The sequence below is a fragment of the Dendrobates tinctorius genome, unplaced genomic scaffold, assembly GCF_039654945.1.
Source record: "Dendrobates tinctorius isolate UK_male_01 unplaced genomic scaffold, ASM3965494v1 ptg000158l, whole genome shotgun sequence".
Classification (NCBI taxonomy): domain Eukaryota; kingdom Metazoa; phylum Chordata; class Amphibia; order Anura; family Dendrobatidae; genus Dendrobates; species Dendrobates tinctorius.
The window spans coordinates 2,365,614-2,503,017 of record NW_027361825.1 but is presented as its reverse complement, the minus strand read 5'-3'; the positions used below and the strand labels follow the sequence as shown (position 1 = coordinate 2,503,017).

Below are 137,404 nucleotides of genomic sequence, written 5' to 3'. Positions count from 1 at the left end.
TTTTTTTGCTAAAATAGTACATGTAAATATCCGAAATATTGTTCTGTATCTTAGATGACATCTTCCTCAGTTTCTGTGTAAAAGCTCAGAAACCTCCTCAGTCTCTGATGTGCAGCACAGTAAATAGTAGATGGAGATGGAGAGGAGGGTGATGCAGCTGCAGATTCTCTGTGTCTGTGAGGCTACACGCTGTGAGAGGGGGGAGGGAGCAGAAATGTGGAAACAATTTACTGGGGGGTTTTATATTTTGTTCACCCTGAAGTATCAGAAAATCTGTATCTACATCTCAAGGACTTAAACATTTGAAATCTGTACTTACCCCAACCTCCTGCGACAGCTGGACAGCTTTGCAAATCTGGGAATGTTCCGCTAGATCAAGGACGATTGGGTGGTATGTAGATGCTCTGTAGTGAGGGGGGTCTAGTTCATGATTTGTATCAAGGCCCAGGAGCGGGAATTCATGGCCATTTTAATATTCCCACTACTGCTGGCACTGTATGATTGGCCAGGACTGGACGCCCCCATTTTTCAATTTCGGCACTTTTAACATTTAGCTAGTAGAAGAACACTCCAAGACATCTCTTTGGTGTGATATTTTATAGTCCACGCCCAATCATTTTGACCACACCTACCTTTCTACTCTTAATGTGTCAGGTACCTCTCCCTTTGAGAATACGGCACAGATGCAGCAGCACGTTACGTAATATCACACATCATTGCTCTAGTCATGAGTCTTCGCTCTTTGGCTTCACGGCAGCGGGGAGGCCCCGCGGGTGCACGTGCTGGCGGATCCTCTATCTCAGCTTGCTAAGGATGGCGCCGGTCCATTCCCAGATGCTACAAACACAGGATCGCGTGGAGTGATGGTGGCGCTGTGTGCACAAAATGCGTCAGGCGCTTCTGGATACTCCAGTGAATGTTTTTTATGGCCAAACATCAGAGAATGGAGCAAAGATGTTAACAAAGGACCATAAAACATCAAGTAAAGAGCACATTCACCACGTCCTAAAATTACACTGCCCCATCTGGTGGGGAGGGCAATGACAACAGACTCAAAGGTTACTTTGTGGAAGTAATTGGGAACGCCTTCTCTACTGCCACCCATGGGAAATTCGCCCACATTAGTTTTTACAGTTTGCTTTTTTTTTTGTTAAATTGCGCTATAATAAACACTGGACAGTGGAAAAGTATTTGGTGGTAATTGTAAAAATGACTCCTACCTCCAATATCCATTGTTTATCAACTGAACGGAACCGCAGGACGGAACTCTCTATACCAAAGCCACGTGTAGCGTTCCTTCCAAGGGAAAACATAATGGTAGCATCCACTTAAAGGCGAAGTGATACTCGCCAAAAATATGTAATGTTTCTACCTGGTGTAAATGTCGCTGTTCTCCTGAATCCAGCGATGTTTTTCTTTTGTTCCTGCTCCTCTCCATTCCTGAGATATGGCCTCCTCTTCCCTGTATATAAATCTAGTTTTATTAGTGAAAAGGGCGTGACCCTCAGCTCTTCTCTATGGGCAGGTTCAGGAAGACTACGCCTACTTGTCTAACAAGGAAAGTTTTACATTCAGGGTAGAAGAGGTCATATCTCCGGAACGGAAAGGAGCAGGAACATAAGCAAAACATCGCTGGATTCAGGAGGGCATTATGGCAAGTGACAAGTCCTCTTATAGCGGCAGTGGGGTTTAAAGGGAATCTGTCACCTGACTTTGGCGGGCTATTTAAATGACTTCAGTCCGGTCCGATGGGCGGTGTTTCCTATCCATTCCTCCTCCCCATCCTTGGCCGCCGTCTGCAATATTTTCTGGAATTGGAGCAGGTGTCTGCCATAGTCCGCACGTGTGCAATGCAATCTTGCCTCGCGCACGCACAGTATGCTTTGCCCAACTGCAGGCAAAGCCTAAAAGCATTACTGCGCATGCGTCGGTTAACTATGTCCCAGAACACAGCGAAATACTTCCGGGACATAGTTAACCGGTGCATGCGCAGTAATGCTTTTAGGCTTTGCCTGCAGTTGGGCAAAGCATACTGCGCGTGCGCGAGGCAAGATTGCATTGCGCACACGTGGACTATGGCGGACACTCCAATTCCAGAAAATATTGCGGACGGCGGCCAAGGATGGGGAGGAGGAATGGATAGGAAACACCACCCATCAGACCGGACATTCAGGTGACATATTCCCTTTAATTGCTGGAGATCTTAATCAATTTTTAGTCTTCCATAACGAACCACAAAATGAAATGATCTGGGTGCTCGGACCACCAACCCGGACCTATGAGGGGGTACGACATAGGCTTTAAAGAAATTTGGTATCAAGGTAAAGCATTACATGATATGGAAAACACATAGTGCTGGCGAGAAAATAGTTTGATTTGCGTAATTTTGTAGCTGTTTGCGTACAGTGGGGGTGATGACAATGAGAGGATGGAGGGAGTAATGTGTGCGGATAGTAGGAAGGAATGCAGCGAGGAGGGAGGGGGTTTAGAAAAGAAACCCATCCAATGTCGGAGTGCCCAATCTAGCACCTTGGATGCCAAGAGCTGGGATTGAAATGTGCACCAATATATTCATCTATATGGGAAAGGGCACAGTTGTGTACATAGGAGCAGTCACCTACACCAATCTAATGCCCCCCATATGCCAGCCTCTCCCCTCCGCTCTCATCATCACTGCCCGCTCCTTCACCTCTCCTTTTATTCTCATCAATTCCTCCTGGTGTCTTATTACTTTCCATATTTTCTTTGCTCCTAAAAGTCACTTTTCCTGAGACGCCCCTTCCCTCTGTTCCTTCTGGCTCCATCTTCATGAGTGGGGGAGGCCGCATCCTGTCCCCCCCATCTAATCTCGGACCAGTGATTACGTCGGAAGCGCAGACAATGGGATTATAATCTCAGTCTGGATATTTAGTGACTGATTGATTGCAGAGTCGGGATCTTATTGCAGTGATCGGCTCTGTGCCATCTGTTACTGACAGGTTACGGTGTGACGTCATGGCGGTATTTTTGCCGGGCCTTATCACTCCAGATGTAAAACATTCAGGGAAGGGAAAAAAGGGGCAAATTCTCCTCGGCTTCCACCAGGTGGGTTCCCTTCACCTATCAGGACTATTATTTCATATTGTATGTTGGTATTATCTGGGCCCTTAATTGTTGAATGATTTCAGCCCTGTATGGCGGCACTACCCAGCACTATATGGTGGTAATACTGGATTTCCATATAGTGATGTTATCCAGCGTCGTACGCTAGTAATATATAAGCACTGTATGTTGGTAATATTTAATTAATATTAAGTAGTGTTATTCAGCATTGTATGGTGGTAGTATTTGATGTTTAGATAGCAGTGTTTAGTGGTATTATCTGAACACTGTTCTTGTGTAAGTTCTACATTGGGGAAAATAAGTATTTGATACACTGCCGATTTTGCAAGTTTTCCCACCTATAAAGAACTCTCCATTCTTTATAGGTGGGAAAACTTGTCTGTAATTTTTATCGTAGGTACACTTCACCTGTGAGCGACAGAATCTAAAAAATATCACATTTTAGGATTTTTACATAATTAATTTCCATTTTATTGCATGAAATAAGTATTTGATCACTGACCAACCAGCAAGGATTCTGGCTCTCAAAGACCTGTTAGTTTTTCTTTAAGAAGCCTCCTATTACCTGTATTAATTGCTCCTATGTGAACTCGTTACCTGTAAAAAAGACACCTGTCCACACACTCAATCACACTCCAACCTCTCCAGCATGGCCAAGACCAAAGAGCCATCTAAGGATACCAGGGACAAAATTGTAGACCTGCACGAGGCTGGGATGGGCTACAGGACAATATGCAAGCAGCTTGTTAAGGAGGCAACAACTGTTGGTGCAATTATTAGAAAATGGAAGAAACACAAGATGACTGTCAACCTTCCTCGGTCTGGGGCTCCATGCAAGATCTCGCCTCGTGGGGTAAAGATAATTCAGGAATCAGCCCAGAACTACACAGGAGGACCTGGTTGATGACCTAAAGACAGCTGGGACCACAGTCTCAAACATTACCTTTAGTAACACACTACGCCATCATGGATTAAAATCCTGCAGGGCATGCAAGGCCTCCTGCTCATGCCAGCACATGTCCAGACCCGTTTGAAGTTTCCCAATGACCATCTGGATGATCCAGAGGAGACATGGAAGAAGGTCATGTGGTTTGATGAGACCAAAATAGAACTTGTTATGAACTCCACTTGCCGTGTTTGGAGGAAGAAGGATGAGTACAACCCCAAGAACACCTTCCCAACCGTGAAGCATGGTGGGAGAAGTATCATTCTTTGGGGATGCTTTTCTGCAAAGAGGACAGGACGACTGCACCACATTGAAGGGAGGATGGATGGGGTCATGTATTGTGAGATTTTGGCCAACAACCTCCTTCCCTTAATAAGAGCATTGAAGATGGGTCGGGGCTGGGTCTTCCCCCATGACAATGACCCGAAACACACAGCCAGGACAACTAAGGAGTGGCTCCGTAAGAAGCATTTCAAGGTCCTGGAGTGGCCTAGCCGGACTCCAGACCTGAACCCAACAGAAAATCTTTGGAGGGAGCGGAAACTCAATGTTGCTCAGCGACAGCTCCGAAACCTGAAAGATCTGGAGAAGATCTGTATGGAGGAGTGGGCCAAAATCCCTGCTGCAGGGTGTGCAAACCTGATCAAGAACTACAGGAAATGTCTGATCTCTGTAACTGCAAACAAAGGTTTCTGTACCAAATATTCAGTTCTGTTTTTCTATTGTATCAAATACTTATTTCATGCAATAAAATGCAAATTAATTATATAAAAATCATACAATGTGATTTTCTGTTTTTTATTTTTAGATTCTGTCTCTCACAGGTGAAGTGTATCTATGATAAAAAAATTACAGACCTCTCCATTCTTTGTAGGTGGGAAAACTTGCAAAATCATCAGTGTATCAAATACTTATTTTCCCCACTGTACATGGTACAAGTTAAGGGGAATCTCCTCAGATTCTGAGTTTTCTTCTATGTAATAATTCAGTCACCACTAGAGCTGCATTCACCATTCTGCAGCCACTCGGGTGAATTGGAAATCTGGGATCCCACAAATGGAAGCTTATTTCTGAATTCGTTTTTTTTTGTTGTTCCTAAGGGCAGGGTATTGTGGGATGACACACGTATGCAACTTCAGCTTAAATATTTTTTTTTTTTTTACTGAATTTTGAATTCAGCTCTGAAGGTGAATGGATTAGAATTCTGATTAAGGGACAATTGTGCCTGAAGTGTGTAAGCCATCTTTTCATCTTCTATATCTGACTGGTTATATCATTTTAACTTGAAGAAATATATTCCAAGTGTTAATTAATGTTAGTTTGTTCCGGCAAGCACCTGACAGTCCGCGGATATCAAGGCTTCCTGGAAGTTGTGTCTTTGCAGCATCTGGAGATCCACGGGTCAAGAAGCAATGGTGACCAGAAGGATAGTCTCAGATCAGCACCGGACAGATCGTTAGATTTCCTTTTTTTGGTTCTTTCTCTCGCTCCCTTCTTACGTTCCCTCTGTCCCCCATCCCTCGGGTTGCACCCCTTCTCTCTGTGTCTATGGGATGTTGTAATGTTTCTGCACATCTGTGTGTGACACATCCTCTGTTATGTCCAGGACGTCTTTCTCCTCCCTTGCTCCTTCTTGGCCATTACTTTATTGCTCAGTCATCTCCTCCTCACACCTCTGCTCTTGTTCTACCACATTCACTCCTTCCACGAAATGGAGATGAATGAGCGGAAAATACTGGAAAGGACGAGGGTCGTTTAAAGACGTTGGGGAGCCTGGGAGCATGGGTATGGGAATGTTCGGGAATTATGTAAAGTGGGAGGATGACCCCCCGCTTCCTGCACCGTCCCCTGTGAGTGCACTCATGACTCTACAATATACACAGGTGCACAGCGTCCTACTGCCGCTTCCTCCCTTGAGGACCTCTTTTCCCCCTTCAGCCCCCTTTATGTCAGTGTTAGGATGGGGGAGCGGACTTCTCATATTTTCTGGGGTGATGTCATCTTCTTGCTATGTTAAATGTTTATTTATCTGCTGGCGTCTGGATATAAACAGGGAGAGGCGCCGGACTCCGCTCTGCCACTGGCGTTATGTGTGACCTCTAATATTGTCCACTCCCTAAGCGAGCAATCAGAACTACAAGCCCCATTATTTTATGTCATCCTTGGGTTCATATGATCTAAAGCTGTGGTCTCCAACCTGCTCAATGAAACTACAACTCCCAGCATGCCATAATCCCCATGTTTGCATGCCCCCTTTATAATTGCACTTTTCTAGATTCCACAATGACTTCCTGAAATACCCAGTGGATACAATCACTGGACATTCACATGTCCTTCCTTCAATCCTTATTTCTCCTGAGATGAATGGGCAAGATTTGAAGAAAAATCATAATTTGCTGACACTCTGTCAGGAGACATTTACGCTATATGTGTCTATAGGTTGCCCCCTAGCGGATGTGATGTGAGTTGCAGCCCAATTTCCAAGCTCTCTGTGGTCATATATTAAATATGTATCATCAGAAATTTGGAGACTTTCTCGAAATTTCCAGAAAAGTAAAGCTGGGCATACACATTAGATCGCTGTCAGGGTAAATGATCGTCCAGCCAACAGTTATCTCTATCGAGCATGGCTGGACACAGATGGAAAAGAGTCCCTGTGCAAGAATCATATATGGGCACTTTGCAGTCCAAGATCTCATAAAAATGCACAATTTCACCTAATTGAGAGGTGGAAATGGGCCCCCTTACCTCTTGGGCCCCTGTGCAGCTGCACAGATTGCACTAACGATATGTCCACCCCTGATTTCCAGTACCCGATACACAGGAGGGCTGGACCCGTGGAAGGGTAGCACTGCCAGACACATTTGGTCGGCGCTTATTCCTCCCAGATGAAAGGATGAGCGATTAAAATTCAGTAATCTGGATTTTCATCACCTATTGAGAGAGAGTCAGAAGGCCAGATAGACTCAAAACTGTTGAAATCGGTGGATCCAGTCATCTTGAATCTTATGTGTATGGGTGACTTTAGGTTGGACGACATACTGGACAACCACTTTGGCTTCCACTGTAAAAACTGTCATAGTTCACTTGAAGAATAGTGCAGTCAAAGCAGTGGTCCCTATTATAAGTCAATGGGTCCATCGGGCATTGTTGTGACAGATCCAACACTCTGATATTTTTTTCATCTCCTATGATGAAATCGAGAAACAGTCAGAGGTGTCGTGATTGTGGTTGCAGAGGGAGGAAGGGGGGACCGCTGAAGTCAGCAGATATTTCAACTGGATGTGCATCCAGCGATGCACATTCAGCTGAAATGTATTACGATGCAGAGACCTGCCGGGTCCATGCACTGCAATACACACTGCCGACCAATTAGAGGCCGGGAGCTGACATTGGCATGCAAGTCACTAGCGGAACATGGCAATGACATGCGCTCAAGCGCTGACACGCTGAAGTCATCTGCCGGATCAGGTGAAGGTGAGTAGAATTGGAAGGGGCCCAGGATGGGGGGCATTATACCAGGAAAGGGCCTAGGATAGAGGACTTTATACTAAGAAAGGGAGACATATGAGGAAGCGACCCATGATGGAGGACATTATACTAAGAAACGGAGACATACCAGGAAGGGGCCCAGGATGGATGATATTATAGCAGGAAGGGGTCCAGGTTGGAGGACATTATACCAGGAAAGGGAGACATTATACAAGAAAGGGGCCCAGGATGGAGGACATTATGCTAGGAAAGGAAAACATATTACCAGAAAGGGGCCCAAGTTGGAGACAGTATACCAAGATGGGTGACATTATTACTAGAAAGGCCCAAGATGGAGAACATTATTACAGGAAGGGGTCAGGATGGAGGACATTATTACAGGAGAGGGCCAGGATCAGGACATTATTTCAGGATAAGGGACATTGTTACATGAGAGGTCACACACAGGTTCTGGAATGCTATAAGGGCCCTAAATCTAACGAACATGCTGATGGGGGCCCAGGTCCAAATTCTTCAAATTTTTTTGTACATGCTACATTTGCGCTTCCCTCAGGTTTTCGTGACCCGGCTCTTGCTTGTAAAGTAGTGAAGTTGACGTACTTTTGGTAATTTTTGCCAACTGCGTCTGTAAAATCGCTTTTATTAATGTAAATTCAAGCGAGTCTTCTAATGATTCATGTCCCATTGGGATTGTAGAGAGGCCAATAAACACCCACATTGCACAAACCGCAGAAACAGACCCTACTGAACTGGCTGCAGACTGGCGATGATACGGCCAGTGCCTCACGTTGGTTTCGGATCTTGCCCGCCACCCAGGCTGCTGCTTACCTCTCCCATTGCCTGCCCTTTAGCAATACTATCCCCGACCAGTTGCTCGAGCTCCCACCATCGTCTGCGGTTAGTTTACCTTTCACCGCGGGCTATTAGAGGACATTATGATAATAGATCCTCCCGCAGATCTGCTCTCTCTGACCTCTCTCCTCCCTGTAAAACCACAGACTCCTCACCGCTCCTCTTGTTTTTCGGATTTGGGGAGATTATATCCCAAGTATTTTTTAATTTCCCTGCAGCTTTGGCCCCGGTTGTCGGCACTGGCAGCAAGTAGCATGAATCACTGCACGTGGATCCCCGCCACTGACTTCATGGCATATGCAATGTGCTGCGCTTCTCCAGAAGACACAGGAAGGCTCTGCTGGAAAAGCCTTAAAGAGGTTATCCCATAAACAACACATACAGATGTGTCTCACAAAATTAGAATATCATCAAAAGGTTAATTTCTTTCAGTTTTTCAATACAAAAAGTGAAACTCATATTATATAGTCATTACATACAGAGTGATCTATTTCACGTGTTTATTTCTGTTAATGTTGATGATTATGGCTTACAGCCAATGAAAACCCAAAGTCATTATCTTAGTAAATTAGAATAGTTTATATCACAAGCTTGAAAAATAATTTTAAAATCCGAAATGTTGGCCTACTGAAATGTATATTCAGTAAATGCACTCAATGCTTGGTCGGGGTTCCTTTTGAAACAATTACTGCATCAAGGCTGCTATCAAAGCAACCTGGGCTTCCATAACCCCTCAGCAGTGCCACAGGCTGATCACCTCCATGCCACGCCGCATTGATGCAGTAATTGATACCAAAGGTATCCCCGACCAATTATTGAGCGCATTTACAGAACATACATTTCAGTAGGTTAATATTTCGGATTTTAAAATAATTTTTTCAAGCAGGTGTTATAGAGTATTCTAATTTACTGAGATAATGACTTTAGTGTATTCATTGGCTGTAAGTCATAATCATCAACAGTAACAGAAATAAACATGTGAAATAGATCACTCTGTGTGTAATAACTATATAATATATGAGTTTCACTTTTTTTCTATTGATGAACTGGAATAAATTAACTTTTTGATGATATTCTAATTTTGTGAGATGCATCGGTATATTGTCCTTACACAATATAGGTGATAAATGTATGATTGCCAGGGGTCTGAGTGCTGGGATTTCCGCTGATCATGATAACGAGGGTCTCAAAGCCGCCTGTTTGAATGAAGCAGTAGTGAGCATGTGCGACCCCTGCTCCATCCATAGGACTTACGGTCGCACATGCTCACTACCCTCCATTCAGACTTTGCACTCCCGTTCTCAGGGTGTCAGCAGCCAGACATCATCCGATGGATATACCATGAATGTTATTTATGTGACAACCCATAAACCCCAATTTTCATTTTTGAGGTTTCATTTTCTCCTTCCCTTTTTCCAAGAGTCATCATTTTTTTTCCCTTTGACATGGCTGTTTTGAGGGCATTGTCTTTTTTTTGTAGGATGTGCCGTAGTTTTCATTAGCAAAATCTTAGGGTACATATGACATTTGTTTAATTTTTTTATTGCGGTTTTGAAGGGAAGTGTCGTTAAAAAAAAAAATAGCAATTCTGGTGTTTCCAGCTAGGCCTCATTTTATCAAAGCAGTCCTTGTTACCCATAGCAACCAATCAGAGCGCAGCTTTCGTTTTATAAATGGCTCTTGTAACATGAAAACTGTGCTGTGATTGGTTGCTATGGGCGACAAAGACCATTTCTCTCTTTTAGACAGTTCTGATAAATCTTCCCAGTTGTTTTTGGATTATTCACCTGTTTCAAGATCTCTGCTTGCTGTCAGTGAATATCTGTAAACCTATTTCCCAGTCATATGCTGCTTGCACAGTTGCAGGGTTTGATATAGGAGAGATAATACGCTATGTGACTAGGTGTGCTCCAAATGATCAAAACTTGGTGTAGGTAAGCTGAATGATTGCATGGACTTACACTGTAACAAAGTCTCAGCAGTTGGAAATGAGAACTTTTCACTGACAGCAAGCAGAGATCTTGAAGATGGTGATGAATTGCAATGTAACTTTTCAGTAATGCCTTTCATTGCTATTCATTCTCATTTTTATTCATCCCTGAATCTCCTCACAGTTTCCTCTTCATTATCATTACTTAAATGTCAAACAACAATCAACTCGTCTCATAAACGACGCACATTTTCCGACCCCTCCTGATCTGCTTCCCTCAACCAGCTGACCCCTCCGGGGAAAGGAGGGGTTAATACCGGCAGCACAAGAAAGCGAGCGTGTGCTTCACATGTAATGTGCATGTTCGTGACAGGCCGGCACCTAGGAAACTCTGATGGAGAAAAAACATGGAAAAAGTCACATAATAAGTGGAAGGGGATGAGAGAAAGATGGATAAAATGATGAGGAGTGAGGGAATGAATGATGTAAAGATGAGGGAATGAATGAAGTAAGCGAGGGAAGGATGAATGATATAAAGATGAGTGAAAGATAGATGTATGAATGACAAAAAGATGAGGGAATAAGACTAATGAAAGAAATGACACTGAATGATGGAAATATGAATGATGGAAAGCTGAGGGAATGAATGATAGTAAGATGAGGGAATGAAAGAATGAATGATATAAAGAGGGAATGAGAGGAAGATGAATGATATAAAGATGCGGGAAGAAATGAAATAGAGATGATGGAATAAGGATAGATGAATGAAATGATTAGCAATGAGGGAAAGTTGAATAATATAAAGATGAGGGAATTAATTATTATTAATTATTTATATATAGTAGCACCATTGATTCCATGGTGCTGTACATGAGAAGGGGTTACATACAAATTACAGATATCACTTACAGTAAACAAACTTACAATGACAGACTGATACAGAGGGGGGGGAGAGGACCCTGCCCTTACATGCTACAGGATGGTGGCGAAGAAGACAGTAAGTTGGTGGGTTGCAGCAGTTCCAGTGTTGGTTGAGGTGATAGCTCCGGTAGTGTTGAGGAGGTAGTGGGGTCATTGCAGGCTGTAGGCTTTCTTGAAGAGGTGAGTTTTCAGGTTCTGTCTGAAGGATCTGAATGTGGTTGATAGTCGGACATGTTGGGGCAAAGAATTCCAGAGGATGGGGGCTATTCGGGAGAAGTCTTGGAGGTGGTTGGGTGAAGAGCGAATAAGTGTGGAGGAGAGAAGGAGGTCTTGGGAGGACCGGAGATTACGTGAGGGAAGGTATCGGGAGATTAGTTCAGAGACATATGGAGGAGACAGGTTATAGATGGCCTTGTAGGTCAGTATTAGTAATTTGAACTGGATACGCTGAGGGAATGGAAGCCAGTGAAGAGATTTGCAGAGGGGAGAAGCGGAGGAGTAGCGAGGAGAGAGATGAATTAGTCGGGCAGCAGAGTTAAGGATGGACTGGAGAGGTGCGAGGGTGTTAGCAGGGAGACCACAGAAAAAGATGTTGCAGTAGTCGAGGCGGGAGATGATGAGGGCATGTACAAGCATTTTAGTAGATTGAGGGTTGAGGAAGGGACAGATTCTGGAAATATTTTTGAGCTGGAGGCAACAGGAGGTAGAAAGAGCTTGGATGTGCGGTTTGAAGGACAGGGCAGAGTCAAGGGTTAAGGGGGTTTTACACTAAGCGATATCGCTAGCAATATCGCTAAAACGTCACCGGTTTTGTGACGTTATAGCGATATTGCTAGCGATATCGCTATGTGTGATACTTACCAACGACCGGCTCCCCCGCTGTCCATCGCTGATCGCGCGAGAATGTCCGGCTCCATTTCTCGTCGTCTGCTTCCTGCTGGGCTCCCTGCTGTGTGAGACAAGCGACACGTGGAGGCGGGCGGGAGAACGTCAGGATCGCTGTGTGTGAAAGGTGAGTATCGTGCGCTGCGTCGCTGCTGCATCGCTGTGAGATCTTTCTGTATGAAAGCTCACTAGCGATCATTTAGCGATGCACCAGCGATCCTGACCGGGTCGGATCGCTCGTCGGATCGCTGGTGCATCGCTAAATGTAAAAGGGCCTTTACTCTGAGGCAGCGGACTTCCAGTACTGGGGAAAGCGTGATGTCATTAATTGTGATAGATAGGTCAGGTAAGGAAGATCTGTGAGATGGAGGAAAGATGATGAGTTCGGATTTGTCCACATTGAGCTTGAGGAAGCGAGAGGAGAAGAAGGAGGATATGGCTGATAGACACTCCGGGATTCTGGACAGCAGAGAGGTGATGTCTGGGCCAGAGAGGTAGATCTCAGTGTCGTCAGCATAAAGGTGGTACTGGAATCCATGGAATTGATGATGTAAAGATGATGTAATCAGAGAATGAAAGATAAAAACATGAATGAAAGAGGGATGATGAATGAAATGACAAGGAATAAGTGTGTGAATGATTAAAAGAAGAGGGAATTAATTAATAATGAGTGAAACGACAAGGAATGAGGGAAAGATGAAAGATTAAAGCTGAGGAAAATAAAGAATGAGTTATATAAAGATGATGGAAAGATGAATGAAATAATGAGGAATGATTAATGACACATGATGGAAAGATTAATGACATAAAGATAAGAGAATGATGATTGAAATGGCCAGGAATGAGGGAAAGATGAATGATAAAAAATGAGGGAATGAATTAAGTAAAGATGATGGAAAAAAAATGAATGCAATGGCAAATAGGGAATGAATGCTATAAAGATGACAGAATGAATGAAATGGTGAGGAATGAGGGAATGATTGATATAAGGGTGAGGGAAAAATAAATCTTTCCAAATCAGACAATGTGATTTTCTGGATTTGTTTTCTCATTTTGTCTCTCATAGTTGTGGTCTACCTATGATGTCAATTAAAGGCCTCTCTCATCTTTTTAAGTGGGAGAACTTGCACAATTGGTGGCTGACTAAATATTTTTTTTTGCCACTGTGTAAACATGAGAGAATACATTATAGAAAGATGAGGGAATCAGAGAAAGATGAATGAAATGATGTGGAATTACATAAAACCCAGGGAATGAATGAATGATATAAAGATGAGAGAATACATGATATTAATATGAGGGAATTAATGGTATAAAGATTGATGAGGAAAGATGAATGAAATGACAAGGAAGATGAGAGAATGAATTGTATAAAGATGGGAGAATAATAGAATAATGAATGGAATAAATTATATAAAGCTGATTGAATGAAAGAGGGAATATTATAAAAATGATGACATTAGAAAAATGATTTTTATAAAAATGAAAGAATGAGGGAATAAATCATAAGGATCAGGGAAAAAGAAAATGATAGAAAGATGTGGGAATGAGAGAATGAATGACTATAGATCAAGGAACCTGACAGAATTAGTAAATAAAAATGAAGGAGTGATTTATATAAAGATGAGGGAGATGAATGAAATGATGGAATGCTTAATGGATGCTGTAAAGACGAGGGATGGGAAAATGAATAAATGAATGAATAAAGATGGCAATATGAGAGAGAATGCATAATAGAAAGATGAGAGAAAGGTGAATGAAATAAAGATCATGAGGAACGAGAAAATGAATGATATAAAGATGAATTACATTATGAGGAATGAGGGAATGAATTAAATATGAGAGCGTCAGCGAAGATGAATGAAATGATGAGGATGAATGCTATTAAGAACGAGGCAATGAATAATATAAAAATACAGGCATGAAAGCTTCATTAATGAAATATTGACCATGAGGGATGAATTGTAGACAGATGGAAGAATAAAGGGAATGAGTGATGTAGAAATGATATAAAGATGAGGGAATGAAAGAGTGGAATGAAATTATGATAATAATGGATTAGAGAATGAATCTCGCGATCCCTTCACCTGTCTGTAAGGCCTCTTTCACACTTCAGTTTTTTGCATCAGTTATAATCCGCCAAAAAGGCGGACAAGCGGATCCGTTCGCAACTGATGTGAACGGATGGCACAGGATCCGTTTTCAGACGGATCCTGAAAATGAAGAAATTTAAAGGAATCGCTGGCGAGAGAGAGAGAGAGACTTTTTGTGCCCGGCACCCAGAAAGAATTTCGGGTTAAATGAGTGTCTGGAGGATCCGCCAGAGAAAAAAACGTTACAAGCTCCGTTTTGAAATCTTTGAGGATGGTGACGGACAGCAACTTTTGGCGGATCCTCACAAAAAACGGATGCAACGGACAGCAATCCGCCATTAATGCAAGTCAATGGGGAAAAAAACGGATCCTCAAAAAAAAATTGAGGATCCGTTTTTTTTCAAAACCTGGCGGATTGTGGCGGATTGTGACTGATTGTAAAAAACGGAAGTGTGAAAGAGGCGTAACATGGGAGGTAGACCTCAGCGATCCCTCCAGGGCAGGACCCTGTGTCTCTGGAGGAAGCGCTGAATGTTTAGGTTTTTAGTGGAGTGGAGATTTGAAATCTTAGGAACAGAAGACAAGATCTTTCCTGCTCTTGACATTGAGCAATCATCCTAGGTCACCATGTCCTATGGGACCTCCAGACCCCGGACCTCCCAGAAACAACCTGCAAGTGCCTCATAAAAACATCACTGTCCTAGACCACAAGAGCACATCAACCTCTCTGCTGCTCCAGACCACCAGGGACCACCATTAACCCTTCTACAGCTCTAGACCACTGGGCACCATTAACCCTTCTGCTGCTGTAGATCACCACAGACCATTAACCTTTCTGCTTCTCTAGACTACCAGGGACCCTTAACCCTTCTGCTTCTCTAAACCACTACAGACAATTAACCCCTCTGCTGCTCTAAACCACCAGGGACCACCTTTAACTTCTCTGCTGCTCTAGACACCCCTAGAACCACTATTAAGCCCTCTACAGCTCTAGGCCACCAGGGACTATTAATCCCTCTGCTGTTGTAGACCACTGGGGACCACTAGCCATCTGCTGCTCTAGATTATCTGATACCATTAACCCATCTGCTGCTTTAGACCACCTGGGAACAATTAATCCCTTTGCTACTCTAGACCACCAGGTAGAATTAATCCTTCTGCTGCTCTAGGCCACCAGGGGCCAATAACTCCCCTGCTGCTCTAGACCACCAGGGACCACCTTTAATCCCTTCACTATTTAAGTACTGTATGGCAGTATAAACATCTGTACGTGTATCTTTGTTTTATATAAACTATTTATATGGGTTTTTTAATTAAGATAGCAGCTGTCAAAATGATGAGTGGGGGAGAGATATGGGGCTGCCAGACCCCTGCACTGCTATCTCAAGAGAAGGAACAGGATCAGGCAGGAAGGGTCCACCCTGTCTGACATTAGGCAGTGGATGAGGGTCTGCAGCCCCATAGACAGTCAATATTAGAAAGATCCAGCGCAAGCAGGAGGATGATAATGATGGAGGTAGTAGTGTAAGGGGGAGAGAAGAAGCAGAGGGAAGGAGCAGCAGCCTGGAACAGTCAGTGACATCATCACAGATGTGATCAGGACTCAGCCATGACATCAGGACTTGGACTCCTCTCTCCCTCCCATCCCCAGGACTCCTTTCCATCTGTCAGTCATTGTACGGAGCGCAGAGCAGCCACCACATCCACACTCAGGGCAGGAGACATCACACACTCAGCTGGGAGAGGAGGACTGGCACAGGTAGAGGAAGTGCCCCCCAACACAACTGGATTATATTAATCTCCTGCTAACGAGGTTAGTGACCCCTGCTCCCCCTGTGCCCCAGGACCCTGTGTACTCCATCACATCAGACAGTGCCCCATTGTGTCATATACTATACCATATGTCATTATACCTTTTCATATTATCTTATGCTACATAACATCACAATGACACCATTTCTCCCCATCTGGCGCTCGCTCACACATTATTACACCGTTCAGACCTCCAATTGTTCTCAAGCAAACTTAATAGTCTTTCCCGGACAGCCCTGATACCAGAATAGTGAATGGGGTCATTCACACGTCTGCGGTTTTTCAGGTCTGTGCAAAATCACGGAGACTTGTCTGATATTGATCCAAATGGGCAATGTGGGTGTCCGTGAAAAAATCACACTGCACCCGGATACCACGGACTGATAGGAGAAGGTGCAGGTTTTATTTATCACATTTTTACATACAAGAAAAACTGGTAACACTCGGACCCAACTTTTTATAAAGCTTTGAATGAAATCACTGACGAAACGCGATCAATATTTCTTGTACGTGCAAAAAAAATGACAAGTGAATAAGACTGAATAAAGATCCACTCTGTGACACTTTGTTACAGTCTTTACACCTCATCATATTTTATTTTACCTTTTTACCCTATATTGCATCATATTACATGGCTTCTTACACTATATCAGATGATATAATGTTATTCTATATCACACGGCATCGTAATATATATTATTACACACCTGGTGTTTCCACATCATATATATTGTTACATCTATATATATCACAGTATTTATAACTTATCATACTATAGATATTGCATTTATAATATGTATCTGCAGCTGTGTACTGTCTCATATTAGATCATGTGAATGATACATAAGCTGTTTCTGCCATAAATAGTGCCTGTTCCTTATTTTCCTCACATAGCGCCATTAATTCCGCAGCACTTTACACACATCATCATCGTTGTCCTCATAGATTCCCTATTAGTTTATCTTTGGAGGAAACGCCACAAACACGAGGAGAACATACGGGGACTCCAAGTGCTAACCACTGAGTCACCGGGCTGCTCCCATTCTGTGCCATCCTGACACTAGATTATCGGAGAACATATAATACTCTAACATTATCTCCCTGTAGTATACAATAACGTGGTATGACATGTGTGATATATCAGGTCTATAGTAGGTTGCACCGCGGGCCATCAATCAGGCTGTGCCGATCCCGGGCATCGCTGATTATGGGCAGTAATGGAAAGTGTTTGCAGAATGTGATCTGGAGCCAAGGATCGGACTGGGGTGGGGGATCAGATATTACAGGAGGTAATCATGCAGCCACGTGATTTATAGGAATTTAGAATGTTGATGATTTGGGATAATCAGTGATAATTAGTGTAAAATGTGTCCTGTAATGTGAGGGGTTTCAGCCTGCGTTGATGTCCCCTGAAAATGGGGCAATGCACATAAGTAGCCATGTCCTGCACCCCAAGTGCCTTTATCCTGTACCGCAAGTGTCAGTGTCATTGTTCTGCACCCCAAGTGCCTATATCCTGTACTCCAAGTGTCAGTATCATCCTATACCCAAGTGCAATTATCTTGTACCCCAAGTATCAGTGTAATTATCCTGCACCCAACTGTCAGTGTCATCCTGTACCCAACTATCCTGTACCCCAAGTGTCAGTTTCATTATCCTGTACCCCGAGTGTCAGTGTTATTAACCTGTACCCCTAGTGTGAATGTCATTATCCTGTACCCCGAGTGTCAGCGTCATTATCCTGTACCCCGAGTGTCAGCGTCATTATCCTGTACCCCGAGTGTCAGCGTCATTATCCTGTACCCCGAGTGTCAGCGTCATTATCCTGTACCCCAAGTGTCAGCGCCATTATCCTGCACCCTGAGTGCCAGTGCCATTATCCTGCACCCTGAGTGCCAGTGCCATTATCCTGTACCCTGAGTGCCAGTGCCATTATCCTGTACCCCGAGTGTCAGTGTTATTAACCTGTACCCCTAGTGTGAATGTCATTATCCTGTACCCCGAGTGTCAGCGTCATTATCCTGTACCCCGAGTGTCAGCGTCATTATCCTGTACCCCGAGTGTCAGCGTCATTATCCTGTACCCCAAGTGTCAGCGCCATTATCCTGCACCCTGAGTGCCAGTGCCATTATCCTGTACCCCAAGTGTCAGTGTCATAACCCTGTACCCCTAGTGTCAGTATCATTATCCTGTACACCAAGTGTCAGTGTCATCCTGTACCGCAAGTGTCAGTGTCATAACCCTGTACCCCTAGTGTCAGTATCATTATCCTGTACACCAAGTGTCAGTGTCATTATCCTGTATCGATGTGTAATTATATTGTACCCCAAGTATCAGTGTCATTGTTCGTACGTCCCGAGTGTCAGCGTCATTATCCTGTACCCTGAGTGTCAGCGTCATTATCCAGTACCCCAAGTGTCAGCATCATTATCCTGTACCCCAAGTGTCAGCGTCATTATCCTGTACCCCGAGTGTCAGTGTCATTATCCTGCACCCCGAGTGTCAGTGTCATTACCCTGTACCCCAAGTGTCAGCGTCATTATCCTGTACCCAGAGTGTCAGCGTCATTATCCTGTACCCCGAGTGTCAGCGTCATTATCCTGTACCCAGAGTGTCAGCGTCATTATCCTGTACCCCAAGTGTCAGCGTCATTATCCTGTAGCCCGAGTGTCATTGTCATTATCCTGCAATCCGAGTGTCAGTGTCATTACCCTGTACCCCGAGTGTCAGCGTCATTATCCTGTACCCAGAGTGTCAGTGTCATTATCCTGTACCCCGAGTGTCAGCGTCATTATCCTGTACCCCGAGTGTCAGCGTCATTGTCCTGTACCCCGAGTGTCAGCGTCATTATCCTGTACCCCGAGTGTCAGCGTCATTATCCTGTAGCCCGAGTGTCAGCGTCATTATCCTGTAGCCCGAGTGTCAGTGTCATTATCCTGTACCCTGAGTGTCAGCGTCATTATCCTGCACCCCGAGTGTCAGCGTCATTATCCTGCACCCCGAGTGTCAGCGTCATTATCCTGCACCCCGAGTGTCAGCGTCATTATCCTGTACCCCGAGTGTCAGCGTCATTATCCTGCACCCCGAGTGTCAGCGTCATTATCCTGCACCCCGAGTGTCAGTGTCATTATCCTGCAGCCTGAGTGTCAGCGTTATTATGCACCCCGAGTGTCAGCGTCATTATCCTGTAGCCCGAGTGTCAGCGTCATTATCCTGCCCCCCGAGTGTCAGCGTCATTATCCTGTACCCCGAGTGTCAGCGTCATTATCCTGCACCCCGAGTGTCAGTGTCATTATCCTGCAGCCTGAGTGTCAGCGTTATTATGCACCCCGAGTGTCAGCGTCATTATCCTGTAGCCCGAGTGTCAGCGTCATTATCCTGCCCCCCGAGTGTCAGCGTCATTATCCTGTAGCCCGAGTGTCAGCGTCATTATCCCGTAGCCCGAGTGTCAGTGTCATTATCCTGCACCCCAAGTGGCGGTTTCTAGGACGTCAGAGGGGCATTTCTAGCTTTGGAAACCATTGCTGGTCCGGGATGGATTATCTCTTGCTCGGAGCTGTCAGCTTCGTCTTCTGTGACAGTCGGGAATGAATCAGTTTCCATGCTCCCGGATGTGAAATGCGAGCGCCCTGGTCCTGTCCGCACAAGTCTCACGTCTAGATAATGGAGATGAACTCGCTGCATTACAGACATCCACGAAAATATAGAAAATAATAATATTACTCATGGGAGACAGTAAGTGTCCCCTACAGGGCTATAATCACACCCGGGCCCTGGAGACTAGGGGCCCGAAAGGTCCCTCTGCCCCATATGAGGATTGTTACTATTACCGTCCTGTTAGTTGGGGCCCTGGTGGAGATTTTGCATTGGTGTGTGCTGCTCACTCAGTAAGAAAAATACAAGTAAAGAATCTTAAAAAATGTATAAAATATATAAAAAAGTTATCTAAAGATGATATCACCGCCGTTTCCCAGTTTTAAACTAAAGAAATAAAAGTGATTATAATAAACATTATAATAAAACTGATCAATACTGTATGTCGTCTGCATCTGAAAATAAAATTTATGAAAACGACAGCTCAGCGCACAAAACACGAGCCTCACAGCTCCATCACCGACAAAATAAAACAGTCAGGCTGTGTGCACACGGTGCGGATTCTGCTGCGGATCCACAGCGGATTTGGCCCTGCGGATCCGCAGCAGAACTGCAGGTGATGTACAGTACCATTCTAGCCTATGGAAAAATGAAACCTCTGTGCAGACGGTGCGGATTTTTCCACGCCGTTTTGCCTGCGGTTTCAAATCCGCTGAAAGAATTGACATGTCATTCTTTTCTGCGGATTCCGCTGCGGTTTGCCACCTTCTCCATTGTGGAGGTGATAAGCCGCAGGTAAACTCACATTATTCCTTCCCTACTCTAGATCACCTTAGAAGATAACATTGCCCCTTCCCCACTCTAGACCACCTGAGAAACTCACATTACCCTTCCCTACTCTAGACCACCTGAGAAACTTACATTACCCCTTCTCTACGTTAGACCAAATGAGAAGCCTACATTACAGTTTACCTACTCTACACCACCTGGGAAGCTTACATGATCCAATACCTTAATCTAGGCTACAAGGGAAGCTTATTTATATCCCCTTCCCTGCTCTAGACCGCCAGGGAATCTTACATTTACCCTTTTCCTAATGTAGACCACCTGGTAAAGTTACATTACCCCTTCCATACTTTTGACTACCATGAAAGCCTACCTTATACATGCAATATTTAGCATGGAAACTTCCATTTGGCCGGGGTCACACTAGAGAGGAATATGGACGAGTGAGAGGCGTTAAAAGCACGCATTAGACACGGACAAAGGATTCTCTATGAGTTTGCTCCCAACAGCCGTATATTTCTCATCCGTATTCTACGCTCCGTGCCAATTGCAGCATGCTGCGATTGTCAGCGTACTACGCCCGTAATACGCCAATGCAAGTCTATGGGTGCGCAAAAAATACAGATTACACACGGACCACACATGTGACTTGCGAGAAATACGCACCCGGTGTCTTTTAGAAAAGCCGGCAATTCAGTGCACTATACAGTAAACTCACACTGACAGGTTTAATAAAGAAACGAAAGAATAGATATATACACAAAGAATACACATATATATACATACATGTCATTGTGACAAACATATATATTTATATTTCACAGAGTTCTCCATAGCAGAATAGCCGCTAATTAACTATCAAATAATTCCCCAACCCGACATGAAATGACACATGGTTTACACTCAGTAAAGCATTTCATTTCATGTTTTTTTATATGTCCCTGACTAATAATTAGATGAGGGTTTGTGTGCAAAATTTGGGAGTTGTAGTTGTTATTTTAAGGGGTTAATTCGTTGTTAAAAAATGCGTGGGCTTCCCATTGCCCTATATTGGTGGCGAGTGGGTTAATCTAACAAAGGGTTAATGTCACCATTCGATTGTAAGGTGACATTAACCCTTTGTTAGATTAACCCATTCGCCACCGCTACAGGGCAATGGGAAGGCCAAGCATTTTTAAACAACGAATTAACCCTTAAAATAACAACTACAACTCCCAAATTTTGCACACAAACCCGCATCTAATTATTAGTCAGGAACATATAAAAAAACATGAAATGAAATGCTTTACTGAATGTAAACTATGTGTCATTTCATGTCGGGTTGGGGAAGGATTTGATAGAAGCCGGCAATTTAATTAGCGGCTATTCTGCTATGAAGAACTCTGTGAAATATAAATATATATATATATGCATTCTATGTGTCTATATCTATTCTTTCGTTTGTGTTATAAAACCTGTCATAGGGCTCCATTATATGTCCATTTTGCAAGCCTGCGAGAAAATGTCGCCATACGGATGCCATACGGATTACATATGGATGCTGACATGCGCAAAATACGCAACCACACCTTGATTACGGATGCCATATGGATGCCATACGGATTACATACGGATGCTTACATGCGCAAAATACGCGACCACACCTTGATTACGGATGACATACGGAGCACTGTTTAGGGGCCATTCATCCGTATTACGCATGTAAACTACGGACCGTATTTTGCGCCGGTTAGTGTGACCCCGACCTTTCTCCTTTCCTACTGTGGACCACCAGGGGATCTTACATTATCCATTTTCCTTACACTAGACAACCAGGGAATCTTACATTTCTTTACATTTCTCTCGCAATAAATCACTTAGACTACATGGATATGAGTCTTGTGGTTTTCCTGTCGATTACTGGTGCAGAGGTGTAATTTCATGTGATGATAATTGCCCAGTAATGTGACACCAGTAGACAGAGCCGTTATGCAATCCTACGTCATGTATGGATCTCGCATATGGTGGTCGGTGGGGGGAGAGGGGGCTGCTGCAGATTTGCTGTCTACGCTATGGATTGTGTATAATGGTTGGTATGACAATATCATAACCTTGCAGTGTAATTTCTGGACACTGGGCACAAGTTATATAACCAAGATATTTCCAAGCCAGCCAACAATAGTTAGAAGGTAATGGAATTTTTTAGTTATAGGGAAAGAGTTGCTCATTATTGTTTATCCTGGTTATGATGAATTTTTTATTGTATCATAGCTGAGGGGTGACAGCCGGGCGGTCTGTCTAATCCTACGGGATACCTACTTCTGCTGCTTAGGAAGAATTCTCTACGGTACAAGCAGTAAACAGCTTTTGTTCTCTTGGCAAGTCGTTGTTCGATACTCCTCATAGAGGATAGGGATGGTATCTCTCACTCATTTTTCCTGTGGTAATGCAGTATTTCATGCTGGCTGCGTTCACCACCTCTCGGTTTCATTTTATTTTTTTTACTTTACATGCAAATATTTGGGGCTAAAAACATTTTTTAAATTCAGTTTCATTAAATTGTTCAATTTGGCTTTTACAGGCTCTTTGTTTGTCGGCACATTCAACTTTAAAGTGGCCTATGGTCATAAATCAGCTGAGAGGTGCTAAAAAAAAAGACAGATAAAAGAGGTAGAAAATCATCCATTCATCAGAAGAAGCTCACTGACGGATTCTCAGTTAACCCATTCTGCAGCCATCAATAAGCAGTTCAACACAGAGGATAAAGATGGCAACTGGTGCAAAATTTTTAATGAAAAGTTTTGTTTTTTTTAGCTAAAAATACATGCATTCACTTTATAAAAAAAAATGTCACCCCTTTTATTAGCTGCATATTTTTTTTTGAACAAGGGGAAATAACATCTTTAATGTGAGGGCAGATTTTCTAATATTTAATTTTAATAATAACAGAAATTGAGCAGGAAAAATGAAATATAAAACTTCTAGAAGAAAACAAATAGTTTCTCCATTGAGAGATAAGCAAATGTAGTGCTCTAAAAAAAAATGTCACTTTGTCCCAAAATGTGATTCTTGGGCCCCAAAATATATATTTTCTCATATTGGTGGGATTGCTCCTCAATGGTACTGTCCGTAGTCAGTCACACATTGCTACTTTCTACTAAAAACAGCATTACAGCTATCTACAGGTTATCTTTGGTACCACATCTCCACTTCATAAATTTTAGTAGAGTTGAGCTGCAGTACCAGACACGACCTATGGAGAGGAGTGGCGCTGTTTCTTGAAGAAAGCGGCTAGTCATGTTATCCTAATCCTGTACACTATAACTAACCACAATGCAGGACAAGGAAGGAACCAGATCTGATCCGAAAACTAGAAGACCAGATGTCCTGATAAACCCAACCTTCCTTTTTCTTGGCCATTTAATGGATTCCCTCTGCATTTCCTGTAACAGATAATTTCTGTAGATTTGTGCTGATATAAATGGAATCTGGAAAGAACCCGATGAGAGTTTTAGAGGAAATCTGAGACTCGCACAGCCGAGTAATTACATGAGCCCATGATGAGGTTCCCATCATACTGATCTCATCTAGAGGTTCCAGGCCTCGTCTCGAAGACAACGTCCTGGAGAACCTGAGAGCTTCATGTTTTCGCGTGAAATAAACAATATTCCTATAAAAGCAGCTGATGACTCTTAGACGTGATCCGATGGACGTTCTCTGACGGGGAGCCCGCTCTGCGTTGTCTCCTTGGCCGCCTTGATTGGGAGACCTTGTCGGAGCTTTCCCTGGAGTTCATTTAGATTGTTTGCAGGTTTTGTATTGATATTGTGCAGAGCGTAGGAGACCATATGGGATTCATACAGCACGACAGCTCTGACTTTGTGTAATCAGCTCCTTCTCCTCCTCCATGATCTGCTTCATTCTCACCTGCCTCTGGTTACTATTTGTATGCTTCTCCATCCTCCTGCAGCTAATTCATTCCTTCAACCCTCCTTTTATTCCTCTTGTCAGGGTTTATTCATTGTCAACCCCATTGTTTCTTTTTTATTTCTTGTGATACTTACCAGCTTCTTCTCACTCTTCTCTGCTTCATACATCTCTTTTTATTACCGTACTTTTTGTTGTTCACACCTTTCTTCTCGCTTCATTCCTTCTTTACCGCATACCCTCCCTTAATTCCCTTTACTCCTCCTCTACCTCACGTTATTTTCTTCCTTGCCTCTGAACTTCCCATCTCTCCTTTACTTTTGTTCAACCTCTCACCTTCCTTTTTCCTATCTTGCAGTCTTCCTCTCACCTGACACCTTTTCTTCTTCCTTAAATTCTACTAGACTGTAAACCAGGGGTCCCCAACCTGTAGCTCTGGAGCCCCATGTGGTTCGCGGTCCTATGAATTGTGGCTCGCGGCTGTCTGCCAGCTTGGTGCATAAGCTCCAGGTCTAACAAACAGGTATGAAGAGCAGGCTGGTTTCACATTTGCGTCTGTGTGCGCAGCGTTTGATCCGCATAGATCTGCATGCGTACATATATTTAATATGGTGTATGCGGGGACATGCTTTTGCATGCGTTCGCTTGCGGATGCGGATGCATGCGTCGGTTCACAGTCTGTCTGCAGTGGTGTCCGGCAAATGCAACATGTTGCATTTTTTGAGGCGTCAAAAATCCATCAAATATGCCCAGGCATGCGCATGCGGATACAGTTGTGGTCAAAAGTATTGACACCCCTGCAATTCTGTCAGATAATACTCAGTTTCTTCCTGAAAATGATTGCAAACACAAATTCTTTGGTATTATTATCTTCATTTAATTTGTCTTAAATGAAAAAACACAAAAAGAATTGTCCTAAAGCCAAATTGGATATAATTCCACACCAAACATAACAAAGAGGGTGGACAAAAGTATTGGCACTGTTCGAAAAATCATGTGATGCTTCTCTAATTTGTGTAATTATCAGCACCTGTAACTTACCTGTGGCACCTAACAGGTGTTGGCAATAACTAAATCACACTTGCAGCCAGTTGACATGGATTAAAGTTGACTCAACCTCTGTCCTGTGTCCTTATGTGTACCACATTGAGCATGGAGAAAAGAAAGAAGACAAAAGAACTGTCTGAGGACTTGAGAAACCAAATTGTGAGGAAGCATGAGCAATCTCAAGGCTACAAGTCCATCTCCAAAGACCAGAATGTTCCTGTGTCTACCGTGCGCAGTGTCATCAAGAAGTTTAAAGCCCATGGCACTGTGGCTAACCTCCTTAGATGTGGACGGAAAAGAAAAATTGACAAGAGATTTCAACGCAAGATTGTGCGGATGTTGGATAAAGAACCTCAACTAACATCCAAACAAGTTCAAGCTGCCCTGCAGTTCGAGGGTACAACAGTGTCAACCCGTACTATCCGTCGGCGTCTAAATGAAAAGGGAAAAACGTTTTGGAAGAATGTTTTGGAAGAATGTTCTCTGGTCAGATGAGACAAAAGTAGAGGTTTTTGGGGAAAGGCATCAACATAGAGTTTACAGGAGAAAAAAAGAGGCATTCAAAGAAAAGAACACGGTCCCTACAGTCAAACATGGTGGAGGTTCCCTGATGTTTTGGGGTTGCTTTGCTGCCTCTGGCACTGGACTGCTTGACCGTGTGCATGGCATTATGAAGTCTGAATACTACCAACAAATTTTGCAGCATAATGTAGGGCCCAGTGTGAGAAAGCTGGGTCTCCCTCAGATGTCATGGGTCTTCCAGCAGGAAAATGACCCAAAACACACGTCAAAAAGCACTAGAAAATGGTTTGAGAGAAAGCACTGGAGACTTCTAAGGTGGCCAGCAATGAGTCCAGACCTGAATCCCATAGAACACCTGTGGAGAGATCTAAAAATGGCAGTTTGGAGAAGGCACCCTTCTAATATCAGGGACCTGGAGCAGTTTGCCAAAGAAGAATGGTCTAAAATTCCAGCAGAGCAGTGTAAGAAACTCATTGATGGTTACCGGAAGCGGTTGGTCGCAGTTATTTTGGCTAAAGGTTGTGCAACAAAGTATTAGGCTGAGGGTGCCAATACTTTTGTCTGGCCCATTTTTGGAGTTTTGAGTGCAATGATCAATGTTTAGCTTTTTGCTTCATTCTCTTTTGTGTTTTTTCATTTAAGACAAATTAAATGAAGATAATAATACCAAAGAATTTGTGTTTGCAATCATTTTCAGGAAGAAACTGAGTATTATCTGACAGAATTGCAGGGGTGTCAATACTTTTGGCCACAACTGTAAGTGCGTCAAGAAATGCATTACTGTCTATGGGAATGCATTGTTACGCAAGGACATGCGTAAGCATGCGTTCGATATGCATGCATTATTCAAAATGCATATAGAAATCCCATGAGACACGCCCATTTTTTGTCTGATGTCATATCAAAAGCATGCGCATAAACAAAGCAAACGCATACAAGCGCATGCACACGCAGCATTTATTTTCCGTCATGCGTAAGATGATGCACATAAAAACCGCTGCGTAAACATGCGTTTTGCATGCATTTTTGCATTCATTTGTGGATGCGTATGATACGCTGCGGACTGAAGCACTAATGTGAGCCTAGCCTTACTGGTCTTAGGAGGTTAGAGATAATTTAAGTATGTTATGCTGGAGAGAGGATGATACTACCTGTCATAGGAGGTGCCTGAAGCTGGATGAGACAGTGTGTTGGGAGTGCTGGATGGGAGAATACTGAATGGGGGTATTTTGGGGACCTCTGGATCTTGGTATGCTGCTTCAGGGTGAATTCTGTGGAAAAGCATTGGTTATCATTATACCCGTAATGGGGGCTCTGGTTGCCACTACTGTGAGGGGCGGGAGGGAGGGGGAGCTGGTTATGACTCGCAACCCTCTCTCAGAGTAGAATGTGGATTTCTAGGTCAGAAAGGTTGGGAACCACTACTTTAAACCCTTCTTATTTTCCTTTACTTCTCCTCTAGCTCTGAACTTCCTTCTCTTCTCTACACTCCTCTACCTCACATATTCCGTTCTGCCTTGATCTCTCTAGCTCAGAACTTCCTTCTTTCTCTCTTTACAAGTACCTTACCACATGCCTGCTCTCCTCCTCTACCTCACAACTTCTTTCTTGTCTTACCTTCACTCCTCGTGTACCTAATCCCATCACTCATTTTGTCCTTTACACCTTCTTTATACCACACTCCTCCTCCACCTCTTTCCTTCCTCCCCCTTTAAATTCCCCCTCAACTTTATTCCTCCCTTTATTTTTTTATACAGTGCCTTGTGAAAGTATTCAGCCCCCTGGAACTTTTCAACCTTTTCCCACATATCCTGCTTCAAACATAAAGATACCAAATGTAAATTTTTGGTGAAGAATTAACAATAAGTGGGACACAATTGTGAAGTTGAACGAAATTTATTGGTTATTTTAAATTTTTGTGGAGATTCAAAAACTGAAAAGTGGGGCGTGCAATATTATTCGGCCCCTTTAACTTAATACTTTGTTGCACCACCTTTTGCTGCGATTACAGCTGAAAGTTGCTTGGGGTATGACTCTATCAGTTTTGTTCATCGAGAGAGTGAAATTCTTGCCCATTCTTCCTTGGCAAACAGCTCGAGCTCAGTGAGGTTTGATGGAGATCGTTTGTGAACAGCAGTATTCAGCTCTTTCCACAGATTCTCGATTGGATTCAGGTCTGGACTTTGACTTCGCCATTCTAACACCTGGATACGTTTATTTATGAACCATTCCATTGTAGATTTTGCTTTATGTTTGGGATCATTGTCTTGTTGGAAGACAAATCTCCGTCCCAGTCTCAGGTCTTTTGCAGACTCCAACAGGTTTTCTTCAAGAATGGTCCTGTATTTGGTGCCATCCATCTTCCCATCAATTTTAACCATCTTCCCTGTCCCTGCTGAAGAAAAGCAGGCCCAAACCATGATGCTGCCACCACCGTGTTTGACAGTGGGGATGGTGTGTTCAGGGTGATGAGCTGTGTTGCCTTTACGCCAAACATATCGTTTGGCATTGTTGCCAAAAAGTTCGATTTTGGTTTCATCTGACCAGAGCACGTTCTTCCATGTTTGATGTGTCTCCCAAGTGACTTGTTGCAAACTTTAAACAACACTTTTTATGGATATCTTTGAGAAATAGCTTTCTTCTTGTCACTCTTCCATAAAGGCCAGATTTGTGCAGTGTACGACTGATTGTTGTCCTATGGACAGACTGTCCCACCTCAGCTGTAGATCTCTGCAGTTCATCCAGAGTGATCATGGGCCTCTTGGCTGTATCTCTGATCAGTCTTCTCCTTGTTTGAGATAAAAGTTTAGAGGGACAGCCGGGTCTTGGTAGATTTGCAGTGGTATGATACTCCTTACATTTCAATATGATCGCTTGCACAGTGCTCCTTGGGATGTTTAAATTTTGGAAATCATTTTGTATCCAAATCCGGCTTTAAACTTCTCTACAACAGTATCACGGACCTGCCTGTTGTGTTCCTTGGACTTCATGATGCTCTCTGTGCATCAAACAGAACCCTGAGACTATCACAGAGCAGGTGCATTTATACGGAGACTTGATTACACCCAGGTGGATTATATTTATCATCATTAGTGATTTAGGACAACATTGGATCATTCAGAGATCCACAATGAACTTCTGGAGTGAGTTTGCTGCACTGAAAGTAAAGGGGACAAATAATATTGCACGCCCCACATTTCAGTTTTTTTATTTCCACAAAAATGTAAAATAAACAATAAATTTCATTCAACTACTCAACCCAAGAGTACAGGTACCAACCACGTAGCTCCAAGCTGACGAACTGGCCAATTACTTCCAAGAAAAAATTGACCAGATCCGACAGGAAATTATCTCCTAATCCCCTCATACCATGTACTGTCCTCCCTCCCCCACTGCATCTAGCTCACTCTCTGATTTTGAACCAGTCACAGAAGAAGAAGTAAGCAGGCTCCTTGCATCTTCTCGCCCAACCACTTGCACCAGTGACCCATTTCCATCACATCTCCTCCAGTCCCTTTCCCCTGCTGTCACCCCTCACCTAACTAAAATATTTAACCGCTCTCTCTCTTCTGGCATCTTTCCCTCCTCATTTAAGCATGCCATCATACATCCACTACTTAAAAAACCATCCCTCGACCAAAACTGTGCCGCTAACTATAGACCTGTCTCTAATCTTCCCTTCATCTCTAAACTCCTGGATCACCTGGTCCACTCCCGTCTTATCCGCTATCTCTTTGATAACTCTCTTCTCGACCCTCTCCAATCCGGTTTCCGCTCTTTACACTCTACTGAAATTGCCCTCACTAAAGTCTCTAATGGTCTACTAACAGCTAAATCAAATGGTCATTACTCCATGCTAATTCTCTTGGATCTCTCTGCAGCATTCAACACTGTGTATCATCAGCTCCTCCTAGCTATGCTCCGTTCCATTGGCCTCAAGGACACCGTTCTCTCCTGGTTCTCCTCCTATCTCTCTGACCGCTCCTTTTACTGTATCTTTTGCTGGTTCCTCCTCCTCTCGCCTTCCCCTTACTGTTGGGGTTCCTCAAGGATCGGTTCAAGGCCCCCTCCTCTTCTCCTTGTACACTGCCCCTATTGGTCAAACAATCAGTAGATTTGGTTTCCAGTACCATCTCTATGCTGATGACACCCAATTATACGCTTCTTCTCCTGACATCACGTCTGCCTTTCTAGAAAACACCGGCAATTGTCTAAACGCTGTGTCTAACATCATGTCCTCACTATATCTGAAACTGAACCTGTTAAAGACTGAACTCGTTGTGTTTTCCTCCCTCTACTAATGTACCTATACCCGACATTGCCATTTCCGTGTGTGGTTCCACTATTACTCCCCAGCAACATGCCGCTGTCTTGGGGTCATACTTGACTCCGAGCTTTCCTTTGCCCCCCACATTCGATCATTGGCTCGCTCTTGTCATCTGCACCTCAAAAACATTTCTAGAATTTGACCTTTTCTTACTTTTGACTCCGCAAAAACTCTTACTGTTTCTCTTATTCATTCTCGTCTCGACTATTGTAACTCTCTTCTAATCTGTCTCCCTCTTACCAAACTCTCCCCTCTCCAATCTGTCTTGAATGCTGCAGCCAGGATCATATTCCTCACCAATCGTTACACTGATGCCTCTACCTAGTGCCAGTCATTACACTGGCTACCCATCCACTCCAGAATTCAGTATAAACTTATTACCCTCACCCACAAAGCCCTCCATGGCTCAGCACCACCCTACATCTCCTCCCTTGTTTCAGTATACCACCCTACCCGCGCCCTCCATTCTGCTGATGACCTGAGGTTAGCATCCTCAATAATCAGAACCTCCCTCTCCCGTCTCCAAGACTTTACACGTGCTGCGCCAATTCTTTGGAATGCACTTCCCAGGTCAATACGATTAGTCCCCAATCCCCACAATTTTAAGCGTGCCCTGAAAACGCATTTATTCAGACTGGCCTACCGCCTCAACACATTAACCTAATCTATCCCTGTGTGGCACAGCCAAAAGTTTTACCATAACCAGGTTCCCCGCATCATGTTCCCACATGCTTTATGCATCCATTAGCCCTCTGTGTCTGTACTGTTACACACTTAACATTATGGCTGGTCCATACAATCAGGGCAATTGTTACCACCCACCTCTCGTGTCTCCCTTTTTCCTCATAGACTGTAAGCTTGCGAGCAGGGCCCTCATTCCTCTTGGTATCTGTTATGATTTATGTGATTATTGTTATGCTGTAATGTCTATTGTCTGTACAAGTCCCCTCTGAAATGTAAAGTGCTGTGGAATATGTCGGCGCTATAGAAATAAAATTATTATTATTATTATAACTTCACAATTGTGTCCCACTTGTTGATTCTTCACCAAAAATTTACATTTGGTAACTTTATGTTTGAAGCAGGATATGTGGGAAACTTTTGAAAGTTCAAGGGGGCCGAATACTGTCGCAAGGCACTGTATCTTAGAATTTCATTCTCTTTCTTCACTACCTTCTGTACCTGACATATTCTATTTTCTTCACTCCTCCTCTTCCTCACATATTCTACTCTTCCTTCACTCTTCGTTCACCTCACACCTTCTGCTTTTCCTTCACTTCTGTCTCTCACCTTTTCCTCTTCCTTCAGTCTACCTTACACTTTCTACTCTTTCTTCTCTCCTCATATAACTCAGAACTCCCTTTTCTTCCCTTTACATCTGACTCGCCTAATATCTTTCTTCCCGCTTCATTCCCCCTCAACTTATTCTTCCCTTTATTTCTTTTATGCCTCAGAACTTCATTGTCTTCCCTTATTCCTCCTCTACCTCACACCTTCCTCTCTCTATTCACTCCTGCTTCACTCCACACCTTCTATTGTTCTTTCACTCCTCTTCCACCTCTCACTATCTACTCTTCCTTCACTCCTTCACCACCTAATACCTTTCACTTTTCCCCTCATTCCTCTTCTACTTTACATATTCTATTCGTCCTCCACTCTTTTTTCACCTCACACATTCTGCGTTTTCATCACTCTCATCTACCTCACACCTTCTTTCCCTTCCTTCACTCCTTCACCTCACATGTTCTACGCTTCCTTCACTTCTCCTCCACCTCTCATCTTCTACTCCTCACTCCTCTTCTACCCCACATATTCTACATCTTCTTCACTCTTCCTTTCGCTCAGAACTTCCTTCTCTTCCCTGTACGCCTGATTCACCTCATGCTTTTTTCCCTTCCCTGTATTCCTTCTCAACCTGACTTTCCCTCTTCCCTACATTCTTACCTCATACCTTCTTCTTTTACCTCCTCCTACTCTCCTTCTTAGCTCAGAACATCCCTCTCTTCTTTTTTTTCTCCTCTACTTCATACCCTTTTTTCCGATCATGCTTTATCCACCGCACACCTTTCTTCTTTCCTAATCTTCCTCTTTCAGTTCCCTTAACTTCCATGCCTGATGACTTGTCTTCCTCGTTTCCTTGTCTTCCCTTTACTATAACATTACTATACTTTCCATTCTTCTTTTTCTCCTGAAATTTGAAAGTTCTTTTGTCTCCCTTCACCTTTTCTCCTCCTCCTCCTCCTCACACCTTTCTTTTTATCTACTATCCATTTCTTTTTCACACCTTTTTCTACTCTTCCTCTCTACGTCATATTCCTCCTCCTCCTGTTTTTCTACATGGTGCTCTCCTTCCTTTCCCTCCATCTATACCTCACCCCTTCTTTGTCCTCTTTCACGCTTCCTTGTATTTTACTTATATTTTCTTTACTTCTTTGATTACTTCCCTTCTTCTTACGATTGTCCTTTTCCCTCGTCTTCATACCTTTCCCTCCAGTTCATTTTATTCCTTTCTTTTCTATCTTCCTCCAGTTTTTGTTATTTTTTCCTTCCATCTTTGCTGTATCTTTTCTGTTTCTTCACATTCATCCTTCACGTTCTCTCATCTTTTCATCTGTAATTCTTTCTCTTTCATCCCTGCTTTTCTCCTTGTCTTCACACATCATGGAACACCTTCTTTTACAAATTTTCTAACATCTCCCTTTTTTTCACAGGTGATCCAGGTATCCGTCCCATTATTTTATAATGTACCTCCTTTCATTATTTCTCATTATCATCGTTTTTGGGGGATCCCTGTCCGCGCCTGCCACTGCTCCTCAGCCTCAGTGTCCAGAAGCTGAAGGGGTGAAAGCCCTGCTTAAACGTCTGGCCATTTTGGAGAAGTTGGTCAGGGACATAAAAGGACAGTGCTCGTCCAGCTGCTGTAGTAATGTTCAAAGTGGTGCGGGTAAGTGCGGCCATCATAGCCAGTGACTCCAGGAACGAGTCCGATGTCATGTTAAATTCTGCAATTGTTTTCCCTCCATCCCTGACCACAGTGTCTTGATGATTGGGACAGATGTGATTTCCCTGGATTTGCAGCCATTAAACACTTCTTTGCAAATGTTAATAACTTTTCCGCTTCACCCACTCGTTCATCTTTGTCCTCACGAACTTTCCTAGTCGCGCCCATGCCTTTAGTTATGAACAGTATTTCAAGTTTATGGAAAAAGAAAGACTTACTGAGAAACGCGTGGTGCCACATTGGGGCTAGTGTGCGGGAATGAGCAGAATAAGATGGCATAAAGCTCTCACAGGGGACACGGACAGTGCGCTCCAAGCCGAGTATCAGTTTGGAAACACACAGACCTTTAAAGGGAAATACATGTTTTATATTTTTTTATTATATTTTCCCATATTTCTGTCTGTATTAAAAAAACAGAAATATTGCACTTTTGAAGATGGCCTGACCTAAAATTAGACTGCTATGTCCTGTTTCTGTACAGATGGTTTATTCAGCACTCTCAGTATCATCACAGACAGGATTACAATAATAATAATCTTTATTTTTATATAGCGCTAACATATTCCGCAGCGCTTTACAGTTTCCACACATTATCATCACTGTCCCAGATGGGGCTCACAATCAATTCCCTATCTTTGGAGTGTGGGAGGAAACCGTAGTGCCCTGAGGAAACCCACACAGGTACGGGGAGAACATACAAACTCCTTGCAGATGTTGTCCTTGGTGGGATTCGAACCCAGGACCCCAGCGCTGGAAGGCTGCAGTGCTATCCACTGAGCCACCATGCTGCCCTTACAATGACAGAAAACACCTCTATATACAGTACATAACACAAAATCACAATAGCGGATGTCACAGCTCACCTCCTCCAGTACAATGACTGATAACACTTCTATATAGAGTAGCTAAGACAGGATCCACTATTCACAATAGTTGATATCACAGCTCACCTCCTCCTGTACAATGACTGATAACATCCCTATATACAGTAGATAACACAGGATCCACCATACACAATAGGTGATGTCACAGCTCACCTCCTCCTCCTGTACAATGACTGATAACACCTCTATATACAGTAGATAACACAGGATCCACTATTCACAATAGCTGATGTCACAGCTCACCTCCTCCTGTATAATGACTGATAACATCTCTATATACAGTAGATAACACAGGATCCACCATACACAATAGGTGATGTCACAGCTCACCTCCTCCTCCTGTACAATGACTGATAACACCTCTATATACAGTAGTTAACACAGGGTACACCAGTCACAATAGGTGATGTCACAGCTCACCTCCTCCTCCTCCTGTACAATGACTGATAACACCTCTATATACAGTAGATAACACAGGGTCCACCAATCACAATAGGTGATGTCACAGCTCACCTCCTCCTCCTGTACAATGACTGATAACATCTCTATATAAAGTAGATAACACAGGATCCACCATTCATAATAGGTGATGTCACAGCTCACCTCCTCCTCCTGTACAATGACTGATAACACCTCTATATAGAGTAGCTAAGACAGGATCCACTATTCACAATAGTTGATGTCACAGCTCACCTCCTCCTGTACAATGACTGATAACATCCCTATATACAGTAGATAACACAGGATCCACCATACACAATAGTTGGTGTCACAGCTCACCTCCTCCTCCTATACAATGACTGATAACACCTCTATATACAGTAGATAACACAGGATCCACTATTCACAATAGCTGATGTCACAGCTCACCTCCTCCTGTATAATGACTGATAACATCTCTATATACAGTAGATAACACAGGATCCACCATACACAATAGGTGATGTCACAGCTCACCTCCTCCTCCTGTACAATGACTGATAACACCTCTATATACAGTAGATAACACAGGATCCACTATTCACAATAGCTGATGTCACAGCTCACCTCCTCCTGTATAATGACTGATAACATCTCTATATACAGTAGATAACACAGGATCCACCATACACAATAGGTGATGTCACAGCTCACCTCCTCCTCCTGTACAATGACTGATAACACCTCTATATACAGTAGATAACACAGGGTCCACCAATCACAATAGGTGATGTCACAGCTCACCTCCTCCTCCTGTACAATGACTGATAACATCTCTATATAAAGTAGATAACACAGGATCCACCATTCATAATAGGTGATGTCACAGCTCACCTCCTCCTCCTGTACAATGACTGATAACACCTCTATATAGAGTAGCTAAGACAGGATCCACTATTCACAATAGTTGATGTCACAGCTCACCTCCTCCTGTACAATGACTGATAACATCCCTATAGATAACACAGGATCCACCATACACAATAGTTGGTGTCACAGCTCACCTCCTCCTCCTATACAATGACTGATAACACCTCTATATACAGTAGATAACACAGGATCCACTATTCACAATAGCTGATATCACAGCTCACCTCCTCCTGTATAATGACTGATAACATCTCTATATACAGTAGATAACACAGGATCCACCATACACAATAGGTGATGTCACAGCTCACCTCCTCCTCCTGTACAATGACTGATAACACCTCTATATACAGTAGTTAACACAGGGTACACCAGTCACAATAGGTGATGTCACAGCTCACCTCCTCCTCCTCCTGTACAATGACTGATAACACCTCTATATACAGTAGATAACACAGGGTCCACCAATCACAATAGTTGATGTCACAGCTCACCTCCTCCTCCTGTACAATGACTGATAACACCTCTATATACAGTAGATAATACAGGATCCACCATTCACAATAGGTGGTGTCGCAGCTCACCTCCTCCTCCTGTACAATAACTGATAATACCTCTATGTACAGTAGATAACGCAGGAACCATCATTCACAATAGGTGATGTCACAGCTCACCTCCTCCTGTACAATGACTGATAACACCTCTATATACAGTAGATAATACAGGAACCACCATTCACAATAGATGATGTCACAGCTCACCTCCTCCTCCTGTACAATGACTGATAACACCTCTATATACAGTAGATCACACAGGAACCACCATTCACAATAGGTGGTGTCGCAGCTCACCTCCTCCTCCTCCTGTACAATAACTGATAATACCTCTATGTATAGTAGATAACGCAGGAACCATCATTCACAGTAGGTGATGTCACAGCTCACCTCCTCCTGTACAATAATTGATAACTTTGCTATATACAGCTGATAACACAAGATCCACCATTCACAATAGGTGTCTCTGAGCATGCCCAGATAATGCTTCTTATTCAAACACATAGGGCCTGAGTCAGTCTATTACTGCTAATGTCCGTGTGAAAAATAGGAAGTAGGAGTCTAATATTACGTCTAGTTGCCAGTGAGAAAATGCAAGATTTCAGATTTGTTGGTAATATGCAAAACTGCAAGATATCACTAAATTAATAAACATATGTAAAAACACATTTAACATATAAACCTGATTTAAAGAAGAAGTAATCTTCTGATGATACACTCCCTTTAATAAAGGCTGCGTTGTCATTGTCTGTGGGGGAGAAGAATGATTAGTATTTCTACCATTACACCCAGAGCTGCACTCTCCATGAGGCAAGAGGAGACTTTCGCCTAAGGCACATTGGACAGTGGACCACTTTAGCTGAAAACTATTATGCATGGGCACCTTAACGGACCTGTCACTTGCCAAAAATATATGGTGTTCTGAATCTGGCGATGTTTTTCTTTTTTTCCTGCTCCTCTCCATTCTTGATATATGGCCTCCTCCTCCCTTTAAATAAATCTAATCTTTTTAACCAAGTAGGCGTGGTCTTTCACTCTTCTCTATGGGCCTCTCCCTAAGATCCACACCCTGTTGGATTAAATATATACAAGGTGAAGGGGCCATATCTCAGGAACAGAGAGGAGCAGGAGTAAAAGGAAAACATCGCCGGATTCAGGAGAACAGCGGCATTTAAATTGGGTAATAAAAATTACATATTTATGGTGTAAAGTCTAAAGATGGATGGCGTTCCTAGCGAATTTTCGGAAACCAGGAGCTTTTGTCTTTAGGACTTTTGCCCTTTAAATGTGATTTTCTGTTTTTCTAGGGGGAGGTAGAGAAGCAGGTCTCAAGCCATTTCTGGCACAGTGGCTAAGAATCGCTGCATTCCCACCAGACTCGTAAAACACTGTTTATCCAGATCCACAGACTGCAGAAATGCTCATTGTATCTGGACAGCAGTCAGATATTCTCTGGGAGGAGAAGATCAAAACATATTTTCATGGTGTAGCCAGATTTCAGTAGTGCCGTGCGGATCATGGCCGTTCCCGACGTTCGCCCTTAATCCCACGTCCCCTTCTATTTAATGAGCAGCTTCCCCTTTTACTTACCTGTCGGAGGCCGAGGCCAACACCACAGTCATAAAACCTGGCATCAGGTGTGATCGGCTGGTGGGGTCGCCTGGGACGGCTCATACAATAAGACTTCTTCGCTTCTTGGAAGGGAGTTTTTACAATCCTCTGAGTCAGTGACTAATTTGTTCCTTACGAAGAACCTAAACTTCAATGTAAAAGCAAAATCCATCCATGTTCCCGTCTGCCGTGTCATTCCTATTATACGGTCCACAGCTCCAAACCATATAAAGATTTCGTTTAAAGGGGGTTTCCAACTTTTGTTTTTTTTAAACAGCAAATTTTTAAAAAAGGTGGTCCTTGTTTGCTCCCCCACCACTAGAGGGAGCACAGGAGTCATGGACAGGTTTTGGGATAGAAGTGTGGTTCCAATATGTCTCCATTAGTTTTGATTAGGACTATATTGGAATCTTCACCTTAAAGAAGACCTTTCATTTGCTAAAGATTTAATTTTTTTTTTTACCTAGTGTAAACGCTGTTGGTGTACTGAATCCGGCAGTGTTTTTCTTTTCTTCCTGCACCTGTCCGTTCCTGAGATATGGCCTCCTCTTACTTGTACATAAATATGGTCTTTTTATCCAACTGGGAGTGATGACCACGCCCAATTGGCTTAAAAAGACCAGATTCATGTAAAGGGAAAATAGGCCATATCTCAGGAATGGAGAGGGACAGGAAGAAAAGAAAAACACTGCCGGATTCAGGAGAACAGGGACATTTTCGCAAGGTAATTCTCTTTAACCATTGTTATAGTTTAGTTGAGTGTTTTTTGGGGGGAATATGGCACAGGCAACTAAATGCCATCTCACAAACCCCTGCCCCCTTATTATTGTCTGTCATCAGGGCATTTATATATATATATGTGGCAGACACAATGCAGGCGAGATTATCTGGGCCCAGAGCCCGACTTTAATTCCAGCTGTCATGACGCTTAAACGTTATGTGTGATAAGTCGCTGTTTGCTTTGGATATGGAGCTCATGTTTATTCCTTGTTTAGAAGATAGATAATAGATAGATACATAGATAGTAGATAGATAGGTAGATAATTGATAGATACTATAGCTAGATAGATAGATAATAGATAAATATATAGATAGATAATAGATAGATAGATAGATAATAGATAGATAGGTAGATGATAGATAGATGGATAGATAACAGATAAATATATAGATGATAGATAAATAGATAGATAGATGACAGATAGAGAGATGATAGATAATAGATAGATAGATAGATAGATAGATAGATAATAGATAGATACTATAGCTAGCTAGATAGATAACAGATAGATAATAGATAAATATATAAATAGATAATAGATACATAGATGATAGATAGATAGATAGATAGATAGATAAATAGATCTTTTCTACCTGAGTAGACTTCACACACAGAGGAGGTATGATCACACCAGTCTCAGTATAACCTTCAGACTGATCTCCAGCAGCTTACAGTGCCAAACAGAAGTGTTCAACTACAGGCACAGTTCACACTGAACAGGCTGCAGCTTCCCTAGCTGACCCATGCAATCTCCATTCAGAGAGAGACCTTAGCACGTCTCTCCTCGGCTACAGCTCACATTTTGACTGGTCACTCACCAGCAGCACACTCTGATTCATCATCCAGCAGATTGACACACCTAGTGACCACAGGCCTTGGTTCTTCGTAAAAAGCTAGGCAGGTGCATCTAACCAAACCCTTGAAGAGTTAGTATTTAACCCTGGCCTACCCAACTTTGCTACAATAGATAAATATATACATGGATAATAGATAGAGTGATAGATAGAACATGTAAAAAATTGATAGATATTAGATAAACAGATAGATATGAATTACATAGACAGTTTTCTCCCATGAAGCCATGTAAGGTTTCCTCCCTTGATCTCTTATCTCCCAGTCTTTTCTGCCATTTAGTAATTTGGTTTCTTATTTTCCAGATGACCCCGCCAGCCTGAAGCCTCCTCCCTGTGCCCAGACGGCAGAGGATTGTCCCGGCGGTTGCGGTGGTGACGCTCATGGTACTTGTGTAAATGGAGAATGCCAGTGCAAAGATGGTTATATGGGGGACAAATGCCAACTAAAAACCTGCCCAGAAGACTGCAATGACCAAGGCCAGTGTGTGAAGGGCCGATGTATCTGCTTCAAGGGATTCTCCGGGCTGTCTTGCGGTTTTAAAGCTTGCCCCAACAACTGTAACTATCATGGACGGTGTGAAGATGGAGCTTGTGTGTGTGATTCTGGATACGCTGGAGAAGACTGCAGCTCCAGAACCTGTCCCAAAAATTGCATGAATCACGGAAGGTGTGAAGGAGGAGTGTGCATCTGTCATTCTGGATTTTCTGGCCCAGATTGTGGTACAAGAACCTGTCCCAGGAACTGCCTTAATCGTGGTGTATGTAAAAATGGAGTTTGTGTCTGCAGTGTAGGCTTCTTCGGGGAGGACTGCAGTTCGAGAGGCTGCCCCAATAATTGCCAAGGCCGTGGTGATTGTGAAGATGGAGTTTGTGTTTGCGACACTGGATTTACAGGTCCAGACTGTAGTATTAGAACGTGTCTTAATGATTGTAAAGGCAATGGCAGATGTGAAAATGGAGTTTGCCTTTGTAACAGTGGTTTTTTTGGAGAGGACTGTGCCTACAGAGCATGTCCTGAGGACTGCAATGAGCAAGGCCAATGTATTTCCGGAAAGTGCGTATGTGACCCTGGATTTGTCGGTCCAGATTGTGGGATCAGGATCTGCTCTGAAGAATGTGAAAAACGTGGTCGATGTGAAGATGGAGAATGTATCTGTAATCCAGGGTTCACCGGGACAGATTGTGAGATCAGGACTTGCCCCAATGACTGTAACAACCAGGGCAGGTGTGATGATGGTCAATGCATCTGCTATTCTGGATACTCAGGAATGGACTGCAAATCCAGAACCTGCCCCAACACATGTCACAATCGAGGCCGATGTGAAGATGGAGTATGTATCTGTAACTCTGGATTTTCTGGAGCAGATTGTGGGTCTAAAGCTTGTCCGAAGAACTGTAGTGGAAATGGACAGTGTATCAATGGCAAGTGTATCTGTAATACAGGTTTTGTTGGTCCAGTTTGTGGGACCAGATCATGTCCAGCTGAATGCACTCAGCATGGTCGCTGCATTAGAGGAATGTGTGTATGCTCCCCTGGCTACACAGGAGTGGATTGCAGTGTCAGGACTTGTCCTAAAAACTGTCATGACAGAGGTCGATGTGAAGGTGGGATATGCTTTTGTGAATCTGGATATACTGGTCTAGATTGTGGAACTAAAACTTGTCCCAATAATTGCTATGATCGGGGCCACTGTGAAGATGGAGCATGCATTTGCGATTATGGATTTACTGGTGTAGACTGTGGCACTAGAACATGTCCGAATGACTGCCACAACCGGGGCCAGTGTGATAATGGAGTTTGTATTTGTGAGCATGGATATGCAGGTCAAGATTGTGAGTCTAGAACATGTCTCAATGATTGTCACAATCGGGGCAAATGTGAAGACGGGAAATGTGTCTGTGCCGTTGGATACACTGGTCTAGACTGTGGTTCTAGAACTTGTCCTGAAGATTGTAACAACCAAGGTCGGTGTGAAGATGGCCAGTGTGTTTGTGATTCTGGTTACACCGGCATCGACTGTGGAGCTAGGACATGTCCAGATAACTGCAACGATCGTGGGAGATGTGATGATGGAAAATGTGTCTGTGACTCGGGATATGCTGGAACGTACTGTGAGTCAAGATCGTGTCCCAATGACTGCAGCAATCGGGGATATTGTGATGATGGGATATGCCAGTGTGATCCTGGATACAACGATATAGACTGTGGGCTCAAAACCTGCCTAAACGAATGTTCGAACCAAGGCCAATGTGACGACGGAGTATGTGTCTGTGATTCTGGGTATGCTGGTCCAGATTGCAGCTCCAGAACATGCCCAGAGAACTGTCATAACCAAGGGAGGTGTGATGACGGAAAATGTGTGTGCAATCCTGAATTTTCAGGTTTGGACTGTGGATCTAAAGCTTGTCCAGAAAACTGTCATGCTCATGGACGTTGTGAAGATGGTATCTGCATCTGTCATTCTGGATACACAGGAGCTGATTGTGGCTCTAAAGCTTGCCCCAGAAACTGTAACAATAATGGACAGTGCGTGAACGGGAAATGTGTCTGCAATCCCGGTTACATCGGGCCTGTCTGTGGAACCAGGGGTTGTCCAGGAAATTGTAGTGGACGAGGAAAATGTACCAGTGGTATATGTGTATGTAAGAAGGGCTTCAGTGGTCCTGACTGCTCATTGGGTAAGTTCTTCAGCAATTCTTAATAGACTCAGATTATCCTACCTAGATTTGTGAAACAAGGGTCAATGTTGTACTATATACATGCCCCAAAGGAATAACCAAAATGTGCCCTCATCCTGGTTTGGGTGACTCCTGCTTTTGGTTCACCAATCATTTGTCCACCATCTGCTCTTTCCCTTGTAACAATCTTGTTGGAGAGCATACCTCCCACAACAGTAGTTTCACAATACTCATGGGCAAAGGGATTGGGCTAGCACCAACCTGGCCTGGGCTGTCTTTATATCACACGTTTTGGCCCTTCTGTGCACCATGAAGTTTTTGGTGAACTCATATTTCAAAACCTCTTAATTTTTCTGCCCCATCCTAATTTTAGGTCCCCCACCATTCTATTAAATATATGAAATGTAAAATCTACGTGTCATAAAAAATACAATCAGAAAAAAAACCTAAAAAATAATGACTGTTACTGTTTATAGAAGCTACAGAAGTGTTTGATGTCTCCGGCCTTCATGTGACCTTACAAGAAGAGTCAGCCATTACCTTGGAGTGGGACCATCCTCCTTCTGAACCCGACTCATATGATATCACTTTTAAGACCAAGGTAGGGCAATATGGAATAGACAGCAGAATAATTATCATGTTATTTTCACTTCAAGAGCATGACCATACATGAGTTGCGTCTTTTTTTTTTTTGAACCAAAGATTTTTTATTATATTCAAATGCCGTTTACATTACATGCAGGCAAAAGCCTATGCAAAATCCAGAACATATACAAAAAAAAATATACGACATTCGAGTTACCCCCCTCATAAGAAAGCCCCCCTCCTCCCTCCTCCCTCGCCCCCCCAGCCTAATTGCCATAAGACATTCTCAATAAGGTTGACTCTACTGCAACCACTTAGACCAAAGTTTTTCAAAATGCACCTCTTTGTGTCGTCGTCTATAAACTCTTTCTTCTAACCGAACTACATTGTTCACTCGTACAATAAATTCCCCAACCGTCGGGGGCTCGGCATCGATCCATTTTTGTGCGATCAGTTTACGGGCAACATATAAAAGTTTTGCTATAATTGGCTTATATGCATTTCCCACAGACACTTCCTCCACATACCCCAACACACACGTTATGGGGTCCCTTCCCACTCCACATTGGTATATCTTCTCAATTTGTTCAATAACCTCCCCCCAATATGAAGAGAGTCTTGGGCAGGACCAGAGCATGTGTAACATTCCCGCGGGCTCAACTCTACATCTTGGACATTCCGCATTGTCCCTCAGGCCCATTTTTTCCATAAGTTCCGGGGTTTTATACGTTCTATGTATGATGTACAGCTGCGATATCCTACCCGGTTCACTCAATGAAAGTTTGGGTATATATTCTAATATAGTGTCCCATATTTCATCTTCTATCTGTCCCACTTCCCTCTCCCATTTAGCTTTTGCCTTTAGGGGAAACCTAATCATGTGGGAGTACAATAGGTCCCGGTAAATGGTGGAAATAACTCCCCTCGTACCCCCAGACGCGCGCACATAATCCAACACAACATCTTTTTGTACCGTCATATGTGTCATATGTTTCTGTGCCTGGAATGCATGCCTGAGACCGAGGTATCGAAACTCCCCGCTGCTCGAGAGCCCAAACTCCTCTTTTAATACAGAAAATGGCTTGATTTCCGTCCCCTCCAATAACTGCCACATATATTGCAATCCTTTCCTCTCCCAATCACCAAAATCCTTCAATTTACACAGTTCTGATAGGCTTGCATTATCCCAAATAGGCGTGTATGTCGTCAATTCCCCAATTCCTCTGAGACTCTTAATATTTTGCCATATTTTATGCATTAACCTAAAAGTAGGTAGTCCTTTTCCATGACTCACAAAGCATCCCGCCTCCAGACTCTGTATTAATATTTTTTTATTGGTCAGTTGGGCCAAAATTTTTCCCATAACATTTAAATTTCCCTCCTCTTGCCAACCTCTGAAGTGCTGCCCTTGCGTTGAGTTGCGTCTTTAAAAGGTCATTGGTTACATATTGGTCTAAAAATGAAGGATGAAAGAACAGTAAGGAAGCCTATATTTACAAGTGGTAGCCTTGGGGGAGATGTTATTTCTCTATCAAGCAATGTTTCCGTCAACAATTTAGACCGTTTCTCATTTACCTCACAGAAGGAAAATGGTGTCATAACCAATACTATTGATGGCTCATTGACCACATATCATCAGGTTGGCCTTGCTCCAGCAGAAGAATATATCATAAATATTCAACCTCGTAAAGGCTCGACCCTGGGTCCCGAAACATCCATAACGTCTAAAACAAGTGAGTATAGTATAGACATGAGCCAATGTAAGGCAGAAAGGACAGATAGGTCAATGCAAAGAAGTCAACAGAGGCAAGACATGAGCTTTGCACAATATGCCAACCTGACGTATGCCAGAATCTGTATTTCTCATTGACAGGCTAATTGTTAGAGCGGGATGTGTTCCACAGTTAAATCTTTATTGGTGGAAATATTGGATCCATCCAAAATATCTTGGATCCTTTTCCCAGAATATGTTATTAGAGGAAAAATATGAATTTAGCAAAACAGAAGAAAATAGACTTCTTAAATTATTTAGAAATTGAACAACTCACATTTGCCCTCTCAAGATTTATTTGAAGAAATGCCCATGTGACTTTAATTCCATTTAACAATACTAACATGTGGCTTCTCTTAGGGGCCAAGAACGGTCTATTAAATTTATTTTCTACACAGATATTATTATGATCAGAGGCAGGGTATGAATGGATTTTCTCCTTTGAGAAAAGTCTCCTCAAAGACCTGGGAGTGGTAGAAGATCTGTAGGAGTGTTTATTGTTTTATTATTCTGCAAATCTAGTCCTCCAGCAACAGAGCTGTCATTAACTCACCAAAGCTCTTGAGATGACTCTGATGATGCTGTCCCAGTTTACACTGCAAAGACAAAAAGGAAGCTGCATTGAAAAATAATAAAATTTTCCCTTTTTTGTGTCCCCTAGTGGCTGCTATAAAACTTATGTGGCATGAACATAGTGCAACCACTTGAGTGGTCTTAATCGTGCTTTATTTATAAGTCATTGAGTCTAAGTATTGATATTCTACTAGTGTTGGTTTTGCCAATTTTATAAACAGTCTTTAGTCTCACAAGGGTTGTCAAGTTTTGGTGACTTTTTTTCACTTAAATGCATAGATTTGGGACTAAAAATACCTTTAGGATTGCCTTGTTTTGTGATCTATTTGTCGTCTCCCTTGTTTTAGAGATTGAGACTCCTCGTGGTTTACGGGTCGCCGAGGTCACCTCTTCTACTCTACTCCTACGATGGGAAAGACCTCAGTCTATTCCTGATCGATACAGTGTGACCCTCATTCACCCCAGTGGGAAGGAAAGGAAATTGAGGGTCCCTGGAAAGGCTGATAGGATCAGAGTAACCAGCCTGGATGACAACACCGAATACAGAGTCCTCCTGAGGGCCGAGAAAGGACAGGAGCATAGTCAAGATGCTGAGGCCTCCGGAGCTACAGGTGAAACAAGGGGGCGGGTGAGAGGAAGAATCACAAGAGTGTAATAGGCGTGGAGGTGTGACTGCTGGGTGACAATTAACCACATCATTGTGTCATTGGAGTCACATATTACCTTTTAAACTCCATATAATCAATTTTTCTGATTTCAGTGGCAATTCATCGAGGTTCTTGAATGACAAGATTATTGACTTCTCTTTGCAGGTGTTCATTTACAGGCCCGCCAGCTCTAACCACAATCTATAATACTTAATAATGGTTTCAATATGTATTGAATCATTGAGCTAGATGAAAATGTATGACCCCCATGTACCAAATGTGACCACTACACATAAAGAAGCATGGTGGTTGTGAAGTTTGGAAGTTTCTTGGAATTTGTGATGTTTTTGCACAATTGTTTTTCATGTCAAGGACCAGTCTTGTACTTTTTGTGTAAGTCTCACGGGAAAATATAAAGAAATCTAAAATCTGACATACTGGGGTGGGCCCAAATTGGGCTTGCCACTTCTCCATGCAAAGTCCCTAAAGCAACTAAATGGTCTGCATGTGTTGTATTCATGGCCGGCTCCAGGTTTATCAGGACCCTTGGGCGACAAAGCTCCTCTCAGCTTCTGATTTATCCTCCTTGCTTTCCAAGCGCTATAACATTTTTATTTTTTGATTGACAGAGTTGTATCAGGGCTTTTTGCAGTACAAGTTGCAGAATTTATCTTTTGCATTTTGTGGTCCATACAGGTGTCTGTTCTCTTTTTAATCCATTTTTTTTGGAAAGCAAAGTGAGCATAAAACATTTTTATTTTTCTTATTTGAGTATTCACTGTATGGAAAAATATTATAATATTTTATTAGTTCAGACAGTTAAGCGTTATTTGTATGTGTATATATATATATATATATATATATATATATATATATATATACAGTGGGGCAAAAAAGTATTTAGTCAGTCAGCAATAGTGCAAGTTCCACCACTTAAAAAGATGAGAGGGGTCTGTAATTTACATCATAGGTAGACCTCAACTATGGGAGACAAACTGAGAAAAAAAAATCCAGAAAATCACATTGTCTGTTTTTTTTTCATTTTATTTGCATATTATGGTGGAAAATAAGTATTTGGTCAGAAACAAAATTTCATCTCAATACTTTGTGATATATCCTTTGTTGGCAATGACAGAGGTCAAACGTTTTCTGTAAGTCTTCACAAGGTTGCCACACACTGTTGTTGGTATGTTGGCCCATTCCTCCATGCAGATCTCCTCTAGAGCAGTGATGTTTTTAGCTTTTCGCTTGGCAACACGGACTTTCAACTCCCTCCAAAGGTTTTCTATAGGGTTGAGATCTGGAGACTGGCTAGGCCACTCCAGGACCTTGAAATGCTTCTTACGAAGCCACTCCTTCGTTGCCCTGGCGGTGTGCTTTGGATCATTGTCATGTTGAAAGACCCAGCCACGTTTCATCATCAATGCCCTTGCTGATGGAAGGAGGTTTGCACTCAAAATCTCACGATACATGGCCCCATTCATTCTTTCATGTACCCGGATCAGTCGTCCTGGCCCCTTTGCAGAGAAACAGCCCCAAAGCATGATGTTTCCACCACCATGCTTTACAGTAGGTATGGTGTTTGATGGATGCAACTCAGTATTCTTTTTCCTCCAAACACGACAAGTTGTGTTTCTACCAAACAGTTCCAGTTTGGTTTCATCAGACCATAGGACATTCTCCCAAAACTCCTCTGGATCATCCAAATGCTCTCTAGCAAACTTCAGACGGGCCCGGACATGTACAGGCTTAAGCAGTGGGACACGTCTGGCACTGCAGGATCTGAGTCCATGGTGGCGTAGTGTGTTACTTATGGTAGGCCTTGTTACATTGGTCCCAGCTCTCTGCAGTTCATTCACTAGGTCCCCCCGCGTGGTTCTGGGATTTTTGCTCACCGTTCTTGTGATCATTCTGACCCCACGGGGTGGGATTTTGCGTGGAGCACCAGATCGAGGGAGATTATCAGTGGTCTTGTATGTCTTCCATTTTCTAATTATTGCTCCCACAGTTGATTTCTTCACTCCAAGCTGGTTGGCTATTGCAGATTCAGTCTTCCCAGCCTGGTGCAGGGCTACAATTTTGTTTCTGGTGTCCTTTGACAGCTCTTTGGTCTTCACCATAGTGGAGTTTGGAGTCAGACTGTTTGAGGGTGTGCACAGGTGTCTTTTTATACTGATAACAAGTTTAAACAGGTGCCATTACTACAGGTAATGAGTGGAGGAAAGAGGAGACTCTTAAAGAAGAAGTTACAGGTCTGAGAGAGCCAGAAATCTTGATTGCTTGTTTCTGACCAAATACTTATTTTCCACCATAATATGCAAATAAAATGAAAAAAAAACAGACAATGTGATTTTCTGGATTTTTTTTTCTCAGTTTGTCTTCCATTGTTGAGGTCTACCTATGATGTAAATTACAGACGCCTCTCATCTTTTTAAGTGGTGGAACTTGCACTATTGCTGACTGACTAAATACTTTTTTGCCCCACTGTATATATATATATATATATATATATATATAAAAAAAAAAATTTTTTCCAGGAACATAGGGTGACATGAACTTTTTTCTTTTTTTTTAATATATTAAACATTTTTATATACATATTTATTTAATTAGTCTACTTAGGGGATTTTAGCCTGCAATCACTTGATACTATAATGTTGCAGTATCAGGCTGCCATAACTGTGCCATTGGCACCGTGAAATCATATGCATCAGAATCAGAAAGTATGCCTTCCCCCATTTCTATCTTTTTAAATGTCACAATTGACATCGGTGGTTAGGCTTGGGTGACGGCTGAATAAAACAGCTAGCACCTGTGCTGTTTGGATTGGACTGACTCTTGAGCCTGCTCCATACACCCAGTGTGCATATCCACTGTACATGGTCGGAGAGGGCCCCAAGGTTTGCTCGGTGCAGGCTCTTGCTTTGATGGTATTTACTGTATGCCTTGCATAGATTTTACTAGAAGAAGCTAACTCATTAAAGAACTGTGACACATCCTTTCCTCACATGTGAAGACATTGGTGGAGAGGTGGAAGGTCCAGGAGTATCTCCTGCACTAAAATATGGACATCTACTTCTGACAAATAAGTAGTTAGAGCTATGGTTATTTGATGCTAACAATATGGTGTCAGCAAAAAAAAACAGTAGGATAGAAAGCTAGTTCACAATCATGGGAAATTCTTGTTGAAATTATAGTAAATACAAGAAGTTGATTACAATCAATTGGGTTGCCCAATGGTCTTCCATCAAAGTGGATCCTGGTGGGAATTATAGCCAAGTTGTTGTGTCCCCCCATGTTGGGTTGCTTACTGGTAATGGTATTATTCCATTAGTCAAAACAAATATGCAAAAGCCAACTGCTTGGGTTTGATTCTGATCATAATCCGATCAGATTGAAGGTCAAGGCCACCGAACACCCCAATACGACAGAAGCAACTGCCTGGGTTTGATTCTCACCAGAATCTATTAGAATTGGAGACCATGACCACGAAAGGACCTAATATGTCAGATTCAACAGCTTAGGTTTGATTCCCATCTTGATGCCGTCATTATTTTATGAGGATTTGGTGAGCACAATACTTTCTTTGTAACCAAACTCTATGGCTTGAGTATTAATTTTTTTATGTCTCTGTATAAATTCTTTCACAATGTTTGGGTATTGATGATTAGTCATTTAAACTCATAAAAATGTATTTTACTCCACAAGATTCGTCAGGAATAATACATTTCAGTTTCCTCAAAAATAATAGTGTAATATATGTATATTTTTTTCTAGGAATACGTATCTGTTCCTCTTGACCCGTGTGCTAACATGAGTTTGAATTTGCAGAATTGTCTTATTTTTTTAATTTCACTTATTTATTTTCATCCTTCAGTTTTAACTACAAAAAGGATAACTCTCGTCTTCTTAATTTGGTGCTTTACTAGCTGGAGATGAACGGAAACGTCTGACAGTGGAGGAGAAAAACGTAGTGCACGGACCAGTCAAGATTTCTCACACACTTGATACTTCTGTGAATTTAGTGCCTTCAAAACAGGGAAATCAACATCACCCTAACTTGCCCAAAAAAGAGCATTACAGAGAAGAAGAGGAAAGTAAAGAATTGATTATGGATAACCAAAAAGAAACTAGTGTCCTACACACCCGAAAGAACATCAAAACTATAATCACGACTATACATGAAACACAGCGGAGCAAAGGAAGCCAAGTAGATAACTACCATGAACATGATGATGTAGAGCATCCCTCAAAAATGCCAGTGAATATACAAGATGAAGATGTGGTCACAAAAGAGAGGATAGGTGAAGATTTAAGACATTTACAACCATTGGACAGTAGAGGCAACTTACCAAGTTCCAAAGTTGAGAAGTGGATAATCACAAGAAACATCACAAATTTTGAACCATCTGAGACCAAAATTCCCATTAATGTGCATAAGGGAGAATCAGAAATAGCAGCAGATATACATTCAACAACTGGCATCAATAGTAAATGGCGTATTACAGGCAGTGGACGGTTGTCAGATATGTCAACTGTTGCTAAAAAACTTTTGGAGTTGGAGTCCTTGCAAACCAAATCATTTGAAAAACCAACCACAGATCCTTTAGATTCTCTCAAAAGTGGAGGTGCCCCAGAAATGTCAACGGAGAGTCATTTGGAGTCTCTAGGAATTGGATTTAAAGGAGAAGAAGACATAGATGATCTCACAGACCCAACGAAATCGAAAAAGCATGTCATCACATTAGTTAAGGCAAATAAAATTGTCACAGTTTCCAGAAAAAAAAATGTAGGTAGAGACGAGATTAATGGAATGTATAATGAGACAGTTGAAGTGGACGGACATGGACAACTACCACACTCAACAAAACCTAAGAATCAGACTAAAATGTTTGGCCCACAAATAAAAGCTGTAATTGAGAACCTGCCTGAAAAGTTATCCATCTATAACGGGACATTTATTCAGCGATTAGAAAGTTACCTCCGGGCTACTTCATACCCACTCCGAGGCAGCCAGACAGTTGAATCTGTTGCCAAGGCAATTTTTCTATATTTGGTAAAATGGAAACCTCATAGTTTTACAGATATGGTGTATGATCGTCTTCCTCAAAAGACACCAGGAGCCAATGGAAACTCAGAACCTGAAGGGGCATCTCGATTACGAGGCAATGTTGGGAACACCAGAAGTGATAATAAAATGCAATATGGAGACAAAACAAGAAGTGATTCACGAGAAGAAGATAGTTTGTGGAGAACACCAGATTCCACTCGAACCATGACCATGAGTCCCAATGTAGAGACACTTGGAAGGGTTGAAGCTGTTGGGGACATAAATGTTCCAATAATACTAACAGTGGGTAAATATGGGACTGTCTCAGAGACAGATGAAAATCTAAATAGCATGGGGAGAACCCCCATTTCAAAGGACAACATAAAAGCTGTAGTTGAGGTAGACTCATCAAAAACTTCTAAACCAACAGATAAAATTACCATGCCGAAAAAGAAAGTGATGCCATCAAAAAAGGGCACAATACCAAAGCAGAAAACAGAAGATGGAAAGGAAAAACAAACATTGATAGAAAGTTCACACATTGAAGTAGAAACTGGGAAACTTTCCTCAAATTCAAATGTTCACAAACATGAAATTCAGAGGAAAACTATCTTGGACAGCATCAATAAAGAACCCAAAGAGAAGACAATTTCTGGCTCCAAAATAGGAAATAGTGCAGTAAATGTTGATGATCATCTCATAGTTCATGGAGGTGACGAACAAGCACAAGGAACCAATGAACCTCTGGTTGTCGATCAAATTAATACAGGATTTGTAACGGATCATATTCCAAAGGAACATCCACATTCTCATGACAGACAACTACAAGAAGAAACTGATCATGGCTACAAGGCATCTACCACACATCTAAATAAATCTAGGAAAATATCTGACCATAAACCAACCGAAATATATAGAGTAGAGAAGGAACAAACTGTTCATAAAGTGCTGGTAGATGGGATTATGCCAAATAGTCCGATCCCTACACAAGAAACAACACATGTCACTGGTGAGACCTTTGTGATTAATCAAATTGTAGAGTCTGGAGAAGGCCAAGGTAAAACTGGCCCCATACAAAGTCCAATTGTTCTAAACGTTCCAAGCCATGGGGCTCAAGGAAGACCCAGCATACAACAGAGAAGCCCAACTAGCCTTGTAATATCATTAGAGGGTCTTGGGTTCATATGGGACAAGGCAGTCATCGTTTACATTCCATGGCCACCAGAGTCTGGTGCAACTCCTCATCGAATGGAAGTGGAAAGAGGTGTCAGGCAGGTGGAAATCAAAGATTTAGTCCCAGGAACTAGCTACAGACTTGATCTACATGGGATGCTGAGGGGCGGCTCATCCAAGTCCTATTCACTGGTGGCTGACACAGGTACTGGGCAAGCTAGCTTATAGGAAACACTTGGGTTATGTCGTAGCTCTACTGGCTGCCTTCTGGCTTATCTTTTTACTTGCCCATACCAGCTGTATCTTAACGGGGTAATGCCACATGGTAATGGCATCTTGGTTGTCTTGGGATATTGAATACTATCCTGATTCTCTTGTCCACCTTGCCCCTTACTTCATTGGTCTTCCCATATAACTGGCTTTTTGTGCTTTTTCATATTTCCTGATCCCATCTTTGTTTTGTGTTTGTTGCTATAACTTTTTATAATTTTTTTTTTTTTACAATTTGGATAGTGTGGTGGCTCCTCCTTGGTGTCCACTCAGAAACTGATGAGCCCCATTCTACTTCTATATAGTTTGTAAAATGTATAAATGCATTTTTTAAATTATTTTTTAGATTTGCTTAATCTACTGTATATAAACTTCCAGCTTACATTTGATAACTGGTAATATCACATTAGCTTTTTTACAGCCATATGAAGGATGACTTATAAGCTATTCCATTATTTCTTACACATTTTGGGCAATCAATGGGAACAGTTACTTTTCCATATATGTAGTAGGGGTGCAGGAGGACTGTCCCTTAAGAAGGCTATCAAGTGGAGTGATCTTTTGTGGTAATGGCCCGGATTGGGGGGGGTGGCCCACTACTTACCGCGCACAGCCGACACAGAAGCGAGACGGAGGCAGATTTCAGTTGCAACAGGTCCGGGTTTTATTGGCCGTCCTTCTGATGACCGTAGCCATACACCGCAGTTCCTTTACAGCTCTCCGTACTCAGGCCCAGGTACCTTCACCTTTCCTTCAGTCGTAGTGACGTTCCTCGTGGATCTTTCGCTGGGGCTGTCCTAGACCTATCTACCGCCAGTGCTTCACCTGCCCGTGGTCGTCGTCCAATCGGTACCCCCGGGGCCTCGTCTGTTGTGCGGTTCTTGATGTCATGGCTATCCCCCTGCTGTCTCTCCCTGTCAGTCCCCTGGTCGAACTCTCCACCGTTGTCAGTCTTCTGCTCCAGAGCTCCTCCCGGGACTAGACTCTCCTGGAACCCCGTCCTGTCCTATTTATCCCCTCCCTCGGGAATTTCCCTCCTGGGTTCCTATCTCCCCGCCCCCCATGACTAAGCGGTTTCTATAGCCATAAACTGCTGTCAAGTCCTAAACTACACTCCCCCTGCCATCTTGTGGTCAAATCTAGGTATTGCACTCCCTTTTCTATCTTCCCCAGCTGTTACCCTTCTGTCAATGCCAATATCCATCTATAGTGCACAAACCGTCCCTTCTTCCTCCAGTCAAGTCTGTCCATCAAGTCACCTTCCCCACACTCCCCCTTCCTTTGTCTATTGTCGCCCCCGACAATTGTACTCCCTACCTACGTTGTCCTGAAGCCTGTCCAACGTCTGTTGTCGGACCGGTTGTTGGGCCAAACCCGCCACACGCTGGGGGCCGAACCAAATCGGGAGCACCATGCTCCGAGCAGCCTACTGCTACCCGTCGGCGCGCACGCCACGTGACAGCTTCTTTCAGGTTGGCGAGGTCCACCTGGACTACTCTACGGCGTGTACCTCCCACTACTATCCCCTGCTGTTACCCTCTACTGTCCGGAACGCCATGACCGAGGCCTTTCGCCTACCAGGCCATCGCTAGCACCCGCCTATCCTTTTGGGGTGTCTCTGGTGTCGGGGACCTGACTGATGGACTACTGTCTGGTTCACTCTCTTCCGTCTCATTATTCCTTCAATTTTAAAAGAGTCATGGTCGGCGTCTTTGTCACTTCTACCTCGTACCCGGGACCTGTCACACATTTTTATACATACTACATATTAGTTCAACTTTTGGTCTACCATATATATAGTTACCTCTACTTTAATAACAGTATGAGCTACCCAACAAGGGTAACCCCTTTTTCTTGTCGTTTTTTTTTGTTTTTCTTTTTTTTCCCAACACATTTCAAAACAAAGTGTAAGTACTCCCCCTTCCTTTTACATTAGCAATTTCTCCCCTGCATCCCCACTAGGTCAGGTTAAACAATAAACAACAAAAGCATAAAAACATTTTCCTTCACTGGAACACATAACTGTTCTCTAGGCCTGCACAACGGTGCATCGATATTCCGGTAGTCCGGGCCATCTCCTGATAGGCGGTGTTATGCCGATAGTAGGGGGCTCCACAGCCGTGGAGCTTCCGGGATGCTGGGAGTGTCTTTGGGGGTCCTTTTTACGGGGGCTCGTGGCCTTCGGGTTTGACGATCACGGCTACCGCATAATAGCCGCGGGGACAGTACTCATAATATGATACTAAGTCCCCCTCCCGCAAAGCCTGGCCGTGACGGATGGAAGTCACGTTAAGATATACCTTTTGGCCGGTTGCGAGGTCTCGAATGAACCCGTATCCCTTCTCCAGGTTGGTATACACGAGCCACCCAGTGGATCGAGAAGCCGCCATGCCAGCCTCTCCTTTTTCGTGGAGCAGGCTCCAGACCTCCCGCTCTCTGGCCTTCTTCTTCTGTATGACCTCCGTAACCCAAACGGAGGGTCCGGTGTAGGCTGCGGAGTCCGGTGGGCGGGATGCGGCCAGGGTCGAGAGCGGGGCAGAGGCGGCCACAGATTCCGGTGGCCCAGCAGCCGCTGGGTCGGGCGGTGGGCAGGGGCAGCCGTGGGTCCCGGTGGATAGGCCGCAGAGCCCAATAAGCAGGCCGCAGCAGACTCCGGGAGTGAAGTAGGCGCGGCCGCGGGGCAGGCCGCAACCGGAGTCGCAAACGGGGCCGGAGTAGCGGCAGGCTTCGGTGGATAGGCCGCCGCCTCCAGGTGGAACGTGGCAGGGACGGCCACAGGTGGGTTCCGCACCGGCGACACCGGACGTGGCGCCTTTGTGCGGAGTGGCTCAGGGATGCGGGCAGAGGCGTCGTTCAACCCGGCGGAGGCCGCAAAGCCCTCCGTAGCCGGGCTCACAGGAAAGCAGGAGGCCGCGTGTGAAGGCCGCGCGGCAGTGGCTGGTCGCGGAGCTGCCAGCTGGGCCGGGCGATCTCTCACCTTCCCCGGCGCTGCGGCCTCCGGCAGGCCACCCCACAGCTCCTCCCGCAGCCTCCGATCATCACCCCGCCATCCGGCAGGGCCAGCCTCCTGGCTTGCTGGTCCCGCGGGGAGGCTCCCAGGAGATGTCTTCGGCGGCTGCTCCAGCAGGGCCCGCAGTCATTCCTCTTCTCCGCCCGATGTCTGAAGTGCTGCCAGTGGCTCCCAGGGGCAGGTCTCCCGCCGAGACTCGACCTCTTGTCGCCACCGCCATTCCAAACGTCCGAGACCGCGGCAACTACAGCGTCGCATCCCGTCCGATGTACAGCAGTCGAATGGCGCCAAACAGCCGCAGCCGGTCTTCCCACCGGGGCCACTCCCGCTCTTGGGTGGGGCGGTGGTCGGCTTCTCCACCCATCTTCCAGGGTCCAGCATGAGGGGGCGGCGGTCTCCAGATGTACACCGCTCCCCCGGGGGGCGGATTTGAGACGGCCCCAGAATGTCCAATACAGCTGCAAACGCCTGTGCCTCTTCCTGGTGTTGGAGTACCACAGCCATGTTGTCTGGCTTTTGTACCGCCCTGGATCTTCTGACAACAGCCAATGATCTGGAACAAAGTCTCCAATTTGTAATCCACAGGTGAGCAATTCAAGTCCTTTCAGGTACTTCTGCTGCAGGCCTGCCGCTGAAGGTCGAGTATTGGCGGCAGCAATCCTGCCGACTACGCCAAATGTAGTAATGGCCCGGATTGGGGGGTGGTCCACTGCTTACCGCGCACAGCCGACACAGACAAGACGGAGGCAGATTCCAGTTGCAACAGGTCCGGGTTTTATTGGCCATCCTCCTGACGACCGTAGCCATACACCGCAGTTCCTGTACAGCTCTCCGTACTCAGGCCTGGGTACCTTCACCTTTTCTTCAGTCGTAGTGACGTTCCTCGCGGATCTTTCGGTGGGGCTGTCCTAGACCTATCTACCGCCAGTGCTTCACCTGCCCGAGGTCGTCATCCAATCGGTACCCCCGAGTCCTTGTCTGTCCTGCGGTTCTTGATGTCAGGGCCACCCCCCTGACTGTCTCTCCCTGTCAGTCCCCTGGTCGAACTCTCCACAGTTGTCAGTCTTCTGCTCCAGAGCTCCTCCCGGGACTAGACTCTCCTGGAACCCCGTCCTGTCCTATTTAACCCCTCCCTCGGGAATTTTCCTCCTGGGTTCCTATCTCCCCGCCCCCCATGACTAAGCGGTTTCTATAGCCATAAGCTGCTGTCAAGTCCTAAACTACACTCCCCCCTGCCATCTTGTGGTCAAATCTAGGTATTGCACTCCCTTTTTTATATTCCCCAGCTGTTACCCTTCTGTCAATGCCAATATCCTTCAATAGTGCACAAACCGTCCCTTCTTCCTCCAGTCAAGTCTGTCCGTCAAGTCACCTTCCCCACACTTTGATAAGTAGGACCTTGCTAATTGATCGGGGTCTGACACAGGAACCCCAATCAAGTCTTAGAATTGATGTTTCCATGTCCTCCATAGAGTTCTCACCTAATTTTTCCATTCCTTGAAACATTAGGGTAATTTTTATAGAAAGCCAGCTAAAAAGTGGAGGAACATGTAATCATCTGTTGGCTTAAACCCATTGCTACAAAGACTGATTACTGATCCACAATGCTGATCACAGATCCTCATGTTCCCTACTAAATAAGTAACCTGAATCTCTACTGTATGTATTTGGATCGACCATCCAAACAACTACTTGTATATACAGTGGGGAAAAAAAGTATTTAGTCAGTCAGCAATAGTGCAAGTTCCACCACTTAAAAAGATGAGAGGCGTCTGTAATTTACATCATAGGTAGACCTCAACTATGGGAGACTAACTGAGAAAAAAAAATCCAGAAAATCACATTGTCTGTTTTTTTTTCATTTTATTTGCATATTATGGTGGAAAATAAGTATTTGGTCAGAAACAAGCAATCAAGATTTCTGGCTCTCACAGACCTGTAACTTCTTCTTTAAGAGTCTCCTCTTTCCTCCACTCATTACCTGTAGTAATGGCACCTGTTTAAACTTGTTATCAGTATAAAAAGACACCTGTGCACACCCTCAAACAGTCTGACTCCAAACTCCACTATGGTGAAGACCAAAGCGCTGTCAAAGGACACCAGAAACAAAATTGTAGCCCTGCACCAGGCTGGGAAGACTGAATCTGCAATAGCCAACCAGCTTGGAGTGAAGAAATCAACTGTGGGAGCAATAATTAGAAAATGGAAGACATAGAAGACCACTGATAATCTCCCTCGATCTGGTGCTCCACGCAAAATCCCACCCCGTGGGGTCAGAATGATCACAAGAACGGTGAGCAAAAATCCCAGAACCACGCGGGGAGACCTAGTGAATGAACTGCAGAGAGCTGGGACCAATGTAACAAGGCCTACCATAAGTAACACACTACGCCACCATGGACTCAGATCCTGCAGTGCCAGATGTGTCCCACTGCTTAAGCCTGTACATGTCCGGGCCCGTCTGAAGTTTGCTAGAGAGCATTTGGATGATCCAGAGGAGTTTTGGGAGAATGTCCTATGGTCTGATGAAACCAAACTGGAACTGTTTGGTAGAAACACAACTTGTCGTGTTTGGAGGAAAAAGAATACTGAGTTGCATCCATCAAACACCATACCTACTGTAAAGCATGGTGGTGGAAACATCATGCTTTGGGGCTGTTTCTCTGCAAAGGGGCCAGGACGACTGATCCGGGTACATGAAAGAATGAATGGGGCCATGTATCGTGAGATTTTGAGTGCAAACCTCCTTCCATCAGCAAGGGCATTGAAGATGAAACGTGGCTGGGTCTTTCAACATGACAATGATCCAAAGCACACCGCCAGGGAAACGAAGGAGTGGCTTCGTAAGAAGCATTTCAAGGTCCTGGAGTGGCCTAGCCAGTCTCTAGATCTCAACCCTATAGAAAACCTTTGGAGGGAGTGGAAAGTCCGTGTTGCCAAGCGAAAAGCCAAAAACATCACTGCTCTAGAGGAGATCTGCATGGAGGAATGGGCCAACATACCAACAACAGTGTGTGGCAACCTTGTGAAGACTTACAGAAAACGTTTGACCTCTGTCATTGCCAACAAAGGATATATCACAAAGTATTGAGATGAAATTTTGTTTCTGACCAAATACTTATTTTCCACCATAATATGCAAATAAAATGAAAAAAAAAACAGACAATGTGATTTTCTGGATTTTTTTTTCTCAGTTTGTCTCCCATAGTTGAGGTCTACCTATGATGTAAATTACAGACGCCTCTCATCTTTTTAAGTGGTGGAACTTGCACTATTGCTGACTGACTAAATACTTTTTTTCCCCACTGTATATTCATTCACAAGGGGTGTTTACTTAAGCCGTTGTAATACCAATCAGATTTCTCATGGTACTAAAATGAAAATTAATCAATTAATTATAGTGGGAGCAGTTGCCTAGAAGCCTAAGGATCCATATGTGAAGACCACTAAAGATAAAGAACAGTTATAGTTCTGGGACCTGTTGGAGATTTTGCATAGGGCCCCACAAGCTTCAAGTTATGCGCCTGTATTAATGTCATTTACTAGAAGAAATTAATTGGCCCTTAAAGGGGTTATTCCCAAAAAATCTATTCATAGAATAAGGGATAACTAATTGCCAAGAGTCTAACCGTTGGGACCCACCAGGGATCGACGCTCTGCAAACTCAAGGACGGGGCTCTGTAGCCCAGTCCTGAATGTAGTGGAGGTGTGAATGCTCAGTCTCCACCCCATTGATTGTCTATGGGGCTTCATAGTACTCTTTTCGACTAATTTCGGCAGTCCCCATGGATAGTCAAGAAGTAGAGGCCAAAGTCAGATCTTCAGAGTTCCATTCTTCGGGTTCCAGATACCCAATTCTTAGAATCACTGGGGACCCAGCACTCAGGAAGTCATCCTTTATACTATGCATCGCGCATAATTCAATTTTTTGGAATTACCCTTTTAATTGCATATATATCTACACGGAGCACAGAATTGATATATCCTTTCTCTTGAGAGGAGCTTTCACTCAGTCACTTATGGAGTAACACAAATGGGGGTGTAACAAATGTTTGCAAAAAAAATAAGAATTTGTCACTTTAAGTCCATGCAAATAATCCTAAGCCAGTTTTCTGGTTACAAAATAATATTTGTAAAAATCTTTTTAAGGGTTTATAGAGATCAGCTCCTATGCAGAACCTCCACCAATTAGTCAGTGCAGAGAACAACCATACAGACCAGTTCTCACTCTGGAGGACCCAACATGTCCCTATATTACATGGATAGCCCATTCGTTTTAATGGACACCATGTAATTTCTCATTTCACCTGTAGTGGTGCTGCAGGCAAATTGAAAACTTGGTGCTTCGGCGATCGATCTGTGATCAGCTTATTTTCAGTGTTTCCGCTCTAACTAAAGTGGACAGCCCCTTTAACTGAATACATTAGTATCGTCAGACTGGGACTAGGCAACGTAACGTGTAGGTGAATGTTTTCTCATTTATTGTCCTCATTTCTTTCTCGTTTTCCCTCAGTCTGTTGCCCTGTCAGCCACTCACCGATGAATAACACCACAGTTTTACCTCACAGGCCTCTCTCTCCCTCTGCCGCTCGCTGTGTGCTCACCGTATGGCCAATGACACCGCGTCTGATCTGCTGATAACACCTTTACCCTTCAGGCAATGTGAACGCACAAATGTATATATATATATATCATATAGTTAAAGAGTGACGTATGAGTGTGTATGGGAGCACAGCCGGGCGTATATCTGTATGCTTGGTGATTTCGGCCTACGTCTTATCTCAAGCATACATATATTAGTGCTGGGATCAGAAGAATATTTAGAATTGAGAGTCCTCAATGGTTGATACCTTTTAAGGGCTAACTGAAAAGATGGTAACAAGTTCAAAGCTTTCCAGACTACGCAGCTTGCAAGCTTGTAAGCTTGCAACTTGTTACCATCTGTTCAGTTAGCCATTAAAAGGTATCAACCATTGAGGACTCTCAATTCTAAATATTCTTCTATCTACTGGCTAACACGGTACAAAGATTTATATCTTTCCTGTATCAAAATGCTGGGATCAGAGAATTCATCCAAACGTGCGGTATTTGTGTACGTATGATATATATATTAATGACAGATCCATGTATCTTTGCTTTCCGAGCCCTTCTGTCATTATCTTTGCATATGTATATTCTATAGTATATATGTATATGATGGCAGTATATGTATAATATACATAGACCTGACGCTGGTGTATGTATATATGATATAGAATACTAGTATATATTGTTATGTGTGTACCCTCGGAAATATACGTGTATATACATACATAACAATATATGAGCACTGCTTTACAGCATGTCGTCGTGCACATGTTCTGCATGGAGTATTTCTCGTTACGGCATGAAATTATTGGACGCCATTGTATCTGTACGATGTGGGGTGTGAAGAAGGGATAGCATGCACTGGTCATCGATAGTCATGAGTATAGGACATTTTTCATGTAGAAAAATATGGAGATAACATTGGTTTTGCAATTACTGACAGCTCCATTAACCACGACCGCTCAGCCACATGTTGAAGTGACCACTCGACCTCCATTTACGCCTGAAGTCACCACCACCAAAGGTAATTAGTTTTCTAATTGTGTGATCTAACTCTAACCCATGAGCAATGAAAAATTGATGTAGGGGCAGAGACCCTGAATCCAGGGATGTGTAACTTACTGGGTTACTTAGTGCAGTTTTAATAAAATCACTGTTTTCTCAGTTGCTCAGATCTAACAGTGCTCCAATTGCTCAGCTCTGAATATTCCCACCCTGTTTGGCAGCTTTCTGCCTATGCACAGTGTACACAGAAATCTGCCAATCAGTGGTGGGGGCAGGGTTACACAGAGTAGGAGGACTACATGACACGAGACACCTAGTCTTGTAGTGATAATCTCCTGCTGATAAAACACTGATTTTATTGAAAGTACAACACACAGCCCAGTAAGTGACATTGCTGGAGTCACGGTCTTCATGCTGCAAAATCCTGCTGACAGATTCCCTTTAAGAACCTGAGTCCTCACCTTCTACGTTAGTATGCCATCCTTTCTAATGTCTTCAATGTCTCGGCTTCCATCCTGATCTTACACTTGAGCTACAGCCTACACCAGAGCCTCTCAAGCTTTATCTATCTACTGAAGTTCCACCAGCCAGAATATGGTGACATCTCATGCTTACGAATGGTCAGAGTCCATGCCAAAGTTGTAAAATTATCTTAATATATTAAATATCTCTTTTCTGAGCCAATATACCACTAAGGTAAGCTCAAAATGAGTTCATGATGATGTTAGGCCTTTGCAGGGTTTGATAACTCCTTCCCTAGTTGTCTGTACCTACAACTGGTGGGAATGTTACCATTTTGAACTACCTTTAAGTTTGAGAAATGGTGGCCTATCCTGTGGCATTTATCTTGGTCTCTAGCTGGACATACACACATGCACACTTGCACACACTGTTGACCAAAGGCTCGTAAAGTCAACCATCTAATGTACATGAGACCCTCCTGACTCTTCACTGACAGAAGATATTGGGAAGATAAGATGCAACTACTTGGTTGAGTCAAGTTCAGTGTTCAAGTGTTTGTGGGTTAGTAGTCAGGAGAAATAGATGGCCAACAAGAGTCTAATGTGTTTGGCCAACCTTAGCCTTGCCTTCCACCTTCCAAACTCATGTCCTCAATTTTTCAATAGAAGAGAAGTCAATGATCTGATCTTCCCTAGGTACCTAAAAAATAAAGTCTCAGGTTCACAATCAAGTATGGACTCTCTGTTTCCTGGTCTTTCCTTCTTTCAAATCTGAATCTGTAGTATATAATCACAAGATGGATCTACAGTATTAGTTTTCTAACCATGTCTACTTCACTTCTTCTTGCCCAATTAATACAGTAATTGTTATGCTCAATCTCTACCATGATTTTCTTCTTAAGCTTCAATTTCCACATCGATATTTGTTAACTTGTCCAGATGCCATGTTTTAGGAGTGTTGAGAATACATGATCCAGAATACATTGTAAATCAGTCTTTATGTAGCCATTTCTTCTATTTCTTTAGCTGTGAAAAGACCTCCTGGACCAGTTGCTCCAATGGGTGGCCTGCAAGTTCAAGATGTCACGAGTAACAGTGTCACGTTAATATGGAAAGCCAGGCATGACATCTTTGAGTCCTTCCTAATCCGTTATGAGGATGTAACCGATAGTTTGGGACCAAAAGAAATAAGTGTTCCCGGAGAGCAAAGAGAGGTGACCTTACAGGACCTAAGTCAGAACACTAGATACGCAATATCGCTGCACGGCATGCGGGGTGGGAAGCTATCGCGCCCCTTAAAGGAGGAGGTGACGACAGGTATGAAGGATCCTACAAGATCTACACTCTACATATTTTGACAAGAAGTGGGATGTGCGCCATGGTTGTTACAGGATAAGCTTTACCTCGAGTACAGTGTGTTATCCCATTGTCTAGAGCAGTTGTCCAGATGAATAATTATCAAACGCCCCCAGAGATCGATAGAATATCAACTTATTCCAGCTGACTGATGCACATTCATGTATTTTGCAGCACATTTTATGATAAGAAGCCAAAAACACAATCTATTTTTAAAATCTTGGATCCTGGATCAACATCTGCAGTTCAATTCCAAAAAATATATTCCCATGTAAACTTCTTCCCATCACATCACTGCTTAAAATTGCCATATTTTGCATCTGTAATTATTTCCATAATGTATATCTAACTATGATACACACTGGAGATACTAAAGCCATGAAACCCACAAGGCCAACTACGGTAGGAGTCATAACTGATTCCATTATAAGCCACTGAGTTCTTCATATATTCCCATCTTTTGTATCTCTATTTGGTGAGTACAATGGTGCAAAGATGATGGGAGTATGTTTTGCCAACCATGTCTCACATATGTCCACATGGAGATTGAGCTGCGTTAATGGCGATTCACTGGTTGTAATGTTGATTTGATTTTCTAAAGTGGTCTTAGACATGATATTGGTCCACTTTTCTTCATTTCCTGTTCATAAACTTTCTGTAATCCAGCATTGCTATCATAAAATGATGAGTTAGTTGTGTTTTTGTGGTGTTATATATAGAAATTATCTCATAATAACCCCCGAAGACCCAACAATATACTAATGATGGTTTGCTGCTTGTAGATTTTGGTTTTCCAATAGTTATCTTGCATTTTTCTACTAAATGACATGGATTTTCCAATAACGATCACTGGGTCTGTATGATGATGATGGTGTTTGTTGGCGTAGTAATCAGTCAACAAGATATAGGGATGGTAGAGGTGCCCTAGATGTCATATATTGATATGTGATTAGTAGCTGACTAGAAGGACCAGACTGACCCACCAGAATACCAGAGGATCTGTAATAGGTGCCAACGGTCTATGAGAAAACAACGCCAGGTGGAGAGGACTTTGGAGCTTATTTGCCTATAGGGTTTATATTATATAATAATAACCAAATGGCATTTCGAGGTACCCACGTTCTTTAATAACTGTCGGACGAATACTTGTTTTCCTGACATCTATTCCTTTCAACATCCCGATATACATCTTTGTACAACTAGGCCAAGTGTCCACATATTCTTACTAGGGACAGTTGAGGAAGTCACTTTTTGGAGCTCTTTATCTTCCTTGAGGAAAAAAAGGCATATTGAAATCCGGCACTCCCAACATTTTTTTTCTCCCACATCATCTGTCGATGGAGAGTTGGCCAGTGTCACCAGTATCAACGTCTTCGGCTAATTGCAGTGTAATTACAATAGCACATAGACGTGTTGTGTAAATGGAGGTTGATCATCTGTGTGGTTGCTCAGAAACATTAATTCATCACGGACTCAGAGTCTACTAATGGTAACCAATGTTGTGGTGATGTCCTATTGACCATGTTAATGATCTTCTAGAGTTTTTCTGATTTTGATGGTTGGATAATACAGGTTGTATATTGTTGTATACTTGTTTCTATACCTTTCTATTGTGTAGCAACTCTAAGTGTTATTGCTTCTGGTTGCACATTTACATGACGGAACAATATTCTTCTGGTCTCCATCAATCTTGTCTCTAAGATAGTAGACAGGAGAGTGTTGATTAAAGGCGCTGATAAATAACACATGGGGAATCCCAAACCCACAGCATTGTTGTTGTTGCTCATGTTAGGAGTAAGTACATAGCTTTGCAATGACTAATCTCCTAACTTGCAGCAAACAAATCCAGAGATCCATCCGTCTTCTCCGGAGAAACAAACCCTTACAAAGTTTGACCTTTCCTGAATAGGCAAACACAAAGATTGCACATCTTGTACTTATCTATGTGGCGCCCCTGAGGCTCAGTCGCCACAGAGGTACTGCATCTCCTCCTGAGGTGTGGTACCCCACCATCCCGGTGAGTTGGAGGCTCCTGACCATGCTCCAACACTCGCATCCCACACAACACAGTAGTTCAGCAAAGCCATATTGCGGCTCCCTGCTTGGAATGTAGCAGAGCACCTTTGGTGGCTCCCTGCTTGGAACACGAAACGTGCTGGGAGGCGGGTGGAGTTAGAATACATAAAAGAGCGGGAGGGTTTAGGATTACAGGTCAGTCAGTGAGAGGACGTCACTCAGAGAGGAGTGAGGAAAGATGATCCCTGGGAGAGGGATGGAGGAAGGAGGTGCTGCAGCAGACCTCAGTGACCTGGGTCTGCTGGCACGGGAAAGGAAAGAAGGAGAAAGACATTGAACTGAAACCTGATCTTCCAGGAGAAGGAGAGATTAGTACGGAACGAAGGAGTAGAAGGGAACAGAGGAAGTGGGTTAGGAGAGAACCCTGCCTAGAAGTTCTAAGCGCAAGGCCGGGGCCCGGTCCCCGAGGTTATATGGATGCTAATGGTCCTGCAGCAGACACCGGTGGAGTAGTGGGCTGTAAATGCACTACTCCCATCTAAGACTTGGGGGCACAACAGCAATTTGGATAGTGAGCCGGGACTCAGGAGTAAGAAGTCCCCGAAGCAGGCTACAGCTGTCTGCCGTACAAGTAGAGTTCTTGGGAACATCTGTCAGGAGGCACTCCAGTGTAACTCAGTATTGGGAGTACTTCACACTTAAAGGCGCTATAAGAGGAGACGGTCAGAAAGGTACATGTTGGCGGAGCGTTGGAAGGGAGCATTCCATCTGGCCTGGAGGTTGATTGAGCCTCTGACCCGGAGGACACAGCACGGAGGCAGGCACCAGTGTGTACTACAGACTGTGAGTAAAGCTTTGGAACTACAAGCCCTGGTGTCCTCCATTGATTCTTGCGCCAACGCACCCAGCACTGCTACATCTGGGTGCCAGCCACTACACTGCTTGTGCCTCTCCTCTTCCCCTACATCTACACTGCCTTGGGGCTACAGCTTCACCTGTGGGAAGCTTCACCATCTTAGCTGCAACACACCACCATCCCCAGAGGATCTGCACGCAGCGTCGGCTTAATACCTCACTTGCCGAACATCACAGGTGGCGTCACAAACTATTCATCAATTCTATTTCATTGTTCTTTCACCCCCCTTTTGCCATGGAGCCCCAGGGCCACGGACCGGGTCACAGCTTCTGTGACAACTCCCATTGAGATCAATGGGCCCAGTGCCGAGTACCCCGATAGCCCTGGCCGGGTGCTCCATCTACATCAGATCAATTTAGCTAAAATTGGCCAACACGTGATTCACCTCACCCTGCACCATAATGTCAGCTCTGAAGAGGTGTAAATTTCCATTTATATCTGTACTAGATGTGTGCCCGATGCTATCGCATCGGGAGGGCAGTAACATCACGATGGGGGCAGCTTTGTGGCGCTGGGGTGGCGGCCTACCCACTTCCATGCAGTCACAACCGGCAGGAAAGACGGTGTTTTGCGGCCTGTGCTGGAGATGGTGTGCAGCGCCACCAGAGGGTGGCTGCACCCAATCTCCAGCACAGGCCTCAAGCCGTGGTCTTTCCTGCCGGCTGTGACTGCATGGAGGTGGGTGGGCAGGCAGCGGCGGGATATGGCGTGTGTAGTCAGGCAGTGGGTCCTGGCGGGGGTCCGGCGGCGGCATCCCCCTCATTACTCCCCCCTCATTACACCCTCTCATTACACCCCCTCATTACACCCTCTCATTATACCCCCTTCATTACACCCCTCTCGTTATACCCCCTCGTTACACCCCTTTCACAGCCTTGTGATCGCGAACGGCGGCCTGGATCCAAGCGGCAGCTGGGATCTGAGTGGCAGCTGGGATCCAAGCAGCGGCCGGGATCCCAGCGGCAGCCTGGATCCCAGCGGCGGTTGGGATCGCAGTGGTGGCCTGGGTGGCGGTCGGTATCACAGCGGCGTTCAGGATCACAGCAGCAGCCTGGATCCCAGCGGTAAGTGGGATGCCAGCGGCGCTTGGGATCGCAGCTGCGTCCTGGATCCGAGCGGCATCACTTAGGTGTACCAAAATGGCGGTTGGCATACTTCTGGTGTGGCGCAGTGGATTGTGGGATTCGGGGACATCCAGACGGAAGTGGATGACAGACAATTTAAGGCAATTATATATATATATATATATATATATATATATATAGATGTATGTAATTTAAAACAGTATTTATATTCCTCATATCCCTTATTAAGAAACTTGAATGTCTGTTGATAATTCAATGCCAGGTAGCTGTACCTAATGCCAGCATGAAAATGTTATTACTTTTGTTGGTCTTCTAATTCATCACCATGTTAAAATGTACTTAGTGGAGCTAATGGGGATCTGATCCTGTTAATGCCACAATGTACTCAAAAGTAATATGGACGATTCATTCTGCTGTACAAGTGGTCTTTACTAGGACATGGCAAAGAAGTGGGGTTTCCAGACGCCCTTGCCGACTGTAGTTTTCTCTCTGAACACCAATAAGATAATAATTAATGCTTGCATGTCCTATGACAGCAGACAATGTGCACATAGTGAACAACGGTAGAAAAGCGAGGTAGATCTTTCCTGTAAAACCAACACTCACATCACAGATCTCGATGAATTTTGGTCTATGCTGACTTCTATTCTTCTCTGACACATTGTTTTGCTTTCATTGACTTATTCATATACAGATAAAACTTTTTGGCAGTAACAGACACAGTTATTTTTGCCAAAGCATGCACGAGTGAGTGAGCTCTGGCTGGGAATTAATGATAAATGGATTTACAGGACTATGTCACCAGTGTAACGTATCACCCGTTACTCATGTGTAACATCATTCTGTGCCAACGAGCCTTCCAGTGTCGGGTGGCACAACATTATATGTGTCATCGACCTTCTCTGGGCACAAGCCCAATCCCAAGGATCACAATAAAGCAGAGGGTATTACCATATTAGTTTAGTCATATATGGAATATCGAAAGGACCCACCATAAATGTACAAAAGGTGCCACTTCAACTTCCAGGAATCCATCGATCCCCTTCTTCTTCTTCATTCCCACTCCAATAAAAAAGAAACTGGCTCCACTGGAGTATTTCATTACTTCCAAAAGCACACATTATTCTTTATCAGAGTGCCACACAAGGAATCCGTAGACCCTCATTTCTTCGATATACACACCCATGTATTTACTACATTTTCTTATTTTTTTTCCAATTGGCAATGACAAAAACTTTCCCATGGTTTTTTGTTTACCTTGTTTATTTTTTTTAATTCTTGTCCAGATTCTTCTCCAGATAAAGGAACGCCACCTCGTCTTTCCCCCCTTTCGGTGTCTGAGATTCGGCCAGATTCCTTCCATGTGACGTGGGAACCCTTGGATGGAGATTTTGATGGCTATATGCTCCAGTATGGACCTTCTGGAGGTCCATACCAAGAGGAGACTTTAAGAGGGGACGAGACAACTTTTCACATCACCGGATTAGTTGCTGAAGTCAATTACACAGTGGAACTTCGGGGAATATTGGGGGACACTTACAGCAAACCGGAGACATCGTTTGTCTTCACAGGTACTAGAGATGTGGGGATGGTGGGGTGAGGTTTTACTATCTCAACATTGGGATGGTGACAACTTAGGGGTTGAAATGTCTCTTCATTAGTGCATCAAGAGAAATTCTAGAATACAGATACTGTGGTATTTAAGAATAGGTGTTACTCTCAGCACCACTGACCCTTGTAACCTGCAAACAAGATATCTAGGTTATTGATCAGACAGTGGTATCTGATCAATGTTTTGGTAGAATATTTTACATACAGTGAAGTAGCAGTAGGGGTGTAGAGGTCACCGCAGTATTGTAAATGGCACCTGGCAGGTAAGCACTGCAGGACAGATGTAATTTGCACAGCACGCCTTATGGGTTATTCATAAGGAGGGAGAAGAAAGTTTGTAAGGAAAGAGTAGTGTACACAACCATATCACTAAATCAAAGCAAAAAATTATGACAACACAGACAAGAGACATGCGGATTAAAAACAATTAAAAAACATAGAAGAACTGGAAGGGGTTGGAGCTAATAATCCAATAAGAGTAGCAGCCATGGATCAATAATGAGGAATACTCATGAAGGATACATACCGAGATGATGGTAATGGCCTGAACGAGCGAGACCTAACGTGTGTTACTGCCTGCTCGCGGCTTTGTCAGCGGTACTCTGTCTAATGTAAGCCAGGTTTACATAAAAGCCGTAGGACAAATTAAGGAGGCAGCGGGCAGATGTACCGAGATGTTCAGGCACTTCCGTACCACTCACCGCACATGTGCGATTAATCAAGCATTTTAAGAATACTCCAATGCTTATTAAAGACCCTGCCTGTAAGACTCCATTGGTTATTGTAGGTGTTTATAAACCTAGTTTTATTATCTTGCAATCGAATAAATGATTTGAGTAGAACATCATGTGGTTTGACAGCAACTTTCTGGAAAGCTTGAGATACAACAGTTTTTTTTTTCTTTTTGTATATGGTTTTCATTTTCCGTATTATAGCTAATGTACTGACTTTTGACTTATTTATTATGATGCCATAGTTGTATATATTGACTTGACTCACTTTTAGATTTTACCATTTACTGGTGATCTCCATGAGATGCATCTCCTGCGCCTTATGGAACGCATATTCGACTTCCGGTCCACGGTGTACTGGTGGAACGCTTTGGTGAAACACACATGTCACTTCCTGTTCAATGCATCATGTATGCTCGGTGAGTGGTATGGAAATGCCCGAGCATCTCGGTACACCTGCCCACCGCCTTCTTGATTTGGTATACAGCTTTTATATAAACCTGGCTTACATTAGGCAGAGAACCCCTGACGAAGCTGCCTGCAGGTGGTAACACTCTTTGGCTCTCGCTCGTTCAGGCCATTACCAGCATCCCGGTACATACCCTTCATGAGTGTTCCTCATTATTGCTCCATTGCTGCTACTCTTTACCGTACATCCGCTGGTATCTTGTCACTTTTTACCTTTGCTGTGCCCACTTTCCTTCAATTACTACTGTATGAGTTATTCCACAGATAGGTGGGATAGGTTCCACAAGATAATAACTTTGCTCTACAGTGGGAACTCACCGATCAAAAAACGGGACTCTGAAGTGCGCCTTCAGAATAGAACGTTGGCCACTCCATTCAGAGCAAGGTACATTGTGCAGCTATCTCAAAATGTCCCTTAAAAAATTGGTAGTCTCATTCTTGGCATTGGCAAGAGTGCCGTCGGTTGAAAACCATGAGTCCTGCATTAAATTTTTAGGACTAAGTCTTTAAAGTGCTCACACATATTTGACTAAAGAAGGCCATACAATTAGTCTAACGTGGATTAAAACAGATGATTTCTGCGAAATCAATTACCTTTTGGGTGAACAAATAGTGGCCGGTCATTCCAGAAAATCCCCCAAATGCCCTGATTTCACTAAACATGTATAACCAGTTTGGATGACTGTAAACCCATTGTGGACTCAATTCTGCAATGGCAATAATAATGATAACACCAAGATCATTTGTTCAACGATTGCTCAGCCATCAGCCTACTTCTATCTAGTGTTTGGCCACCTGTAGTCTTGAGTGTTATTTAACATCTGTCCTCTATAATGTGTTATACTAGATGACTCCGTATAGCAATTTTTTATGTAATTTCTTTATTTTCCATAGAAAAAACCAAGCCCCCTCGCCTGGAGTCCCTTTCCCTTTCCAATGTCCTCAGTGACTCGGCCCATCTCACATGGGAAGTTTCTAATGGAGAATTTGACTCTTTTGTTCTGGCCTATCGGGATGGAGAAGGACAACCAAGAGAAATTGATCTGGAAAGTGACTTGAGATCTTTTGATGTGAAGGAGCTAAAGCCTGGAAAAAAATATAAATTTTTCTTATATGGTATAACGGATGGAAAGAAAAGTAAACCAGTGACAGCAGAAACCATCACAGGTAAGACAAGAACTGGTATAATGAGGCTAGCTTAGCTGTGGTATAACAAGGATAGTTTAGCAGTGGTATAACGAGGATAGCCTTGCTGTGGTATAACAAGGATAGCAGTTTAGCAGTGGTATAACGAGGATAGCCTAGCTGTGGTATAACAAGGATAGTTTAGCAGTGGTATAACGAGAATAGCCTTGCTGTGGTATAACAAGGATAGCCCAGCTGTGGTATAATGAGGCTAGCCAGCTGTGGTACAATGAGGCTAGCCCAGCTGTGGTATGAGGATAGCCCACCTGAGGTATAACAAGGATATCTCAGCTGTATGCATAACGAGGATAGCTAAGTTATGGTATAAAGAGGATAGACTAGCAGTGGTATAACGAGAATAGCTTTGCTGTGATATAACAAGGATAGCCCAGCTATGGTATAATGAGGATAACCTAGCTGTGGTATAACGAGGCTAGCCCCGCTATGGTATAACGAGGATAACCCAGCTGTGGTTTAACGAGGATAGCCCAGCTGTGGTATAACAAGGCTAGCCTAGCTGTGGTATAAGAAAACCTTTCACAAAAAAACAAACCTAAAATATAACTTTTGTTAATACTATGATAAAAAGTTATTGAAACATAAACATAAAATGGTGAGTAGGTCAGACACGGGTGCCTGATAGATTCAAAAACCAGGTCATAGTATCACAAATAGAAAATAACGTCGGAGAACAGATCCTCAATACTCTGTCTCCCTACCTGGTAGTGGAGGTTGGCACCCTAGGGGGAAGCGTTGTGATGCCCACGCTCAACATCGGCTGACCCTGCCTGACCCAATTAGGAAGTCCCTCACCAAGCCATCATCGTCACCCATAAAGTGTTTAAGTGCTTTATCCTACTGTAGATGTAGTATATAGATAACAGATGTATCTCTAGTGATTGGGTATAGTATTTTAGTCAAATAACCATGTATTAATATATACCATATCTTCAATACATCCAATCACATCTAGGGGTAACCACAAATACTCCCTGCCTAGACCACCTCCCAAGAAAATACACTCCATATTAAATGTTAGCGCAACCTATGTCTCAATGACACAAGATATTTTTTACATGTATTAAATTGGGAGCATTATAGTCCTTAATAGGTCACCCCAAAAGAGAGTATACCACATCAGATGTTAGAGCAGACCATGTAATAATAATATCATTATATCCTATCCTCTAGTTCAAGCCAAATTGAGCCAAAAGGAACTAGAGTCCATACAAAAATGCAAAACTACACCACCAAGGTTTTGTTTCACTAAATACTGTAAATACATACATATGGTCCCAGTTGAGGAACCACACTTAATATGATATTGCATGATCTCTTAAAGATCAATATGCCAAGGCTAGTCAGGCCAGTCAAGATACAACTATATATAGCAATAGAATAAGGAGAAAAAAAAAGGGTTCCAGTTTAAAAAGAGATATTAATTTTAAATATGAATAATAGAACATAAATACAAAAATATACACAAAGAAAAATAAAGTGCACAAGGAGAATACTATGGGACCACTGGTGCCAGACACCCGCCGAAAATAAGCAGAAAGCGTTTGTTCAATGAGGTAGGTGATAGAGGTAAATATGGCATAATAGTCTCAAGAGATTCTTTTTTCTGTGAATAGCGCTTACCGGTAGATACAGGGGGTAGGTGGCACCGGGCTGGATCCTGAAGAACCCCAACGTATGTTTTGCTTGTTATTTCATTGCTTTATCAAGGGGATAAATTAATGCCTCAAATGTATTTTTGTCACATGACCACAGTATGAGGATGTCATCAATGTACCGCCTCCAGAACTGAATCCAGGGGCACCATGTGACATTCTCGTCCTGGAAAACAAGTGTATCCTCCCACCAGCCCAGGAGCAAACTGTGGTATAACAAGGATAACTCAGCTGTGTTATAAAGAGGATAGCTCAGTTATGGTTATAACGAGGATAGCCCAGTTGTAATCTAACGAGAATAGCTCAGCTGTGGTACAATGAGGATAGCCCAGCAATGGAATAACGAGGATAGCGCAGCTGTGGAATAACGAGGATAGCCCAGCTGTGGTATAACGAGGATAGCCCAGCTGTGGAATAGCGAGGATAGCCCAGCTGTGGTATAACGAGGCTAGCCCAGCTGTGGTATAATGAGGCTAGCCCAGCTGTGGTATAACAAGGCTAGCCCAGCTGTGGTATAACGAGGATAGCTCAGCTGTGGAATAACGAGGATAGACCAGCTGTTGAATAACAAAGATAGCCCAGCTGTGGTATAACAAGGCTAGCCCAGCTATGGTATAACGAGGATAGCTCAGCTGTGGAATAACGAGGATAGACCAGCTGTGGAATAACGAGGATAGCCCAGCTGTGGAATAACAAGGATAGCCCAGCTGTGGTATAACGAGGATAGCCCAGCTGTGGAATAATGATGATAGCCCAGTTGTGAAATAATGAGGATAGCCCAGCTGTGGAATAACGAGGATAGCCCAGCTGTGGAATAATGAGGATAGCCCAGTTGTGGAATAATGAGGCTAGCCCAGCTGTGTTATAGCGAGGATAGCTGAGCTGTGGAATAACGAGGATAGCTCAGCTGTGGAATAACGAGGATAGCCCAGCTGTGGAATAACAAGGATAGCCCAGCTGTGGTATAACGAGGATAGCCCAGCTGTGGAATAATGATGATAGCCCAGTTGTGAAATAATGAGGATAGCCCAGCTGTGGAATAAAGAGGATAGCCCAGCTGTGGAATAATGAGGATAGCCCAGTTGTGGAATAATGAGGATAGCCCAGTTGTGGAATAATGAGGATAGCCCAGCTGTGGAATAACGAGGATAGCCCAGCTGTGGAATAACGAGGAGAGCCCAGCTGTGGAATAATGAGGATATCCCAGCTGTGGTATAACGAGGATAGCCCAGCTGTGGAATAATGAGGATAGCTCAGCTGCACCATCAAACTCCAGAAGATATGCGGTGGGGAAGCTGTACTCAGCCATGCACTTCTCCTACAGTGGCCTCTAAAGGAGAAAAGTAGCATTACATGTCGACCATTAAAATGAATAAAAATCCCCTCTTTGTTTTTTTTCTTTTTAGAGAAGACTACGCTTCCACGTCTGGAGTCCTTCTCTGCATCTGATGTCTACAGTGAAACTGTCCGCCTCTCTTGGGAAGTCACTGGTGGTGAATTTGACACGTTTCTTCTCATGTACCGGGATGCCGAGGGGAAATCCAAGGAGGTTACTTTGGATAAGCACCAACGTTCCATAGAGGTTGAAAATTTAAAGCCTGGGAAGAGATATAAGTTTATCCTTTATGGACTTTCAGGAGGAAAGAGGAGCAAAGCATCCATAGTCGAGACCACCACAGGTGATGCAGCCACCATTTCAGCTCACTGTGACTATTTCATAAATACTGTGTGAGTGAATGACAACAAGAAACAAGGAGGCAGTACTATGTGTGCCTTTAACATGTAAATACATGGAAAGACAGGCAACTAATATCGTCTCTTCCTATACCATGTACATACACTAATTAATCTGGGAGAAAGTACTATCTGTGCTTATAACATGTACATACAGTTAGGTCCATATATATTTGGACAGAGACAACATTTTTCTAATTTTGGTTCTAGACATTACCACAATGAAATTTAAACAAAACAATTCAGATGCAGTTGAAGTTCAGACTTTCAGCTTTCATTTGAGGGTATCCACATTCAAATTGGATGAAGGGTTTAGGAGTTTCAGCTCCTTAACATGTGCTACCCTGTTTTTAAAGGGACCAAAAGTAATTGGACAATTGACTGCAAGGCTATTTCATGGACAGGTGTGGGCAATCCCTTCGTTATGTCATTCTCAATTAAGCAGATAAAAGGCCTGGAGTTGATTTGAGGTGTGGTGCTTGCATTTGGAAGGTTTTGCTGTGAAGGAAACAAAGGAGCTCTCCATGCAGGTGAAACAAGCCATCCTTAAGCTGCAAAAACAGAAAAAACCCATACGAGAAATTGCTACAACATTAGGAGTGGCAAAATCTACAGTTTGGTACATCCTGAGAAAGAAAGAAAGCACTGGTGAACTCATCAATGCAAAAAGACCTGGGCGCCCACGGAAGACAACAGTGGTGGATGATCGCAGAATAGTCTCCATGATGAAGAGAAACCCCTTCACAACAGCAAACCAAGTGAACAACACTCTCCAGGAGGTAGGTGTATCAATATCCAAATCTACCATAAGGCAGAGTTCACACGTCACGGTTTTAAATGCTCGATTTTGCTGCGAAAACGCAAAAAATAAGCATCCCATGCAATCCTATGGGATTCCGCAATGCTGTGCTAATGCTGCGTTTTTTTCCGCGGCGGAATCCGCCCACATAGGAATGCATTGTTCTGCTTACTTTCCGCATGTGGCTGTGCCCACCATGCGAAAAGTAAGCAGAACATTTGCGGATGGTATCCACGGTCTGGAGGAGAGGAGACTGTCCTACGGGCTTTGGGTATCATATCCCTGTAAAAAATAGAATTAAAATAAAAAATATTGTTATTCTCACCTTCCGGCGTCCTGGGTAGCCTTCCCGCCTCTCTCCACGCTCCCGGTCCCAGTAATCCTTTGCGAGAATGACGGCGATGACGTCGCGATCTCGTGGGAGCACAACATCTCGCGGTCATTCGCGATGACGTCGCGGGAGCATGACGTCTCGCGGTCATTCGCGCTAAGGATTACTGAGACCGGGAGCGTGGAGAGAGGCGGGAAGGCTGCGCGGGACGCCAGAAGGTGAGAATAACAATATTTTTTATTTTTTTAATTATTTTTTACATTTTATCTTTTACTACTGATGCTGTATAGGCAGCATCAGTAGTAAAAAGTTGGTCACACTTGTCAAACACTATGTTTGATGAGTGTGACCAACCTGTCAATCAGTTCTCCAAGCGATGCTCCAGATCGCTTGGAAAACGCTAGCATTCTGCAAGCTAATTACGCTTGAAAATTGCTAGTTTTTCCGCGGGAAAATCATGAGAATTTAAAATGCTATTTTCCCGCGGAATGGAATTCCAGAATTCTCGCGGTAACTTCCGCGAGAGTTCCGCTACGTGTGAACGTAGCCTAAAGAGAAGACTGCATGAAAGTAAATACAGAGGGTTCACTGCACGGTGCAAGCCACTCATAAGCATCAAGAATAAAAAGGCTAGACTGGACTTTGCTAAAAAACATCTAAAAAAGCCAGCACACTTCTGGAAGAACATTCTTTGGACAGATGAAACCAAGATCAACCTCTACCAGAATGATGGAAAGACAAAAATATGGCGAAGGCGTGGTACAGCTCATGATCCAAAGCAAACTACATCATGTGTAAAACACAGCGGAGGCAGTGTGATGGCTTGGGCATGCATGGCTGCCAGTGGCACTGGGTCACTAGTGTTTATTGATGATATGACACCGGACAGAAGCAGCCGAATGAATTCTGAGGTATTCAGAGCCATACTGTGTGCTCAGATCCAGTCAAATGCAGCCAAACTGCTGGTTGTCGTTTCATACAACAGATGGACAATGACCCAAAACATAAAGCCAAAACAACCCAGGAGTTTATTAAAGCAAAGAAGTGGAATATTCTTGAATGGCCAAGTAAGTCACCTGATCTCAACCCAATTGAGCATGCATTTCACTTGTTAAAGACTAATCTTCAGACAGAAAGGCCCACAAACAAACAGCAACTGAAAACCACCGCAGTGAAGGCCTGGCAGAGCATCAAAAAGGAGGAAACACAGCGTCTGGTGATGTCCATGAGTTCAAGACTTCAGGCAGTCATTGCCAACAAAGGGTTTTCAACCAAGTACTAGAAATGAACATTTTATTTACAATTATTTAATCTGTCCAATTACTTTTGGTCCCTTAAAAAACAGGGTGGCACATGTTAAGGAGCTGAAATTCCTAAACCCTTCATCCAATTTTAATGTGGATACCCTCTGTCATGCTCCAGGTTGGATGATGACAGTTAAAAACACATAACCTTTTTTGTCTTTAAGCTGCGTGCTTATGTGTGGTTTTTTGCCCCCGGTCGCCATTGGGATTATTGCACTGTGGTGTCCTTTGTGCTAAGTTTGCCCCCGGGGGTGGTGAGGAGGGTCATTGGACTTTGGTTTCTTTAGGTTAGTGCACATGATGATAATGCAGGTGTGATTGCTGGCTCTGCTATAAAAGAGTCACAGGTGTTGCAATCAGTGTTGGTGATAGTATTCATTTCCAACCATCCTTGGTGGAGGAAGGAGCTGGAGAGAGCTCCTTGCAGCACAGTCAGAGCCCTGGTGTGGAAGGAGTCAGAGGGGATTTCCTTGCAGCTCTGACAGAGCTTGGCGGCAGCGTCTCAGGAGGAGAGCTGCATTCTGGTGGAGGACTCTGTTGCCGGTAGCAGGTGCAACAGAGTAAAGCTAAGTGGTGTTTCCCTGTTTGTGCCTTTCCTTTATGTGTGTTTCAGTGCAGTGGTGGGATTAGTCTCTGCACCAGTCATTTCACTAGAAAGGGGTAGGTGCAGGGCGAGCTAGGGTTTAAAGGTATCCTGAGCGGCGCCCGGTGCGGAACTGGCCTAGGGATCAGTAGGAGCGTAGTGAAACTGACTCAGGGGAGTGCAGGAGGTCTCCACGTCCCCATTCCCTATCGCAGGGCCCACCATTGTAATTGTTTCACTGGTGTTTCCCCTTATTATTTAAATTCGTCCTGCTGGAGGCGGTGTGTCCGGTTTTACGTGTATTTCTGAAATTCGCCTGCTGGAGGCGGTGTATCCGGCTGCACTTTATATTATTTAAATTCGCCCTACTGGAGGCGGTGTATCCAGGGTCACGTGTGTCAGAGAAATTCGCCCTGCTGGAGGCGGTGTGTCCAGTCACACGTTGACCATCACACCCTCAAATGAAAGCTGAAAGTCTGAACTTCAACTGCATCTGAATTGTTTTGTTTAAAATTCATTGTGGTAATGTCTAGAACCAAAATTAGAAAAATGTTGTCTCTGTCCAAATATATATGGACCTAACTGTACATGTAGAAATAGGGAGGCAGTACTTTTTGAGCCTATAACATGTACATATATAGAGAGACAGGGAGGCAGTACTGTCTGTGCCTACATCATGTACAAGGAGAGGTACAAAATCAGCACTATATCTTTTTAAATAACTTACAGAATGAAACAGGAAGAAAAAATTTAAGTGCCTAAAGGTGGGATAGCAGTACTATATGTACTGGCAAAATTAACAATGGGTGAGAGGAAGGCAGCACTATCTGTGATTACATCTTTCACCTCTAGAAGTAGAAAGGCAAAACTATCTGTACCCACATCATTAACACGGATAGAAAGAGAGGAATGGCTATCTGTAACTACATAATTTACAAGAAGATTAAGTGATGCAGTAATATCTGTACCCATTAAATGTACAGGGAGAGATATGGGGTTGCACAAACTGTGCTTTCATCATGCACAGGAAATAAGTGGGCAGTATCCTATATGCTCACATAGGTTACAGAAAGAGACAATGCCTACATCATTTACAAGAAGAGACATTGAGGCAGTACAATCTGTGAGAGCATCGTTATTATGGGTGAAGTAGAAAGGCAGTACAGTTTTTGTCTACATCATTTACAGGGAAAGACTATATCTATACACACACGATTTTTATGAAGAAGGGAAACCGTACTCTCTGTGTCTACATTATTTATAAAGAGAAACAGGATAGCAGTACTATCTGTGCCAATAGAGGAAACCATAATTTTGGCCTATTTCATGTTGTGGGCAAAAGCCTGCATTGTTAACTAGGTGACCATTATACTGTATTATTTTAAAATCCAAGAATTGAGTTTGTGACCAAGAATATTTGACCATGTGAACTTTACAGAATAAAAACTTATGTCATAAGTTATATAGTAGACTTGGCTCGATTACATTTGCAGGACCTGATCAGTAATCGGTGGTCACTGAACAGGAGATATAAGAGCAGCCATTTACCTGATGGCATCCACAGCTCTTCTTTTGATCAACTGGCCGAATGCGATGATGATGTCACATCATGTCGGCTAATCAATTGAAGAGCCTGGAGATAGGAGGCTTCTCTTATATCTCCTGTCCAGCGGCCACAAATTACTGACTTGGTCCAATTTGAAACAAGTCTATTACACAGTTATTCATGAAACTAATCGTAAAACTTTTACAGTACCAAAGAAAGTTGCCCCCTCAGCAGCATCTCTCATGGATCCTCGCCTGGTCAAGCTGGTGGCATCTGATGTGACTCAGGAGACCATAACGTTATCATGGATAGTGGAAGGAAATGTTGCCTTTGACTCCATCGTTGTCCAATGTCGTGATCCTGATGGTAGAATTAGGGAAATTGTGATCGCGGGACATGACACCAACACCGTTGTCCAAGGACTCCTCCCAGCCAGCAGATATGAATGTAATGCCTTTGGTCTAAGAGGGGAGAAGAGAAGCATGCCCTTATCCACAGAGGTTACAACAGGTAATACATCAGTCTACAACATCCATTATGACCAATGTTGATCATCGATGGTTGGATGTTTTGCTGGTGGCATTTTCAGGTTCTTCATTTTCATTTTTCCTGAATAATGTTTTTATTTTACTTTTATTGTTTATGTATTTGTCCCCAATTTTCTAGCAAGAATTCTTGAGACACAAGGACCTCCTATCTACAGTGACCTTTACCTCTCTCCACATGGCCCACATGCCATGCAAGTCTCGTGGGAGGCTCCAGAAGGTGCATTTGACTCCTTCAATGTTCAATATGCTGTTCAAGGTCAAGAGTTGTCAAGTTCAGTAACAGTGGAAGGCACAGAACGGACCGTGCTTCTCTCCGGGCTACAACCTGATACGGTCTACACAGTAAAATTACATCGTATATTGAGGGGAGAGGAGACTAGCAGTCTAGAAGCCACTGGAAAAACTGGGCCTCTAGGTAATAAAAAATAATTCACACTTTTAAAGGAGTTGTCTAAAGAAAATGTTGTCATATACCTGACGGAGGAAATCAGGTTTATGAGAGGGAGTTCAGGGAGAGGGTCACTCACTATGGAGGACATGTTGTATTAAACACATAACCCAATGATGTGAATGTGCACAGAGACTTGTCTTCTGTGGTGGCACTGGCAAGTTTCACCACAGATCACAACTGATCCCTGGGGAGCCTAGCAAGAGGGAACTTTATGATCTGCTGATCTTCAAGGAAAACTAAAAAGAAGGTATTGTCCTAAGTGGAAAACATGTTTAATTGGTCTATAATCATGGGGGGTGGCTAAAAAATGGAATCCCCATTGGGTCCTAGGACCACCACATCTGTCTCTAGTGTTAGACAGAAATTTCCTCTTTGTAGGGGTTAAATCTAAGCACTGAGATCTACCCGGATTTGCATATCGTATATTTTTCTCTAGTTTCGGACTGTGTTGACCATTTAATTTGATAGAAGACTTGTTTTTGTGACAAACATGGCTATTTGGTTTCATCAACCTTTTAGCTAGATTTTAAAGAGAGCAAACTTAGAATTACTTCAATTTATTTAGATTGTCATCTACATTTATAAACTTTTGTGTCTTTCGTTCCAGATTTGGAACTCCCAAGGAAACTTAGATTTGCCAATATTTTGGAGACCTCAGTCAATGTTAGTTGGGACCCCCCAAATCCTGAGACAACCACTTTCAAAGTGTCCTATCAACTGGCCGATGGAGGTAATCCTAACTATCATATTACTTGAGTCCTGTCACTTGCCAAATTTTGTTTTATCCTGGTAACTGGTCTCCTGAATCTGGTCCTTTTTTTATTGTTGTTCCGGCTGGTCTCAATCTCTAACATATGGTCCTCTCTTCCCCATAAATAAATCTGGTCCTTTTTTGTCCAAATGGAAGAGATCATTAACTTTTTTTATTGGGGATCACACCCAGATGGATAAAAAGAATAGATTTATATACAGGGAAGAAGGAACAGAGAGGCACAGGAACAAGAGAAAAACATTCAGGAGTGGAGTGGCATTTACACCAAGGGATGTATCTATATATATATATATATATATATATATATATATATGAACAACGACAAAGCAAAGTCCAGCAATAACGTGAGCAATCCAGGATGCTGTTAAAAAATTTTTTCTTTTTATTCATAAATCCATTAAAATGCAATGGTCCCAGCAGTTCAAAACAGCAATAACGCAGGAAAGTAGTGCAGATAGTAGTCCTATCTGCACTACTTTCCTGCGTTATTGCTGTTTTGAACTGCTTGGACCATTGCATTTTAATGGATTTATGAATAAAAAGAAAAAAATTTTTAACAGCATCCTGGATTGCTCACGTTATTGCTGGACTTTGCTTTGTCGTTGTTCACATTTGTATGGATGGACTCCTACATCCAGATCCGGGCACAACGGAGTTAACCAGGTCAGCTGAGGTTCCAGGTGGTTCACAGGAGTGAGCTGGTCTACATTGTTGGATTTATAATATATATATAGTGTATATGTATAGTGTATATATATACAGTATGTAGTATGTGTATATATATATATATATACAGCTCTGGCAAAAATTAAGAGACCACTGCACAGTTTTCTAAAAATCAGCATCTCTACATGTCTGACAGCCATTCCATTCCAGTGTCAGTTGAATTCCAACCAGAGTACACCTCATTCTACTTATTGTGCTTCTGATTAGGTGATCACCTGAACCAAATCTTATTTAACAAAGGAAAGAATAAAAACCCTGCTGTGGTGTTCACAATCATCTTGCAATAAGACAAGCTGGATGGCAAAACAAGTGCTAGTAATATCCCAAAAGTAATAGGAATGAAAAAATAACTTTTAACCATGCCAAAGGCGTTGAAAAGAAAAGTCTTGAATGAGGAACAGAAGGGCTCAATTCTGGCTTTACTAGCAAAAGGGATACAGTGAGTGTTATTTTGCCTCCATCCTTAAAATTTCTAAGATGGCAGTCCATTACAACAAGGTCAAGCAGCAGACATTGGGGACAACAAAGCTACAGACCGGCAGAGGGCAAAAACAACTCTCCACTGACCGGGATGACCGTCATCTTATTCCAATGTCACTCAGCAACTGCAGGATGACATCAAGTAACCTACAAAAGGAAAGGCAAATTGCAGCTGGGGTGAAGTGCACGGCAAGAACAGTTCATAACAGGCTCCTAGAGGCAGGGCTCAAGTCATGAAAAACTAGAAAAAAAATTTCATCAATGAGAAGCAAAGGAGAGCCAGGCTGAAGTTTTCCAAAGACCAGAAGGACTGGACCATAGAGTAAGGTAAGGTAGTAAGGTAATCTCAGATAAGTCTAATTTTCAGCTTTGCCCAACACCTGGTCGTCTAATGGTTACACAGAGACCTGGAGAGGTGTACAAGTCACAGTGTCTTGCACCCACTGTGAAATTTGGTGATGGTCGGTGATAATCTGGGGATGCTTCAGCAAGGCTGGAATTGGGCAGGTTAATCTTTGCAAAGAACGTATGAATCAAGCCGCATACAAGGTTATCCTGGAAAAACAGTTGATTCTTTGTGCTCAGGCAATGTTCCCCAACTCTGAGGACTGGTTTTTCCAGCAGGACAATGCGCCATGCCACACAGCTAGGTCAATCAATGTGTGGATGAAGGACCACCACATCAAATCCCTGTCATGGCCAGCCCAATCTCCAGACCTGAACCCCATTGAAAACCTCTGGAATGTAATCAAGAGGAAGATGGATAGTCGCACGACATCAAACAAAGAAGAACTGCTTAAATTTTTGTACCAGGAGTGGCCTAAGGTCACCCAAAAGCAGTGTGAAAGACTGGTGGAAAGCATGCCAAGACACATGAAATCTGTGATTAACAATCATGGTTATTCCACAAAATATTGATTTCTGAACTCTTCCTGAGTTAAAACATTAGTATTGTTGTTTCTAAATGATTATTAACTTATTTTCTTGCATTATTTGAGGTCTGCAAGCACTGCATTTTTTTGTTATTTTGACCATTTCTCATTTTCAGAAAATAAACACAAAATTTAGTGCTTGGAAATTCGAAGACATGTTGTCAGTAGTTATGTGGAAAACTGTGTTTTCTCCTTTATTAATAACCTTCTTATAATTTAGGAGAACCTGAAAGCACCAGTGTTACTGGAACCAGCACCCAATTGAAAGGCCTTATCCCGGGAACCCACTATGAGGTCACTGTGGTTTCTGTGCGGGGATTTGAGGAAAGCCAACCCCTGACGGACGTTTTCACCACAGGTATTTTTATCGAAGCTGGTGTCTATCAACATTTATCTGTGTTATATAAGCACCATTAAATTCCAAAAATAAATCTCCTTTCTGTAATTCTAAATCTTAGTTTTCTCTTTTTATAACAGCTGGAGGAGGTCCACGCTCTTTGCGTGCCCATGATGTCACGGAAGTGTCAGCTGTTATGCGCTGGGAAGCTCCTACAGGACCAGTGGACAGATATTTGGTCTCTTACAGGGCAGAAAACAGTAAGAGAAACCTTGACTCATTATGAACTTTTAAAAAAAGCCCAACACTTGAGAAGACCACCCCTGATTCAATTCACATTTTCAATTCCCTTCCTATGCATATTGATCTTTTTCTATATAAGGATCACCATTCTTGAAGACCACTATTTTGCTAAAATTGATGTTTTGAGTATTGCCATACTGTACCAAAATTGGTCAAGTTCCATATTTAGGGTTGTGTTCGTCCATCTTGATCAAATATCTACACAGTTTGAATCACAATTCTTAACTTCTTCCTCTCCTTGCAGTCCCATTGGTCACAGTTCCAGTTCCTGGGGACAGGACCGAGCTTCCTCTGACTGGCTTACATCCTCACACTGAATATTTTGTCAGTGTGCAAAGTTCACAAGGGTCCATGACCAGCACACCAACCTCCACATCTTTTATCACCAGTGAGTAGAACTTTTCTTTATAGTTGATTTGTTGGATCAATAGACTCTACGCGCCCTTAATTAGTCCTAAATCATGGAAATCCATAACCTCATTGATGGTGTCTTCATTCACATACAGGTGCAGACACTCCACGAGACCTCACAGCCATTCAAATCACAGCTCGTAGTGCGCTGCTTATGTGGAAAGCCCCAGATGCCATGCCTGATGGGTATCTGTTGACCTATCAAGCACCAGAAGGTGAAGTTAAGGTAGGGTAAACCTGAACTTCCCAAACTAGTAGAAGTACATCCAACCCGTTATTTTCTATGATATAGTAATATTTGTATCTTTGTTTCCAACGGTGTTTGGGATAATTGCATAGACATCTTGATATCTTTCAGGAGATCCATCTGTTGCCTCATCTCTCATCATTCACATTGAGTCAACTCAATCCTTCAACTCAGTATCGAGTCCAGCTGAGAGCTCTGAGAGGTGGAACCAGCTCAGCTCCCATCTCAACCTCTTTTTCAACAGGTAAGTAGAAAATTCAGGATCCTAGATCACCAACGGAGTAAAGAAAAATGATGGTCAGGAATAAAGATGGGAGAATTGATTTGCAGGACTCCGGTCCATCAGCAAAGTCAGAAATCGTTGCCCACTGGATGGTAGGCCTGCGTATCTCCTTATCTCTTGGTATTCCCAGCCCTTTTTTACTTTGCTTAACTGGGCTTTCACGACGTCTTGTGTGTTTCATGAACATGACACTTCTGAGATTTGCTCTAATGTACATCTATTCTGAGGATCCCACCCCACCAAATATCACCCGTGCATTGGAGCAAATCTCCCAAATGTAAAGGAGGCAGCAAAGTGATCTGTGAACTTACCAATTCCAGTCAAAGTCCAAGGGACTAAACAAGTCGCAATCTCTTTTGGAATAATTTTGTAGCCACATGATTGTTGCATTTCATAGATCTTTATCTTTTATGGAACGAGCATTGAAATAGAGCAATATTCCCAGCGAGTCACAACCGGCTGAGCTTAAAATTTTACAAATTCAGTTGTGTCACAATGTCGACACTTGTGCCAGTCCAGATACTCATAATATGCATAGAACAGGGGAGGCCTCGCTAATATTTCCTGTATTTATTGATCCAAGAACTGAATGTTTTTTTGTGTCCGGCCATAGAATCGTCATTACGTAAAAATACATAAATATTTGGGTTAAACGAGAAAGTCCTTCATCAAAATGGATAAATGTAATATTTCAGTGAGAGTAACAACTGGAAAACAACTGCATCCGAGCCAAGGTCACCATATTATGCCACTGGGGTAGTCAGCGTTGTTCATGTTGCATAAATAGGTAATGCTTGTAAATTTATTAGACTTTGTCAGACATATCTTTACTCACCATCAACTTCCAGGTTTCCTTTCTGCAAGAGCTCTGTAAATTGTTTGAAACCACTTCAGTCACCCCAAAAAAGCCTTGTATTGTAAAACAGTACATATAATGGATGGAGGAAGGGAGAGAGAGAGGCAGCTGCAGATTTTTACTTAGTGATTTTGTGAAACACAGTGAGAGACAGAGGGACTGTAGGAGCCAAGTTATAGGAGTGCAAAGGTGGTGACCTCATTGACAGCCCTGATGTTTGAGAGATACCAAATATCCCTCTAGTCCATAAGGAATTATAAATGGCACTTTAGCAGATGGAGAGCCCGTTTACAGATTTTGCACTGTAATACTGCCCACTATGTACAAGAATATAACTACTATAATACTGCCCTCTATGTACAAGAATATAACTACTATAATACTGCCCCTATGTACAGGAATATAACTACTATAATACTGCCCCTATGTACAAGAATATAACTACTATAATATAGCCCCTATGTACAACAATATAACTACTATAATACTGCCCCTATGTACAACAATATAACTACTATAATACTGCCCCTATGTACAAGAATATAACTACTATAATACTGTCCCTATGTACAAGAATATAACTAATACTGCCCTCTATGTACAAGAATATAACTACTATAATACTGTCCCTATGTACAAGAATATAACTACTATAATACTGCTCCTATGTACAAGACTATAACTACTATAATACTGCCCTCTATGTACAAGAATATAACTACTATAACACTGCCCCCTATGTACAAGAATATAACTACTATAATACTGCCCCTATGTACAAGAATATAACTACTATAATACTGCCCCTATGTACAAGAATATAGTTACTATAATACTGGCCCCTATGTAAAAGAATATAACTACTATAATACTGCCCCTATGTACAAGAATATAACTACTATAATACTGCCCCTATGTACAAGAATATAACTATAATACTGCTCTTATGTACAAGAATATAACTACTATAATACTGCCCTCTATGTACAAGAATATAACTACTATAATACTGCCCCCTATGTGCAAGAATATAACCACCATAATCCTGCTCTTATGTACAATAATATAACTACTATAATACTGCCCCCTATGTACAAGAATATAACTACTATAATACTGCCCCTATGTACAAGAATATAACTACTATAATACTGCCCCTATGTACAAGAATATAGTTACTATAATACTGGCCCCTATGTACAAGAATATAACTACTATAATACTGCCCCTATGTACAAGAATATAACTACTATAATACTGCTTCTATGTACAAGAATATAACTACTATAATACTGCCCCCCTATGTACAAGAATATAGCTACTATAATACTGCTCCTATGTACAAGAATACAACTACTATAATACTGCCCTCTATGTACAAGAATATAACTACTATAATACTGCCCCTATGTACAAGAATATAACTATAATACTGCTCCTATGTACAAGAATATAACTACTATAATACTGCTCCTATGTACAAGAATATAATTACAATAATACTGCCCCCTATGTCCATAAATCTAACTACTATAGTGCTGCTCCTATGTACAAGAATATAACTACTATAATACTGCTCCTATGTACAAGAATATAACTACTATAATACTGCTCCTATGTACAAGAATATAACTACTATAATACTGCCCCTATGTACAAGAATATAACTATTATAATACTGCCCCTGTGTACAAGAATATAACTACTATAATACTGCCTCAGATATACAAGAATATAACTACTATAATACTGCTCCTATGTACAAGAATATAACTACTATAATACTGCCCCCTATGTACAAATATATAACTACTATAATACTGCTCCCTATATACAAGAATATAGCTACTATATTACTGACCCTATGTACAAGAATATAACTATTATAATACTGCCACCATAGAGAAGTATAGTATATCACAAAAGTGAGTGCACCCCTCACATTTTTGTAAATATTTTATTATATCTTCTCTTGCAACAACACTGACGATCTGACTCTATGATACAGTGTACAATAGTCAGTGTTGATCTTGCATAAAAGTGTAAATTTGGTGCCCTCTAAGTAACTCAACACACAACCACTAATGTCTAAACTGCTGGCACCAAAAGTGAGTACACCCCTAAGTGAATATGAACAAATTGTGCCCAACTAGGAATTTTCCCTCCCTGGTGTCATGTGACTCATTAGTGTTACAAGGTCACGGGTGTGCATGGGGTGCAGGTGTTTTAAATTTGTTGTCATCGCTCTCACATGCTCTTATTGGAAGTTCAACATGGCTCCTCATGGCAAAGAGTTCTCTGAAGATCTGATATAAAGAATTGTTGCTCTACATGAAGATGGCTGAGGCTATAAGATCACTGGCACCCTGACAATGAGCTGCAGCACAGTGGCCAAGACCATACAGAGTTTTAACAAGACAGGTTCCACTCAGGACTAGTCTTGTCATGGTTGACTAAAGAAGTTGGTGGATGCAAGTGCTCAGCATCATATCCAAAGGGTGTCTAGTCAGAATAGACTTATGATTTCAGTCAGCATTGCTGCAGGGGTTGCAGGGGTGGGTGGTCTTCTTGTCAGTTCTCAGACTATACATATTGCTGCAGAGGTTACAGACCATACGCCGCACAGTGAATCAAATTGTTCTGCATGGCTTTCGTCCCATAAAGAAGCCTCCGCTAAAGGTGATCCACAAGAAACCCGCAAACACTATGCTGAAGGCAGGCAGACTAATGACATGGATTACTGGAACTTGTCCTGTGGTCTCATGAGACCAAGATAAACTTATTTGGTTCAGATGGTGTCAAGTGTGTGTGGAGGCAACCAGGTGAGGATCACAAAGACAAGTGTATCCTGCCTACAGTCAAGCATATTGGGGGGAGGGTCATGGTTTGGGGCTGCATGACTGCTGCCGACTGGGAAACTACAGTTCACAGAAAGAAACATGAAAGCCAACATGTACTGTGACATACTGATGCAGAGCATGATCCCTTCCCTTTGGAAACTGGGCCACAGGGCAGTATTCCAAACACCTCAAAGACCACCACTACTTTGCTAAACAAACTGAGTATAAAGTTGCTAGACTGGCCAAGCACGTCTCTAGACCTAAACCCTATTGAGCATCTGTGGGGCATCCTTAAATGGAAGGTGGAGGAACGCAAGGTCTCCTACATCCACTGGCTCCGTGATTTCGTTATGGAGGAGGGAAGAGCACACTCTAGTGACCTCCATAATAGTGGTGGCCACACCAAATATTTACACTCTGGGCACGATTTGGCCATTTTCACTTATGGGTGTACTCACTTTTGTGTGTTCAGTTATTTAGAGGGCACACCAAATTTACACTGTTATACAAGCTGTACACTGACTACTTTACTTTGTGTCAAAGAGTCAGATCTTATGTTATCCCATGAAAACATATTATAAAATATTTACAAAAATGTGAGGGGTGTACTAATTTTTTGTGATAGACTGTTTTTGGACACGGGGAGACTTATTAGGGCCATCTTCAGCTCCATAATGATGATGTGCTACGTTGTGCAGACGTTACATGGCGTTTGTATTACTGCCTCATCCTCTGCTTGTAAATCTCTTGGTTGCAGCTGGGATTTTTCCGCTATAATTTTGCTTGCATGGTAAGACCGAGTGTCATCTGCTTGTTCAGATAATTAAGTTTTGACAAGCCGGCTGGATTTATTTCACGATATCACATTCTTGGCATCTATCTGGGAAGTTTTACAGGAGTCCGTCCAGCTTTTGTGACATCTGATCCATATCATTTCTGTTACGACAGCAGAACTGCTGCTGACAACGGCAATTTTGTTTCTTCCAAAGGACTTTGAAGATTATTAGAAGTGAAATCACTGATCTTCTACATGAAGAACTAATAACATGACTATCCGCCACTTATTGTTATCTCCAGTTACCACGCTCCCATATAACTACCATCTTTATTCGTTCCGTATGACTTAGGCCGATTTCACACATTCGTGAACCAAGGATCGTGCTCAGATCGGAAGACCATCTCCTTGGTCTCCCAACCTAAAATTACTGCTTTATATATGCCTATGAAGCAGGTCGCTCAGGTCAGGAGACCCAGTGGTCGAGCATGGTCTTCCGATCTGAGCCTGGTCCTTGGTTCACGGATGAGTAAAACTGACCTAATAGTAACTTGCATCGGTGAAGCCGAGGAAGAATTTTTGTTCTCTTGGACAAAAGGAAAAATAAATCAGCGATCGCCTTATTATGATAGAATAGATAGAGTTGTATTTGTGTCAAATTGATGACAATTGAAGGCTCAAGGGTCAGAATTCAATTTTCGTATCCAAAACCTCCGTCACTTTGGATGGCATCCACGCAACTTGGGCTGGAAGCTTTCTAAGTTTTGATCTATTGCAGGCAGATTTCTAAAGTCCGTTCCCAGGGGCTTCTGAATTAATAAAACAAAATCAGCAAATTTTGTCCAAAACAATCCAAAGTTTCAGCTTTTCCTCCTCCCTGGCCAATATCAAATGTGTTAAACTTTATGGACCTTTTTTTGTTATTATGGAAGTTTTTGAACATTTGAGGGTATTCTACTTCTGGAAAGTAAAGTCAATGCAACATTACCCTAAAAACAAATCATAAAGATTCCTTTGATCACGTGAACAACAAAAGAGCAGTATCTCTTAAAAAAAAAACTAATTTTTATTTTTTAGGTCGTTTAAGGTTCCCATATCCTCGGGATTGCTGGGAACAAAGGATGAATGGAGAGGTTCGGAATGGTACTTTTACCATATATCTTGGGGGAGATAAAGAAAGGATGCTGACCGTGTTTTGTGACTTGGAGACCGATGGAGGTGGATGGATTGTAAGTATAGGATGCAATTTTGCTAATTAACATTTATTTTTTAACCAGGTCATAAAGCCACAAGATAAACCCTGGTCTCCTTTCTGTAGGTCTTCCAGAGAAGGATGGATGGGAGCACAAACTTCTATCGAGAGTGGGATGATTATAAGAATGGGTTTGGCAACCTGACCTCTGAATTCTGGCTGGGTAAGGGGTCACAGTTACATGACAAAGAAAACAATCCAACCACTACTTTCCATTGCTGTAAATTCATGGCCTTTCTTTAGGATAAATCATTCATGTAAGATCTGTGGAGGTTTGACCTCTGATCAGCAGAATGAAGCTACTTAACTGCAGCACCAGGCATGGGCTCATGCTGATATGGAGAGTACTGTGCTCCCTAGTGTGCCCTGGCCTCTTCAATATTAACTATTGGGTGCCCTGGATGTCAGATCTTTACAAATTTTCCATTGATGGCCTTTCCTCGGGAAAATTGTTTGAGTTTGGTCTCCGGGACCACCATCGACCATCATATTGACGGAGCTGAGCTGCATTACCAGGCAAGGCACTCATGCTTATATACATAAACAAGTGCTACAATTCCTTTGTTCTGCAGATGAAAGGGTGAGCTAAGTGTTAGACCCCCATAAAAGAAATTATTCCACGCAACTCCTCATGTTTCAGGACATTACAGCTTCATGGGATGAGTAGTAGAAACATTTTGGTCAACAAATTTCATTGTAGGTAAAATCCAATTATCTGTAATGTCAATATGCTTCACCTGTCTTGAATTTCAAGTTCTCAGTTGACTACATAGTTTTGGGCTCCAGTTAGGTTTTGTAGGGTTGGTGTCACTCATAGCACTGGTAATCCAAAACCAAGTCCATTATTTTATGTAAATATGAGTAAATGATCCTTGTCCTCCATGTTGTTCTACTGTTCTTGGCTTCTGTAGGTAACATTGCTCTGCACCAGATCTCCTCTTCAGGCTCCTACGAGCTACGTGTGGATCTCCGAGCTGGAGAAGAGGTTGCGTTTGCTGTGTACGATGATTTTCGTGTTGAGGCTGAAAATGAAAACTTCAGGCTGAGGCTTGGACAATACAGGGGAGATGCAGGTAACAAATCGTTGCCCAGAACCCAGACTAAAATTGTAAAACCCGGTCCAGATACTTACATCTCCGTTTCCTGGTAGCTTAGACTTCATTTCACTCCGTGGTGTTGATATAACACTGATATGTAACATGTTTTTTCAGGGGACTCCATGAGCTACCACAACAACATGATCTTCTCTACGTATGACCGGGACACTCAACGGAGAATCCTTCCATGCGCCATGTCATATAGGGGAGCGTGGTGGTACAGAAACTGCCACTACGCCAATCTCAACGGCTTATACAACAACAACAAAGACCACCAGGTGAGTGACCGAAGTCATGTTCAGCCTCGGGGGATGTTATCAAGAAACCTTACTAGAATATTTTTAGCTTTGTTCCTGTGTTATCAGTTTGGAATCGCGATGTGTTTAGATCTATCCTGTCCCTACCAGAACATTGTGCAACAGTCAGGATCCATGCTCCAGACAGATATTGTAATAATTTACTAAATATAAAGAAACTTTGCAACTAACAACACAGTTAAAGAACAGTCAAGACCATGGGTGATAAGTCATAAGTGGGATTTTGGTATTAGCTAACATGAACGGGCACAGGGTGATGCTCTTTCCTGACATATAATAGTGTCATGTGATATAATATATAACAACACACATTTCATGTTGGTCCCAACTCTGTAGTGTGACATAAAAACTCAACCTTTTATGTAGTTGATGAAGATTTGGTGTCTAATGTCCCAAATCCAATCTTGCATTGATGCTTGAAGTTGGTTTGTAGACCACTTTCTTGATTGATAGTTTTCCTCTCGTGCCTCATTCTTTTTCGTCCCGATTTTATCCACTTGTCTCATTCACTGGATCATATTAAAAAGGTAATATACATTATCTTCCTTCCTTAGGGTATAAATTGGAAAACTTGGAAAGGTTTTGAGTTCTCCATTCCCTTCACCGAGATGAAAATGCGTCCTCGGGCCGCGAGCAACAGACGCCGATTCTAGAGCTAAGAGATTTTTCAGAACCACTAAACTGAAAACTGGAAGAAATGTGACACCTCCTGCAACCTTAACAGTCAGTCCGTCCTTCCAGGATATTTGGCCCCCAAAAAACTTTGGGCCTTTAAACTAGAATGGCTTCATCATAAAACTCTGCATAATATATAATATTGGAATAGAAAGTGGGGAAAATGATGACAAGGAGGAGAAATCTGGGATCCAGGTCAGGAATATAGATACCAATTTAACTATGGGTTAAGGAAATGAAAAACAAAGAGGAACATTGGTGCCAATTATTTGCCACTTACAAAAAAAAGGGGCTAACAATGTAATTCCTCTGGGGAGGGGAGTCCTAAAAGTGCTCTTGTCTATCGAGAAACAAAGAAAATGAGTCCATATAGAATTAGGCTCCTTCTGGGAAGGGCCCCGGAACAATCACTTGGTCTGCCTCACAATGAAGGATGTGTTAGTAAAAGCTCAAAGGCCCAAAAACGTTGGGAGTAGGCTAAAATCCAAAATATTGAAAAAAAGAAAAGTAATCTAAATGGTGAGAAGAAATGTGTCCAGGTATGGTACAGATTTAGCCACTGCCAACATTACGGCTGTGGCGTTATACGTAGATATGAAAATGTCCGTATTAACGTTGCTCAACTGTCATAGGGTTGGCGGCTGCTTTATCTGTAGATGTATATAGATGTAAATGCAATTTTTTTTTCCTATATTAAAAAATGAGAAATTGTCATAAAGAAACAAAATCATAACCAGGAAAGCCACAAACGGGGGTCCACAGCCTCCATGATGAGGTCTAGGGTAAGAGGTGTGTGTCACAGCGTCAATGAGAAGATGGTGGCGGGAGTAGAGCCCTGGTTCTACCCTATTCCAGCCACCGATATATAAATAGATTATATATATATAGCAAAATGGATACACTGTCTATTTTTATAAAAGCACAGCATCGGAGGGACAATATGGCAGGGAAGAGATGGTGAAAGTCTGTTCTGTAAACCGCTTCAAATAAAATCTGATGGGTGATGATGACAATGATGATGTCTCGTGTGTGATGTGAGTAGACGTGTACGGTGACACGATACACAAAGCTACGGTCTGCAGATATATCCAACACCAGCTCCAGTCTAAACCCCAAAAAAGTCAAAAATAAACACTGGGAAATGGAGACACATGAGAAGATGAGGGGCCATAAGGAACATCCAAACAATCTGACAAATGGCAAATTACCCAACTGAACACGGCCGCACTCGTTGGGCTAAAGAAAAGGCCAATCTCAACAATTTTGGCCAGTTTGTTCAATTATCTAGTGGTTATGGAGCCCTCCCGAATCTCCACTGACAGATTTTGTCAGGAGAAATAAGGCACAACTGCTTGATGCTTTGTTCTTACACCAGAGAAGTATGGCAGTGGCTTTCTCCTCTCTCCCTGAAAACACCATTTTGTGTTGATATCAATGTTTTTGGAGGAGTCGGAGATGAGCTAAGGGTCCGGTCAACAGCTGTTGACGGGATGATTGATCTAAGGTGTAGAGGACCATTAAGTCATCTATACAAGACTTATCTTAATTTTTTTTTGAGATAGAGAATGGACAATAGTAAAAACATAAAAATGCCTGAAGGCTACAAACACTGAACACCACATCACCTCCCATGTAGGCATCTTAATCTCTTCCATAGTTTTCCAGAGAACCAATTTTTATAATTATCACTACTTGCATCTCATTTCGTTTGAAGCCCCTGCCCTCGGCTCCACACTGAAAAACAAAGTCATTGATCATTTCATCTTATAACACAGCTGCGGCTAATTATCGAAGAAGCCATAAACAGAGGCTGAGTCATCCATTACCGCAGATGCGGAAAGAGTGAAAGTGTCACTACAGTCCAACAAGGTCCAGAAACCTTCATATCGGAAAGTACACTACGGACCAAAAGTAAGCGCTCCCCCCGCCCACCCTCTCCAACACAATAAACAATAGCAATATAAACTCTAAAAATAAAGACACAACTTCAAACAACCTTAGACAACTTAGGCATAACAACTCCGCGAGGTCCAACATCTCAGATTGATCACCATTTAATCACCATCAGCAAACCAGACAACTATAAAAGAGACGATAGGATCACGTCTTCCAGTTCTCGGGGCAGACAGCTGACTATAGTTATATAATCAGGGTAAAACTTCATATAGGGCTGTAATTTAATCGAGACCATGATCAGAAAGGACGATGGTGCTTTAGGCATTGAGGAGAATGATCTCTCTAAGGTAATGAGCTTGTCAGTATATAGGAGAGGGGCAAACGTGCCTCCAGATGCGGTGTCCACCGGCCATCTCTGATAGATGCCTATAAGCTCTACACAATCTATATACCACACGTAACTGAAGAAGGTCACATTGACCGAAACGTCTTTTTTCGTGTACTACAATAAACCGCCTTACAAATACCTTTAAGTTGAGTGCTAGGTTCATATTTGTTGCTTTAACGGTTTGGGATCCTAACCTTAGCACCATCTTGAGTTGTGCTCACGGTGTTCTTTCTATTTTTGGTTGTAATAGGCCCATCTCATTATACAGCCACATTTCTGCCTCCATTTTAGCATGGTCTAAATAAAATATTTTGGCTGGTAGAGAACATTTGTGGACCACAGATCAAACACATTATAAAGAGGTAGCTCACTTGTCTACAGTGGGAATCCTGGAGAGCTGGGGTCGAACCATGTCCTTCCTTAATGTCAGGTAAGAACTTGCAAAGAGATGCCATCTTGAAACCCAAGGATCTTGGATTGTGGCACTCAAGAACCAATACTTCATGTTTCTGGTGAATGGTGTGGTGGTATGGCACAGCTCCAGAATAGGGCCATGTTTTAATCCTTACTACCTCAATGTACACCCCTGATCCAATCTCGAGTCAGACATTGACAACAATATTTGGTTGTTATGAGGAACCTATCAGTGATATGAGTTCTCCATATGTGACCCACATGTGAGATCTGGGAGGGGGCGTCATGAGTTACTCTACAGCCAAAATTGACTTTGATTTTATGAAATATTACAATAAAGTATTTTGTTTGTTTTGTTGCGTCGCTCAGAAGCTTTCAAGTCACGCAGAATAACAATTACCGAGTTATTAACCGCTGATTTACGATGATTGTTGTGTGGTCATCGTTGGCCAGAAGACGAGGTTTATCCAATTTTATTATCCATGATTTCAATGTTACTAAGACGTGAATCATATAATCATGTGCACATTGTTTCCTAACAGCATACCTTCCAGCTGACATCATACGGCGCCTCCTTAGTATAGATGTGGGACTACACATGTCATCATTCACAGCTACTGCTCAACTCCTGGGAGTACTCTACTAACTGCAGCTCATCCAATATATTACAGCTTTTTCCAGAGCCCAGCAAATGCCTTCATCACAAAACAAGGGAGGGCGGCCATTTTGAATGATGGACTCCTAACCTAACTAACCTAACCTCTAAAATGTCATTGGTTTTCATTATGAAAATTCTCAAAAATATTAGTTTATTCAACTAAATGGCAACCACATGATAAATAAATGATGTTATTCAAAATGGCTGCTTCAGTGACCATTTAGATCAGTTACGCCATTCAGTCCCTTGGTGTAACGTGGATTACCAGTGATCGAGGCACAGCAAGTATTGCCCCCCTCTAACCCAGTATTAATGCCACCTGAATGCACCCTTACAGCAAGTATTGTCAAACATTACTTGAAAAGTATAAATGCCCTTATAGCGCCCCCTCCAAACATAATAATAATGCCACTTTGTGCCACCCCACACAAAAAATACACTTTATACTCATCTAAGCCCGCGAGTCCTGCTCTCCCCTGCACACAAGTGGCTCAATGCAGAGACATCTTTATGGAACAATGTCGTTCTGTAACCATTTAGGCCTGCGGCCTACCATAAGTGTTAGGGCAGGGACCTCAAGGCTATGGCATATAGTTCTCTTCTCTACCACAGGCTACAACTGCATTGTATTGGTGCCATGTGGCACTCCTCTTGATATCGAGGGCGCACTTCCCGAGATCTCCGGCATTAATGGTGCCACTGCCATTTTTTTTCCTTTGGAAATTTTACACCCCTAAGAATTTTGCCCTACAACAATGGCCCCTGTGCCCTTATGTCTAAAGCTATGTCACTGCATTAGCTTCATTATTACTAGCTATTGAACCCGTTCTACGCCTGAGTGATGAGCATTTTTATTGGTATGTTTCCGGCGCAATTTTTTGAAGACACGGTGTTTGCGAATTCGCATATACAGTGTCTTCGCCAGTCTCCATCATCCCTATGGCTGGTGTGTGCGCACTACTATGATGACATTGTAGTACATTACTTGAATAAAATGGCGCCGGCATACCTCAGTCTCCGGTGCCATTTTATTGAAGTATTGTATTATAAAATTAAAGAGAATCTGTCACCAGAAATAACGTCGTTAAGCTGCAAATATGGGATTAATCTGCAGGATAATAACGTTATTATGCTGTCCAGTGCCTGCATGCAGCCGAACGCATCCTGGAACAAATGATCTTTATTTTCCCCTCCAGTAATCAGTTTCAGTTATAGGGGTGGGTGCAGTGCCGGTTCAGTCATGGAGGTGGGGGCGGTGCCGGTTCAGTCATTGAGGCGGGGGGGTGGCGCAGGTTCAGTCTTGGAGGTGGGAGCGATGCCGCTTCAGTCATAGGGGCAGGGAAGGTGCCGGTTCAGTCATAGGGGCAGGGGCGGTGCCGACTCAGTCATAGGAGCAGAGGAGGTGCCGGTTCAAACATGGAGGCGGAAGTGATACCGATTCAGTCATAGGGGTGGGTGCGGTTCTGGTTTAGTCATGGAGGTGGGGGCAGCGCCAGTTCAGTCATTGAGGCGGTGGCATCGCCAGTTCAGTCATAGGGGCAGGGGCGGTGTCGGTTCAGTCATAGGGCAGGGGAGATGCCAGTTCAGTCATATAGGCGTGAGTGATGCCAGTTCAGTCATAGGGGCAGTGCCGTTTCAGTAATGGAGACGGGGGTGGTGCCAGTTCAGTCACCGCTCTCAGTATACAGAGCACCACTGTAACTGCACTCTGACTGACACTGGCTCTATATTGTGGTCGGCTGTCAGTCAGGGCTGGGGGCGTTTACAGCGGCCACTCTGTGTTCTCAGAGTAGTGACTGAACCTGTGCTGCCCCGTGACTAAAACTGAATGCTGGCGAGGAGAATAAAAATTATTTTCTACCCGCTGTGTTTGGCTGCTTTCAGGCAGCAGACAGCACAATAACATTATATCTTGCACTGAAGATTAACCACATATCTGCAGGTTAACAGCATTATTTTTGGTGACAGGTTCCCTTTAATTTTGTAGTACAATACTTCATTGAAATGGCGCCGAAGTCACGGCGTGCGCATATGTAACGGTGGTGGGAGCCCATGGATTGCTCCCAGATTCCCAAAGGGTTAAATGTGTTTTATGTACTTGTATGTGCTACAGGTAGAATACCCCATGGAGCTGCAGTTAGCTGGGACAGTGTTAACTGAAGTGGCCAGCCCAGATGAGACGGGGAATTGAGTGCAAGAGACTTAGGCAGGAAGTGACAGTCAGTGTATGCCAGGGTAGGAATGCATATGCAGTAGGAATAGTGGGCTGCTAGGGACAACATGAGGTCAGTATTTGGGACAGCAGAATACTGTAAATTCCACAAGATGGACGTCGGGGGCCAGGGGCACGATCAGCTTGTTAAGCTAGATTGAAGGATGGACTCAGACTACATAGGTCAGAAGGTATCGCCATCCAGAAATGCTTCTAGAGGTGAGGAAGATCTCCAAAGGCTAGGAAAGCCAGAAAGGGGGATATGCCACCTATCCCAAGAACCATGGCTAAAGTTGTATCTGGTACCTGTGGCAAGGATGTCAACCAGTTGGGCCCTATCCTTTAAGTCTGCTTGTAAATAATGTACAGACTGACATTCTCTAAACAAAAATTTGGTTTTTATTAACCATGTGTCTCCTGGATTGACTGCTGCTGTGGCTCCAGAAGAACGATTCCTGGAGTCAGAAGAGGCCTGCTGGTCAGAAGAGAAAAGCATCACATACAATGCAGCACACCAGGACTGACACACCCATTGTCTGTAGGATGCCAGAGTGAGTGGGGACCAAAGCTCAACCACGATTACCTCACTTGGGCATCTTCCCGGCACCATTTTATTGATGACACTGTATATGTGAATTTGCACACCACACACACACACAGACACTACACACACACACACTCCTTCCTGGTGCTTGTGCTTCTTTTGTGAATGGTGACTGGCTGCTGGGAGATACGGTATCCACATTCCTGGTGTCTCACCGGCAGCGCAGCTCATGCCGGTCTCCTCATCACCGCTGGTGGCGCCCCTGCCACAGAGCCAACATCGTGGAGATGGGCCCCATCACCTCAGACAGCACAGCACTCACCAATAAAATGGTGCCGTAGCGTGTTATGCACATGTGCTGACTCCGCCACCACACTGCAGGCACAGGAGGCTTCGGACAGAAGAACACATCTCTAGCTAAATCATAGATTGGATCATGACACAAAATGGCCACCTGTTACCATGGTAGCTGGACAAATCATAAGAGAACTACAGTAAAGCACACAAATGTTATAATGTAAACATTCCAATTTTACAATTTTAATTCCCGTATGAATATGTAATGCTCATATATATCTTCTGTGAGGACATCGTCAATAAACCGTAATGGCTGCTTTATTAGTGATAGATGATAACATCATTCTCTACATGGTCTTTTAGTCCTCAAAATGGCCATACATCCATACATATATTATTTTGTATATATTTGTAATCTATCTGGTCTCCTGTGAGGACATTATTGATATATACTACTATGGAGTTAATAAAGCTTTTTCTAAATGTAATTCAATTAATGAATGTATATTTACTGCCCTTAGGTCTGGAGGTTTCTGATGGGTTTCTCCCATTGCATTAGGAGGTCTCTGATGGCTACTCTCATTGGGTGAGGAACTCTCTGATGGTTTCTCCTGTTGGATCAGGAAGTCTCTGATGGTTACTCTCATTGGATGAGGAACTCTATGATGGTTTCTCTTGTTGGATCAGGAGGTCTCTGGATGGTTACTCCCATTTGGTTAGGATGTCTCTGATGTTTACTCCTGTTGAATCAGTAGGTTTCTGATAGTTACTCTCATTGGATGAGGACGTCTCTGATAATTTATCCCGTTGGATCAGGAGGTCTATGATGATTCCCCCTGACTGGCTAGGTCATAGTGGTTACACCTGTTGGATTAGTAGGTCTCTGATGGTTACTCTCACTAGATCAGGACGTCTCTGATGGTTAGTCCTGTTAGGTCATTAGGTCAGGAGGGCTTGGATGGCTACTGCCGTTGGGTCAGGTGGTCTCTGATGGTTTCCCTTATTGGGTCAGAAGGTCTTTCATTGTTTCTCCTATTGGACCAGAAGGTCTCTGATGGTTGCTTCTGTTGGATCAGGAGGTCTCTGGTGACATAGTTGGATTTTCTCGAGGAAGGGCACGAATCTTAAAAGGATGGCATTTCAGATTAATGCCAAAGACACCTCTTAGGTCAGGAAGAAGAGTTGGTGAGATAGGAGAGAAGATAAAATCTCTGAGAAGATGAGAAAGGAAGAAGAATATTTCCATGCGGGCCATGGCCTCTCCAACGCAGAGTCTTGCCCCCATACCAAAAGGAAGAAGCGACCGGGAGGAAACGTTACCATCAAGTTTTGTCAGGAATCTTTCTAGAAAAGAGGAGACGAGGATTCTGTTATTCTCATTCCATGTATTACATTGATAATAAAGATGTGCACAGTGTGTTTTCAGAAAGTAGAAAGGGATGCCATTTTGTTGGCTACCAATATCTATGTTCTATAGTCAGTTAATTCACCAGCCACCATTTTGGCCCGTGTCTCCTTGTCATTTCTGCTTCTCTTGTGTATGGGTGTAGTTTATGGCTAAGTCTATGAATTAACATCATGCTCATACCAGGACAGAACTGTTCAGGATTTTCCCAGACTGTTTTTTCATGATGAGCTGCGTATATATTCGGAATCACGGTGGTCCCTTTTGGAATGTAGAAACCTGCAACACTAAGTGATGAAGAGAATTTATATTGGAGGTGAGTAGTATGGGTCGTGTTGCACTGTTCTGGCATTAAGCCCGGTTCTCCCTTGCAGCTGGTCTTTGACATCCTGGGCCCTAACAAGCCCTCATGCAACATCAAGACATGAATCGCACTGCCGTGGACTAGTAAGCGCCAGAGTTGGCCAGGATGTCAGCTGTGTACGTGAAGGACTTTGAATGGATGCCAGGTTTAGCCAGTGCATACCATACTGCTCACCTCTACTGCATATATATAAAACTGAGTGATGTTCTGCAGTTGCATTCCTTCCTCTCTCTCTTCTATTGCAATTTACACTTATTGTGATTGAAGAAGTTTCTGAACATTGACATGCAGACATAAAGGGGATCTACAGTCTGCTGGAAGACGAAGAGATGCTATTTTTCGTAATAAAATATATTATAAAGTTTTGTATATTCACATTATAACAAGACTGGGTGATCTGTTTCCATCAGGTCCTACAGACATGGTACATTATATTCCATTTTACCTGGTGTCTCTAGTGGTAGAATGTGGCACCGCAATGGGCACCACAGGGCACAGTCTCAGGGTCTCTGTGATGGTGGCGTTAAGATATGGCATACTGTTCCGGTCGGCGTACGTAGGATATCGATCGTGCCCTACTGCGCTTATGATCTCCTTGTGAATTTTCTCCTGAGCCTGAAAGAAGTGCAAATGGTGATCACGAGTGATTTCCTCACATCCGTCTTAGTAAAGGAAGCTGTTACGAGTCAACTTGGAATTTGCACTCGTTCATTTGGCATATGACTTTATTTTACCCAAAATTATTGTTCACTAGGTCAACAGTCTGAAAAATCTGAATACTACGCGGATTATTGGTCTTACCACCAATGGAGCAACCATAGTGGGAAGGATGATTGGGTAATGGGACCTGGCACAGATGCCATTCACATTGGCCAGCATTAGTAATGAGAAGGGAGAAGGGAGGTGTAGAGACAGCATTGTATCTTAATTAACCAGACAGCTATTTTTAGCACGCCAGAAAGAATAGACTGTTATCTATATGTTGACTTTTCAATTTATTTGTTTCTTTCTGATTGGTCAAGAAAACAGACTTTTGCTTGTGTAAACCTGGAATATTTACTTATAAGTTGACATTTGAATTTTGATATAACATATTGTGCTCTTATCCTTGATGACTAGTGATGTTTACTGATATGCTAATTATGCATTGTGTGGGCCAGATTGTTTGCTGACTTTGAAAACAGAGGAGGAAAAACTATGCAAATAGATTATATAATCAAGTAATGCTACTTGATCTCCTCTCCATTCTTACCATTTATGTAAATAGTGAATGAAGGACACTTGTTAATTATAAAAAGAGGTTACATGCTGCTATAGAAAGAAACAAAGAGACAGAGAGATTCAGCCTACACATCCAAACTTCCAAACATGCAGGGACTTTACAGGACTGCAGCCAAGACATCATGGCTCCATCACAAGGGACACAGATTTATTTTACTACAGGATGCCAAGCTTTGGGAACTTCGCCCCTGGCTGGAAGAATACAGATCTGCTGCATTGACCATTGCTGAACCATGAATATGTTTCGTTTAGAGAAAGCCAGGAATGAGACCCACTGGTCGCCTGGCTCCATGGAGAAGTTTGGAGAAGCCAGGTTGTGACCCTCTGGTCAACTGGCCTTGTACCTGAATGGACTGTCATCTCCCTTAGCTTGTTGTTACCTCCTCTCTGTGTGCGTGCCACAGGTGGGGTAGTCGACCCTGGAAGCTCTGAAGTAACGGCTGCCATTTTCCTGGCAAGTCAGGGAAAGGTCAGACTCTGTATTGTGTAGCATCTTGGGTATTTTGCTGGAACTATTCTGGAACTATTCTACGTGTTATCTGCCTGTTTTGTGGTTCAATAAAGTATTGCCACACTGTTTTACCCTCACTCTGTGTTGTCTGAATACCATTATGCCACGTTAAAAGGAGAGCGGAAATTTGGCGGGACGATCCCAAGGCCAATGCGGTTTCAGTTAGCAGACCTGGGCACCTGCCGACCCCACGTGTCTCCACACGAGGTGTGAGGAGCCGTCAGTATATCAGAAGGGGTTTCGTCTGGGGTCAGAATGTATTTTTGGGTCAGAGGTCGGGATGACTTTATTGGGTCCTAAGTATCTTAAAGGGGCTGTCCACTACTCTAAAACTTAAACTTACTGTACACACGGGGGTGTAAGTAAAAAAAACCATGTACTAACCACCTGGACCACCGCCGCTCTTCCATACTGCATACTGTTATTTCCGCTGGTTGTCTAACATAAACATCTGGCGGAAGTGTCATGTGACCACTGCAGCCAATCAGCGGCTGATTATCAGCTGCAGACTTCACGACAAGGAAGAAACTGTTTGAATGGAGTGTGAAGGATGAGGCTGATCAGAGGCTGCTAATAGATAGCAGCGGTCATGTGACGCCACCCCAGTGAGCTTCTGATTCCAGGAGACCGGCATCCACATTAACAATAGTCTAGGGTGTGGATAGATCTGAATTTTTCTTGGGGTCTGGTCTCATGACCACATACTGCATTGCTCTGAGGGAGAAATGCAGAATTAGAAAAACATGGCGCCATATCTGTCCACTGGATGTGTCTAGTACTGCGGCATCGGGCTCTTTCATTCCATGGAGCTGAGCTGCAACATTAGATTGAACTGAGATACAATATTAGATGGACCTGAGCTACAATACCACCTACTACAATATCACCCATGGACAGGTGTTCCACTATTTCTGGAAGAAAGCAGCCAGCTTTGGTTGTATCTTGTGTTATACTGCTATGAAGTGACGTGGCCATACCTCGGGGTGGTGGACAAGATACGCCACAGTCCAGGTTAATACTGATGCCGTGGTCTCTGTGCCTCCAACGAACAGGTCGACCACGGCCATGTGAAGATGCTCCTCTGTGAGATCCGACGAGTCGCCGTCTTCAACCGTGGAATTTTCTTTAAGAAAACGGATCATTTCATCCACAATGTCCTCCTGGGACTCTTCTGTGGGGGGATCAACCTGCCACAGACGTCAGAGGTCAGGGTATGACCACGTGAGGAGACGTCGTCCAGGAATGGGCCACGTTCCTCTCTTACCTTGTGTCTCGCCATCTGTCTCCTCACAAACCCATCTCTCTTATCTACGGCCATCAGGAGTTGACATAAGGATTTATTTGGGAACTTCTATACAGAAAGAAGAGTGGAAATTTAGAAATATGGACTTTTATGGATATGACGATACCAAACATGTTTATTGTATTTATTATTAAAGGGTGTGATGGGAGCGATTCCACGTTTTAGAGTTTTTGTATTCTTTTATGTCTTAAAAAACATTTTTACTCTTTTTAGGGGACTTGAACTTGTGATTTTCTGAGCACTTGTTCTACTGCAAAGCAAAAATTACAGTCTCCCATTTGCCTGTAGTTGGGACTCGCAGGAGTACCAACATGGCAGCCAAGGGAGCCTTTTTCAGGTCCCCGATTGCAATTGAAACCCTGTGGTCATTTAAAGGGTTAACAGCAGCGATTGCAGTCGCTGTTGTTAGAGCCAGATGCTGGCTGTATAATACAGCCAACATCCACCAAGTGTGGAGCGGACTCAGTAGCTGAGCCTGCATCTGACATAGGATGTGCCAGTAAGGTGATAAAGGGGTTGTCCAAAAATTATGCTGCTGAGACCTCTACCGATCTTGAGAAAGTTTCCTGTGTGAATGGAGTAGTACTGAGCATGTGTGACCACCACTAATGCATGGAGCAATGGTCGTACATGATAAATCTGCAGTATCAGTTTAGTCACCTGGGGATGTGATTAAAGAGGTTGTCCAGACTTGGTACAAAAGTCTGTAGACCCTCTATGCAACTGCAGAATGGTGGGTGATGTGCACACTTTCATGATTTCCTGGTAATCCCAATATGAGTGGGCGGACACATGATCATGCGTCTGCGATTTGCATACTTGTGATCTCGTGTCACATAGAAGGTCTGCAGACTTTTGTCCTGGACAACCCCTTTAATTGTTTTCTTACCCTCAGGAACGGTATGAAATCCAAAATGTTGACAGCCGGAGCCTCAAAGAGCTTGATCAAATGAACAATGCACCTGTGGATGTCCTGGAACGTGGGGTCCGACAGCGCGTACTGCAGTAAACGATGGGGATGTGAGATTTTAGATGACGCACAAGGAAAAAAAAGACATGAAAGGGGTGATCGTGATCAAAGGATAGAAAAGGGGCCAAAGTCTCCTGTGTGACTGGAGAGGTAATGAGCATGTGTGACCCCTGCTCCATCAATTGTGTATAATAATGGTGGTCGCACATGCTCACTATCACCCCTTTCATATGGGGACATTGGGCTCCCATTAATGCGGCTGCTTAAGGGGTCTCAGGATCCAGACTCCAGCGATTAAACAATTATCACCAATCCTGTTTAGGTTTACGGTCAATGAATACATTGTGTACACAGCATGAATAGAGGGAAAATCACTGGTCTCCGCTAACAGGGGCACCACAGGTTCTGATGGTTTGCGCACCTGGAGCAATTGGCACCCAATCATACAGGGAGCGGTATTCAGTCCTTGTATTAAGTGAAAAAGAGAGAGAAGCCAGGGCAGCCTATGGTCAGAACGCAATACATAAAGTGCATATGCACATATTGATTTCCAACTGTGTTTCAAAATGAGACATTTAGCAAACAATTGATCAATTCTTTGAGCCACCCCGCCACGCCAAGGCATTCCCATATGGGGCCGTCCTACTCTACGTTTTTTATATTCGCTGTGCCATTATGGCCTCCTAAATGTATTAAAAGCAAGACCATATTAAATGTAAACTGTACCTGAAGCGTTTCTGAATCACTCCCATGGTGCCAGAAAAGGCGAGCGCAGATAAAGATTGACCAGGTCTGGACATAGACATTTCAGATCCAATCTCCACACTGCCTAACCAGCACCACAGATGAAGGGTGATACAGGCCCAGACTCAGGTGCACAATCAAACAGCCTGGGGCAGGGCTGCTGTATGTGTGTACAGCAGCCTAGATCAATCACAATGAATACAGAGAGAATGGTGTGCATAACCCAGCGCGCACGGCAACAGTGGTGGTCAGCCACAACCAATATCAAATAAAAAAGAGAGAAGCCTGCGCTGCCTACATAAAGAACGCAATACATAAAGTGCATATGCATATATTGATTTCTAGCTGTATTTCAAAATGAGATATTTAGCAAACAATTGGGCCTGTTTCACCCTGGCATCTGATAAGGCTAGACGGCCCCCCAGGGGGCACCATCCTATCTAAGCACATCCGACCCGCCAGGTCTAAGAGGGATTAAACTGAACGGAAAAGTAGCTACCAAAGTATCAGTGACTATTCCTCTACAGATGCGGCATGGCTCATCCTGTTTCCTTTGGGCAGTGGGATAGATGACGTGAAAACCAGAATTGGAAATTGTGCGTCAGTAGGATCTCACCGATGTGCCAAACGTCAGCTCTGCGATCACCTTACATGTGCGCAGGGAGAAGTCTTCGGCCATGTTGATGGGATCCCCATTTCTGTTCATGAAATCCTGGGGAAAAGAAGGAGTCTCAGCATCCTATAATGACTCTCCATAACCCTCAAAAATATCAAAAACTGTTGCCCCATAGAAATAAACTGGGAGATTTTGAGCAATTAACACAGAAGCGATGTCCGCGGTGATACCCGGCGCTCACCTGACACAGGTCTCTAGCCTCGGCCGCCAGCGTCGTCTCCAGGTCCCTCCTCACCCGCTTCTGTAAGGATGACAGGGTGAGACGTCTCTGCACCTTCCAGACGGGAGTGTAGTCTCCGAGGGACAGATCTTTCCCCCCCATTGAGATCAGGTCACCTGCACATAGATGATAAAAGGCAGCATGTGAGCCAACGACAATGGCCGCCTAATGAGGAGGACGCCCATCACACCATAGACCTACCTACATAACTCTGGGGTCGGCCGGCGAAGTCGGCCCATTTTTTAATCAGAGCTTCACGGATCAAAGCTGCGTTGTTCAATACGACAACATCTGTGTGAGGAGAAGATGGGGGAAGGACCAGGAGAATTAGACCCATGACCACAAGGTTTTTTGACAGATAAACATACGGGGCCTCCCAGATCGCAGTGTCATACCATGCGCACATGCAGTGCCCATATAATACAACCGCCATATAGCACCTGACAATATTGTAATTTGTGAGTCACAATCACTGTACTGTCACTTTAAATTTACTTTTTCTATAGTTTTAAAGTAAAGAAAAGTTTTGGTAAGAAGGTCCCGGACCCGGGTCATACACTTACCGTGACCCCAGAAGCTGAGACGATAGACGGGGCCATATTTCTGTGCCAGACGCATAAAGTGGCAAGGTAGATCACTGTGCCCCAAATCCAGGAGATTACCTAAGAACGGCAGAGGAGTGGGACGCGGGGGGCGCTGGTTCTGGCCCGGTCTGGAGAGCCCACGTTTGGAGTCAGAGCATCTCACATAGATGAAGAGGAGGAGGAGGAGAGAAGGTAGCAGCAGCAATGGCACCATGGTGCAGCCTCACACTGTGCAGATGACGGTGGTATATGTAGTGATGGGCATAACCTTGAGGATGGGAAATACTGGGGGAGGCGCAGGGCAGACAGTTAATAACTGATGGACTCCAGCTGTTGTACAACTATGACTTGCAGCATGCTGGCGCCTGTAGTGTCACAACAGCTGGACGGACACAGGGTGAAGAACATCTCAGGTTCCTAGGGACATCAGCAGTAGATCTAGTCAGCAAGTAAGGCCACTTGACAGCCCATGTCTGTCAGGGAATGCTGGGAGTTGTAGTTTCACAATGGCCCAGGTACCGAAAGTTGTTGGTCTCAGATGGACTACAGGTCCTGTACCCTGCGCTTCAGATAAAATAGGGACTGGATCACATTAACCCCTTAGCATCCACAGTGTGCCCCTTGAAAGGAATATGTTAGCATGGTGGTTTCGCTGGGTAATCGCTCGTCCCCCAATATACAACTTGTACCATTTCTGTAGAGATACGGGAAATCCAGTAAAGAAATAATATGGAAATGATGATGAAAATGCACTGGGGGGGTGTCAATGCGCTTGAAAGAGGCCATCATAATGCAGACACTCCCCCGGGGCACTTACATCCTTATTTGCATATGGGATTCCACCTTAGATAAGATTGACACATCAGATTTATACAAGAAGGAATCATTTTTATTGGGAGACAAGCGTCTACACCGCTACTGCCATATGTACCAACTTGCTGACAGTTTCCCTTTAAAAGACCTTACTGTACAGTAAAGAACAAGAAGCCCTGTGTGTGATTGTGCATCGGGGGCTCAGCTTTAAAGGGTGGGATGGGAGGTATCCATCATCCCAGCCATTAAACCCTTTGGTCACAGTTGGGGGGGGACCTAGATAGGAGCTGTTTGTACAATGAGCATGAAGTCAGGGCTCTAATAGCAGTCTGAGTCCTAGTGATGGAGAAGTCCCTACAATCGTGGCCATAGTGGCATAACGGAGGCCCGATGTCAACAGTCGCTCCTGAATCCTGCTGTCTGGATCACCAGAGCGAATCATTGACTGGTCAATACTCATGACTTTTCATAGAATTGGCTCCGCCCAGATGACTTCTTGGGGATAAATAGCATATGGCTGGTTTTTCACGTTTTTTTTTAACTCGAGTTCGGGACCTTGATACACGGACTGTCTGTGTAAGGCCATGTGCACACATTGAGTATTTGGTGAGTTTTTTACCCCAGTATTTGTAAAACAAAACCAGGAGTGGAATGGTCAGAGGAAAAGTATAATAGAAACATGTCACCACTTCTATATTTATTACCCACTCCTGGTTTTGGCTTACAAACACGGAGGTAAAAATCTCACAAAATACTGGATGTGTGCATGTGTCCTAAGCCGGTGACCATGGAGATTATTTCAAGAGACCCCCGCGGCCGCTCCGGATAAAGAGCATCAGGCGATGAGCAGAAGAAAGTAGTGAGGGCTCAGCGTCACTGACATGTAATATAGTATATAGAGACCAAAAATATTATAAATACGTACATGTGCCCCAAAGAGTGTGCTGAAGAATCCACCTCATGTCTACAGGAAAAATACATTAAAAGCCGAGAAGCCTGCTGCAGGGTGTGTGCACATTCACACTGCGCAGCTTCTCCCGGTGGGGAGGACCCTCTTTATCGCAGATTTGGTTTTCCAGCACCCTGAACCCCCCTATGACCCCGACCTCCTGCTGCTTATCTCCGTATCTGATGAATGAGGGACGTCTGTGCCGACCTTGGATGGAGATGGATCCTGAGCCCAGATTACGTCATGGAGAGATGGATGGATGGATAAGAGGAGGGAGCAGCTCTGCGCAGTATACGGTATATATGCCTGTACAGGCACCGATGTGGCGGGAAGACCCCGAGTACTGCACTGTGACCCCTCTGCTCTGCGGCTCCATGTAGTTGTAATAACGTGCAGGAGAGATATATGTCACCACGGAACAGGCAGACCAACAGTAAAAGGGGAGGTTTATTTACAGGGGAAAATACTGATAAAACATTCAGTATAACAGAGAAAATATTGTGATAAGGTTATATCGACAGCAGGGGAAATATACGGGGTTCAAACAGTAGAAAAACAGTTATTCTCTAGTGAGGCAAACTTATCAGTCCTCAGGGATCTTGATTGGAGGGATCACTTCTGGTCCAACGTTGGCACCGAGGCAACAGCGGTGCTTGATGTCCTCTGTCTCTGGGGTCTTTGAAATAGTCAAGCTGTAGTATGGGGGTTTACGTGGTAGCCCAAGGGGTATGAGGATGGCGCTATCCCCCTGTGCTCAAGGTCCTTGTCTCTGCTATGACAGCGATGTTCTCCCACCAGGGTCAGGGATTCTGCCTCCCACAGTCCCTCCTTGCAGGTCAGCGTCTCGTTACTAAACGCCCCTTGGTCACAGGGAAGCGTTGCAGCATATGTTTCGGTCTCTAAGCTGGGGGGCGTCTTGTCAAGGGACACGGTCTGTCTGTGGGGCAGGGTCTCTTCAAGAAGGGGGGTCAACAGCCTCCCCGGCAGTGCGGTGCCAGGCTTCAAGTACTCACTGCCCTTTGCCGTGTCTGCAGTCTCTCAGTCTCCAGCCACTGCACCCGTCTCCTCTCTGCCCCTGCGCCAGCGTCCTCCTGCTTCTGCTCTCTGTGCTGCTCTGCTGGAAGCGCGTGCAGATCTCCCGCTCCCAGTCCTGACCTCTTCCTGTTCCTGAACACAGAGCAGTCCCCTAAAGCATCCCCCGGGGAGCCTAACGCCCTGCTCGATGGTTCCGGGCACGGAGCCAGGAAGGCAACCTCCCCTCAGCTCTTCGGGGCTTCACCCCTTACATTGTGACACATCTACACCGATCTGGAGACTCTGAGGTTTTAACACAGAATCCACTGCGGAAATACAACCCCCAGCATGCCCTGATGAGGAGCAGTAGTAGCCTCACCGCAGTTTATGGACTTTTTATATCATGTCTGCAGCCAGATTGATGATGTAGAGGGGTCCGGGGAGCGGGTGGTGCGACTATTATATAGCCGATTTTCCCTCCTCACTAGTTTCACTTTCCATAGAACACTGTTCAGCGTGTGTCTGGGGGAGGAGCAGCTGGGTGGTCTGCTCTCTGCAGTGAGGCTGCTAGAGGGGGAGGATTTGTTACTGTGTGATGAGGGCTTCTTCATGTGGACGGGGAGGGCCCGTAGCTATGGAGGCAGGGCCGGCCCGAGAGATTACGGCGCCCCTACTATTCTTGGCAGTAGATGAAAACTTGGGATATAAATTTAGGAGTAAAATAAACCACAGCAACAATGATTAATTAACTCTCTCCTAACTTTTTAATCTTCTGAGAAGTTGTATAGGACAAATATATACAAAGTAATCAATAACACAAAACAAAAACGACCATAGGTAATTAAAATGTTTGTTTCCTTGCCTTTTTTTTGAAAAGGATGACACTAAGTCACCGAGATTAATTTGTTTAGCAACTTCAGATTCTATCGAAATTGTTGCCAACCCAACCAACCTCTCTTGCGTCATATTTGCCCTTAAATATGTACACTTTTCTTTCCATCCCTAAAACTTTTTGCCTTTTGAAAAGATTTTTTATAATTTTTTCTATTTTTTCTCTGGCTCCCCCTTTGGGTCGGCGCCCTAGGCGGCCGCCTTGTTCGCCTATACGTTCGGGCCGGCCCTGTATGGAGGGTGGGGTTGTTACTATAGAGGGCATGTTTGGAGTAGAGTAGGAGGTTACGACTAGTTCTTATTTCAATGCCATAACACCCCCCCCTTGGACGTTCTGTTCAGAATATCTAGAAAAGCGTTCAAACTAGTGACAGAAAGTAAATTACTTATTGTCATAATTCTGCAGCCCAGATATGTACTGAGATTATGTGAAAAACCCGGACAACCCCTTTAAGGCCTTACAATTTCCGTGCAAGGTGTAGGTCCTGTACTTTCACAGTCATCCTCCCGGCATGGACACTGTTGCGGTAGGACTGGAGTCCTGGAAAAATGACATGAGCAACAACTCAGCAGTCTGTGAATAGAGGAAGAGATGTATGGAGCATTACCGAACCTGCCATAGACGTGAGGCTCAATAACACGATTTCTGGCTATTATACAACTTCCTGCATTTTCACCAGTTTTCCCCTCTTTGCAGCCGCGATCTGTAATTTTCCGTTGTCTCTGAGCTCCGAGCTGCAGTGATGTCTCTGTGGCGCCCCTGAGGCTCAGTCGCCACAGAGGTACTGCACCTTCTCCTAAGGTGTGGTGCCCCACCATCCAGGTAAGGTGGGAACTCCTGACCACGCTCCAACACTCGCACCCCACACAACAGGGTAGTTCAGCAAAGCCACATTGCGGCTCCTTGCTTAGAGTGTAGCAGAGCACCTTTGGTGGCTCCCTGCTTGGAACACGAAACATGCTGGGAGGTGGGTGGAGTTGAGAATACATAAAAGAGTGGAAAGGTTTAGGATTTAGGTCAGTCAGTCAGTGAGTCGGTGAGTCGGAGGGAGGAAGTCACTCAGAGAGGAGTGAGGAAAGAAGATCCCTGAGAGAGGGATGGAGGAAGGAGTGCTGCAGCAGACCTGAGTGACCCGGGTCTGCTGGCACAGGAAAGGAAAGAAGGAGAAAAACATTGAACTGAAGCCTGAGCTTCCAAAGGAAAGAAAGACAAGTACGGAACGTAGGAGAATAAGAGAACACAGAGGACGTGGGTTAGAGGAAGAACCCTGCCTAGAAGTTCTAAGCGCAAGGCCGGGGCCCGGTTCCCGAGGTTGTATGGACACTAATGGTTCTGCAGCAGACACCGGTGGAGTAGTGGGCTGTAAATGCACTACTCCCATCTAAGACTTGGGGGCACAACAGCAACACGGATAGAGAGCCGGGACTCAGGAGTGAGGAGTCTCCAAAGCAGGCTACAGCTGTCTGCCGTACAAGTATAGTTCTTGGGAACATCTGTTAGGAGGAACTCCAGTGTAACTCAGTACTAGGAGATGTTCACACTAAAAGGCGCTATAACAGGAGACATTCAGAAAGGTACATGTTGGCGGAGCGTTGGAAGGGAGCATTCCATCTTGCCTGGAGGTTGGCTGAGTCCCTGACCCGGAGGACACAGCACGCAGGCCGGCACCTGTGTGTACTACAGACTGTGAGTAAAGCTTTGGAACTACAAGCCCTGGTGTCCTCCATTGATTCTTGCGCCAATACACCCAGCACTGCTACATCTGGGTACAAGCTTCTTCACCGCCTGCGCCTCTCCTCTTCCCCTACATCTACACTGCCCTGGGGCTACAGCTCCACCTGTGGGGAGCTTCACCATCTTGGCTGCAACCCATCACCAGCCCCAGAGTGTCTGCAAGCAGCGTCGGCCTAACATCTCACTTGCCGAACACCACAGGTGGCGTCACAAACTATTCCATCTAACTACATTCCACCATTCACATTTCCCCATTACTTGGGCACCCAGGGCCACGGTCCGGGTCACTGCTGCTGTGACACATGCCACTAATACCGACCCGGTACCGAGTACCCCACGGCCCTGGGAGGGCGACCCATCTCCCATACACAGCACACTCAGACGTGAGCAGCTCCTGCTCTTCTGTCTGTATGTAGCACATGCCCAGAAGCAACATGGAGGACATTATACAGCAGTACTGAGCAGTGTAGCTGTGAATCCAGCTCTGGGTTGAGATACAACACTTACTAGAAAGCAGGATTGCCTTCAAACCCCCTTCAAGACCAGGCTATTTTCAATATTTCGGGATCTTCAGCAGGCCTCTCACCACCCGGTTACCATGGTAATGATTTGCGCTGTCCGTGTTTGTGCCATATGGGGAGGAGAGAGGAAGGTTAAATGGCTGCGCAGAAGCAGCACTTCATGCCCCCATCCAAGATTACAAGCTGTGGTGTAGTGACCCTTATGTCCGCTAGGGGGCGCTGTGTGGGTGTCCCAGGACGGGCCTACAGGCATATCCATTGTGGTAATGGGTATAGGATGCTGAATGACCGCTATGTATCCCAAGGTAGGTGGCCTTGTGTTGGAATCTTGAATATGAAAAATTGATCAGCAGAGGTACTGCTGATGTTTCCGTTACAATGTGTCTGGGAAGTCTGTGTGTGGTTATGTGTAAAAGGACCTTTAGTGAGGTCATAGCCATGTGATCACCTGTGGGTGTGGTTATAGACCATATAAGGTACCTGAGGTCTGGTCACATGAGAGAGAGCGCATGGATCTGATTGGGCCATGTGGAAGGTCCTGGCAGGCCTATGTGGAGGAAGGTGTGCTACCTTCCTGAAGACCACGTGCTGAGGCTGCTGACCCGGTGAGGCCTGTGTACATTGGCTGTATGCGAGGAGGGATAAGCCTCCTGTGTTTGCTGAGGCTCCAGGACTGAGCCTGAAACAATGGACACTTATACTTGCTTTCGCCTGAGCTAAAGGCTATTCCTTATTTTATGTGCTGGTTTATGGGTTATGGAGCAATAAACCCTATGAACTTTTAAAGGAACGTGCCTCATGATTGACTCCCGTGGCTCCTGAGCGAGTTGAATCCCTACAAAGCCTTAAAGAAAATCTGTCACTTCGCAAAAAAAAATTGAGCTACATATTTTGAAAACATCCCGAGCTCCCCTGATTCAGCTGCTTTTTCCATTTTTTGCTCCATTTGAGAGATATTCATATTTGTGTCTTCTAGAGCACAGCATGTGAAATCTCTGTGTGCCATCTAACTGGACATTTCTCTAGAGTCTCCTCAGGGGCGGCACTGTCACCCCTCCCCCCAGACTCTGTCAATCACAGTCTGACAGTGTGCGATACTGATAGGCTGCTACATCAGCTGCCAGGCTGTGATTGGCGGAGCCTGGGAGGGAGGGGTGCCAGTGCTGCCCAGAGAAAACTCTGGAGAAAAGCCCAGTTGGATGTCAGACAGAAATTTCACATGCTGCGCTCTAGAAGATTACAAATGTGAATATCTCTGAAATGGAGTGACACTGAAAAATGGAAAAGAGCAGCAGAATCAAGGGAGCTCAGGGATGTTTAAAAAGTATTTAACTAACTTGAATATTTTGAGCAAGTGACAGGTCCTCTTTCTATATAACCATCAATCTCTGACATGTGTGGAGCGCGCTCAGCAAACCATCCGGCTCCATACACCGCATTGGACACAGGACGTGCTACAATATCCAATGTCAGGATGGGATTAAACACATCCTGAAGAGACAGCAGCGGATTTTTAGTTCAGAAGTGAAAGGGAGTGTGCAAGTCCCATCCATAGGCATATGAGCAAAATAGAGGTGTCCCCAAGGGTGGGATTCAAATTTTTAACAGGTTCTGGGTTTGTGTGTAGGGAAACCACACCCATTTTAAGCCACACCCATTTACACACACCTTTTCCTCAAACATATACAAGTAGGGGCGCAGTCAAACAGTTGAAAAAAAATAAATTGGAATGAGATCAGAACAGTGCACATTCTGGTCAGCGGCTCTCCTGACCCGAGTGTGACAGCTGCATATATTTCTATGCAGCTGTCTCACTTGACTGCGGCCAGCATGAAAAGAGAGAGTAGTCACTGAACTGGATCGCGGCTCTGGATCTCCCTGGTTCGGGGAACTGGCTGCTCCATCGAACCAGGGAGAACCGGCCGAATCACACCCCTGGAACTATGAGATAAAAGGAGAGATACAGGGCGCATCCACTGTGTGAAATCCGTATAAAACAATTAAAATTGTGGAACAGTAAGGAAGGTGCTCACCTATTGGGGTTGTGAGGAAGTCACAACACCCATGAACGCTTAAGAAGCAGCAGCAAGTCTGCACAGGGTCCTAGGACAGAATTGCAGAAATGACGTGGAAGTGCAATAAGGACTGCACTTGCTTCTGGTAGAGTAAAGGGTTCTTTATTCAGCCAACGCGTTTCCTGAGCCTGATGGCTGGATCTGCCCTGATGAAGTGAGCCAGCAGGCTCAGGAAACGCGTTGGCTGAATAAAGAACCCTTTACTCTACCAGAAGCAAGCGCAGTCCTTATTGCACTTCCACGTCATTTCTGCACCCCTGGAACTATACACGGCTGCCGGACACAGGTGTGGGGGGATTTGAAGACATTTATGGGGAATGATCGGCGTCTAATCAGCAGGTAAATTAAAAATGCGGCTTCATGCGTCACCGATAACGCTCTGATCCGTTCTCGCCATCCGTCACATGACAATGCTGCGCTAATGAGAGTGAGATTGAGAACCAAATAAAATTTTGTTTATCATGATTTGGTATGACGACCTGCTCTGTAAGGAAGGACAGGAGGCCACAAGCATCACTGACCACACAACCAGTCAGAGAGCAGCTCTCATCTCCAAATCCACACTGGGAAAATAAAAGCTGAGCTCTCATTGACTACAGATTGTCACCAGACCAGTATATAAATACACTATATACACAGGAGCCGCATCCGTGACCGCAGTGGCCCCTGTCTACACCGGTAGACACACTGACACATACACTGTGAGTCTGTGACACTGGTGAGGTGACCCGCACTCTGCTCTCCTGATCACTGCGGCCTAGCTATGGCCCAGAAGGCCTATCCTTGCACTGGGAAGAGGACACGCACAATCCAACGGCGCACACTGATGATGTAACCGGTGAGGTCCATAACCATCCAGCTCTGCCAGGCTAGAAGGCGTGGTTATGCTAGTTTAAGGGACGTCACCGTCACATCCAGGCTTGTGTGTAGGCCGTGGGCGGAGTAGTCAGTACTGATGCGGCCAGCATGAGAGGAGACTGAGAGAAGTTAGTGGCAGTACTCAGGGCCGGCTCCAGGTTTTCCTGGGCCCCGGGCGAAAGAGTCTCAGTAGGCCCCTTTAACACATACCACTATTCATGATGCACAGATACAGCAGAGAAATATAGGTATAGTACAATGCCAATGAATTCACTTACTACTTACATTACATGAGTGATAGCTATTGTAAATTCTACAATAAGTCAGAAACCAGCAAATCCTCACAGCACACAGGGACATAGAGTGACTGCAGACTTATCATTTTAGACCGGACAGTATAGTCCTCCATACAGTATTATGGGCACCAAACAGAGCTCTATACAGAATAATGAGCCCTATATATTGCTCCATACAGAATAATGAGCCTCATATATTGCTCCATACAGAATAATGAGCCCCATATATTGCTCCATATAGTATTATGGGCACCACATAGTGCTCCATACAGAATGATGAGCCCTATATATTGCTCCATACAGAATGATGAGCCCCATATATTGCTCCATACAGTATTATGGCCACCACATAGTGCTCCATACAGAATAATGAGCCCCATATATTACTCCATACAGTATAATGAGCCCCATATATTGCTCCATACAGTATAATGGGCCCCATATATTGCTCTATGCAGAATAATGAGCCACATATATTGCTCCATGCAGAATAATGAGCCCCATATATTGCTCCATGCAGAATAATGAGCCCCATATATTGCTCCATACAGTATAATGGGCCCCATATATTGCTCCATGCATAATAATGAGCCCCATCAATTGCGCCAACTGAATAATGGACCCCAGATAATGATCTATACAGTATAATGAGCCCCATGTAATGCTCCTTACAGTATCATGAACCACATACATTGCCCCATACAGAATAATGGGCTTAAAGGGAATCTGTCACCTATTTTTTCGACTATCAGCTGCCGGCACCGCCATCAGGGGCTTATCTACAGCATTTTGTAATGCTGTAGATAAGCCCCCGTTATAAACTGAAAAAGAAGAAAAATGAATCATATTATACTCACTCAGGGGCGGTCCGGGTCCATTCTTGGTCCGACGGGTGTCGCGGTCCGGCGCCTCCCATCTTCTAGCGGTGACGGCCTCGTCTTTGCTTCCTGTTCATGACCTTAACCCCTTTCCTACATTGGACGTAATATTCCGTCCATGTGACCTGGGCCCCAAGTCCCATGGACGGAATATTACGTCATGCCCTTTAATGCGACATCGCGACTTAATCCTATCCTGAGGTAAGATGGCCTCAGCATCCCGGGCAGTCTCCGCCCTGGCCCACCCCTCTGTGAGCTGTGATTGGCTGTTCAATTCAGAACAGCCAATCACAGCGCTTTTCTTTGTTTCAGCCAATCAGATTGGCTGAAACAACAGAAACCTAGGCTAGGATCGAGTACCGATGTACTCGATCTTAGGACCGGTGCCTGACAATGCCAGGCACTGGAGAAAAGCCCCCAGATTGGCGCGATCGCCGATCTAATCGATCGCGGCAATCGCAGTGCACAGCGGCGCAATATCGCCGCTGTGCCCTGCCGGTACCGGCCCGGATCGGTGCTGTAATAGCACCGATCCTAGGCCAGAGCCTAGGACAGGCCCAGCAGGGCCTGCAGGAAGTGGTTGGCGCGATCGATTAGATCGGCGATCACGCCAGCCACAGGGCACAGCTGCGGTCACGCTGTGACCGCTCTGTGCCCTGCTGATGACCTGGCCATGACCTGCCTAGGAATCGGAGCTGTGAGCTCCGATCCTAGGCAGTTACCATGGTCACCAGGCAGAGCAGGGATTGGTGGGATCGATGTAGTCATTCGATCCCACCAATGACAGGTCACAGCAGCGATGTGACCGCTCTGTGACCAGCCCCTGACCTGCCTCTGACCTGTCTGCAGGGGTCCTCACTCTAGCTGAGGATTCCTGCAGAGAGGTCGGACGCAGCAAGAGCTCCTGTGCTGGGTATTGTGCTGCCACAGCTTGTAGCATCACAATCCCTGCAGAAGAAAGAACACTACAACTGTAAGTGATAATTGATCCCTGATCCCCTGCCCAATCTATCTTCACCCCCCAATCTATCTTTATCCCCCCGTCCCCCCTCCAGCCCCCCTTTTGCGCCACCTCCGTGCGCAGCCGCCAAGCATTGATCGGTGACGCAGTTTACCGATCAACATTCGTGCTCGCTTTCTTTTTCCTTAGCCCCCTTTGCGCCACCTCCGTACACACATCCCGCAGCCGCAGCCTGCCGTTTTTCATTTTTTTCACCCCCCTTTGGGCCACTTAACTACAACCCTAACTGTTGATCCCTGCCCAATCTCTCTTCATCCTTCTTCGTGCTGGCTGTTTTCCATTTTTCTTTTTCAACTCCCCCTCCCTCTTTGCGCCACCCCTGTGCACACATCCAGCAGCCACTAAATTTTGATAAGTGACGCCGTTCACTTATCATATCTAGGACCTGCTGTTTTAGACTTTTTTTCACAGGTATTTTGCTCCCCATTTCCTTTTAGCTTTTTCTTACAGGATAGTGTGCACCAATCACTAGCCCCCCCACCACATACACAGTTATAAATAAAGTACACCCAAGCACCATATTTACACAAAAAAATGTCCCGCCCATCACGTTCCTCCCAACAGCGCTATTCAATGGAGGAGGCATATTCTTACCTTGCCTCCGACACTGATAGCGAGGATGACGATCTGACTTTTCTTTATTTTTCGGATTCTTCATCCTCTTCCTCTTCCCCCTCGGGTCCTGCGGAACCGCCACGCAGACGCTCCAGGACAGAAGATGAGGCAGCGCCCACCATGCCCGCAGCTGATTCAGCAGACCCTGTGTGGACCTCGCCCCCCGAAAATTACGAGCCACTGATTCCTGATTTTGTGGCAGAATCAGGAATCAAGTTTGACACCAGAGGCCTCACAGAAATTGACTTTTTCAAAGTCTTTTTCTCTGAGGATTTTGTTAACCTCATGGTGGAGCAAACTAATTTGTACGCTCGACAATTTTTGGAGCAAAACTTCCGTTCATCCTATACTAACTGGTCTCCTGTGGACGCAGTTGAAATGACGCAGTTTTGGGGCCTGGTCCTCCACATGGGTATCCTGAAGAAGCCTGAAATTCGGCAATATTGGAGTGTTGATATTTTATACAACACTCCAGTGATCCGAATGGTCATGGTCCGGACGCGTTTTCAGGCCATCCACAAGTTTCTGCATTATAGCGATAATGCACAGTGTCCCGCACGAGATGACCTCAACTTTGACCGTCTGTTCAAAGTTCGGCCTGTCATCGAACACTTCAACAAAAAGTTTGCTGAAGTGTATGTGCCCCAAAGGAACATCTGCGTGGATGAGTCCTTGGTCCATTTTAAGGGCAGGCTCAGATTCCATCAATACCTGCCCAGTAAGAGGGCCAGGTACGGAATCAAACTCTATAAGCTGTGTGAGAGTACCTCAGGGTACACCCACAGGTTTAGAGTGTACGAAGGAAAGGACACCAGGATTGAACCCCCTGAGTGTCGTCCTGACCTGGGAGTGAGTGGGGAAAATTGTGTGGGATTTGGTGCACCCACTGCTGGATAAAGGTTATCACCTCTACATTGATAACTTTTATACCACTCCAAAAATCCCTCTCTGCGCGAGATACCGCAGCTTGCGGTACTGTCTGCAAAAATCAGAGAGGCCTCCCGAAGACGCTACTTGGGCAGGTGCTCCGAAAAGGTGAGAGCAGGGCCGAATGTAGCGACCACCTGCTGGTGGTCAAGTACAAGGACAAGAGGGATGTCCTTCTCTTGACCACCATACACGGTGATGGCAGCGCTCTCAGCACTGTACGGGGTACCTCTGCACAGGTCAGCAAACCTGAATGTGTGCTGGGGTACAATAAAAACATAGGGGGGCGTTGATCACTCCGATCAATTCCTCCAACCGTACAATGCTTTGAGAAAGGCCAAGGTGTGGTACAAAAAGCTGGCCGTGCACATCGTCCAATTGGCAATGCGCAACGCATTCCTGCTGTCACAATGCCCCAGCGATACACCGTACCTGGAGTTCCAGGAGGTAGTGGCTAAGGCCCTGATGTTTGGCACTCTGGAAGGAGCGGGCCCCATAACTTCCAGAACTGAAGATGCTCGTATTGTACCAGGTCAGCATTTCCCGAGGGAGGTCCCGCAAACTGGAAAAAGAGGTAAATCGCAAAAAAGGTGCCGAGTGTGTTACAAAAACGGAATACGCAAGGACACCATTTATCAATGCGACACCTGACCCGAAAAACCTGGCCTGTATATGAAGGATTGCTTCAAATTGTACCACACCTCAATGCACTACTAAATTACTTTCCCGGAAACATTAGATTAGTTGGGGCACATCTAGATAAGTTCCTTGGGGGTCTAGTTTCCAAAACCATGTCACTTGTGTTTTTTTTTTTTACTGTTTAGGCACATCAGAGGCTCTGCAAATGGAAAATGACACCCGCAGACCATTCCATCAAAGTCTGCATTCCAAAACGTCACTCCCTTCCGATCCCCGACGTGTGCCTAAACAGTTTTTTCCAACATATGGGGTACCAGCGTACTCAGGACAAATTGGACAACAACTTTTGGGGTCCAATTTCTCCTGTTATGCTTGGGAAAATTAAAAATTGGGGACTAAACGATCATTTTTGTGGGCGCCTGGGCAGTATAAACTTTAGTGAAACACCTGGGGGTTCAAAGTTCTCACCACATATCTAGATAAGTTCCTTAGGGGGTCTAGTTTCCAAAATGGGGTCACTTGTGGGGGGTTTCCACTGTTTGGGCACATTGGGGGCTCGTCAAACGCAACATGGCGTCCAATCTCAATTCCAGCCAATTTTAGGTTGAAAAAGTCAAATGCCGCTGCTTCCCTTCTGAGCCCTGCTGTGCGCCCAAACAGTGGTCCCCCCCACATATAGGGTATCAGCGTGTTCAGGACAAATTGGACAATTTTTGGGGTCCAATTTCTCCTGCTACCTTTGGGAAAATTAACAAATTGTTGCTGGGGGCGGAGCCGGATGTTGATGGAGTAAGACGTGTGGCAGAGAACTCCCCGTAGCCACAGCTACAAAAACGGCCGTAATAACTCACAGACTCACCGGGGTTGTCCGGGATATGGTTAAAAAGCATCAGCAGAAGCCGCCGGATCGATCGGTGCCCTCCTCACAGCATACTCATCAGCTGGGACCTCTGGACGCGTTCCTCCATTCCTCATCAGGGAGGACGCGCTCAGGTAACATGGCGGCGGCGAAGCGGGAAGCTCAGGGAGGAAAGACTACACCGCTGCAGCTGGAGGATTACCGGGCCCAGATAAGCCCCGTGTCTCCACACAAAGAGCAGAGGGCGCTGGACAGAGGAGGGGGAGGAGAAGGCATAGAAGAATGCGACTCCCGGCGCTGTGCAGTGGAACAGAGGGGGGGCTGAGCACATGGAGGGAGAAAACATGGAAACTTCAGCAGGCGCACAGACATCACAGCAACCAGCACAGCAGGGGGTTACAGTCCCCAGCGCCCCAAAATGATGCAGCCAAGGGAAGACGATATGATCCTCCACAAATGCAGGGACCTGCAGAAGATTTTTGTTTGTCCGCCACCCCCTCCATGTCCAGATATACACATCCAACCGCCTTTCTTTCCAGCACCCCAGATACCCCTCTTCTACCAGACGAGGACTCACAGAGTATATCCCTGAGGGACTGGAAGCTGTATATGGCGCACTTGTCCACGAAAGAAGACTTACAATCCATGGTACAGGAGATCAAGGAGGTCTGCAGAGAAATCTCGGCTGTCAGACAGGACATCCAACAGATGGCTTATAGAGTAAATTCTCTGGAGAATGACCATGACGAGACGAGGAAATATGTGGCTAACCTACAAGCTACCATGACAGCACAGCACGACACCCTCCGTGAGTACCAGCGCCATCTTGAGGATCTAGACAACAGGGGACGGCGTCATAATATAAGAATAAGAGGCCTGCCTGAACATAACGGAGAGGAAAACCTATTCATAACTTTACAAACTATATTAAACAAAATTCTGAAGGCTCCGCCATCTCACAAAATAAGCCTAGATAGAGCTCACAGAGCCCTCCGGCCAAAAAATTCCTCCCAAACACCTAGAGACATCATCTGCTGTGTCACTGACTATAAGCTTAAGGAGGAAATCATGCAGCAGGCACGGAAGCTGCGTAATATAGAATACGAAAGTCACTCTCTCCAACTACTGACAGACCTCTCCTGGATGACCCTACAAAAGAGGAAAATGCTCAGACCTCTTCTAGACACCCAGAGAGAGCACCAGATTCTCTATAGATGGGGTTTCCCCTTTAGCCTCTCGGCCAGGAAAAACGGTCGTACAGCCACGCTCAGAAAGGCATCTGATCTTCCCCAATTCTGCGAGATTCTGGAGATTCCTATGCCGAAGTTATCCAACTGGGGGCTGATTCCCCCTCCGCCGCCCGCTCCGGAGGTCTGGCGTCGGGTGTCTTCTAAAAGGCAGCATTCCCCTGCGTCCCCGGGTTCCGGTGGACCGGGGGGGGGGCAAACACCCCATAAGAAATGAGACACGAAACACAACTACACTGCAAATATTGAGCAATCCTTGTTGGCCATGCTATTCTTCACTTACTAAAGACGTCTGCGGGGAGTAGACATGCCTAAAGCTAGTTGTATACTCTTTTTCTTTTCTATATACATTTTTGTTCAAAGATCCTGGTTTCGAAGCGGAGGCTCTGTTATATAGCCAAATCCGTAGACCCTCACGAGTGACTCTGACTCCTAGAGCGCCCGCGGCTCTAGAGGGAACAACTCTATTGTTATTCAAGCGTTAATTATAGACACTCGACCACAGTTCTTCTTAACTTTTTGAAGACCGAAAAGACTGATTCCGATAACTCACTGTCATTGTTGACATATTCGTCTGTGATGGTTCTAAATGTTGTTTGTTGTCTCCCTTCCTTCCTAATGTGTCTTCCTAATGTGATTTATCTTTACTTGATTTACATGATGCATGCTGATGTGTCGGCGACGATGGGGAGCAGTCTGGCGGAGATTCACCATGCGGGGATAAGAAAACTACATCTACTGAAGCGGGGTAGGACTAGGATCCATTCTCAGCTAAATACTTACAAACACAATCATGATTCGTATAATAACTATGAATGTTAAAGGGCTTAACTCCAATGTTAAGCGACGATTAGCTCTACAGGAGTTAAAAACCTCAAAGGCAGATGTGGCGTTTATACAAGAAACACACCACGACGACACAGGCTCATTTCACTTTGCACTGAGTAAATTTTCTACAGCATACACGGCTCCCTGTGATAAAAAAAGAGCAGGGATAGCTATCTTCATAGCCAATGGTTGCCCAATTCAAATCACTAAGGTTATCAAGGATCCCAAGGGTCGATACATCATCCTGACCGGACAACTAAAAGGAGCCCCAATTGTTTTATGCAACATATACGCCCCAAACGTAGGTCAAATACCCTTCTTTGAGCGGGTCCTAAATAAAGTTACTCGAGAGCTTCCTTCCACATTGTTTATTGGTGGCGATTTTAATGTCCCGTTCTCAGAGGTCAGAGATAGACACTCACTGAGTGGCCGACAGACGGGAGCACACATAGCCAGGCAAGCAAAGGCCTTTCGTGCTCTGATTCACAAACATGCCCTTTTTGATTTATGGCGAGTGACGAACCCCACCTCCCGACAATATACATTTTACTCACACCCCCATTCCACACATACGCGCATAGACACTTTCCTGGGGAACCTTCCGGCAATGCGCATCACTGGGAGTTCTGAGATTGGCCAGATCACATGGTCCGATCACGCCCCTGTATTGTTGGACGTATGTGACTCTACCACAACCAGGAGGGTATGTCATTGGAGACTCAATGATCATCTCCTAAAGGTCCCCATGTACCAAACTAAGCTACAAGGCCAATTGGAGGACTACGTTCAACTAAATAAGGGATCTGTCTCCTCCCAATCTGTTTTATGGGAAGCACATAAATCTGTCATGAGGGGTAATTGCATTTCATTAGCATCCCACATGAAAAGAGACGCAGAAAGACAGCACCGGGAACTCACCAGTCAGCTTACAACACTAGAGCGAGATATGCTCACTAAACCCTCCATTGCTAAATTAAAATCCATCGTAACTGTAAGGAGTAAGCTAAAGGATCTGGCGGTTGGGAAGGTGGAGAAAATGATGGCGTTTACTAAACAACGATACTATGAGAGGGGTAATAAGGCCCACTCCCTTCTCGCAGCACAGCTTAGGGACCGTAAGGCGCAATCCACACCCTTGGTTATCAGAGATACACGAGGACATCTGACATACGACCCCCAGGGACATGCAGATACCTTCAGGGACTACTACGCCGGGTTGTACTCGCTTCCCTCAACTCTTCCGGCAGACCCAGAAACAAGAGCCCATTTAATTGATGAATATCTCGCCGCTCGATCACTCCCAACACTAGACGCGGAAGCTCTTAACACACTTAACACCCCTATTACCACGGAGGAATTGAACTCCGCAGCAAAGAACTTCCAAATGGAAGAGCCCCAGGACCAGACGGTTTCTCATATTTATATTATAAAGTATTCCAAGATACACTTGTCCCTCACATGCAGACTCTATTTAATTCATTCCTCAGTGGTAACCCGATCCCTACCTCGATGCTGAAATCCCACATAACAGTGATTCCAAAACCTGGAAAGGACCCCTCGAACTGTGCAAGCTACCGCCCAATATCATTGCTAAACACAGACTTAAAAATATTTGCAAAAATCCTGGCCACCAGATTATCAATATTCCTTCCACGGCTGATTCATGGGGACCAAGTGGGATTTGTTTTGAATAGGCAAGCGGGGGATAACACCAGACGAACGATAGACCTTATAGATGCATTAAACCGCCGAGGGGAGGAGGGCTTGCTTCTCAGTCTTGATGTGGAGAAGGCCTTCGATAGGCTGGGTTGGCCCTTCCTGTTTGCCACGCTTAAAAGGTTCGGCATCGAGGGGCCTTTTCTGCAGGCTGTTCGGGGCTTATATACGAATCCTGAGGCCTCGGTGAAGCTTACTCACGCGTCATCATCTGCTTTCCCCATATATAATGGCTCTAGACAGGGGTGTCCCCTGTCCCCCCTATTATTCGTACTTTGTATAGAACCATTAGCTGCACAGGTCAGGGAGAGCCCAGACATTCAGGGAATTCAAGTAGGGGGACATGAGTATAAGTTATCACTTTTTGCAGATGATATCCTTTTAACACTACGGAATCCCCTGATCTCTCTGCCCAACCTACACTCAATTCTAAACGAATATGGCAACCTGTCAGGCTATAAAATTAATGATACAAAAACGGAGGCTCTGCCGCTTAACCTAAAACCATCGACTATCGCAACACTACAATCGGCATTTACATACACCTGAAAAAAAGACCACTTAAAATATTTAGGGATTTACTTAACAGACACATACAAAAAGCTATACTCCCATAATTTCCTCTCTTTTTTGGAAGACCTAAAAAAGACACTGACCAAGTGGAAAAAGCTCAATTTATCATTCTTTGGGAGAATGGCCTCCGTTAAAATGACGATACTTCCAAGATTACTATATTTGCTGGAGACATTACCTATACCGATCTCGAGACTGGTGATCCGACGAATCCAAAAATCGTTAAATAACTTCGTCTGGGCTCACAAACGCCACCGAATTGCCCAAACGGTGTTGATATCTCCCAGAAAATTGGGTGGCTTAGCTTTCCCTGATATATGGAAATACTACTTAGCCACACACCTGAGACGTATCCCTGCTTGGACCAATTTGACCTCAGTGGATAGATGGAGAGAGGTGGAACAGAGATGGTTGGCCCCTATTCACCCAGCTACCTTATTGTATGGAAATTCCTCAAATGCCACAGATGCGAGTCTTTTGGGTCCCATGGTACTCACGAGACGAGTGTGGCGGGCGGCCAGGAAGGCCTTCTCATTAGCACCAACCGAATCTCCACTGACGCCATTTTTATACACAACAGCCTTACAAAATAGTTCAGATAGTCGTGTGACGACCCCATGGATCCGGGCTAGACTCTTTCGTTTTGTTGATATTATAGACCCTTGCACCAACACAATACTCCGCTTTGCGGCCCTACGAGAAAAATTTAGACTTCCTAAAGAAGCTTTCTACACCTATGCCCAGATACGTCACTTAGCTACATCAATGATCAAATCAACTACATTCCCCAAACTTACTCCATTTGAGGGCCTCTGCAGGCAGGGTCCATCAACTAAGGGATTAATCTTACGAATATATGACATACTCTCGTCGCATATAGAAATACAGCACTTGTACATGACGAAATGGGAAACATATCTGGGAAGAGTGATTCCGAGACCAATGTGGCAGACTATCTGGGAAAGGACAGCAAAGACTTCCATATGCACCACACATAAAGAGAACCAATACAAAATACTGATGCATTGGTACCATACCCCTGAGGTCTTGAATAGACTCTTCTCCAACACACCAGACCAATGCTGGAGATGTAAGCTAGATAAGGGTTCTCTCACCCACATTTTTTGGGACTGTAATGTCCTGGCTCCGTTTAGGAGGGAAGTGGGGGGGTTGATTCACAGAGTTTTGGGGATTGAGGTCGCTTTGGATCCATTCAATTATCTCCTTAATGTTCCACCTATGGGTATCTCAAGGGACTCGGCCAGGCTGCTCCTACATATCTGGACTTCGGCAAAGTGTCTTATATCCTCGTTCTGGAAGAAGACTTCTCCCCCTACCATTCAAGATCTAGAACAGAGAATCCAGGAAACAAGGCGATTGGAATACCTCACCGCATGTATTAATAACCAGCTGGGAAAATATCAACGGATATGGTCCCCTTGGGACCTTTTTATGAACAGTAGCACTTAACCGCCAGTGAACGCAGTTTATATATTTTGATGTGCTGATCTGTATGCAAAATGTGTCAAATACTCCTTCATACCCTTCCCTTCCCTACGTCTCCCCCCTGTCTAAAAGTTTCGTTGCATTTGATGGAAGGAGAGAGAGGTTGGAAATTTTTTCCTTTTCTCTTTTTCTTAAAGTGTAACCTTTCGTGCTTATGTTTTAAAAAGAAAAAAGCTTTTTCAGATAATAAAATAAACAGTTTATAAAAAAAAAATTGTTGCTAACAGATCATTTTTGTGACTAAAAAGTTAAATGTTAATTTTTTCCTTCCATGTTGCTTCTGCTCCTGTGAAGCGCCTGAATGGTTAATAATCTTCTTGAATGTAGTTTTGAGAAGCTTGAGGGGTGCAGTTTTTAGAGTGGTGTCACTTTTGGGTATTTTCTGCCATATAGACCCCTCAAAGTGACTTCAAATGTGAGGTGGTCCCTAAAAAAAATGGTTTTGTAAATTTTGTTGTAAAAATGAGAAATTGCTCGTCAACTTTTAACCCTTATAACTTCCTAACAAAAAAAAAATTTTGTTTCCAAAATTGTGCTGAAGTAAAGTAGACATGTAGGAAATGTTATTTATTAACTATTTTGCGTCACGTAACTCTCTGGTTTAAGGGCATAAAAATTTAAAGTATGAAAATCGCAAAATTTTCTAAATTTTCGCCATATTTCCGTTTTTTTCATAAATAAACGCAAGTTATAGCAAAGAAATGTTGTCACTAAAGTGAAGTACAATATGTCACAAGAAATCGCCTAGATCCGTTGAAGCGTTCCAGAGTTATTACCTCATAAAGGGAAAGTGGTCAGAATTGTAAAAATTGGCCCGGGAATTAAGATAAGATAATCCTTTAATCGTCCCACCATGGGGAAATTCAGAGCAAATTAACGTGCAAACTACCCTTGGGAGTGAAGGGGTTAATGAGCGGTACCATGTGACCACGCGCTCAAACAGGGAAAAAGTTACCGGTGCCGGAGACCATTGGAGCTGCAGCATACAGACACCGCTGGAGCCTGGAGGAGGTGAGTATGATGTCTGGCGGAGGGAAGGGCAGGGCGGGGCGGGGGCCAACCCCGGACTTAAAAAAAAAAAATCATGCCGCCGGGTGCTGACGCCGGCCCTGGCAGTACCGGATCGCGGCTCTGCATCTCCCTGGTTCGGGGAACCGGCTGCTTTTTTAACAAGCGGTTTCATCGAACCGGGGAGAACCGGCTGAATCCCACCCCTGTGTGTCCCTACTCAGCCCCCCTTTATCATACAGCCTACCGCAGGAATACTGTAACGTCCGTCCGCGGATCTGGACTGCAGTAGGGACAGCACCCCGAGAAACCCCGAGACCCTTAACCCCTATACAGGGATCTGGAATTGTAGCAAGGCCCAGGGGGTGGCTGTCTGGTGGAGCAGTGCGCCAGAGCAGGGCGGTCGCCAATAAGAAAGAAGGCGGGGAACCAAAAACGTAGTCAGAAACCGGGAGAGCAGCGGAGGTACAGAAACGGCAGGCAGTGGTAGAGTCAACAGTCCAGGCCAAGGTCACAAAACGGGAGAGCGGCAAGGTACAAAAACGGCAGGCAGTAGCAGAGTCGAATATCCAGGCCAAGGTCACAAACCGGGAGGGCGGCAAAGGTACAAAAGCAGCAGGCAGTAGCAGAGTCGAATATCCAGGCCAACCGGGAGAATGGCAGAGGTAGAGGGGTCAGAAATCCAGGCTGAGGTCAGAGTCAAACCATAGCAAATCACACAGTAGCACATAGGGGAACCAAGAATATATCCGGCGGCTTGTAAGACCAGTCCCAAGGTATTTGAGGGATCAGGTCATCCCTCACAGGCTCCCGGACTGATGATGTCATCAGGACTGCCCCCAGGACCAGGCCAGATGGTGATGCACCAACCCCTTCATGATTGACAGAGGAGCGGAGCCTGCGTCCATCAGATGCCTGCGCAGGAGCCCCTTCTCTGTCGCCGCCATCACTCGGGGGCGAACCACGGCACCTCCCAGTGGCTGAGGCAGGAACAGCAGGCCCTGAGTCTGACGGCGACGTGACAGTCTGGCGCCTCCTAGTGGCCGAGGCCGGGACAGCAGGCCCCGAGTCTGACGGCAGCGTGACAGTACCCCCCCCTCTAAGAGGGGCCTCCGGACCCTCAAAACTCGGTTTGTCAGGGTGAAGGAGATGAAATCTCCTAATTAATGTTTTGGCATGGATGTTCCCCCCGGGGACCCAGGACCTTTCCTCCGGACCGTAGCCCTTCCAGTATACAAGATACTGTACAGAGCCTCTCACAAGGCGGGAGTCAAGGATACTCTGGACTTCATACTCCAAGGTACCCCTGACCGAAACAGAAGGAGGAGGGACTGGACAGGGTGAATTGGGGAGCGATACAGCTTGAGGAGAGACTTGTGGAACACGTTGGGCAACTTAGATGACTGAGGAAGTTTTAAACAGAAGGCTACCGGGTTAATCACCTCTATAATTTCGTATGGGCCAATAAATCTGGGACCCAGTTTGGCAGACGGCACTTTAAGCTTGATGTTTTTGGTTGAGAGCCAAATCTTGTCTCCAACTCCCAGGTGCGGCCCCTTAGATCGCCGTCTGTTCGCAGCCGAAGCCTGTCTAACCTGGGCCCCTTTCAAGTTCGAGTTTACCTCAGACCAAATCATTTTTAAGCGATGTATATTTTTCTCTACCCCAGGAAGCTCCGACATCCTTGCCGAGAATGAACCAAAGCGCGAATGCAGTCCATGGTTGCAGAAAAGGGAGTAGTCTTAATGGAGTCCTGGTATCGATTATTTAGGGCAAACTCAGCTAATGGCAGATGTTACACCCAATCGGACTGATGTTCTGACACATAACAGCGGAGGTATTGCTCCAGCGCCCGGTTGGTACGCTCGGTTTGACCATTGGTTTCGGGGTGGTAGGCAGAGGAGAAGGACAACTCAATACCAATGCGTTTGCAGAACGCCCTCCAGAATTTTGAGACGAACTGGGTACCTCTGTCGGACACAACATTCACCGGAGCACCATGAAGACGTACAACATGCACAATGAACAGTTTACTCAAGGTTTCGGAGTTAGGTAACCCAGACAGGGGGACAAAATGATATTGTTTGCTGAACCTGTCCACCACCACTCAGATACACGTTTTTCCATCTGAGGGCGGAAGGTCCGTAATGAAGTCCATCGAGATGTGGGTCCATGGACTCTCAGGGGTGGGCAAGGACTGGAGCCAGCCAGCAGGGTGATTACGGGGGGACTTGGCACGGGCACAGACTTCACACGCTAAAACATAGTCTTTACAGTCCTTAACCACCGTCGGCCACCAAAAGTTCCTGGTTACCAATCTGGTGGTATTATTGAGACCAGGGTGGCCTGCCAGAACAGAGTCATGCGATTCTATAAGAACTTGTAGACGAAACGTAGCCGGGACGAACAATTTTTTTGGGGGCGTAGTGTCAGGAGCTTGTTCTGGGGACCTACGGATCTCCTCCAGAAGGTCCAAAGACACTGCCAACACAATGATCCCATTGGGCAATATCGGGACTGGCTCACAATCCTCGGCTTGTGAGGGGCAAAAACTGTGAGAGAGGGCATTGGCCCTCACATTTTTAGTACCAGGGCGAAAGGTGATTAAAAAATCAAACCTAGAGAAGAACAAGGCCCACCTTGCCTGTCTAGGATTTAGTCTTTAAGCTGACTCCAGGTAGGTCAGGTTCTTGTGATCAGTAATTACAGTGATCTTATGTTTGGCGCCTTCAAGGAAGTGGCGCCATTCCTCGAAGGCCCATTTGATTGCCAATAATTCCCGATTACCTATATCATAGTTTTTCTCAGTGGCAGAGAATTTGCGGGAAAAAAAAGCACATGGGCGAAGCTGAGTGAGGGATGCAGTGCCTTGCGATAGCACTGCTCCCACTCCGACTTCAGAGGCATCTACTTCTACAATAAATAGGCAGTCCAGATCAGGCTGAACCAAAACCGGGTTGGCCACAAAGCACTCCTTTAGCGTAGAAAATGCCTGAATTGCCTCAGGGTTCCAATTGGCCACGTATGCCCCTTTCCGGGTCAAATCCGTGAGTGGTTTGGCAATTTCTGAGAAACCCCTGATGAACTTGCGGTAGTAATTAGCAAACCCTAAAAATCGCTGCAGCGCTTTTAGCGATTTGGGTTGTACCCACGCTTTAATAGGTTGGATCTTGGCAGGATCCATGCGGAACCCTTTGCCTGAGACCATGTACCCTAAAAACTGTACCTCCTCAACAAAAAAACACATTTCTCCAGTTTAGCACACAAGGACTGTTCTCGCAGTCTCTGCAGCACAGAACAGACGTGTTGAGCGTGTGTCACAGGGTCAGCAGAGTAAATCAAAATGTCATCTAAATACACGACGACATACACCCCACAAATGTCTCTGAAAATATCATTAACAAAGTTCTGAAATACGGTAGGTGCATTACTGAGTCCGAACGGCATTACAAGGTATTCAAAGTGGCCAAGAGGTGTATTAAACGCGGTTTTCCACTGATCGCCGTCTCTTATGCGGACCAGATTATATGCCCCCCGGAGGTCAAGTTTAGTAAACCAAGGGGCTCCCATTAGCTGATTAAAAAGATCAAGGATGAGTGGAAGCGGACACTGGTTCTTTATAGTGATTGCGTTTAATTCCCGGTAATCAATGTGGGTCGCCCTCCCAGGGCCGTGGGGTACTCGGTACCGGGCCGGTGTCAGGGGGATGTGTCACAGCAGTGGTGACCCGGTCCGTGGCCCCGGGCGCCCAAATCAATGGTGGTTTGTAGTATAGTTTAGGTGGATAGTTTGTGACGCCACCTGTGGTGTTTGGCAAGTAAGATGTTAAGCCAACGCTGTGTGCAGATCCGCTGGGACTGATGGTGTGATGCAGCAAAGATGGTGTAGCTCCCCACAGGTGGAGCTGTAGTCCCAGGGCAGTGTAGGTGCAATGGGTCTGGAGAAGTGCAGGATGGTGTGGATGCTGGTACCCAGATGTAGCGGTGCTGAAGGTGTTAGCGCACAAATCAATGGAGGACACCAGGGCTGCAGTTCCAAAGCTTTACTCACAGTTCTTGGTACACACTGGTGCCTGCCTCCATGCCGTGTCCTCCGGGGTAAAGACTCAATCAACCTCCCGGGCAAGTCAGGGCTCTCCTCTCCAACACTCCGCCAACATGTGCCTTTCCTGAACGACTCCGCCAATGCACCTTGTGGTGTGAAGCACTCCAGTACTTAGTTACCCTGGAATACCTCCTGTCTAGATGTTCCTAGAACTCTACTTGTATGACAGACAGCTGTAGCCTGCTCGGGGATGCTCCTGGATCCCGGCTCTCTATCCGTGTTGCTGTTGTGTCCCAAGTCTTGGATGGGAGTAGTGCATTTATAGCCAACTACTCCACCTGTTCTGCTGCAGAACCATAAGTGTCCATACAACCTCGGGGACCGGGCCCCCGCCTTGCGCTGAGAACCTATAGGCAGGGTTCCTATCCAACCCACTCCTCCTCTCTGTTCTCTACTCCTTCGTTCCGTACTTGTCTCTCCTTCGTATGGATGCTTAGGTTACAGGTCTACATCTCTCCACCTTTCTTACTTTCCCGTGCCAGCTGGCTCAGGTCACTGAGGCAGCTGCAGCACTCTTTCCTCCATCCCTTCTTCCAGGGATCCCCACTCCTCACTGAGTGGCTTCCTACTCCGCCGACCTTCTGTCAGACTGAAACTCGTAATTCTAAACCTTCCTCATCTTTTATATGAATCTAAACTCCACCCACCTCCCAGCACATCTCGTGTTACAAAGCAAGGACCCACGAAAGGTGCTCTGCTACCCTCTAAGCATGGAGCTGCAATCTGGTCCTTTGCTGAACTATCCTGTGTGTGGGATGCAGGTGTTGGAGTGTGGAAAGGAGCTCCCAACTTACCAGGATGGTGGGGCACTACACCTTAGGAGAAGGCGTAGTACCTCTGTGGCGACTGAGCCTCAGGGGCGCCACAAATGCAGGGTCTGAGACCACCATCTTTCTTATTTACAAAGAAGAATCCGGCCCCAACTGGTGAAATGGATGGCCTAATAAACCCTTTTTTTAAGCTGTCTGCTATATAGTTATTCATGGCCTGACGCTCTGGACCGGAGAGATTAAATATTCTCCCTTTTGGGAGACGGGCATCCTGAATCAGATCTATAGGGCAATCATACTCTCTGTGTGGGGGTAATTTCTCAGATTCTACAATAGAAAAAACATCCTCATAGTCTCTGAAAGCAAACGGTATGAGGGGGTTTTCAACCTTAACTTGGTTTACTGCTAATGATCTGCAGTTATCCTGACACTGCTAACTCCAGTGTACATCAGCCAGGTGCCAGTCAATTACAGGATTGTGCTGGCGTAACCACGGCATTCCCAAAATAACTGCAGAAGATAAATTATCCATCACAAAAAATGACATAAGCTCGGTATGTAATGCTCCCACTGACATAGCAATTTTGTCAGTAACAAATGTAACCCCCTCCTGAATAATGGATGTGCCATTAATAGCTGTTGTTTTAATAGGGGCATTAAGTCTTAGTAGTGGTGCACCAAGATTCCTAGCAGACAAAGAATCCATAAAATTTCCTTCAGATCCACTATCCACATAAGCTTTTAAACACAGAGATTTCTGACCAAATGAAAGAGAGATAGGTAATAAAACTTTAGCCGCATCTGCGGGCAGTACCAGAGCCCCTGGGCAACCATGGCCAGAGTTGCCCAGGGGCCGATGTCCCAGGAGTATGGATCTCTGACGTTCAGCTTTCTCCCTGAAGTCTCCAGACTGCAGCATGCGTGTGCAGGAAGATGAGAGTGATCCTCCAGACTGTGCACTGAAGCAACTAACAGGTGTTCAGGCCAAAAATCAGCTCAGGCAGGAGAAGGGAAAAAAAAAAAAGTTCAGGGAGACTGCTTTTGTATATGTTGGATATATACACAAGAAGCAGTTTTTTTTTATGGCCGGATATAATGTGACGTCCGTCCGCGGATCTGGACTGCAGTAGGGACAGCACCCCAAGAAACCCCAAGACCCTTAACCCCTATACAGGGATCTGAAATTGTAGCAAGGCCCAGGGGGTGGCTGTCTGGTGGAGCAGTGCGCCAGAGCAGGACGGTCGCCAATAGGAAAGAAGGCGGGGAACCAAAAATGTAGTCAGAAACCGGGAGAGCAGCGGAGGTACAGAAACGGCAGGCAGTGGCAGAGTCGACAGTCCAGGCCAAGGTCACAAAACGGGAGAGCGGCAAGGTACAAAAACGGCAGGCAGTAGCAGAGTCAAATATCCAGGCCAAGGTCACAAACCGGGAGGGCGGCAAGGTACAAAAACGGCAGGCAGTAGCAGAGTCGAATATCCAGGCCAAGGTCACAAACCGGGAGAATGGCAGAGGTACAAAATCGTCAGGCAGTAGAGGGGTCAAAAATCCAGGCTAAGGTCAAAGTCAAACAATAGCAAATCACACAGTAGCACATAGGGGAACCAAGAATATATCCAGCGGCTTGCAAGACCAGTCCCAAGGTATTTGAGGGATCAGGTCATCTCTCACAGGCTCCCGGACTGATGTCATCAGGACCGCCCCCAGGACCAGGCCAGATGGTGATGCACCAACCCCTTCATGATTGACAGAGGAGCGGAGCCTGCATCCATCAGATGCCTGCGCAGGAGCCCCTTCTCTCGCCGCCATCACTCGGGGGAACCACGGCGCCTCCCAGTGGCCGAGGCAGGAACAGCAGGCCCCGAGTCTGACGGCAACGTGACAGTCCGGCGCCTCCTAGTAGCCGAGGCCGGGACAGCAGGCCCCGAGTCTGACGGCGATGTGACAGTCCGGCGCCTCCTAGTGGCCGAGGCCGGGACAGCAGGCCCCGAGTCTGACGGCAACGTGACAAATACTCCATGCAGACTTTTCTCACCTACAAGAAGGAAAGGACACAAGACTTGTCCCACTGATCACTAACAGAAGATCCAGAGGAGCCGCCGAGACCAAACCACTCACCAGTCTGAAAAATGGGGCATGTGGGAGGAGCAGTGCCGCAGACTTCTGATACTGTCTTATTTCCATTAGCAATTGCTTTCCATGCCTGTAGAAGTTTCTCTGCTGCGTGCAGGGACGCCATCAGGGCATTACTACCCTGACTGGCGTATGGGGCCCAGTGAGCAGAGGCGCTGCGGGCGGCAGCTAAACGCTATTGACATGTGGGCCCGGTGGCCCTTATGTCAATATTTAACAGCGACCAGCCAATCGGAGGCTGGCAGCTGACGTCAGCCGCAGCGCGCACCTCGCCGGCATCTGGCGTCAGTGTCAGTCGCCAGTTAGAGCGCGCTGCAGCGTGGAGGAATGGAGCTTCGCCCGCTGCTGGAGCGCGGCCAGGTAAGGAGAACTTGTTTGGGTTTTTTTTGACAGCGGTGATCCCCGGGGCCCGGGGGACTGGGGCAGAATGCTGAACATGGAGCAGAATGCTGGACTGGGGAAGAATGCTGAACATGGGGCAGAATGCTGGACTGAGGCAGAATGCTGGACTGAGGCAGAATGCTAGACGCTGGGGCAGAATGCTGGAGACTGGGGCAGACTGCTGAACATGGGGCAGACTGCTGAACATGGGGCAGACTGCTGAACATGGGGCAGACTGCTGGAGACTGGGGCAGAATGCTGGAGACTGGGGCAGAATGCTGGAGACTGGGCAGAATGCGAGACACTGGGCAGAATGGAGATATGGGGCATGATTGGAGACAGATGGAGCAGGGTTGGAGACAGATCGCACAGGATCATGGGGCAGGATGGATATGATGGAGATCATATGGGGAAGAATGGATACTCATGAGGGTGGGATGGGAGAACATATGGCTGAAACCAGGAATGAGACACACGGGGGTCAGGATGGGGGATATTATTACCATATGGGCTAATTAAGGGATATTATTACTGCAGTGATGTATTTAATTTTTTGAGGATACTGTTTTAAATGGGGGGGCGGTCCTGTTACTGTGCAAAGCGACACTATGTTGCCTTTTTTTCTTCATGTGGTGTAATGTAGAAGTTGGGAAAAAATAAGTAATGTGTTCTGCAAGCGGAGCTCTAGATAACTGTGTTATTTCCTGCAGAGACGAGCCCTGGCTGGAAGACGTGATGGCGATCTGTGCTGGTTGAATGAAAAGCAAGGATGAACGACGTCACCTAGAGACATCACTGGTGAGTTAGTGTGTTAAGGTACTGTCACACTTAGCGATGTACCAGCGATCCCGACCAGCGATATGACACGGTCAGGATCGCTGGTACATCGCTAAGTGGTCGCTAGTGAGCTGCCACACAGGCAGATCTCACCAGCGACATCGCTGGGGACGGGGGTCGCTACTTACCTGTCACACTAGGCGATCCTGCGTCCTCCCGCCCGGCTCCACGCTCGTCACTCGTCTCTCCACAGGAAGCGCCGCAGGAAGCTGACGACGAGAAACAGTCCTGGACGTTCTCGCGCGATCAGCGATAACCAGCGGGGGAGCCGGTCGTAGTAAGTATCAGACACAGCGATATCGCTAGAAATATCGCTATAACCTCACAAGTTATAGCGATATTGCTAGCGATATCGCTTAGTGTGACTACCTTTACCTGTACACTGACACTATACATTGTATACTATATACAGAGGTCCTGTGTATAATGTCACCAGTGATCACTGTGTTACCTGTACGTTATATACAGAGCTCCTGTGTATAATGTCATTGATCAATATATTACCGTACACAGACACTGCATACTAAATACAGATCTCCTGTGTATAATGCCACTTACCGTATGGTGATAGTATTGTTTTTTTATTAATGATCAGTATTGTAGTATTCAGTCACCATGTGGTGGTAATATGTGTTCTGGGCATGGTGTGGCGGTATTTGTCCTTTGTATGTGCTATTATTCTGTCACTGTGGTGGTAATATGTGGTCTGGTCATGGTGCGGTGGTATTTGTTCCTTGTATGTGGTATTATAGGTCACTATGTGGTGGTAATATGTGGTCTGGACATGGTGTAGCGGTATTTTTTCCTTGTATGTGATATTATTGGTCATTTTAAAAATTGAAAAATAAAAATATACCTAAATTGTATTGCATATTTTAACAAATATTTAATAGGTTACAGTAGAGTAGAGCCCGGCCAAAAGTGTCTACCCTGTTATGGTGGTGGCTTAAAAAAATCTTTTGTCCAAAGCAAAAGCTGCAGGCTATATGTGTGATCTGGTGATGGGAACTGTTAATGTGTGATAGGTGAGAAGTGGAGTTTTTGCAAGAGAGAGCAGTGGGACTGTGGACAGTTTGAGGGGTGGAGGTGGGGCTGGGTGGAGTCTCAAGGGGGCCCCGAAAATTTTGCCAGTATGGGGCCCCAAAATTCCTAATGGCAGCCCTGGCTGCATGTCCTGCCTGCGGAGGGTGACTGGTCTTTGTTGTGTCCCATGAATGGAAAAACCTGTAATATATACAGCTCTGGCAAAAATTAAGAGACCACTGCACAGTTTTCTAAAAATCAGCTTCTCTACATGTCTGACAGCCATTCCATTCCAGTGTCAGTTGAATTCCAACCAGAGTACACCTCATTCTACTTAATGTGCTTCTGATTAGGTGATCACCTGAACCAAATCTTATTTAAAGGGAATCTGTCACCATATTTTAGCCCTATCAGCTGCCGGCATCGCCATCAGGGGCTTATCTACAGCACTCTGTAATGCTGTAGATAAGCCCCTGATGTAACCTGAAAGAGTTAGATTATACTCACCCCGGCATCTGGTCCGGTTCGATGGGTGTCGCGGTCCCGTCCTGCGCCTCCCATCTTCATACGATGATGTCCTCCTCCTTACTTCTCCCTCGGCTCCTGCTCAGGCGTACTTTATCTGCTCTGTTGAGGGCAGAGCAGAGTACTGCAGTGCGCAGGCGCCGGACCTCTAACCTTTCCCGCCGCCTGCGCACTGCAGTACTTTACTCTGCCCTCAACAGGGCAGATAAAGTACGCCTGCGCAGGAGCCGAGGGAGAAGCAAGGAGGAGGACATCATCGTATGAAGATGGGAGGCGCCGGACCAGACCGCAACACCCACCGCACCTGACTCCGCCCCCCGGTGAGTATAATCTTACGTGTTTTTCTTATGTTTCAGGTTTCATTGGGGGCTTACCTACAGCATTACAGAATGCTGTAGATAGGCCCTTGATGGCGGTGGCCCCAGCTTATGGGGTAAAAATGGGGTGACAGATTCCCTTTAACGATCCAACTCTTCAGCAGCAGTGATGACAAGGTC

The 137,404-nt window shown here is 44.5% G+C and overlaps 2 protein-coding genes across 5 annotated transcripts; one reads left to right on the top strand and one right to left on the bottom strand.

Moving 5' to 3' along the window:
* The first annotated feature begins 15,882 nt into the window (after positions 1 to 15,882).
* Positions 15,883 to 92,717, top strand: TNXB (tenascin XB). Of its 2 annotated transcripts, XM_073548750.1 has the most exons (25): positions 15,883 to 16,034; positions 32,927 to 33,159; positions 39,554 to 41,929; positions 42,406 to 42,530; positions 44,097 to 44,247; positions 45,206 to 45,469; positions 49,435 to 51,933; positions 60,539 to 60,619; positions 62,088 to 62,378; positions 67,721 to 68,005; positions 70,139 to 70,411; positions 73,509 to 73,781; positions 78,607 to 78,909; positions 79,066 to 79,362; positions 80,006 to 80,128; positions 82,529 to 82,666; positions 82,786 to 82,905; positions 83,193 to 83,336; positions 83,455 to 83,585; positions 83,718 to 83,850; positions 89,438 to 89,589; positions 89,679 to 89,775; positions 90,524 to 90,685; positions 90,824 to 90,987; positions 91,581 to 92,717. In XM_073548750.1, the coding sequence occupies exons 2-25, from the start codon at positions 32,958 to 32,960 to the stop codon at positions 91,677 to 91,679; spliced, it is 8,883 nt and encodes a 2,960-aa protein (XP_073404851.1). In that variant the 5' UTR covers positions 15,883 to 16,034; positions 32,927 to 32,957; the 3' UTR covers positions 91,680 to 92,717. The 2 variants fall into 2 exon arrangements, with proteins under 2 accessions (XP_073404851.1, XP_073404852.1); XM_073548751.1 differs by lacking the exon at positions 49,435 to 51,933 and having other exon boundaries at positions 15,884 to 16,034.
* A 5,689-nt stretch (positions 92,718 to 98,406) lies between these two features.
* On the bottom strand, positions 98,407 to 120,393 carry CYP21A2 (cytochrome P450 family 21 subfamily A member 2). Of its 3 annotated transcripts, XM_073548749.1 has the most exons (11): positions 120,260 to 120,389; positions 110,298 to 110,409; positions 105,786 to 105,875; positions 105,546 to 105,700; positions 105,305 to 105,400; positions 103,864 to 103,974; positions 102,936 to 103,022; positions 102,649 to 102,858; positions 100,325 to 100,494; positions 99,699 to 99,802; positions 98,407 to 99,454 (listed from the first exon to the last, which is right to left on the bottom strand). In XM_073548749.1, the coding sequence occupies exons 4-11, from the start codon at positions 105,684 to 105,686 to the stop codon at positions 99,183 to 99,185; spliced, it is 1,191 nt and encodes a 396-aa protein (XP_073404850.1). In that variant the 5' UTR covers positions 105,687 to 105,700; positions 105,786 to 105,875; positions 110,298 to 110,409; positions 120,260 to 120,389; the 3' UTR covers positions 98,407 to 99,182. The 3 variants fall into 3 exon arrangements, with proteins under 3 accessions (XP_073404850.1, XP_073404849.1, XP_073404848.1); XM_073548748.1 differs by lacking the exon at positions 110,298 to 110,409 and having other exon boundaries at positions 120,260 to 120,393; XM_073548747.1 differs by lacking the exons at positions 110,298 to 110,409; positions 120,260 to 120,389 and having other exon boundaries at positions 105,786 to 106,043.
* Positions 120,394 to 137,404: the final 17,011 nt, after the last annotated feature.

What these genes read in the sequence shown, in the direction of transcription:
- TNXB (XM_073548750.1), top strand. Translation starts at nt 32,958, where the DNA reads ATGTACCTCCTTTCATTATTTCTCATTATCATCGTTTTTGGGGGATCC. An exon ending in ATATCACTTTTAAGACCAAG is followed by an intron (nt 42,531 to 44,096) that starts GTAGGGCAATAT and finishes TTTACCTCACAG; the next exon opens with AAGGAAAATGGTGTCATAAC. An exon ending in GACGGACGTTTTCACCACAG is followed by an intron (nt 82,667 to 82,785) that starts GTATTTTTATCG and finishes TTTTTATAACAG; the next exon opens with CTGGAGGAGGTCCACGCTCT.
- CYP21A2 (XM_073548747.1), bottom strand. Translation starts at nt 106,017, where the DNA reads ATGGCGGTTGTATTATATGGGCACTGCATGTGCGCATGGTATGACACT. An exon ending in ATTTCATACCGTTCCTGAGG is followed by an intron (nt 103,023 to 103,863) that starts GTAAGAAAACAA and finishes CTTTCTGTATAG; the next exon opens with AAGTTCCCAAATAAATCCTT. An exon ending in ATCTTGTCCACCACCCCGAG is followed by an intron (nt 100,495 to 102,648) that starts GTATGGCCACGT and finishes CACTTCTTTCAG; the next exon opens with GCTCAGGAGAAAATTCACAA.